The following is a 114015-nucleotide window of genomic DNA, read 5'->3' as shown; positions in this document are numbered from 1 at the left end:
TAAATGCTGTGGCCAAATAAGGAGACTATCTGGCTCTAAAAATGCCTTAACTTTTTTGAAGTTTAAAGTTTAATCTTTAAAACAGAATTAAGTAATTGTTCAGATCTAACCTGAAATACCTTTCACAGCTTTCATTTGTAACATTGACTGGACATTGTAGAGAATACTGCTATATTCTGATGGAGGAAGAGTTGCTTTTTAAAAAAATCAAACAAAAAAAAAATCCCAAACCCCCTCCTTTTTAATGGGACATGTTGGTATTGAAGAGCAGAAGATTTTCTGCATCCTGATAGTCTAAGACATGTCTGAAGTATGGCATTTAAAAAAAACTTGCTAATTGTTGAATAGGGTGGTCTGTTAAAATCTTACCATAAAATGCAGGATGTATTGGTTGGGTTTTTTTAAATAGGAAAACTCCTTAAATTATGCAAATTATCATAGTAGATTCTAGTTTGACATTATAGCACTAATTTGAAAAATGATTCCTGTTCAAAATAAGTTGAAATTCGTGCAGTTTAAGGACTCTTTGAACAAGAACATAGTAAAATCAGCATTAAGAATGTGTTCTTACAAAATGTGGAACCTCAAGCATATTTAATGAAAACTATTTAATGCTGTAAGAACTTTAACTAGTTTGTTCTAAATACCAATCTTAAAAGCGTGCAGAAACCAGCAACTCTGTAAAACTAGCCTTTTCATAGCTTTTTCACTTTCTGACAAAATGATCTAGAAAATGGCTCCAAATGAGCCTTGGAGACTCATTCCCTGCCCTGTTTAATTTGAAGGGGTCTTATTTTAATTATGCTATTATCTGTGTTTTGAGGCAGTTCTGATTCTTGGTTCTCTTACAGACTAATTTATTTTGATAATTATTCTGTCAAAAGGAATTGGATGAACTGATTGGATAAATTGATACAGTCCACAGCATTTCATGAAAGGGCTGGAAGGCATGTCCTATGAGGAGCGGCTGAGGACTCTGGGTTTGTCTAGTTTGGAGAGAAGGAGGCTGAGGGGCGACCTCATTGCTCTCTACAGCTTCCTGAGGAGGGGAAGCGGAGAGGGAGGTGCTGATCTCTTCTCCCTGGGATCCAGTGACAGGACGCATGGGAATGGTTCAAAGCTGCTCCAGGGGAGGTTCAGACTGGACATTAGGAAGCATTTCTTTACTGAGAGGGTGGTCAAACACTGGAAGAGGCTTCCTAGAGAGGTGGTCGATGCCCCATGCCTGTCAGTGTTTAAGAGGCATTTGGACAATGCCCTTAATACTATGCTTTAACTTTTGGTCAGCCCTGAAGTGGTCAGGCAGTTGATGATCATTGTAGGTCCCTTCCAACTGAACTACTTCTCTTCTCTGATCAGCTCTTATATAATAAAGAAACAGCTCTTGAAACTTTAGGATTTTTAAAAATAATATGAATGCATCTGAAATGCTAAGGGTTTGTACTTATGTAGTTTCATTTCTGAGTAATTATCATATGCAGGATCAGATTTGAGCTGGCCAGTTCATGTACACAAAGGAAAATTGAGCTTAATTTTTTTTTTGAAAGCTTATAGTACCTGTACACTGTTTACACCTTGAGGCTTCACTAATGCTGAAGATAGCTGATATTGATATTTATAGCTGTAAGTAATTAGGGTATAATTACATACAAGTGTAAATCTTTTGGGGGATTTACTGGTTTATAGATGAAGTCATTAGTTAATACCAATACAAAGACCATAAGTGGTGTGGAGAGATCAAATGGGAAATAATAGAAGGAATCCACAGGGTACTGGCTGACTGTAGGTGACTAAGCTGCCAAAGTAATGAAGACATAAAAAGGGCAAGCTGCTATTAAAAGGTCCCAATATGAGTTCTTCTGGAATTCTGTGCATGGTTCTCAATAATGAAGACAGATGAGCTAAACCTCAAACAGGTGATGAAAAAGGGCTGCTAAAATGATTGGGACTGTGTAGCTTTTAGAGTAGGCATAGATAACTGGGTTTAAGGTTAAAGTGCTTAGTCAACACTAGTTAAAATGTTTTTCTAGGCTCTAGTCTGTTCATGGAATACTGCCACTATATACTAAATCCTGGACATAAAGAGGTCAAAAGTTTGGGGGTGTTTTGTTTGTTTTTTATTTCTTTATGGCATGTTTGCAGAAGCAAAAATTTGGACTGGATCCAGGAGATTTTCTGGGATTAGTCAGCATTAGCTGAAAATAAAATCTTCCCTATGATGCATTTACTTGTTTTTATTTTTCCCCTGCAAAAGACACTGAATACAGTGGGTAATATTGCTGAAGGGGCAAGAGACGTTTTTAATGATCCCAGGAAGAAAAGCATAATTGGAGTCTTGCAACAAACTAGGGAAAGCCTGAAGAAACTCTTTATGCTGTCCTCATATTTAGCAATGCAAGAAAGTCTGAGCACAAATAGACTGTGTGGAGGCTGAAGAAAGAAAATATCTTCTCAGGTTGTTGAGCAATTGTTGTCCATTGTCTTAGAGGTCAGGTTTCCTTTCAACCTCTCATGATGTACTTAATATACATTTTATCTCAAGTAAATTCTGTGTATGACTTGTAGTAATTTTGATTTCTAGATTGAGCTAGTCTTATAAGTTAACTAAGATTGTCGTTGTTGGTTGTCAGAAGTAGAATGGAGTGTGTAACACAAGTAACCATTGTCCCTGGTCTGTGCTTTTTCCTCTGGAAGTGTCCTGGCAGACAAATAAATATCAAATAATGTGGACATGACAAATCACACTGTGTTTTTTTCTTTTTTAAACTAAGGTTAAAAAAAGTTTAAACTTGCTATTTAAATCTGTTACCAGTAGTAGATACAGTTGAAAGAGATCAACATGAAAAGATAGCTGTGTTACTTAAATTCTCAACTGGCATAATAGAAGTTAATTTGACACTGCAGCAGTACCGTGTAACTGTAGTTACGTATTGCCTGGTCCCTCTCGCTGTAAAACATACCAACTGCACACACAGCTCAAGGTATGGCTTTTTTCCTTATATTAGAAAGAATAGACTGATGATAATCTTGTGGATTCACTATAACTTTGACGGAAGATGGAATCTTAACCACTGCAATTCGGAATGCCAGGACCTACTCAGGCTACCTACTTCTCAGTGGCAAGTGTTAACTGAACTCTCAAAGCCTACCACAGGTTCATTACTCTGTAGTGTGAGGTATTTGTTCTGTCAGTTGTAATATCTTACAATAAAGTGTTAGACTTTGCTAAAGTAACTAGCTGTAGTTCCATTCCAAAAACGCATCAATTTAAAAAGTCAAACATAAATTTGAAATGCTTGCTTTTATAAATCTGTCACTGAGGCGAGAGTTTTGGTTTAGAAACAGTAGCAATGTCAAACTTGCCATTTAGCAAACTGGATAAATCTAAGGAGGCAACAGATCTGGTAATAGAATCAGAGAATGGTTTGGGTTGGAAGGGACCTTTAAAAATCATCTAGTTCAATTCCACCACTGTGGGCAGGGACATCTTTCAGTAGATCAGGTTGCTCAAAGCCTCGTCCAACCTGACCTTGAACGCTGCCAATGATGGGGCAACCACAACTTCTCTGGGCAACCTGTTCCAGTGTCTCATCACTCTCATCGTAAAAAATTTCTTCCTTATGTCCAATCAAATCTACCCTCTTTCAGTTTAAAACCATTGCCCCTTATCCTGTCACTACAGGCCCTATTAAAAAATCTCTCTCCATCTTTCTTTATAAGCCCCCTTTAAGTATTGAAAGGCCGCAATAAGGTCTCCCCGGAGCCTTCTCTTCTCCAGGCTGAACAACCCCAACTCTCTCAGTCTTTCTTCATAGGAGAGGTGTTCCAGCTCTCTGATCATTTTTGCGGCCCTCCCCTGGACCCGCTCCAACAGGTCTATGTCTTTCTTGTGCTGGGGACCCCAGAGCTGGATGCAGTACTCCACGTGGGGTCTCATGAGAGCAGAGTAGAGGGGGAGAATCACCTCCCTCGACCTGCTGGCCACGCTTCTTTTGATGCAGCCCAGGATATGATTGGCTTTCTGGGCTGCGAGCGCACATTGCCGGGTCATGTCTGATTGTTCATCCACCAGTACCCCCAAGTCCTTCTCCACAGGGCTGCTCTCAATCCCTTCATCCCCCAGCCTGTATTGATACTGGGGATTGCCCTGACCCAAGTGCAGGTCCTTGCACTTGGCCTTCTTGAACTTCATGAGGTTCACATGGGCCACTCCTCAAGCCTGTCCAGGTCCCTCTGGAGGGCATCCCTTCCCTCCAGTGAATCAACTGCACCACTCAGCTTGGTGTCGTCCACAAACTTGCTGAGGGTGCACTCAGTCCCACTGTCTCTGTCATTGATGAAGATATTAAATAGTATTGGTCCCAGTACGGACCCCTGAGGGACACCACTCGTTACTGGTTTCCACTTGGACATTGAGCCATTGACTGTAACTCTTTGGATGCGGCCATCCAGCCAATTCCTTATCCATCTAACAGTCCATCTGTCAAACCTATATCTCTCCATCTTAGCGGCAAGAATGTTGTGGGGGACCATATCAAAGGCCTTACAGAAGTCCAGGTAGATGACATCTGTAGCTCTTCCCTTGTCCACCAACGCAGTCACTCCATCATAGAAGGCCACTAGGTTGGTCAGGCACGATTTACCCTTGGCAAAGCAATGTTGGCTGTCTGTAATCTCCTCCCTGTCTCCCATATGTTTTGACATGTCTTCCAGGAGGATCTGTTCCATGATCTTCCCAGGCACAGAGGTGAGGCTGACAGGTCAGTAGTTCCCAGGGTCCTCCTTTCTACCCTTTTTAAAAATGGGTGCAATGTTTCCCTTCTTCCAGTCACCGGGGACTTCACCTGACTGCCATGACTTTTCAAATATCATGGAGAGTGGCTTGGCAACTACATCAGCCAATTCCCTCAGGACCCTGGGATGCATCTCTTCGGGTCCCATGGGCTTGTGTATGTTCAGGTTCCTCAGGTGGTCTCGAACCTGATCTTCTCCTACAATGGGAAAGACTTTATTCCCCGTCTCTGCCTTGAGGTTCAGGGACTTGAGAGATGTGGGAAGAGAGATTACCATTGAAAACTGAGGCAAAAAAATAGTTGAGTACCTCAGCCTTCTCCACGTTGGTTGTCACCAGTTCTCTTGTCTCACTTATTGGGGGGGTACATTTTCTTTAATCTTCCTTTTCTGGCCAACGTACCTATAGAAGCCCTTCTTATTATTCTTCGCATCCCTTGCCAAACTGAGCTCCAACTGTGCCTTAGCTTTCCTGATCCCATCCCTACACATCCAGGCAGCATCCCTATATTCTTCCCAGGATGCGTGTCCCTGGTTCCACTGCCTGTGCATTTCCTTCTTACACTTTAGTTTGACCAGGAGGTTCTTACTCAGCCATGCTGGTCTCCTGCCTTCCTTGCCCGATTTCCTACATGTGGGAATTGAGAGCTCTGGCAAGAGCTGCCAGCTCTGTTCAGCTCCTTTGTCCCTGAGGGCAGTGCTTAAGGCTCATAGAATGTTAATAGAACCTTAAGGTTAATAGAACCTTAAGTGCTTTAGAGCAGGATGTGCTGCCTTCTTCCCAAGCTTGTCATTGAACTAATTGAAAGAAAACAACCTTGCTTATAACATTTTCAGCATTCCCAACATTCTTCTCAAATGTACTGTTAAAAAGAGACCGCAGCATCTACCGTATGGAACATAATCATAGCTGTGTGACTTAACCTGTTGCTGCATCTGCTGATCCTGCAGCTATAATCTCAGATTAGATTACTGTGACTAATGTACATGAGGACTACTGAGAATAATTTAAAAAAAAACCAACAACTTCAAGTAGTTACATGCTGTCCAAAGCTAGGTCAAAGGATTTCATTGTACTGGTTTTGGCTGGGATGGAGTTAACTTTCTTCATAGCAGCCCATATGGTGCTGTGTTTTGGATTTCTGACTATAACAATCTTGACAACACACCAGTGTTTTGGCTATTGCTGAACAGTGTTAGCACAGTGTCCAGGTGTCCTGGTTTCGGCTAGGACAGAGTTAATTTTCTTCCTAGTAGCTGGTATAGTGCTGTGTTTTGGATTTAGTAGGAAAAGAATGTTGATAACACACTGATGTTTTCAGTTGTTGCTAAGTAGTGTTTATCCTAAGTCAAGGGTTTTTCAGCTTCTCCTGCCCAACCAGCAAGAAGGCTGGAGGGGCACAAGAAGCTGGGAGGGGACACCGCCAGGACAGCTGACCCAAACTGGCCAAAGAGCTATTCCATACCATATGACATCATGCCCAGTATATAAACTGGGGGGAGCTGGCTGGGAGGGGGGATCGCGGCTCGGGAACTAACTGGGCATCGATCAACGAGTGGTGAGCAATTGCATTGTGCACCACTTGCTTTGTATAGTTTAATTCTTTTAGTATTACTATTGTCATATTATTATTATCATTATCATTGTTTTTCCTTCTTTTCTGTCCTATTAAACTGTCTTTATCTCAACTCACGAGGTTCGGGTTTTTTTTTTCCGATTCTCTCCCCCACCCCACTGGGTGGGGGGAGCGAGCGAGTGGCTGCGTGGTGCTTAGTTGCTGGCTGGGGTTAAACCACGACACCAGGCTTTCTGTTTTTCCCACTCTGCCCCACCGGGGAGTAGGCTGGGGAGTGAGCAAGAAGTTTGGAGGGGACACAGCTGGGTCAGCTGACCTGAACTGGCCAAAGGGATATTCCATTCCATATAATGTCATGCTCAGCAATAAAAGTGGAGGGAAGGGGTTTTTTTGGGGGGGGAAGGTAGCTGTTGTTCAGAGACTGGCTGGACATCAGTCTACTTCTGGGAGGTGGTGAGTGATTGCCTTTGTATCACTTGTTCTGTTTTTCTTTTCTTCATCTTTCCTTTCTCAACCCCTGAGTTCTCTTGCTTTTGCTCTTCCTATTCTCTCCCCTGTCCTGCTTTTTTGGGGGAGGTGGGGGTGTGTGTGAACAAGTAGCTGTGTGGTGCTTAAGCTGCTGGTGGGGGGTAAACTACAACATTAATTTTCACACACTGTTTTAGGAAATAAGTAGTGGTGTCAATTTTTTAATATACATACCTAAATGCAACTTTGAGATTTACCTACAGTCATTTTTATCAATGCATTTTATACATAGTAGATAAATAGCCAACCATATCTGTTATCCAAATTTCATTTTTACAATGTTCTATTACTTGCACCCAAAGTTAGCTAGTTTCCATAAAGAGTCTATTGGCAGCTTGATTATTTTAAAAACTTATTTTTCAGGTTTAAAAATAAGATTCATGGTAGCCTTACATTACACACAAGACCAACCAATACATATTTTATAAAATGGTTTAATGGATGCATGCATGTCTGATACAGTGATAATAAATTTACTGAATTCTAATTATTCACTGTTGTAAACATTTTACAAAAGCATTGTGATTTACCTGGATGGATACACAGTCCTTGATGGAAGAATTATTTAGACTGAATCAGTGGCACATTAAAGAATAAAGCTGACAAGATCCCTTCTGCGTGTTCTTTTGACATGATTCCAGCAAGAGGAACAGCATGGTATAAAAAGTATATGGGAAAGACTGTTCTTACCATAACCATCAAACTCTGGAAATTGTAAATACAAGTTCAAGTGGTTGAAACAGTCAAAGTCATAATAATTGTAACCAGTCAGAAATTACAGTAAGAAATGTTATCCAGTTACATGTAGCTGTCAAAACAATGCATTTCTTTCCTTGCCAGTTGATAATTCTTTTCCAACAAGACAGAAAAACTTTGGCAATTGCAGGCGTCGAAAATAATTTTCGAAGTTCAAGACAGTCACAGCATTTTCTTTGCAGAAGGTAAACTGTACACCAAGGCTCAGAGGCTGTAAAAACTGGTTCCAAATGGAAAAAAAGTGCAAATATCCTGCACAGATAGTTTAAAAAGCTGCTGGTACAATCATTCACTAACAGAATCTTTGTTTTCTTTTTGCATAGTTCACACATCACTGGGAATGTGACAGGGTGTGCTATTTTTGGCAAGAGCAAAAAAAAGTGATACTTGTGTGAGTTGCCATGTTAGACATGCTGGATCCATGCAGAATTCGGGTAGAGGGCTGCTACCTGATGTTATTAGACACTGAATACTGATTTTGTTTTTGTTGAAGCAGTTCTGTAATAGCCAACAGCTTCTTAAGAACATGCTGTAGAAAAAAACAAAAACAATCCAGTACAACCCTACATTAGCAACTAGAAAAAAACCAAAACCCATCTTGCTTGAGAAGCATCTTCAACATTAACCTACTAGACTTAGAATTAGGTAGTTTAAAATATATTTAACCCCCCCACACACCCCCACACCAACCCCCCCCATCTCCAATTCCCTAGTCACTAAGACATTACTTCAAAAGGCAACTGTAAAACAGCAATATGAAATTTATCTGCACCCATGGAGACCCATTAAGTCTTGCCAACTTAACCTGAGAGTTTCAAAATGAAAGAGAGTTCTCCTATCTGTTAAAAACAATCTGTAAACCAAAAATCCATTCTTGGGTATTTTCCCCATATGAAAGTGCAGAACTGGGCTAAGAAAATGAAAAAAAAATTCGGCGACAAAAAAAAAAGTGATAATACAATTCACTTCTGCACAGGCAGAACTACCCTCTTTTAACTTTCTGAAAACCTGGTCATTAAACTAAACCAAATGCAACTGAACATACACATAGAACAGGCTGAGAAATTGTATTGCTAACGCACTGTCAGGAGTTCAATCATTTTTTCATTATAGTAGAACTATGTTCAACTACAACAGGGTGATCCTGAACCATTAGGGCACTTACAGGAGGAAAAGGGGAAAAAAATTCAAGAGTTTTCTTTATGGAAACCCATGAGGAGAAATTACTCCTCTGAAGTAGAAATGTAAGTGTATCAAGGAAACAGTATCACATCTGTAATCGTTAAGTACTTCAGATACAGGCCTTGTGAAAGAAATGATATCCCTTATCTGTAAGCAACACATATTTAGTACTGAAAACTTCTACTATCCTGCCTTGCCAGTCTAGCCATCATTTTTGCTTTGTCAAGACTAGCAGTAGTTGTAAGTGAATTATGAACTTGAACATGATTGATTTTTTTCCCCTCATATGCCACTGAAGAAGTAAATTGTAGTAGTTATTAAACTGGATTAGTTTTGAACTGCTATAATGAAGCATTATCTCATTTTTAATTCCTTGAGCTTTCTTCTGCCAAAGATGATTAAATACAAATATATTTTTACCTTTTGCAAAATCACCATAAGAGTTCCCAGTAATCCCCTTATTTAAAAAAACATTACTGCCGAAAAATGCATTATTTGAGTAACATCTGCTGCCAGGAGAAAGAAATATAGATTTATCGTCTACCTGGGTTTAAATTAAGGCCTTCAAAGAGTCAGGATATAGGAAGCCCAGTCTTTAAACCATAAGAATAATAAGAAATCTGATTACAAGAAGTTATTTTGAAACAATTAAATTAAAAACTATTTTTAAAACTACCTCTTCGAAAATGAGTCATTAAATAAATAGTTTAAGCTGATACTGCTTAAATTTAAGGAAGACCATCTCTAAACAAAAAGGCTTTCTATAGTACAACTGCCCCTGTCCCCAAATCATTAGCATTAAAAAGGGAAGACTACTTAAATTATCTCCTGCACAGCATAGTATACTAGTCAAGTATACCAAAACATATTACTGTGCAATAAGTAGAATTGCCCACTTGAAGTTCATCATAATTAGTAGACCATAGGCAAGTATATTACTTTTGTAGTATTTTGAGACAATGCATGAAGTCATGTGAATTTTTTTCCTCTTAAAAAATAAGTTTTCATAAAAGCTGTATAGAATTTTAATAGTTGGAACAGAACACTCATTTATAGTGTTTGCTAGAGAAGTTTGCCATGTTTGTTTACAAATGTAATAAATCAGGAAGCAGAAATGAAGTAGTGATAGAAAGCTAAGGAAAGTAAATTTAGTTATTTAGTTCTCAATTAGAAGAACTAGATCCTAAAACTAGAGCCTGTCAGGAGACAGTAATTTCTTGGGTTTAGGCTTCCTCTAGAAACTGAAGACTTCACTTGGAAACTAAACAAAAAAAAGCAAAAAACCCAAAAGCAACAAAACAAAACACCAAAAAACAACCAAAAAACCCCAACCCACTGCTTTAAAACATCTTTGGTTTTGTTGTATAAATACTTAGTTCATAGTTTTGAGCTTCTTTACCTTTACAACTAGCAACCTCCTGGTGAAATGTACATATTATTTATCACTCATACTGCTGGACAGAAAAATTACAAAAGAATCATGATATTAAGCAATAACTCAAGATATGCTATCTGTACCTGTGATTTTTGTTAACCATTGTAGTTTACCTGCATTACACCTCGCTCATTACTGAGTGTCCGAAGTTCATCTGAATGTGCCACACACATCTCATGCAAGGCTGCCAGATAACGAGATAAGTCAGTTCTAGAGTGCTCTGTAGTGTCTGGAAGCTCAGGAACATTCTTTAACAAAAATTATGAGAGCAGACTTAGAATGGTGATTAGCCAGGCATATAAGAAATTAAATTACAGTTCTACAGACCCGTCAACAGTTGTTTTGATACTGCAAGCAAGTACTGCAATGTTTTTCTTCACAATTAAGTCTTCTGTCCATGTTATCTAATACAAATTATATATTTCCTCCTCTCCACAAGCATCTATTTTATGAAGACATTTTAATTATGGTTACACATTTCACATGGAGAGATTACTAAATATACAGCAATTCCTATTCCTACTAGGAGGGTTCTACTAAAAGGTTTGATGTTGCTATGCTACCTCTGAGCTGGCCAGAAAGATACTGAGAAGAGATTCATATTATATCCTCCCCCCAAATGAGGGGGATCCATCCATTAGGTGGGTTTTTTTTAAATTTAAATCAGACAATAGCAGCAGCAAAAATGGACACCAAAAAAACCCCCCAAACTATCAAGTCAGTAAATTCACTAATAAAATAATGTAATTAAAACAGTAGATTAATCAGTTATTTTAAAACCTAATAGTTTTCTCAGTCCTCATGCATAGTCTGCCATTTATAGAAAAAAAAACAGTATATCATAATATGCAGAAGTTGCCGTTTAACCAGAAAAAGGTGACATATGGCAATCCACCTGAATGACACACTTCAAAACACTCATTCTTATAGATTATCAAAACAGTCTGAGATGTCTTCTAGGTCACTTTTAATGGATCAATTCAGGAAGCTAGGCACATTTCTTTCATCTTCATTTTTAAAACAAATTCTTGGTTTAAACATATACATACATACATACATGAGCTCCTAACTCTTGTTATAGCTATCATACACAAAACAGTAACAGTTTCAAAGTGAACTGCAATTATTATTTTCTTTTAAACTACAATATCTAGAATTCATGCAGTGAGACATTTGGTAATGTATAACTAAAATTGAACATAATATTTTTTAAAACTTCAATTTTTTCAATCTCAGGTCAAAACTATATGACAAATTACACACAAGAATTTTTTGGTTTAAAATATTTTTTTAAAAGATTGGTATTTTTGGCCAAAAGCCCTAATCCTTGGGGAGAAGCTCAAATAGATCTCATGTCTACAGAAGTACTAAATGAATAAAATCTTTCTAACAGGACATTTGATTGGTTTTAATTCTGTGCGACAGGCCAGCAATCTGCAGTTCCTAAACATGCATAAGAAAAATTTTTCAGTAACAAGCATTCAAAATTGTGTGGAAGCTGATGCATTTTTGAGCTAGTTAACAAGAACTGTAAAGAATTTTAATTTACAATGTTGCTATACAACTTCCAATAATTTTTTTTTTTAAACCACTTACCCCAAGTTCATCTAAGAACATGATCATGCGATGTTTGTTACTCTTGATGAATGGATTTACCCCCTCCATATATGGCTCCTAGTAATTTTTAAAAGTATTTATTAGAACAAATCAATACCAATTTAATAGTCATACCTGGAGTGAACACATTGTAATCAGAGACAAATGACACTGCAAAACACAAATGTGTCATCTGGAGTGATTTTACTTTTTCAAGTGAATTTATAATGACTGGTGTACAACCAGTCAAAAGATTACATTTTTTTGTATTCCAGATGGATTCTGAAATTGTTTATATATGCATTCTGACATGAAATTTTACATTTCTGAAATATTGAAGATGGACTTCTTTTTTTCATTGCAGCTATATAATGGAGAAAACACTTTCAGAGGTAACATCAGGACATAAGTGCCCTCCTTCTTGTTCTTTCATTAATGCTTACATTCCAAGTTGTGAGTGTCAGACAAATGGCTTTATAATAGCAGCCTGAACTTGCTTTCTTTCATTATGCTTAAGTCAACAGATTTTTATTGTTCAACCATGTTGCAACTTGGGAACCAGAACAGACCAATTGTTGCTGGCGTTCTTTTAGTGATGCAATAGAAACTTTATTAAAAGCTGAGGCTTTTTAGTGCAACTTGTAAAACTGACTTACAAAATTATGTCAAGCAATATGAAAATTAGTACAAATAAAAGGGGTGTTTCAAAATGCTGTACCAACAGAAAACACCAGTCTAAGGAATAAGTAGAGGAAAAGTGTGTGTGTGTGTGTAGGGGGGGGAGCCAGAGGTTGGTAGTTGTTCATTTGTTTCATAATTAAAATACTCTATATCCAGGCTGGAATTTTAGTCCTAATTGGTCTCAATTTGAAAGTGAATTATTACATATAGTATATAAAAGAACATGGATATGGAATATATTTCAAGATTCTGTACAGAGACATGCCAATATTACTGAAAGATGTCTCCCCATTTTGACATCAAATAATCAATGGAAATGCAAAAAGGCTCCCATCATCTACTTAAGGCAGATGATACATCCTTCTTGAATGGATTCTTTCTAATCACAGATTTCTACTCTAGCATTTCTCAGTTGTCTTTTTGATATGGATATTCCTAAAGAAAATTTACCCATTTTACCATCACATAGATGTTTTCTTTGTGGAGGGATGGCTGCCTGCCTCTCCTCTTCCACTTTTCCAACTCCAACACCCATCTAGTTGACCAAGGGAAGCCAGTAGATGTGGGGTTTTGGGATTTTAGCAAAGCTTTTGATACTGTCTCTCACAGTATCCTTCTGGACAAAACATCCAGCACACAGCTAGACAAGTCCATAATACATTGGGTGAGCAATTGGCTGACGGGTTGGGCTCAAAGGGTTATAGTAAATGGAGTTACATCAGGCTGGCGGCCAGTCACCAGTGGGGTTCCCCAGGGCTCAATTTTAGGGCCAGTGCTCTTTAATGTTTTTATAAATGAGCTGGACGCAGGAGTCAAATGTACATTAAGTAAGTTTGCCGATGATACTAAACTAGGAGGAGCTGTGGACTCCCTCGAGGGTAGAGAGGCCTTACAGAGAGATCTGGATAGACTAGAGAGCTGGGCAATCACCAACCGTATGAAATTTAACAAGAGCAAGTGCAGGATTCTCCACCTGGGATGGGGTAATCCTGGTTACACGTACAAATTGGGGGACGAGAGGCTGGAGAGCAGCCCCTTGGAAAGAGATCTGGGGGTTTGGGTTGATGGCAAGTTGAACATGAGCCAACAGTGTGCCCTGGCATCCAAAAGGGCCAACTGTGTCCTGGGGTGCATCAAGCACAGCATAGCTAGCCGGTCGAGGGAGGTGATTGTCCCACTCTCCACTGCACTGGTGCGGCCCCACCTTGAGTACTATGTGCAGTTTTGGCCATCTCAATATAAGGAGGACATCAAACTATTAAAAGTGTGTCCAGAGGAGGGTGACCAAGATGGTGAAAGGCCTCGAGGGCAAGACTTACAAGGAGCAGCTGAGGTCACTTGGCTTGTTCAGCTTGGAGAAGAGAAGGCTGAGGGGTGACCTCATCGCAGTCTACAACTTCCTCAAGGGGGGCAGCAGAGGAGGAGGTGCTGATCTCCTCTCTCTCTGGTGACCAGCAATAGGACACAAGGAAATGGAATGAAGCTGCATCAGTGGAAGTTCAGATAGGACCTTAGGAAAAGGTTCTTCACTGAGAGGGTGGTCGGTCACTGGAACAGCCTCCCCAGGGAAGCGGTCACGGCACCAAGCCTGTCAGAGTTCAAGGAGCGTCTGGACAACGCTCTTAGTCATATGGTTTAGTTTTAGGTAGTCCTGTGAGGAGCAGGGAGTTGGACTCGATGATCCTTATGGGTCCCTTCCAACTTGAGATATTCTATGATTCTATGAATACTAGAGTATGACTGCTACCCTTTTGGTCATTGACAGACAGAAAAAACAGTCCACATACTTCCACTGTTGTCTTTGGAACAAATGTTTGAGTTTATCTGTTCTCATAGCATGAAAATATGGTTGCATTACTCTTTATAATACCTACTAGTATGGTCATTGGTTCATCAATTATTTTAACAGGTCACTGCTGCTGTTCATACTACCAGGTTCAAAATCTTAATGGTATGTACCAAATAATTCACATAAGTTTCTAGATGACTCATTCTCAAATGATTGATTCCTCTTTCCAATTCAGCCAGACTTTATGCTACTGCTCTAGTTTAAATCAATACCCTGTTGAGCTCCAACTGAAGAGGACAGAAGAAACTGCAGGAACAAGGCCTCCTTGCTGATAAGACACCAGGTCACACATCAGGATTTGCACAAGAAAACAGCAACAGATTTCTGTCTGTATTAAACAAGAACATTGAAGTGTATTGGAAATGCAGTTCTAGACTGTTCTGTGTAAAATTATATTCACCTTAGCTCCAAATTCAACCAGATTTGCTAAATTCTGCACAGACTTGGCGACCAGCGTCAGCGTTCTTGCAGCAGTAGGGGAAGGAGAATCTGATAGGAATACAAAGTAGAGAGTTATTGGCCATTTCATTTAAAACTTCCAGTAGTCACATGAAAGTTAAGCTCTTCTACAATTTGTTATTTATCATGGAATTAAATACTTTGAATGCTGTAACAGAACTGCATGTGGAAAATATCTCATGATCAAGTAAACTTTTGTTGGTTTAGTAATTATGTCCACAAAAATATTAATATGCATATCTGACTTTCTGTACTAGTTGCTTACAGAACAAAGTAAGCAAAATAAAGTGTTCCTCAGAAGCCTAAGGTTAATAAAAGTTTTATGAATTAAGTGAAAAGCCTTTTCACAAAAATCAAACAGCTGTTAAAAGGAAGATTTGTTGTTAGAATCTAATAAAATAATTAATTTTACCCTTTCCCTTATTTGCATATACCCATATAAGTAGGTCCTGCATTGTTATGCAAATTATACTTTAAATTATGAGTACCAGGAAAATAGACTAAACATTGCATGCAATTGTGGCTTGTATTTCCATGAAAGTATAGCTATTTACTGCACAAATCAAATGCTAGAAACTCCTGGTACAATCACTTGTTGGAAAAAGTTGTTTTAACTGACTAAGAGATTAGTGTTAAGCATAGGGTTTTTTGTTTTGTTTTTAAACAGTTATGGTCAAATCTGTCTTTCCACTTACATGCCATTTAAGTGTTCCAAAATTGACATGGTTATTATATAAACTCTAAATTTCACAGTGCTTCATAAGAATACTATATACTCTTCACTATCTGTACGTTTTGATCTTCTGTCTTTCTGCCCCCTTCCCCGCTCAGCATTGCAATTAATTAAAAAATAAGTTCCAACTTTTTAGGCATAGCTGGAGCTTAGACTGAGGCACTAATCATACAACTAATCTCAGTTGTTCATAGCATCTAGTGCTTATTACTGTACATCCCTTTGAAGAAGCAATGCTGGAAAACATTACTAGCCTTAGAATTGGGAAGTTCAGGTGAAGAGAATTGATCTAAAGAAGTGTATTCTTTTAAAAAAATCAACTAAGAAGGTTGAAACAAAGGACTTAACTTTTTCAGTAAAGATTTTTGAGAACAGTTGTTGAGGTGACAGGATAGGCACATTGCTGCTGAAACTGAACTCTATCTATACACCCAGCCTTCAGAATATTTCCCCTCCCCCTCCCTGCCTCATTACAGCAATTACTTTTTTTTTAACAGCTCTAACAGCCCTATATAGAGTCCGTAAATTTACCTTAGCAAATGTGAAGAATATTATCTGAACTTCAAAACAGGACTAACACTTACAGACAAGCTTAAAAGGGATTACACAAATTTATGGATAACAACTCCATTTACAGCTAAAGACACAGCAGTTTCAATGCAGTCCCCAAGTTAGAAAATATGTAACTCACAAATCTGAAGATGATAAAAATACTTAATAAATACTTAATAAATTCTTAAATGCTTTCCCCAAAGAGTGTATGAAAATTATTAAAGGGAGAAAGGAACTTTTGGACTGACTCAGGCCTTCTCATTTAGTATAGCTTAAAGAGAGAGGACAGAAAACTTGCTATGTTGTCTGAAAAGCTGCCTATAAAGGCAAAAAAGGAAAAGTTTTTTCCCCAAAGGGTTTCTGACACAAGTGATTTTTGATTTCTTCCTATTTCCAAATCAGCATTTTACAGGTAAAATTGAGAAGGTGTTAGGGAGGCAAGGAGGAAAAACAACGGCTAGTGCAAACCAAATGCCCTCTAGGTTGGGATGATCTTTGACAAAAAAAAAAAAGAAAACAAGGAGGGGGATGATGACACAAAGGTGAAGTATAACATACGCAAACTTTTTAAAACTACGGAAATCAGATGTCCCAATATTTTAGTACTACATTTTTCCCACCAGTAGTTTATGCCTTTCCTTTGTTCCTCCCACAAGGATGTATTGGGTTTGTGTGGCAAGGTTTTGGTAGCAGGGGGGCTACAGGGGTGGCTTCTGTGAGAAGATGCCAGAAGCCTCCCCCAGGTCCGATAAAGTTAATGCCAGCTGGCTCCGAGAGAGACCCGCCGCTGGCCAAGGCCGAGCCCATCAGCAACGGTGGTAGCGCCTCTGGGATAGCATATTTAAGAAGGGGGGGGACACCCTGCTGCACAACAGCAGCCGGAGGAGAGGAGTGAGAATATGTGAGAGAAGCAACTCTGCAGACACCAAGGTCAGGGAAGAAGGAGGGGGAGGAGGTGCTCCAGGCGCCGGAGCAGAGATTCCCCTGCAGATCGTGGTGAAGACCATGGTGAGGCAGGCTGTCCCCCTGCAGCCCATGGAGGTCCACGGTGGAGCAGATATCCACCTGCAGCCCATGGAGGACCCCATGCCAGAGCAGGGGGATGCGCCTGAAGGAGGCTGTGACCCTGTGGAGAGCCTGTGCTGGAGCAGGCTCCTGGCAGGACCTGCGGACCCGTGGAGAGAGGAGCCCATGCTGGAGCAGGTTTGCTGGCAGGGCTTGTGACCCCATGGGGGACCCACGCTGGAGCAGTCTGTTCCTGAAGGACTGCACCCCGTGGAAGGGACCCACGCTGGAGCAGTTCATGAAGAACTGTAGCCTGTGGGAAGGGACCACATTGGAGAAGTTCGTGGAGGACTGTCTCCCGTGGGAGGGACCCCACACTGGAGCAGGGGAAGTGTGAGGAGTCCTCCCCCTGAGGAGGAAGGAGTGGCAGAAATAGCATGTGATGAGCTGACTGCAACCCCCATTCCCCGTCCCCCTGTGCCAGTCAGAGGGGGAGGAGGTAGAGAAAATCAGGAGTGAAGTTGAGCCTGGGAAGAAGGGAGGGGTGGGGGGAAGGTGTTTTAAGATTTGGTTTTATTTCTCATTACCCTACTCTGGTTCTGATTGGCAATAAATTAAATTAATTTCCCTGAGTTGAGTCTGTTTTGCCCGTGATGTTAATTGGTGAGTGATCTCCCTGTCCTTATCTCGACCCACAAGCCTTTCATTAGATTTTTCTCTCCCCTGTCCAGCTGAGGAGGGGGAGTGATAGAGCGGCTTTGGTGGGCACCTGGCATCCAGCCAGGGTCAACCCATCACAAAGGAATATAGCAAAACTTAAAACCTGAAATCCCATCAACATAGCCTTATGTCTAGAACAACAGTAACACACATACTAGTTGTTGCATCTGTAAGACCTCAACTACATCTGTAAGTTAAAATGCTCAGAAACATTTCTAGGTGCTTAAGCCAACTGCCATGGAATAATCCATGCCCTCATTGTTAAAGCTTCACAACAAAGCCCCACGCCAGCTGTGTCAGATGTGGTCCCTGATGCATGCCAACACCCAAATCATGCCTAAGAACTGTTTAGGCGAATGCTATCTGATATCAGCCAGAACTGTGCTACAGATCAGTATAGCAATTTCACAATCCTGTTCTAGCAAACAGGAATGGTCCCTGTCACTGTTTTATTTACTGATAGAGATGCACTCTACAAAGAGAGCATCAAAAAACAGGGTAACGCTTTTGTACTGGGCCTGGCTAGGATAGAGTTAATTTTCTTCATAGTAGCTCATATGGTGCTGTTTTAGATTTTTGACCAAAACAGTACTGATAACACACTAACGTTATAGCTTTTGCTGAATGGTGTTTACATAGCATCAAGGCCACCTCTGTTTCTCACTCTGTCTCCCCAGTGAATAGATTGGGGGGTGCACAAAAGGCTGGGAGGGGACACAACTGGGCAGATGACCCAAACTAACCAAAGAGGTATTCCATACCATATAACATCATGCTCAGCATATAAAGCTGGGGGAAGAAGAAGGAAGGGGGGACGTTTGGAGTTATGGTGTTTTGTCTTCCCAAGTAACTGTTACGCGTGATGGAGCCCTGCTTTCCTGGAGATGGCTGAACACCTGCCTGCCCATGGGAAGCAGTGAATGAATTCCTTGTTTTGCTTTGCTTGTGTGCACGGCTTTTGCTTTCCCTATTAAACTGTCTTTATCTCAACCCACGAGTTTTCTCACTTTTACTCTTCCAATTCTCTCCCCCATCCCACCGGGGGGGAGTGAGCGAGCGGCTGCATGGTGCTTAGTTGCCGGCTGGGGTTAAACCATGACAGAGGGTGAAAACCGTATGCTGGCTGCCTTAGGGAGAAAGTCAATCAATTGATACGGATAACATGACTTTGGACACAGTGTTCAAAAGACTTCATATTTTGCTAAATTAGGCACTAAAGTAAGTTCATGCCTATTACTACATAAAGTATGAATTCAGTCTGAAGCATAGTCACCTGAGATGATATTAAACATCCTTGGGTTCAGGATAGCAGGACAAATCAGTCGAAGGAAAACAAAGCCACTGAAATGGAAAAAAAATTGTATTTTGTTCAATAATAAAGTTAAAGAATTAATGTAAAATTATGTAGTCTTTAAGCATTTAAGTCAGTGTGGAAATCTTTGTGAGATAGATGACAAACAACCAGCCTGTGCTCTGTGAATACGTTTGTTAATTAAGAATGTCTTGTTATGATTTCAACTATGATAAAAACTGAAATAAAACCAGGCATACTGATTTCCCAATTAAAGTGAACCTCTGAAACCACCTGGGAAAAGCTTAACTGTAAAGCCATACTGAAGCCTGTAGTCTAAGACCACACTGGCTTTAAAAAGGAGGAACACCTCATCTCCTGCCTCCCACAAGTGTTCTCCTGTCTACTTCAGCAAGTAATTCATCCTGCAGCCACTTGCTTCCCCAAGCCAATATAAGGAGAGCAAGAGTGCACAATCAGAATGGAACTGCTCTTTTGGCAGCAACATGGCCTTAGTTCAGCTTGAACCAATCCATATCCTGATAACAGTACGCTATTGTCCTAGAAGAATAATACTGGATCAGCTACTTTCCTCACAGAAGTAATTGCTGCCACCCAGACAATCTAGAAAGCTAGGGAAAAGCGCTCAGTTTGACTGCAGAACTAGGAACTTATTAAACAGAAACCCAAAATAGCCTTCAGTTTAGCATGAGAAAAATCTAACTTTCTGTTGACAGCTGATGTAAAAAATATCCATCTCAGGTTAACTGATACCATAATTAAACTCTGTTTAGTGATTAAGTGTTGTCTGCCAAATACTAGGCTACCAAATAAAAGCATACATTGTCCTATTCAGTATATAAGAGGAAGGATATATGGTAGAAACTAAGACTTAAGACAATTTGATGAAGGGCCCCTTTGTGTAAACTTTGTACAGCTAGAGCAAGCAGGCTTGCAAACCAGAGATGAGCAAGTCTGCGTACCAAGGACAAGTAGGCCTACATACCAAAGATTAGCAAGTAACAATACATGCTAAAAGGGCCAGATGTTCCTCAATATCGGTATTGTACTCCCCGGCTCTGCTGACTGAATTACAAAATGAGCCAAACCCGGAGAAGTCCTTCATAACTAGGGGAAAGGTAAAAGCGGCAGGGGGAAGCACCACCACCAACTCAATTCAAGACCGAAGAAACTTGCCCCCCCACACCCGTAAGGAGCATGCGTGCTAATCTACATCGCAAGCGGAGTTAATTTAAATACGACTGACCAGTAATGAATGAAATGTTTATCACTAGCCAATGAGTGTAAACTTAGGCGTGTTTTTACTAATTGTTACTAATTAAATAACTGGATATAAACCCTGTAATAATGGTATGCAGCATGCACGTTAGGTGGAGCGATCCCCTGTGCATCCGGCACCATAATAAAGAATGCCTGCTTTCTAAAACTCCAAATTGAGTCTTAGAGAGTTTTTCTCACCGACTTTTACAGTAACATAACCATAATTCTGGAAGACTGCTATTAAATGAAGTGACATATGGACCAACTAAAGCAATCTAACTCACCTCTCATTTTGTTCAGAGTTCATGGACACTACCAGCAGACTGTTTTTTCACTACAGCAATACCAAACCTGACCACTTACAAAATAATGGAAGTGGACCTTGCACTACCTTGCTTGTTAAGTATACAGTGATGGCATTGTCCATTATTAATTGGAAATGACACATGTAGCAATGAGGTTAACACACCTTTCATGTGTCCAAGACACTTGAATTCCAATATATACTGTTATAGAATTTTCCTATTTCTCCAAGAACCATGGATTATGGGCTGACAAAACACTCCTGGCCCAGTGTGAAACAAAAATATTTTCTATGAGATGAACTTAAAGCTATGAGGAAGTAAATAATTTTCAAGTCATGGCACATACATCAATTTCTCTTGTAGACGGCCTTAAGTTGAAGACAACTGGGGTATGAACCTAAGATGGACTTTGCAGATACAGAAGATTTGGTGCTTCTTACACTGGTCAAGCTGTCTAAATTAAGAATGAGTCAATATCTATGCATGGGTTTTTACAACTAGACAGAAATGGCAGCACTTTCTGAATGATATAGAAAAGCTACCCAGACACTTAAAAACTATCCACCTGTCTCTGAATATGTAATCATTCTTGGACCAAAACCAGTGCAATAAAAGATAATATTCTTCACTGGAGGCTGCAAAAAAACCTGTACTCTAGAGACAAGTCACAAGTATCCACTTATGAAGGCTAAGATGATGAGAGAAAGGGACCCAATATTTATAGTATCCAGCAGAGACCCCAGGAAAATTCTGAATGTCAGCTGTATCCACTTAAGGAAAGCCACATAGCACTCTCTAGAGATGGGGAGGAACAGAAAGAGACATGGTATTTGCTTCTAAGTTCTACACACTTGCAACAGGCTAGCCTCAACACCTCTAATAAGAGCAGCCTCAATTTGAAGGCAAAACCCCTGCAGAACACTGTTGGCAGGCATTTTATTGAAGATTTTTCTTCAAGAAAATCTTGAGTCACTATTGTTACAAACACTAAATGACAGAGAAATAAGCATGGAAGGTACTGTACTAATTACACTAACATTTACTGAAACTCTGAGGAAGGAAGGGCTCCCATGTCTTCATTTCTGTCCCCAGCCAAAGTGATAAACAAGAGCCAATGACAAATCATATGGAAGACACTGTTCAATGGGAGATTAACCTCAGCAAATTATATCAATACCAGATACTGGTCTATGAGCAAGCTAGGCTTGCAAAAAAAGGTAAAGCAAATGTAGAAGAGATGTGGCTTTGATACCCTTAAACCCCCAGTATCATTTAGAACAACAGTGTCAAGACCTCATTTTTGTCAAAGATTTTTTTGACCTGCACTGGCAACTGATAGTGTTAAAGGAAGAACTATTTATTCAATTGATTTATGAATGCAGACTGGAGTTTTTGTACTCAGTGCCAGTTCAGAGGAGCCAGGTTCAGTAGCCTGCAACATTTTTACAGAGGCTCTGGAATGTTTCAACATGATTGGGCTGGAGCAGAGAAATGAAATAAAACTGGGACAGCATAGAAGTATGTATTTTCAGAAATTAACACTGTGTGTTGATTCTGAGTGATCAGCACTAGGAGTCTTCACTGATGCAGAGAACTATATATTCCAATGCAGACAGCACCTCTGTGAAATCTAATGACAGTCCAATCACCTTTCTGAGAAGGTATTAATTTCCTTAACATGTTATGTCTGCATTTTAAAGGACATTCATCTTAGCATGTGTAAGATTTTTCCAATAATTAACACACACTACATAGGAGTCCCTGGATAAGGCATGGTCCTCCCAGACAGCATATGACAGGAACATCATCTTCAGAGGTCACTGCTCTCCAGAGGTATCACAAAGGTTAACTATCACTTTGAGAGAACTTTTTCTCTTTCCCAACATGAAAAAGGAAATCAATATTTTAGATTAGTTTGTAAAACTTAACAAAATACAAGTAAATTCAAAGTTACAGCTATTAAGTATAGCTATACTGACCTCTATACTACACCTCTAGCAAGGCTCCAACAGCATGACTAAGAATCTAGCAAGCTCTCAATCCTTAATTGGGATATCATGCCCCAGTACCATAATAATCTTAAATATTCTTGTAACCTATATAAGTACTATAAAGTTTTGGCCCTAAAAGAAAAAACAGATAAGCACACTGAAGTATGACAGTAATAAGATGTTAAAAGATTATTTTCAGCATAAAGTGACAAGTAACTTACCTAACAACTCTTGTTCTCATTGTGGTATTAGCTGGCCACTTGTTTTGAACAGACTTCTGCAAGCATCCATAAATATATCTCAACGTCCTGTAAAAATAATAGCTAATTAATCATTTCATTAAAAAACTTCACTGAATAAAAAAAGCTGGTCAGAAAGGATCTAGTCCAACCTCCTGCTTAATGCTATTATCAATGCTAGGTTTATAATTCAGACATAAGCTGAAAAGAATGAAGCTTTTAATGCTAACCTTGCCATCACTGACACAAAAGAAACTTCTGTGCTATTCTGCCATTCTGTGGTGGGTTGACCCTGGCCAGCAGCTAAGCCCCCACCCAGTCGCTTGCTCACTTCCCCTCAGCAGGATAGGGAAGAGAATCGGAAGGGCAAAAGCAAGAAAAACTCATGGGACGACATAAAGACAGTTTAATAGGTAAAGCAAAAGCTGCGCACGCAAGCAAAGCAAAACAAGGAATTCATTCACTGCTTCCCATGGGCAGGCAGGTGTTCAGCCATCTCCAGGAAAGCAGGGCTCCATCACGCATAACAGCTACTTGGGAAGACAAATGCCATAACTCCGAATGTCCCCCTTTCCTTCTTCTTCCCCCAGCTTTATATGCTGAGCCTGATGTCATATGGGATGGAATATCCCTTTGGTCAGTTGGGGTCAGCTGTCCTGGTTGCATGCCTTCCCAACCTCTTGCACACCTCCAGCCTACTCACCTTTTTTTTTTTTTAGGGAGGTGGGGGGGTGGGGGAACAGCAGGCAGCAGCTGAGTGACAAAAAGGAGGACAAAAAAAGGAAACCTCCACACTGTGCAAATACTGCTCAGCAGTAGCCAAAATACTGGTGTGTTGTCAATGCTGTTTTAGTCACAAATACAAAACACAACACCATACCAGCTACTATGAAGAAACTTAACTCCATCCCAGCCAGACCCAGTACACAATGCAAAATTCAGCATTTTATTTACATTAAAAGCTAATGATAAAAAAGTGAAAGAAAATTGTTAGCACTATGCACTTTTTATTCAATGGTTTCAGTCTAAACAAGTTATTTTAGCTTTTTTTTAAAAAGGAAAAGAATAACCTGTGCATTTCCCTGATAGACAGAAGTAATCACAGCAGGGTGTCATTCTACTACCACCCATTTGTATTTTTAATGCTGTTACTAATTCCACCTCTATTTCAGAGTAGGAGGACTGGAAAGAATTGGTAACCAACTTAAATATATACAATTGTCTGCTAATGAGTACTGACCTCTACCTTTTTGTGGAGATAATATAGTGATATTTTAATTTTTTTCTTCTTTCCCTGACCCCTTGGATCTAGCAGCTTCTCCCTCAAAGAAAAGCACGTGTGCTAGCCAAAAGCTTTTGTGCTGTATTGCGTTTGCGTGGCAAGGTTTTGGTAGTGGGGGGGCTACAGGGGTGGCTTCTGTGAGAAGCTGCTAGAAACTTCCCCCATGTCCGATAGAGCCAATGCCAGCTAGCTCCAAGACAGACCCGCTGCTGGCCAAGGCTGATCAAATAAGCGACAGTGGTAGCGCCTCTGGGATAACATATTTAAGAAGGGGAAAAAACTGCTGCACAACAGCAGCTGGAAGAGAGGAGTGAGAATATGTGAGAGAAGCAACTCTGCAGACACCAAGGTCAGGGAAGAAGGAGGGGGAGGAGGTGCTCCAGGAGCTAGAGCAGAGATTCCCCTGCAGCCCATGGTGAAGACCATGGTGAGGCAGGCTGTCCCCCTGCAGCCCATGGAGGACCCCACGCCGGAGCAGGTGGATGTGCCCTGAAGGAGGCTGTGACCCCGTGGAGAGCCCAGGCTCCTGGCAGGACCTGTGGACCCATGGAGAGAGGAGCCCATGCTGGAGCAGGTTTGCTGGCAGGACTTGTGACCCCATGGGGGACCCATGCTGGAGCAGTCTGTTCCTGAAGGATTGCACCCTGTGGAAAGGACCCACACTGGAGCAGTTCGTGGAGGACTGTCTCCTGTGGGAGGGACCTCATGCTGGAGCAGGGGAAGAGCATGAGGAGTCCTCCCCCTGAGGAGGAAGGAGCGGCAGAGACAACATGTGATGAACTGACCCAAACCCCCATTCCCCGTCCCCCTGCGCCACTCAGGGGGAGGAGGTAGAGAATTCGGGAGTAAAGTTGAGCCCGGGAAGAAGGAGGGGTGGGGGGAAGGTGTTTTAAGATTTGGTTTTATTTCTCATTATCCTACTCTGATTCTGATTAGCAATAAATTAAATTCATTTCCCCGAGTCGAGTCTGTTTTGCCCGTGATGGTAATTGGTGAGTGATCTCCCTGTCCTTATCTCGACCCATGAGCCTTTCGTTATATTTTCTCTCCCCTGTCCAGCTGAGGAGGGGAGTGATAGAGCGGCTTGGTGGGCGCCTGGCATCCAGCCAAGGTCAACCTACCACATGTGCAAAAAGCACAATTCATTCAAGTGTTATTTTTTTTCTCTGTACATATAACAGCCCTAAAGAAATTAGTCTTTGAACTGATTAGTATAAGATAAACCAATAAGAACACCATTTTACAGTGCAATGTAAATCACACAAACAGGAATTTTCAAGTACAAATTTGAACAGAAGAGTGCAAACTTACGGAGGCAGTATCTCTGCAGCCATGAATATTTTCTCCACCAATTCTGAAAGTATACTGAGTAGATGTGCCAAATTAGTGTTTACATCTTCATTTTTTTCTAATTTTGAGGGATTTAACTAAAACCAAAAGGGAAAAAGACTAAGTTTCTTCTCTTGAATAGAACTACATATATAATTTGATAATATTACACACTGAATACTATTTCAAAATAAATTAAATATTCTACTGCTGTACAAATCTCAAACTTGTACAGAACTTACAAATTTTCTTCAAGGGCTAGCCAGGAAACTAATGTGAAAAAGCAATGTTTTTAAGTTCTAGTGCACTATGCTTTTAACAGCACAGACATTTAACACTATCCATAACTACCCATCTTTTTTTAACTACATATATTTTCATATCTCTTAATCCAGTCTTCTGAGGACACTGCCCCTCCCTTTCCATAATTAATTTCAAGTGAAACAGAAGTTAGGAGGGTCGTTTTAGAAATAAAGACAGGATCTAACACAAGCAGTTAATGTAAGGGAGTTTTAAAATGAAACTAAATTCAGATATTGACTTCTAGTATATCTGGAGCTTAACACAAGTTTAGGGTAGGCCATTCAGTAACTGCTACAAAAGAATCTACAATTGCTAAAGAATATATATATAATTTAAAGAAATTTGAGTTAAAAAACTTATTTAAAAGTGATGCTATGAACATTGTTCAAGTTAACATTTAGAAAAAACTCATAATCAGTTCAGTTCTAGTATTGAAATTATTTCTGAAGGATTAATAAATGCTTCCAAAGCAAACAACCAGTAGATCATCATTTCAACAAATCAAAATTTAAAAAAAACATAGTTCAAGGTATCACCTCACAGGACTGCTTGCTCTCCATTATCTTTAATATACTGTCTTTCAGTGCATGGTGAACAAAACGCGTTGCTGTGGCTTTCATATATTGCTCCATAAGTGTACTTGCTAAAGTGGTGGCACGAAACAAAGTAGTAGCTTCATCTGAAAAAATTAAAGTGAAAAGTTGGGAAAAGGAGACAACAAAAAGCAGAGGAAAAAATAAAAAATATGCTGTGTTCACAGTTTGATATATGATGTAATTAAGGGAGGAGACAGAAACGAAGACATGGGAGCCCTTCCCTCCCCAGAGTTTCAGTAAATGTTAGTGTAATTAGTACAGTACCTTCCATGCTTATTTCCCTGTCATTTAGTGTTCGTAACAATAGTGACTCAAGCTTTTCATGAAGAAAAATCTTCAATAAAATGCCAGCCAACAGTGTTCTGTCCTGTCCACAAACATGTGATAAGGCATAGACTACATGCATCTCTTTCTGGAGTATGAGCTGAAAGAAAACCGGAATAATGTTGAGAAACTTGTCCTAACATAACAGTCACTACAAATACTACTTAGCGATGTCTATTAGTGTTATTGAAATCTCTCTCAAACAACAGAGAAAGTGAATTTTGACAGAAAAACTGAGGAAACAAACTTAATACCTCTTTAAACTCACTGTACTCCTCTTCTGGCATGATCTTCTCCATAGAATATCGTGCTCGAACACGCAAAGATCCTGGCTCAATACCCTTCAGTGGTATATGGGAACTGAGTTGAAACCACTCATCTGTTGCATGTCCTTTCTGTAATCGGCTTAATTGGCAACGCATAAACACTTTAGGAAAAAAGCATTGTTAAGTAGGTTATCTCCAGCAAAACAGTGCTAGTATTGAATAAAAAGTTTGTTTTCAGCATGTCATCTTGTTTCAGTAAAAGAGTATTAATAAAAACGATCAAAATTTGTGCCATCAAATACATTGATGGATTATCTTAGATGGTTTAACAGACTCCTGAAAACTGAAGCTGAAATATAAAGCATGCTGTAAATAGTGTATACACACAGATATTAACAAAGTTTTCTTTTTAACACCCAAATAGGGGAAAAAGCCCCCCTCTCCTCCAGCTACCTAGCAAACCTAGGCAGCAATCAGAAAATTAAAACAGATAAAGTGATTAGAATTCATTGTCCTCTTTTGAAGCCTTGGGCTCATACCTCCATCAGGTCTGCTCTTGAACCACTTTGTTACTATTTTTAGTATTTATTATTAGCATTACTACATCTTTCCCAAATGTTGCCAGATGTATTTCTTTAATACTTAGGAACTCCTAGATTAAGGCTGTAACAGTTTATGCAAACCATATAAAAAAGCATTCCCAGACAGCTTACTGCCCAAATAATGACAAAAGTCAACCAAGAATGACAAAATCATTAATTCACTTTTTTGTGGTGTTGGTACCTTAAAATTACTAAGCAATGACCTGCACCAGCCTATTCAACCATAATTGAAAGTCTGGTCTGACAGCTGATTAGTAAGCTGCAGCAGTCAGATCACTGACCATTCCAAAATAAGCACATGCCCTCCTGAACCAAGTTACTTCACACAGAAAGGGCCCAGATGCTTGCAGAGACACCATTCTACCTATGATATACCCACAAAGTTCCAAGAGGAGATACACAGTTTCAGTTTCACATTTAGCCTGTCAGACTGTCTGGAACTTCCAAGCAAACACTCTTTTTCTGCAACTCTTGATGAAATCTACTTTTAATCAAGTCCCTCACATTTAAACAAAACAAAACAACCCCCAACCCCAAAAAAACAACCCCTCCCAAAACCAAAACACAATCAAAACCACCATCACACACTTGTTTTTCACTTTTCTACAAAGCCTATGAACAGTTCTAGTAGACTTTCCACTGCCCCAATTCAGCAATATGTTGGGACATCATTTGCATAATCAGATAATGGAACAGAATAACATCACATTTCTAATACACACTTCATATTTCATATTCTTTGGAGTTGATGAACTGATGAGGTAACACATTCAAGTCAGTCAAGTAGTGGGTAAACCAATTCATCATCATCTGCTACTTATCACAAGTGTGGATTGGACTGTCTTTAGACCAGATAATCAATTGACTTTCCCAAAATATTTCTTCTGAGCAAAGCTCTCGTGTCCTCAACTGAGCAACATGCTTCCTTCTTGTTTTGCTTGTGCATATAAGGCATATATCTCATTGATAGGAACAGTGAGATACAGGATTCAGAATAATCTGATGATTTCATTTTTCCCATGGTTATATAGTAGCACTTCCTAGCAATAATATAAATACTATAATCTTGCTTTGACCTTAAAAGATCGAAACAGAAATATCAATATATGGACTGCAGAATACTTGTTATCATAATTTATATTCAAAGACTTTAAAGGAACACTTTCTGCTACTTAGCAATGTATATTGAACTATTAGGCTATGTTCAATAAGAGACTGCCATTAGTTGAGAATTTAAGGATGTTTACACTTCGCAGTCTAGCACATTATGATAGAATAACAAATATACAGAAAAAAATCAATAGTTGATCCCTTCTCTGCAAGCACAGTTAAGAACTATATAAAACAACCTTGATCCAAGAATATTTTATGTGATGAACATTAGCACAAAAAAAAGTAAGACTGAGGTTTCTTAATGGTTTATTTGCGAATAAAGCTTAGGGATTAATAATTAGTAACAAGTTTATATTTTGATGATTAATAATTATAACCTGGAAATCAAACTTAAAAGTGGTTCAAAATTATGTTTTCCTCAGAACGGAAATGAACTTAAGTTTACAGTGAAGCCTTTGTTGAACCCAACCAGAACCAACCAAAAGCATCCACTCCCTCAAAAAAAACCCCTAAAAACATTTACAGTTACTGATTCAGAATAAAAGCCTATCTAAATGTTGACAAAGAAGAAATTGCTTAATACATGGACATACTAAATCCTGGCTTTCCCACCCACAGCTCACTGACATGTTAGCACAATTCATTTACAAGGCAGTGAGGAGCTGTTAAGGACTGGAATCTCTTACACTTTGTTCTTCAAAGAAGGGGCTGTCAACATCTTATTTTTGGTACCTAGTGTTGGTAGACAGTATGTTGTTACTACCATTAACAAGTGCCTGATAGGCTCCATAGTTTCTCCCCCTTGTCCAAAGTCTACCCATGTCTATGTGAGAGTGTTTACTACATACTTTGCATTTAATGTGTTTCGTGCATATTTCCTGGAGAGTATGGGAGGGAAGGAGCTAAGTCTATAACCTGCCATAGTAGGCTTATTTCCCAGTGCCACAGAAGTGATAAATGTGTAGCACAGTGACATTTTTTTCCTCCAGCTGCATATTCTCAAATACCAACTTCAAAAACAAGCTGTGGCACTACTGCAAATACAAACTGCCTGAAAGGAGAGACAGAGGCAATGTGCACTCGCAGCCCCGAAAGCCAACCGTATCCTGGGCTGCATCAAAAGAAGCGTGACCAGCAGGTCAAGGGAGGTGATTCTCCCCCTCTACTCCGCTCTCATGAGACTCCACCTCGAGTACTGTGTTCAGCTCTGGGGCCTCCAGCATAAGAAGGACATGGACCTGCTCGAGCGGGTCCAGAGGAGGGCCACGAAGATGATCAGGGGGCTGGAGCACCTCCCCTATGAGGACAGGCTGAGAGAATTGGGGTTGTTCAGCCTGGAGAAGCGAAGGGTTTGGGGAGACCTTATAGCAACCTTCCAGTAATTAAAGGGGTCCTACAGGAAAGATGGGGAGGGACTCTTTCTCAGGGAGTGTAGTGATAGGACAAGGGGTAATGGTGTTAAACTGAAAGAGGGTAGATTTAGATTAGATGTAAGGAAGAAGTTCTTCACTGTGAGGGTGGTGAGGCACTGGCACAGGTTGCCCAGAGAGGCTGTGGATGCCCCCTCCCTGGAAGTGTTCAAGGCCAGGTTGGATGGGGCTTTGAGCAACCTGATCTAGTGGAAGGTGTCCCTGCCCATGGCAGGGGGGTTGGAACTAGATGATCTTTAAAGGTCCCTTCCAACCCAAACCATTCTATGATTCTATGATTTTGCTCTACGGACTTGACTGCATTAGGTGACTGCCTCTAGTATAAAAATGTTTTCTTTTTCAACATGAATTAATCTGAAATTAACCAACTATCCTGGTGCAAAACCAAACCAGAACTTCCACTCCAGTTGAATCCTACGTGGAACTGCCCTGAGACATTTACTGATTTAACTGTCTGATCAAATTTGAGCATTCCAATTTTCAGTAGCAACAGATGAAATCTAACAATATATTCCAGAGGGGTTTTTTGGTTTTTTTTTTTTCCTTTTTCCAAACCATATTTATATATTTATTTGAATAAATTATTAACAAACTGTTAGAGAAACAAAGAAAACAAGTAGAATTGATGCTAAAGTGTTTAGTATAATTTCTGAATATTTGAAATACCTTTTAAAAGAAAAAATACAAAAATAATAATGGAATGAATACTAATAATATGCAAATTTCAAAGTGAAAGACTTGAGAACTAAAGAAATATTTTTAAATACTTCTATTGGGTCTGGCTGAGATGGAGCTAACTTTCCCCATAGCAGCCCTCATAGTGCTGTGCTCTGTATTGGCAGCTAGAAAGGTGTGGATAACACACCAGTTTCGGCTACTGCTGAGCAGCGCTCCCACAGCATCAAGGCTGTCTCTCCAACTCTATTCCTCAAAGGCCAGCAGGCTGGGGGTGGGCAAGAGGTTGGGAGGGGACATAGCCAGGACAGTTGACCCCAACTGACCAAAGAGATATTCCATACCATATGACGTCGTGCTCAGCAATAAAAGCTAAGAGAAGGAGGAGGAGGGGGACACATTTGTTATTAAGGCGTTTGTCTTCCAAAGCAACCGCTACGCGTACTGAGGCCCTACTTCCCAGGAAGTGGCTGGACATCGCCTGCTGATGGGAAGTAGAGAATAAATCTTTTTGTTTTCCTTTGCTTCTGCGTGCAGCCTTTGCTTTTCTTCATTTAACTGCCTTTATCTTGACCCATGAGTTTTTAATCTTATTTTCTCCCCCTGTCCCACTGAGGAGGGGGAATGAGAGAGGGTCTCAGTGGGCACCTGGTGGCCAGCCAAGGTCAACCCACCACAAATACTGAAAAAAACAGCCCTCATACTTGTATCATTTTTGTATTTAGTTTTGTGTGTTACAAAGGAAGAAAAAGCAGTGAAACCAATACCAGATTTTTGGGCCCTCAATCTGCTTTATATGACAGGAAAAACAAGCAGGAAAGTTGACTTAATGGGTTAGCTGGGAAGATGAGCCTCACATTACTCCCACTTCAGAGCAATCCACATTTAATAACTGTGGGTACAAAGGACAAATTTTCAGAAAGGTAACCAATCCATTTTCTTGCTTTTGGAGAGGTTAAGGGTTTAGGCAATACAGCACACAGGCAAGTTGGATAAGGTCTCTTTTAGCTCAGTTTTCCCCCCCATATACTTCAAATATTTAATAGGGATGGGGATGTAGGCAGAGATGCTTGTTAATTCAAGTTGTTATGGTCTAATCCTTATCCCAAAATGAAAGGACTGTTAGGTTATGCTCTAAGAGTCTACCTAACCATAATCGAGAAACATTGCCAATCCTCTTGACCTAGATAAGAAAACAATCTATAACCTTCCACCAGTTGGATACATCTAAAGGTAGCACAATCTCCTTAATCTGGACAGAGAGAAGGAAACTACAAAAACACTTTAAAAGAAGTTACCGAAGTATTCCATTCATGACTTATCCTTTGAAAGATTCTTTTACTAACCAAAGCTTTGGCCCAGATAAAGAATTTTCTAGCTCAAATGAATAGAACAACTGTGCAAGAACAAGGTCACAACTGCAATTAGAAAGTCCTTTTGTCTGTCAAATGAAATACATCTTTTTTCCTTCTGCTATGCAGAAACTTTTCTAGTTAGAGGAAAGGGCAAGAGTTTTGAAATTGAATTAGGTTCTGCAAAAGCATTCAGTCTTAGAAGTAATTCTTCTACTTTGGTCAAGGTTTCCCTACAAATCTCTTCTCTGAGAGGAAAAAAAGAGAAAGAAATTGACACTGAGGCAAACATAACAGGCCAGTAACACAATACATGCAAACCAAAACTAACAGCAACAGATTATAAATACTGTGCCAGGCTTTGGGACAGGTCTGAACACAACAGAAAAGTGCTTGGAACAAATCTTGGGTGTGGGGGGGTGTCTGCACTGCAGGCAACAGAGAGGAGGCAAAGGGCTGAAGTTACAAGATAAGTATGGTGGGAAACAAAATACCTTGAAAGCCAAAAAACCACATTGTGTGGCTCAGAATCCAGGTGTGGGTATTTTGGGGAGGGTTTTTTGGTTTGGGTTTGTTTTGGGTTTTTTTTTGTTTGGTTGGGTTTTTTTTGGTTTTGTTTTTGTTTTTTGAAAGCTGATAAGTCTTACCATCTTGCTAGTAGTTTGCTAGAACAGAAAAATAGAAACAAAATAGCTGAAGAAGCTGTGTACATAACAGGAGGAAAGTAAATTCTTGGGAACACAGATGAGAGAGAATGGGGGGGAAAACCAGGATGACACAGGACTGAGGCAAATTTTGTTCTACAGACTGTCAAGTTGGATTTTTATTTATTTATTTTTAAGAGAGGAAAGTACTACCTTTCCTCCCTCTTTCTCACTGGAAGCAACAAAAAAAACCTGAAAAGGACAAAAGAAATTCCACACAGTTGGGCTTAAAACAGATTAAAGAAATTGACTTAGTGGAACGTAACATTTTATGGAGCAGATTAATTCTGACAGCTTCTCTTTCCTCTTTTTTTTGGTAAACATGGTCACAGTATAACATAATAGGTATACTGGAATAGAGCTAGAAAAGCCATCAGATACATAGGATTGGATTACTGTGCATTTTACTACTAAAAAACATGCAGGTTCTTATTGTAAAAACATTAATGTAGAGTCAGTAACAGACATCCAAAACATGCCAATACAGCTGTATGGTAATCACAGAATATACTTAATTCTCTTGTGACAGTGTTTGACAAGAGCAATGAAAATTGTATCCATTGTTGCAATATATATGCATCTTTTACAGAAAAATACTTACATATATCTGGATCTTTACTTTTCTTTGTTTTGTTACTAAGACTTATCTCAAATCTATTAATATCAGATGAAAGATCACTAGGGGAAAAGACAGAAAGCCTCAATTAATACTATACCTGGCCAACATTTAAACTTATTCTAAAGTTATTTCAATCCTGAGTTCTCATGATCAGCCACAGACAATTATATTAACAAAGATACTTAGATGCATACGTAAAATTCTACCCATGCATTTGTGGCTGAAAGGTGGCTGATATATAACCATGCATACAATATTTTTAGAAATGTAAAAACAGTACAGCATAAAGAATCTTAAATGCAATGCAACTTTCAAGTGAAATTCAGTAATTCAATAAGATTAAGACTTACTCAAAGACAAATTCTTCTGACCATACAGGGTTCTGCCCTTCCCTGATATGTGTTTTTGCTACCTGGACACTGTTCAGGTAGATGTTACAATATGGATTAGTAAAATGTTTTACTGGGAGCGTATGAGCTTCTTCTACATGCAAAATAAGACTGCTGACCTAAAGAAAATACACAAAATTTATTTTTTTTTTTTAAAGAAAGAATGGAATTCCCCCCCCATGTGAAGGCTTAATGTTAAGGTATAAATATTAAATACAAAATATAATTTCCTAATAGAAAGAGCAGGGAACAGGAATAATGGAACAAGATTTTAAGAGGCACCAGTGACAAATTAAGAGCAACTCAAATAACTTGAAAATAAACCTCCAGCACCATAGTTTTAACTCATCTTATTTTTTACTTTTAAAACCATCACTACAAGACATTAAGATTTGCAAGTACTAACTTTTCTACGCATAGGAAATTCTACTGAAGTCAAAGACTTGTATCTTGAGTAAGAGCCATGGACAACTCCAAACACAATGCCATATTTGGTGCTTTCCTAACAGATTAGGCTCAATATGAGTCAGCAGTGTGCCCTGGCAGCCAAGAGGGCAAAACACATCCTGGGGTGCATCAAACACAGCATAATCGGCCGGTCAAAAGAGGTGGTTATCCCGCTGTATTTAGCACTGGTGCGGCCTCACCTTGAGTACTGTGTGCAGTTCTGGGCCCCACAACTTAAGAAGGATGTGAAGGTCCTGGAATGCATCCAGAGGAGGGCAACAAAGCTGGTGAAGGGGCTGGAAGGCATGTCCTATGAGGAGCGGCTGAGGACTCTGGGTTTGTCTAGTTTGGAGAGAAGGAGGCTGAGGGGCGACCTCATTGCTCTCTACAGCTTCCTGAGGAGGGGAAGTGGAGAGGGAGGTGCTGATCTCTTCTCCCTGGGATCCAGTGACAGGACAAGTGGGAATGGCTCAAAGCTGCTCCAGGGGAGGTTCAGACTGGACATTAGGAAGCATTTCTTTACCGAGAGGGTGGTCAAACACTGGAAGAGGCTTCCTAGAGAGGTGGTTGATGCCCCATGCCTGTCAGTGTTTAAGAGGCATTTGGACAATGCCCTTGATAACATGCTTTAACTTTTGGTCAGCCCTGAAGTGGTCAGGCAGTTGGACTAGATGATCATTGTAGGTCCCTTCCAACTGAAATATTCTATTCTATTCTATTCTAAACAACAGTAGATTACATAAAATTCCCTTGTTTAACACACTACACAGTTTTCTCCCTGTTAAAAGGAAGATATTAGTCTGTACTATAGATTCTCAAAATAATAGCACTTGGAAACTCAATTTCCAGAAAATGAGAAGTGAACTCTCTGAAATCATTTACATTAAATACATTTTAAACAGTCTACTATTTTACAAACTTCTGAATTGCATGCAATTCATAGCTTAATCGAATATCTACTGATATCAACTGAAGTCAATTTAGACAAATACAGGAAATATCATACTTGATCAGGTCAAAATTCCATTTAAATCCAAATATTCAGTACCAGAAGTTTCAAAGGACAGTTCAAGAAACCCTGAAACTGATATAATTTCTGTAAGACAGTCATGGAAGTATGATTTTTTGATCTTTATACGCTTTATCTACCTTGATCATTCATGCTTTTTATACTTTTCACTTCTCTAAATAGTCCAATACTTCCCACACTTATTTACTTGGAAATCCTTTTACTCATTCTAGCCTATAATGAAAATAATTTTCTCATTTCCTTTATGCATTTTGATATAAGATGATCAAAACTAACTGTATCCTAAATGAGAATACCATAAATATTAAATAGCACATATTTTCTATTCTATTCCTTCATGCAGCCTAACATTTTCTTTGCTTTTGGAAGTACAGAATTAGTTCAGATGATCACTCTGTAGGTGCTTCGCTTTTGTGGCTCCCAATTTCTTCTGCCAGTTCATATATCAATTTTCTGAAAGAAATTCTGGCCACAACAGTACTCTCAAGAGACCAAAAGAAATTACACCATAATCACAGTTCAGCATGTATTTGTCACTGAAAAATGAATAATATTAGTTATACTAGTATTTTGGTTACATGTGACATAAGTCTGTCAAATCTGGTGAATCATAAGAGTTAAGACAATACAAATGCTGAATTCTTGACACTTTTACTCAAATGTGGTCAGAAATTAATATCTAGCAAAACATCTGCCAATTGCCTAAAAACATTTTGTTCTTTGTGTATATAGATATTATAATAAAGTGGAAGTCATTCCAGTTGGTTTAACAAAGGTACTGCATAACTCCAAGAAAAAGAAAGTACGTGCAGGATTTACTATTGTTGAAAGGAAAGTTCTGAGATGTATCATCATTTTGCAACAAAGAGACAACTTCTCCCCCTCCCCCCCGTATCTATATAGCTTCACCTGACGTAGACGTTTATTTGATGTCCCTGGACTGTTTTTTCTTAAACTGCAAAACATCTGCAGAGCCTTCATCCAGTCCTAAGAGAGAAAGGCACAAAACAGTGTAATAAAAAGTCAGATACAGCTTCTTGCAGTAGAACAGACATGTCTTAAAAAAAAAAAAAATTGAAGTATCTGAAGTTGTTTCTTTAGCTTAAAAAGAACCAACTTGTATGCAATTCAAAGTATGAAAATTTGAATAGTAAAGCAAAATTCATATCTTTCTCAGTAAAACTAAATAAACATTTGCAAATCTGAAAGTTTCTCTTTTAGAAATATCAAGCATTACTAATGGATATACAGTGTGACCTTTATCAATTTTCCAGATTAGTCATATTGAATTAAATAAAAAATGGTATATAAAATGAAGCAAGACTTGGTTGCTTCCGAGAAAATAAGTCAACAAGTCAAATTGTTCTGATCACTCTCCTCTATTTTTATATTGCAGTCCTATTTTACTCCATATGCTTCAAACAAAAAACAAAGCAGCATTAACAGAAAAACACTGAAAAGTATAACCTACATCCCCATTCTCTCTGCTCACAAATACATAAAACAGAGTAGATACTTTGGAAGGTGGAAGATATGCTATAGCCTCATTCTCATGTTTCCACACCCCACCCCCCCATATTTTGTAAGCTCTTATGAAGCACAAAATTTAGGCTTTGACTAACATTCATAAGGATGTAGCTCAAAGATCTGCTACCCACTCTCAAAGTACAATTTAATACCATTAAAGAAAAAAAGCATTTTCAGTCTTACCCTTTACATTACCTTCCACATTTTTTAAATACAGGTACATTCTATATTGCAGCTATTCTCAGGTAAACCACTTTACTCCCAAAGTTTTAGCTTTCAAAACCTTCCACAAAAGGAAGAACTGTCAACTGTGCATCACATTTTTATTAGCTTGCTTTCATATTCAAATAAGGAAAAGCAAATAAAGAACCATAGAACCTACTAAATACTCTAAATTAATCTAAATATTTCCTAGATACAAAGTCATCTTTATTCCCCCTCCTAACAGGAAAACCTATCCCCTTAAATGCCAAAGTTTGCAGCAGCAAGTATGAACAATGCACCATAGTATGCACAATGACACTAACATATGAGGCTACACTCTACATTACATTCACTTAATGGTTTTTACAAACCTCAGACAACATGCAATCCATTGGACATCTGCTTTGATATTTACCACATTATATGAAATCCATCAAGTTTTCCTTAGTATACCAACAAAACAATTCTTCTGTGAAATGTTACAAGGTACAGACAGCTGTAACTTCTGAGAACAGAAGTATCAGTAAAACATCTGACCTGCCTGAACCAGAATAATTTTATAAAAGAAATCACAGTATTCTGTATTGTCCTGGTTTCAGCTGGGACAGAGTTAACTCTCTTCTTAGGAGCTGGTACAGTGCTGTGTTTTGGATTTAGTGTGAGAATGATGTTGATAACACGCTGATGGTTTAGTTGTTGCTAAGGAGCGCTTATCTTAAGCCAAGGACTTTCCAGTTTCCCATGCTCTGCCAGCAAGCAGGTGTGCAAGAAGCTGGGAGGGAGCATGGCCAGGGCAGCTGACCCCAACTAGCCAAAGGGCTATTCCATACCATGGAACGTCATGCCCAGTATATAAACTGGGGGGAGTTGGCCAGGAGGGGTGGATTGTGGCTCAGGCATCAGTCAGCAGGTGGTGAGCAATTGCATTGTGCATCACTGGGGTTTTTTTTCCTTCCCCCCCCTTCCTTTTTTTTGTTATATTCCTTTTCATTATTATTATATTTCATTATTACTATTGTTAGTATTATATTTTACTTTAGTGATTAAACTGTTCTTATGTCAACCCACAAGTTTTACCTTCTTTCCCAATTCTCCTCCCCATCCCACTGGGGGGGGGGGGGGCGGGGAGTGAGGGAGCAGCTGTGTGGTGCTTGGCTGCTGGCTGGGGTTAAACCATGACATGTATAAATGCAGTGAACAGCTTAAGTGTTAAGCAAATCTAAACCAAAAGCAGATTATACCAAATGTTCAGAAAACAGGACAGGATATTCTGCCTACTACACATTCTTAAATAAAATCAAATGCCTAGCTTAACTTCTGACACAACAGGTATATTTCAGAGCTCTGGAATACCAAAACAACTTCATGAATAAGAACACTGTCACATCTTCCATATGCTCTCCTGTTGGTGAGTGACTTTTAGAGAATTAGACTCCATTCCTACAATTCAATCAGCAAACATTAACTGCTAAAGAGCTAATAACTAAATGATACCAATGTAAAACAAAAAAAACCCCTTATTTTTCGTGCAAGATCAGGGCCTAAGACTATAAACAATGACCAATTTATGGACAGGACAAATAACTGTAAAAGGCTCAACAGATTTTGATTGGTGGGCATACCTGCATTAGCATTTTAGCTCATATCAGGAACGTGCTCTTGAAGCAAAACTCCCACTTACCATGCTCTGGTTCATTACATGGAAGAGTGTTGGAGAGCAAACAATTTTTTTTGGACTGAACTACTCCAGAAGATATTCTCCAGAAATACCTAATGGAAACTAATGGAAGTTCAGTCCATGGGACCAGACTAGAACTTGTCCAAAGTAAAATCCCTAAAGCGCAGGTAATGTAGGTGCTGGATTCTCAGCACCAACTATTTCCCTTACAGATCTGCTACTATTGCATGGTAATATTTGCTAATGTAGACATAGCCACCATCTGTGGTATGCTTGCTTTCTATTAGAGAAGGATAATATCATTAAACACTACAAAACAAAAAATTACTTTTAAAATTATATTTATCAACAAAAGCTCTCACCTGTGCTTGTTCTGGAGTTTCTCCTGCAAAGTAAAAGATGTAATGCTCTTCACTGAAGTGCTGAACTACTATCTGAAAACAGTTTGGCCTTAAAAACAAACAAAACAAAAATGTAGCATCATCACACTTGGAAACAGGAAAAACCCCAACAAGAAAAGTTTCTACATGCTTCAAAAGTGCATTTTGGTTTGAATGAATTATGTAATTTCAAGAAAATTGCACTGCAGTTTGTTTCAGAATATTTAAGAAACTTGGAACAGTTTGTATTGAATATGCATGTACACTGACTTACAGTTGAGGCAAAATACACCTGATAACATAAAAGACTTGTTAATGAGGACTATTCCCCACAAACATTTTAAATGATGCACAGGTTCAGCATTAGTTCCCAACCAATTAATCATGCATTATGGATTTGTTGTTTTAGGAGTTCAGGAAACTATATTAACATAAGGAATTCCTTATCTGAACGTGTTCCACAGCTCTCATGACCAATAAAACGTGTATTGGATCACATACTAATAATTGAATACGTGTGATATAAACTTCTAAAGATTTAAATGCAATTATAACATCTTCACCATTTTATGTATCTACACTCATTTGTCAAGAAGTATCAAAAATATTTTGTACTGTTACATTACAAGCTAAAGCGCACACTTGATTCACGGCCTTCCACATTACGATGTTCAAGGGAATTTAGCTCTCCCAAACACAGGGTTACATGAAGGATCTTACTTCACTTGCAAATGATGTTTCAGTCTTCCCCCCATCCATTGCTTAGGGAAATACTGGCATGGCATTTTGTGGCCATGCCCACGGGAGGATTGGGGAGGGGGAGGGGGGCAAGAAGTAGCCAGGTCAGGGGCTACTTAAATCATTGTCACCAAAGACATGCAAAGCTGCAGCCCTCACTGTACTTCTGAGAAAAGGGGAAAGGTAGTTTTTACCACCTACTTAAAATATAAGAGGAATTTTCTCAGCTACAGTTCTTCACCAACAGCTTTCCCAAGCAGGTGCAACCATGCATCTCCTTCTACCCACACTTTTAGTGTTACTTATTATCCAACTACATTTTAACCCACAGTACAGTGTTTCTTAGAAGTTGCTTAACAGACAGTCACCATTAACCAAAATGTTCCTTGTTTACAGTCTACACCAAAGCTTCCTGCATAATTGCCAACTTACATGAGGAACATTTCAGTAATTTTTTTTTAAATGGTACTCTCATATCTATGGCTCCTCATTGCAATAGTTGCGCAGATTTTTCAAAATGATTGAAAAGTGTATAAAAATCAGATGGTGCAAGAACACCAGATCTTTGCAGCTTAAGAAATGCCACTAATTTTAAACATCTGTCTTCACATTATCTCTGTGAAAAGACTTAAAGTTGATTAAATACTTTTAATAAATATTAAGATGCATGAAATAACCAGAGCTTCTGTTTAATGCATTTTTCTGTTACGAAAAAATAACAACATTTGTAGGAGTAAATGCATCTTTTTCTTCTGTATCACACAGGACTGCGCATTTTTTTGTAATTAACAATGAAAAAAAAGATGTGACCTCTTTCATCTTAGTTACCAATGATATCAGAAAGTGTTTTGATTCTCAACTTCTTTGCCGATAATCACATCACTTGCAGTTGACATATTTTGAATAATCAAAATTAGTACAGTAAATGAAACTGAAAATGATCTCTGAATCTAATTATCTTGCAAAAATAATTTGTAAAATGTTTGCTTATATGAACTAACTTACTGGTCTAATGTTGGTCTAATCTGATTCTTACTGATTCTTAAATAGAAAAGTACTGATAAGTTATCTAACTAATTTAGCTTTCTAATACCTATCAACAAAAGAATGCAGATCTTTTGGAACTGACAAAATTCTTGATCTTATCAATTCCTGGTTCAATAGGATTAAAAACCTCAATACAGTTGCTTTGTAATCTTTTTAATGCCTGTAATACAAAATGTGGAACAATTAATACACAATATTGAAAAATTACAATGCAAAAGGCCAAATCATTATCACATCATATTACATGAGAAATTCTTAAGACTAAGTTCTAAAATTTCTTACTAGAAGTTGTTTATGAACAGTTGCTAGCAATCAAGTTGCCATGGCTTAACAAGTTACTGTTAATCAGTTAAATCTGTCTACATATGCTCTTGCAATCTACACCAACTATGGAATAAAATGCAATATGAACCAAGAGTCACAATGCTTTCATTTCACAATCAGCAAAAGCTAAAAAAACACACGTAGACAGTTACCAGGGCTCAGGTGTCAAAAAGCAAGTTTATTGTGCCAGGCCAACTTGTTCATTAGTGACATATTGTCTGTATCTTGCATATGCCTCAAACTAGTAGTTAACTGTCCTGCTGCATGTACAAGAATTAAAAGCCAGTGCCCTACCTGCCAAATAAACTGTCATGTACTCCATAGACTGAACACACACTAAGGTCTATTAATCCTTTAGGTTTTGTGGCTCGTTTTTCACTTTCAAAATAAATAAGCTGGGCATCATTTCCCTCCAATATAAAGTACAAGTTTTTCCATCTCTTTCCTTTACCTGTAAGGAAAGCAAGTAAGAAGTTACAATATTGTTTTAAAGAAAATGTAAATTTTGTAAATGAAGAAAAAAGAGAGCAGTAAGGTTTTTGTCAAAATACAAACAGAAGAACAATGTACAAGTTAATCATGCTTAAGCAATAACATCAGTATACATACTCAATTTTTTGCAGCATGTAGCTAAAACTAGACCCTCTTCACAGATTCAAGTACAATTTTAGATGGTTCTCTAAACATTTTCATTAATCTCAACAGGATTAAGCAAGTACATATGAGCTCCGTTCATATCAGTGGGAAGACTGTGCCTATACAGTTTGCAAATAATGTGAGATGCTGTAAGTGATCCAATTTATTATGGCTATTTTAATTAAGAAATAGATTTCTCTTGACATGAGAAAATTATTCCTAAACTCTAATCAACTGATCAGCATAACAGATTGCATCACAATATCTTAAATCAGAATGACTGAAGAATAGAAATGGGAACACAATATATACAAACTTGGATCAGAACCATGCCCCAAACACATCTATATCCAAAAATTTGACCAGTTCCATGTTTCAGAAAAAAACATTAAAATAAAATTTTAATAACCTGAGATTTAAATGTCAAGGTTTGTTGGAAGACACATTAGATGTATCAGTAAAATGTGGATTTAGTCACTGACTAAACCAAAAATAAATCACTCATTGTTTAATGTCCTCTGAATTACAACTAATAAGGAACTTTCTGCAACTAATTCATACATAAACCACAGTACCTTTTAGAAAAACATTCAGCCTTAATTTTCAACTTGATCATCATAGATCCACCACAGCCCTTCATAAACAAGCACTAGTACTCACTGTTTTGGAAAACTAACTTTAACATCCAGTTATTATACTCTACTAGATGGAAGAGTGATTTTATTAAATTTCTGTTCTGTATGCAGGTATGTGCATCTCTCCACACCTACTCAGTACTCCTGCTTGCACATTTAAAGTATCTCATTATCCCTTTTAGGTAAAGATTTTCACTTCAAGTTCATTCTCAACTGATTCCTCACCCTACCACATCCCCCTACGCCTTCTCTCAAAATTAGCACTCTCAAAAGAAGAGATGCTTTCCTTGCTTTATTCAGAGGATCTAGTTTTTATTTCCTTTGAATGCGTCTTTTAAATTTGGCTATATTTAAATGCTTACCTTCTTTCTCACTTTTGCTTGCTATCCAGATCACTATCTATCTGGTACTTATTGTTTTAGCTACTGTCTCTATCATATGCAGAAACATTATTAATTTTTTTTTTTTAAATCAACTTTAGTGGAAACAGAAAAACTAAAATCATGATACTTGGAAAGGGACTAGCTTCCTCGGAACTTCAAAATCTTGCTCAATGGTAATTCTTCAGGGATATATTGAGATGAGTCAGGCATCTTTTAATCCAATTATTCTATGCTATGTTGACTGTGTCGGTGTTAGAACCTTAAAAAAGTCTCAATGTACCTTGTACACCAGAATATACATTTTAAATTAAACATATTACCTAACTTGGAATAACAAAATTAAACCAGCTCTGGTCTCCAATGAATGTACTGATTTACTTTAATCTAGCTCTCTTTAACCCATGTGATCAGCTTAAATTTAAACAAGTTGTGTATTAAATATGAATACATTTTATGAAAATGTACTTCATTTAATGAGTCCAAATGTTACCTTTGATAAAAGGTGCTTAGTTTTTGTGCTGTTTTCTGATTTTTTTGGCAAGAACTGCCAATCAACATCTTTATATTGCATGTCATTTTATGTATTATGTCTTTCTATTTATGTACTTCTTAAGGAAAAAGAATCTTTCATACCCTTTACAGGCTTTCTACCACCTTTTGCTCACTTCAATTTTGCCTCCACTAGTACCAATACTATACAAAATATGCATCCATATCTGCATTTTTTAGAAAAAAACATTTCATAGAAGCAAACAGAACTCACTTTTTTTCAGAAGATATCCTTTTTTGACAATATTTTTATAAAAAGCATCCTTTGTTTTGCGACGAATTGTATTGTAGATTTCTTTCCCATCCACTGTATCATTAAGCACTTGTTCTTGATGCTGGTAAACAAGGAAGAAATCAACATTTTTTTAAGCTCAGAAATCACTGTGAAACAATTGCACACTATGAAGCTGCAACTGAAATTTTACTGAATGCTACCAATTCTTTATTATTATTCTCTCATATGTCTTAACAAATTAATATAATTTAATACAATACCTTTGCCAGAAATGTAATATAACTATTTCTTGTGGAATGATTAGGCCAGAATTATAATATGAGAAGAAAAATAAGGTTTAAATACAGACCAACTTTCACAAAGTAACATCTGTATTTATTTTTGTAACACTAAATAGAAAGCAGCATCTTTCACAGTGTTTTATGCAAAATTTACACAAGTCTTTAAAGGTTATTTAGCTTCTAACTCTTCTACCAAGGCTTTTGGGACTGAGTAATTAAGGATAAACTCTGAATCAACAAGAATGGTGCAGATCACAATTAAAATTGAATGATTAACACACAAAGTTGCACAGTCCCTCACTAATCTTATTAGCACTCATGTCCTAAATGAGTATCATTCTAACAAAAAACAATAGGAGAAAGTAGAAACAGGAAATAGAAAAAAGATAAATTCACATAGAAAACTAAGATCTGGAAATGTAAATACCAAGCTAGAATGGCCAAAAGCCAAGCCAAGTTTGACCTTACCGAGTCAGCTGATCAGCAAAAGTTCTTTAGCCGTAAGAAAACATGAAAAGCAAGACTGTCAAGCAGTGAGAACAGTATTGAGATGAAGTGATATATGCACTGGCTCCATACTAAATACTCTACTTTTCTCCCTTCCCCCCCATATATCTATAAGAATTATGGTTCTGAACAACATGACAAAGGCAAGATAAAAAACATTTCAATAATAGGAATTACAGGACTCACAATGGAAGCAATACCCAAATTTTTACTAACTCAAGATAATCTCCGTAACATAGCTATGAAAGAAACAATGTACAAAACAACAGTTCTAGTGAAAAATGTTTTAAAGTAAATTTCAAATTAGAAACAGGAAGTCTATTAGATTGAACCGAGTAGTACGCAAGACTTCTGAAATTTTTTTCTTCAAAAACAGAGCATGACAGTATGTGGGAGAACACACAACCAAATGTAATTATACCACCAATAACTTTTTTTTTTAAACAAAAGGAAAGTCACAAATATATCTGAATAACTTAAAAGAATTTGATGCAGTCTCACATGGAAAATTAGTCAACGCAGAGAAAGTTATTGATACAGGAACCATAAGTGGATATACAAAGTGCCAAAGTGAAGATGATTGCCATGATCCAAAAAGAATTATGGAGAACAAGGAAAGTTACTAGGTGAAGCTTTTCAAGGATCAACCTCGGAATTCAAATTTCCTCACATTTATCTCAACCACATTACACAGCATGAGTTAATAGTAGCAGACAACTGGGAAGCATTGATGACAAGCCAATCAGCAATAAAGGAACGATCAGAATAATAAGGCATAAGTCTAGTAATACAACATAAAATTTGCACTTGATACTTACCAATAGAAAACAATATAATATAATGTGGCTACAATAATGACACAGATAATATTCTAGGATATATCTGGTAAGTACTCTCACAGAAAAAAAGGAATTACTAATGACATGGTATTCTGAGCTGTTCTGGTCCATTACATTCAAGAAACACGAACTCACACTGGAATTGGTGGTAGTAGGGCAACTACAAGAACGTTATGAAGAGACAAAAAACAGATTTGGTATGCTCAGCTTAGTGAGCTGACTAAAGGAGAATACAAGAAATGCCCTTGTATTAATAAAACAGATCTAACAAAGGGATAACTAGGTTGGAAATTAAAACCAAATTTCTAACCATCAAAACAGGAAAGTTTGAGAATAGATAGGGAACAAAGTATACAAATATACTTTAGAACTAGCTATAACTTTATGAAAAACTAGACGATGTGGTTTGTTTATTATTGGTGGTCTCTTAGGATGAATTTATGCTACAGGGCAACAATGTTCCAGAACACGCCCTGTAATCCCAGCCCCCTGATCATCTTTGAAGCTTTTCTGTGCATATAGGTTTTCTCTGGGGGAAGAAAGACGCCAGACACAGAAGAATGGAGGGCAGTCTAGTCCCCCCCCACTCCAACATGGTATTAAGGCACAGCATTGGTTCAATCAGGGACCAGAGCTGGGGGCACAAGATGGAGCATTTACACCCCAGAGCACAGACAAAGCTTACCATATCTTCTGTTTACTACAAGCCAGCCTTAGATAAGTGAATGCATATGAGGATAAAATGAAAGAAACACACAAGCTCAAAACAAAAATTCAGGAGGGGATGATGCTGTTTAACCATCATGGATACCTCTGCTGTAATTCAGTTCCTATATTATAAATATTTGAGGATTAAGTCAATATCTTCAATAACAAGTGCTCAGAGATGAAGTTTTACCTGCATTGGAACAGGATCTTTAAGGTAATATCCTTCAACAATCTGTTCTTTTCTATAATGTTCAATGATCTCAGCAATACTGTTCAAATAAGAAAAATAAGATTTAATATGTTAAACCAGTTAGTTTTTCCTCTGTATGAGAATTTGCTTTTCCATGCAATCAGACTATGTTTCCTCACAAATTTATAATAAAAATCAAGTGTTAAACATCATAATCTCATTTGCAGCAATGACAATTTACTAATACACTGAAGTCAAGAAAATTCACAGAACTATACTCATAATGTATTAATTCTAAACTCCACAGAACATTTTCAATCAGTTGTTGAAAATGCCTGTATTGGGTCTGGCTGGGATGGAGTTAACTTTCCCCATAGCAGCCCTCATAGTGCTGTGCTCTGTATTGGCAGCTAGAAAGGTGTGGATAACACACCAGTTTCGGCTACTGCTGAGCAGCGCTCCCACAGCATCAAGGCTGTCTCTCCAACTCTATTCCTCAAAGGCCAGCAGGCTGGGGGTGGGCAAGAGGTTGGGAGGGGACATAGCCAGGACAGTTGACCCCAACTGACCAAAGAGATATTCCATACCATATGACGTCGTGCTCAGCAATAAAAGCTAAGAGAAGGAGGAGGAGGGGGACACATTTGTTATTAAGGCGTTTGTCTTCCAAAGCAACCACTACGCGTACTGAGGCCCTACTTCCCAGGAAGTGGCTGGACATCGCCTGCTGATGGGAAGTAGAGAATAAATCTTTTTGTTTTCCTTTGCTTCTGCGTGCAGCCTTTGCTTTTCTTCATTTAACTGCCTTTATCTTGACCCATGAGTTTTTAATCTTATTTTCTCCCCCTGTCCCACCGAGGAGGGGGAGTGAGAGAGGGTCTCGGTGGGCACCTGGCGGCCAGCCAAGGTCAACCCACCACAATGCCAAATGAGTACACTACCTTTTCCATATTCAAGTAACACATGTGCATTTCCCAGCTCTCCAACCAGGCTGAAAATTGCTATTTTATTGGTAATAATTTTCAAAGTCCTAGAGTAACTAGGGAAGGGGAATGGGAGATACTTCAAACTGTGCAAAGCAATTTCTTTCTAGGAAGACAGGAGTGGGAAATAAAAAAGTTTTGTAACATGGATTATGCAGATTACACTTCAAAATCACTGATGATATGTTAAATTAACTACCCAGTCAGTAACACTCCTCTATGGGGAAGCTTGCATTCTAATTACCAGAATCAGGTTTAAATTGTATGTTGAAGGATCAGGAGAGAAGTAGTGACAGATGCAAGCTAAAATTCAACGTATCTTTGAGTTGCTCTTATTTTTGCAGTTACATTGTAATAAAGAGAAGTAACGTTAACATCAACACAGATGAATCATTCATATACAAAATATCAACCTGAAAATAAAGAACTAAGTAATTAAGTGGAGAACAAAAATATACTTTATGTGTTTTCTCACTTCATATATACTGTTAGCTGTGTGTGCAAATGTAATCAATAAGGCACATGTGATAGATCTTTGGCCTATTAAAATTAGATAAAATTTTGTCCAAAGGAAAGATATAGGATATTATAAAAATGATCATAAAAACATGTAAATAAAACAATAGAAAGACATCTTTGTTTGCTTTTTCTCTCTCATTCTTCTAAAGCTATGAACTAGTGTATGCTTGTTAAGTCAACGAATCTTCCCACGAACGTTTTTATTTTTCAGGTTTGTAAAGTGACTTGTATTATTAAAAATCAAATAAATTTCAATTTTTATTGATATGCAATATGCATATGCCATTTTCTCCATAAAAATTTAAGCTTTACCACACTGCATAAAGGAATCACTCATTGTATTTTGCACGTTGAACAGCTATTGCCAACATCTTGTTATGAGGGCAATCAATAATAAAGCAGCTTTATATAATTTTTTCCTCATTCATTAAATTGAGAATACCTTGACTGTCAATGTCTCCTCTCCTTCTGTCCTGGTTTCGGCTGGGACAGAGTTAACTCTCTTCCTAGTAGATGGTACAGTGCTGTGTTTTGGATTTAGTGTGAGAATGATGTTGATAACACGCTGATGTTTTAGTTGTTGCTAAGTAGCGCTTCTCTTAAGCCAAGGACTTTTCAGTCTCCCATGCTCTGCCAGCAAGCAGGTGTGCAAGGAGCTGGGAGGGAGCATGGCCAGGGCAGCTGACCCCAACTAGCCAAAGGGCTATTCCATACAATGGAACCTCATGCCCAGTATATAAACAGGGGGGAGTTGGCTGGGAAGGGTGGATCGCTGCTCTGGCATCGGTCAGCGGGTGGTGAGCAACTGCATTGTGCATCACTTGTCTTTTCTTGGGTGTTATTTCTTTTTTTTTTGTTGTATTCCTTTTCATTCATTACAATTATTATTATTATTAGTTAGTAGTGTATTTTATTTTTACTTTAGTGATTAAACTGTTCTTATCTCAACCCATGAGTTTTACTTTTTTTCCTTTCCTCCTCCCCACCCCACTGGGAGGGGGGAGGGGGAAGCAGCTGCGTGGTGCTGAGTTGCTGACTGGGGTTAAACCACGACACCTTCCTTGGTTAAAAAAACAGGAGTCATCCCTCAACAATAAGAAGCAATTGCCTGATTTCTTCCAATGTTGTAAAATGAGCTGAAGAATAAACTGAGTTGTATTTCAAAACTCATTTTGGAGTTAGAGTACCATATAGACTAGGACTTTATGCCTTGATGGAGTGATTAAGGGGTTTTTTTCTTTAGCCCTCTTCTCCCCCACACAAACTCAACTCAGATGGTCACCATATATTGTGGTACCACTAAAGCAGCCCAAATGACTGAACAAGCCAAACACTGCAAACAGAAAGATCCCACATATCTTCAAATACACTTGAGAATGAATTTGCAAGTGATCCAAGTTATCTAACGTGTAAAATGTAAAGCATGAAATCAGACTGACCACAAAAAGAATCTAAGGGACAGGAAAAAAGGGTTTATGACAGCAACAAAATCCTATTTACACAAAATACATCAAGGAAGGTATAAATAAGTATGAATTAAAAAAATGAATGGTTAAACTTGGTTTGATATAGAGAAATAAAGATGAATCTCAATACTACATTACAGTTACTTTAGTAATTGTAAAATGTTTAGCATAAGGCTTATCAGGCTGCCCAGATCCTAGCTACCTGGATAATTTTAAAAGTATGTCATCATCATGAGCAGTATCATTCTTTTAATACTTAATGGGTGAATTAAGAGTTATTTCAACTGCTGACATTTCAAATAGTGAAGAATCCAGAAAGCAGAACACTACTCTATACATCATTAAATTATAAAGAAAAAGAATTAACATGTTAAGCCCATATTGTTCAGCCTCTCAAAATATGGATTAATCTCAGTTAAAAAAGGCTTCCAACAACTCCAATCTTCTTCTAATCTCAAATTGTCTCATCTCTCAAATTAAAGATAACTTGAAAGCTTGTTCAATGTATAACTGTTGGGTCAATGTTTCTTATCTTCTACTTTGACATGGAATCACCAGATACACCACCCTGTGCTGCTGCCCCCCTCCTAAATTTTACAAGTTTTTGGAAAACTCTCTCTTAGGAAGGTTAGATTTCAGAAGGAAAACAGATGGAGAGGAGAAAGGGGCATGAGATACGTGGTAGGATAGGCATGCCTATCCTACCACACTTTTTAAAATCAGAAGTGAAGCTATCTTACATTTAAATATTGTTTTATTTCCCAGTTAGTTTGTATATCCAGACATGGACTAGGAGTTCCACAACCTATATAAGCAATACTACATCTCTGCCTATATTCCAAAAGCAAGCACAGGTAACGTTTTCATCAGTCCTCCCAGTAATGGGGAGAGGCTTTGGAAGAAACAGGTGTGCCCAAGACAGGACTGCTGCCTCCACCAGAACTTTGTTTTTTATAACCATGGAAAAGTCTTTGAGACACAAGGTATGCTGGGGCCTGACGGGATCCACCTGTCCCAATGGGGGAAACACTTCTTTGCTCATAAGCTGGCAGGACTGACTGAGAGGGCTTTAAACTAGAATTGATGGGAGAAGGGGATCCCAACAGGAGAGCTGAAGGTAAGCCAAGGGTTGTCATGGCATTGCCTGAGGGTGGCAATGCTAATGGGAACATTTATGCTGCTCCAGGGAGCACTGAGGGCTTAGGAGCACATCTGAAATGCTTGTACACCAACGCACGCAGTATGAGAAACAAACAGGATGAACTGGAAGAGTTGGTCAGCTCCCAGAGCTATGATGTCTTTGGTATTAGTGAGACTTGGTGGAATGAGTCCCACGACTGGAGTGCTGGGATGGAGGGCTACAGGCTGTTCAGGAGGGATAGGCAGGGCAGGCGTGAGGTGGAGGAGTTGCACCGTATGTAAGGGAGAGGTGTGACTGTACAGCCCTTACAGTTAGGGATGATGTGGTTGAGAGCCTCTGGGTGAGGATCAGGGGGATGGAAAACAGAGCAGCTGTCGTAGTGGGTGTCTACTACCGATCGCCCAGCCAGGATGTAAGCACTGATGGGTTATCCTATAGGCAATTAGGAGTAATCTCTGGATCGGTAGCCCTGGTCCTTATGGGAGATTTCAACTTCCCAGGCATCAACCAGGAATATCATACTGCTGTGACGAGCAGGTCTGAAGTTTGTGGAAGATACCTTCTTGTCACAAGTACTCAGTGAGCCAACTAGGAAAGATGCCCTCCTAGACTTGTTGTTTGTGAATAGAGAAGGACTCGTGGGGGATGTGATGGTAGGTGGCTGTCTTGGCCACAGTGATCATGAAATGGTTGAGTTTAAAACTTTCAGTGTAATGAGAAAAAAGGCCAGCAGAGTTGCTACCCTGGATTTCAGGAGAGCAAACTTTAAGCTACTCAGGGAGCTAGTTAGCAGTGTCCCCTGGGAATCTGCTTTTGAGCTTTTTGTCCATTAGTGCTGGTCAGTTCTTAAGAACCACCTTTTAAAGGTGGTTTAAAACTTAAAAACCTTTTAAAGTTTTTAAAAAAGCACAGGAGCAGGCAATCCCATTGTGCCGCAAGTCAAGCAAGCAGGGCAGAAGACCAGCTAGGCTGAACAGGGAACTCCTCTTGGAGCTCAAGAGGAAAAAGAAATGCTATGATCTCTGGAAGTGAGGTCAGGCTTCACAGGAAGAGTACAGAGCCGTGGTTCGCATGTGCAGGGAGAAGACATGAAAGGCCAAAGCTCAACTAGAGTTGAAACTGGCCAGTGTTGTGTCAGACAACAAGAAAGGCTTTTTTTAAGTATGTTAATAGCAAGAGGAGGTCTAAGGAAAACATTGGACCGATACTTGTTGAAGATGGTCATCTGACAAACAGGGATGAAGAAAAAGCAAAGGCATTCAATGTTTTTTTTGCCTCAGTCTTTAATAATGCTGATAGACCTTGGGCTGCCCGGTCCCCGGAGTCGGAGGACCACAAGTGTGGGAACAGTGACTTTCCATTTGTGGACACTGAAATTGTAAGGGACCAGCTGTATCAGCTGAATGTTCACAAGTCCATGGGGCCTGAAGGGATTCATCCCAGAGTACTGAAGGAGCTAGCAGATGTTACGGCAGGACCCCTCTCGATCATCTTCCAAAGGTCTTGGGAGTCTGGGGAGGTCCCCGCTGACTGGAAGCTAGCCAGTGTTATTCCAATTTACAAGAAGGGCGTGAGGGAAGACCCAGGAAACTACAGACCTGTTAGTCTAACCTCAGTACCTGGAAAAATTATGGAGAAGTTCACACTGGATGCTACTGAAAGGCATTTAAAGGATAATGCAATCATCAGGCATAGTCAACATGGGTTCACAAAGGGAAAGTCCTGTCTAACTAATCTGATATCCTTCTATGATAAGGTCACCTGCCTAGTGGATGAAGAGAAGGCAGTGGATGTAGTTTTTCTGGATTTTAGTAAGGCTTTTGATGCTGTCCCTCACAGCATCCTTATGGACAAGTTGTCCTACTGTGGGATGAGCAGGTTCACAGTGCGCTGGGTGAAGAACTGGCTGAACAGCAGGGCTCAAAGGGTTGTAGTGAATGGGGATACATCTGGCTGGCGACCAGTCACCAGTGGTGTTCCTCAGGGCTCAATCCTAGGGCCAGTTCTGTTCAATATCAATGATCTGGATGCAGGAGTTGAATGCACCCTTAGCAAGTTTGCTGAGGATACCAAACTGGGAGGTGCTGTTGACTCTCTTGAGGGACAAGAGGCCTTGCAGAGGGATCTAGATCAATTGGAGCATTGGGCTATGATTAATGGCATGAAATTTAACAAGAACAAATGTCGGATTCTGCACCTGGGATGGAGTAATGCCAGGCACAAGTATAAGTTGGGAGAGGAGTGGCTGGAGAGCAGCCCTGCAGAAAGGGATCTGGGGGTGCTGGTTGAAAGCAGGCTCAACATGAGTCAGCAGTGTGCCCTGGCAGCCAAGAGGGCAAACCGCATCCTGGGGTGCATCAAACACAGCATAACCAGCTGGTCGAAAGAGGTGATTATCCCGCTGTATTTAGCACTGGTGCGGCCTCACCTTGAGTACTGTGTGCAGTTCTGGGCCCCACAACTTAAGAAGGATGTGAAGGTCCTGGAATGCATCCAGAGGAGGGCAACAAAGCTGGTGAAGGGGCTGGAAGGCATGTCCTATGAGGAGCGGCTGAGGACTCTGGGTTTGTCTAGTTTGGAGAGAAGGAGGCTGAGGGGCGACCTCATTGCTCTCTACAGCTTCCTGAGGAGGGGAAGCGGAGAGGGAGGTGCTGATCTCTTCTCCCTGGGATCCAGTGACAGGACACATGGGAATGGTTCAAAGCTGCTCCAGGGGAGGTTCAGACTGGACATTAGGAAGCATTTCTTTACTGAGAGGGTGGTCAAACACTGGAACAGGCTTCCTAGAGAGGTGGTTGATGCCCCACGCCTGTCTGTGGACAACGCCCTTAGTAATATCCTTAAACTTTTAGTCAGCCCAGGACTAGATGATCGCTGTAGGTCCCTTCTAACTGGAACTATTCTAAACAACAACACCCCCCCCAAAACACACAAAAAACACCACACACACAAAAAACCACACCCCACCAAACCACAAAAAAACCACATTGAACAAAAAAACCCTGTATAACATGGAAGTTATTCACAGAATAGTTGAGGTTGGAAGGGACCTCCAAGATCATCTAGTTCAAGTCCCCATCTCAAAGGAGGGTTAACAAGAACAGATTGCTTAGGACCTTGTTCAGTCATGTTTTGAGTATCTCTAAGGATGGAGACTCCACAACCTCTTTGGGCACCCTCTTCTAGTGCTCGATCACCCTCACAGTAGGAAGGGAAGAAAAAAAAAAAAGAAAAAAAAAAAAAAGTGGTTTGTGTTCAGATGGAATTTTCTGTATTTCAATTTGTGCCCACTGCCTCTTTTTCTGTCACTGGCCACCACTAAAGAGTCTCTCTCTTCTTTGCTCCCTCCCATCAGGTATTTATACACAGTGATAAGATTCTGCCCCCCCAGCCTTCTCTTCTCAAAGCTGAACAGTCCCAGCTCTCTCCACCTGTCCTCATATGACAGATACTCTAATCCCTTCATCATCTTCATGGCCCTTTGCTAGAAGCCTTCAACACCTGGACTCAGTACTCCCAAGCAGTCTCCCATCCAAGTACTAACTGGGCCCAATGCTGTTTAGCTTCTGAGATGAAATAGAGCATGTTCAGGATGGTGTGGCCACAAGCTAGTAAGCATATATTTTCTGTTTGAGATTTCATGATACGCAGTTAGTAAAATTGCCCCCCCTCCCCGAACGGACTTTGCCAATTTTTACATGAAAAAGTAGATATTACTCCAGTAGTCACCTGTCTATCTTATCCATGGAATAAACAGAAAGATCACAAAAGTTACATGCTTTACTGAAGTCCATGGGAAAATACTATTTCATTATATAGTCAAAATAATTCACTCAATATGTATTTAACATTTCCTGTATATTAGGACCTTCAAATAGACAACTAAAAGACTACAGATTGGCTGTTTTGTAGAGATGATATAAGAATAAGAAATAACGAAAGCAGACCTCCATATGAGAGTGTAAATACAGTCTGTTAGTTATACTCATCAATAGAAGTTTTGAGCAATTTATATACAGAATGGTGGGAGAACATGCAAAGGGAAAAGGTTAGTGGAAAAAGTAGTCTTCCTATGCATCACAGAACACTAGATTCCTGAGATGTACCCAGGAATTTTTCCCCATGATCACCCAGAATAATTTTGGCTTGCTTTTGGAATATAGGCAGAGATATAGCATTGCTTATATAGGTTGTGGACCTTCCAGTCCCATGTCTGGATATTCAAATTACCTGGGAAATAAAACAATAGTCAACTTTTGAGTTGGTTTCCTTACTATTCTTCAGGCTCTTACTTTTGTATGGAAAATCTTGGTCTATAATTTATGTGACTATAACTGTAATCAATTCTCTGCAAACAAAGAACAGATTGGCTTTATTTTATCCATTTTTTAATCCCACTTACAATCACTAAAACAGCAAGAGAAGACTATTAAGAGAAACAACAATACTACCAAGGATGATTTTTTTTAAAGTTCCAGTCTAATACTAGTATCAGATTTAAAGCAGATACCTTCAGATCATTTAAAGAAATAGCTTATTATAAAAAAGATCAATGAAAACTGTTTAACAGATGCATTTAAACAAGCAGCACTTCTTCAACCTCTAGTTTTTCACCTTGAAGACAAACTCTACGTTTTTAGATAAGTTATAAAGAAGAAAAACAGATGTTCTCTCTGCTCCAAGAAATGCTCATAAATCATTTCATTATCTTGCATAAATTCATACTTCCTATGTTTCTGTTCTGGATTCAATGTTGTTTGATGCTTTTCAGCCACTTCTGATTGTTCCATACAACAATTCACCTTAGTCTTCATATATTTAAAGACTTCCTTCTTCCAGTGTCCATAACAAATAAACCAGTACAAGAATTAAAAAGCCCACAGAAAGTTATTCATTTTTTCCTGCTTCTTATTTATTGTCCTCTGCAGTAGATCTTACAGTAAATAATTTGGGGCAGTTACCACCTTCATTTTGCATCATTATCTTGCATTACATACTGTTTGAACTTCCAAGAAGTTTATCAACTTTCAGTAAATACTAACTTGGACAGAATTTGAGCCTAGGAGTATATTAGTAATTCCCCAAAACATTCAAATAAAACTAGGAGTCTTTCAAAGCCAAGCAGTTCTCTCACTGAGGAAGATCTTTGCAACCTAGGTACCAAAATATTCAAAAAATCCTCTAAAAGCATATTATCATAACTTAGCAATGCTTCATCTTTTAATCTTGTTTTCCATTCAGTGTAAAGGAAAGAATCTTCTCTAGGTAAATATATTTTATATATACACTTCAAGTGAATCCAGCAGTGGGAAATTAATTTCCTAAAGTAATAACTTATTGCAGTAAGCTTCTGGAGCTATACTATCTAATGTTGCAAAGCCATTTGAAACTAATGAGACTTCCACTAATTTGCTAATTAGTTTGACAACACCTAGGGTGTGGGTTTTTAGCCTATCATCCTCCTAATAAGCCATATATCTAGAGAATGGGCAAAAGAGGATTTACCTTCATCAAAGGCTGACATTGCAGCTAGCTTGATTTTCAATGAGGATGTCTGGAGGCCAGACTGATTAATGTAGAAGGTACTCAAGCAGCCTGTGTGTGGGATATACATAGGTTAATAAGGTTCCAATTGCTTAGTCTCAAACCATCATCCATTTGAAATCATATGAAGAAGTCCACTGAACTTCTTAGTTAGGAGACCTTGACATTTTCTCAGACACACCAGCTGCTGGATCTCTACCCACTAAGAAGCCAAGCTGGAAGTGAGATAAATTCTCTATTGGGATGAAGAATGCCCTGGTTCTAGGTGAACAAGTCTGGAAAATTTCTGATTATGTGACAGGCAATGGTCTCAAAAGAGAAAGGTGAGTTTTCACTACTGAGAAGTCTTGATAATCTTATTCATAGAGTTGTCACAGATTCAAGGATGGAGCTGTATTGATAGCTTCTCCCATGAAAGGGGAAACTTATCTCTTGTCATTTCTTTTTGTACATATTACCATATTTTTATACCCATGGCAAAACAAACCCATCCCAAGTTTCATCACTCTAAATGAAGTGATCTGCACTTCTGATGAAAGTATCATTCACATGTTTTAAGGTGATTAATTTAATGACTTTTTTCAACAATGAAGATAATTTTTCCCTTTCTTGTCAATACCCATTTCTATTATTTATACTTTAAAATCCCTACTGAATGTCTCCGATAAAACTAACTTTTTAATTTTCCCCTTTCATATACACAAAACTCCCTATTATAAATAGTAGCTTCCAAGACAACACAGCATTCTCCTAATTACATATCATAATCCAATTTATAGGGTGAAGAAAATAATTTACAGAAGGAGAAAAATACTTCAGAAGAAACAAGTTACACTTAAGCTTTTGAAGGTTTTTAGAATGTGCTTAGTTACAACTAAGCAAGTTAGTTAAAACTCAGTATATTCTTAAGAAATACTGAAATCTTATGATCATATCAGTAAGTTATCAGCAATACGTTATACAAATTCTTTACAGAAGTATAAAATACACACAACTATTAAAACTTACCTATTATAATATCTGCCTCCCATCATAAACTGATTGCTTGATGTTGGACATATTTTAAAACGCTGAATATTTTCACTGGTCCGAAAATAAAGTGAATAATCACCAGGTGTATTATCTGAAGGCCTCACAAGAAAACTGCACACCTGACCAACTGAAAAGATATCATAATACAGTTATTCACTGTTACTTACCTTAGTGTCATTTATGAGCTCTTATCAAAGCTCTTTCTGTACAAATTAGCAAGAATTGCACACTTAAAGGAGAAAGTCTGATGTAAGTTCCAACAGCAATCCCCATTCTTCACCCAAATGGGATGAAGTAGTACTAAACTGCCAAAGTTAATGCAAAATCATTTGGCTGTAGCTGACAACCTGTCCCCACTTTTGCCACCTCTTTACAAGAGCATATGGTGTGCATGTGGGAGGTTTGACAATGTTTTCAAAAAAACCTAGAGATTTTTGTTCTCATATTTAAAGTATGTTATTTGACAGAAGAAATCTTGATGTTTTCATTTTAAAAATTATTTCCTCTATGAGGAGACTAAAAAAAGTTTATAATACATTCTCCCATAAGTACGTAATGGTATTTTCTCCTCAGCATTTTGATGAAGCCCAAGATATTTTTTTATTTATATATATATTACAAAAATAAAAAAATATTTAACTATTTCAATTAGAACTATGAAACTAACTGTACTTGAGAACATAAAAAAATACTCAATGCTCAGCCATGAGGTTTTTTTCCAATGTAGTAGCAACCACAGGTCTGATGCTCATATGTTCATACAGAAAAAACAGGTTTTGCTGCAGTCTGTTATAAACAGGATTACTTTGTGTCATTCCACTATCACTGTATTTCCATCTGAAATACAAGTACCTGTCATCAGCAAATTGTAAGCCTCTTGTTTGGAGATCTTCCCATGGAACCATCTTAAAGATGAAGAGAAAAATTAGAAAGCAAGACTATCAGCTCTCTTTTTTAGTTGTTGTGACATCTAAGGCTCTGGCACCTATGAATTAATCTCTGGCACCTATGAATTAATCTTTATTTTAAAAATCTAGTACATATAGATTATATAAGCAACCGTTATGTTACTCAGCAATTCTGTTTTTCTACCAACAGAATGAAAAATAAATATCTACAGCTATATAAACAAACTCATTTCAATACAAGTGTCCAACACGAAGTAGATGTTCAAATCCAAGTGTGTTTAGAGATGAAAAGGCATTGTTTAAATGCTAGATAATTTGACAGGCATATTTGAAGTCAGTCTCAGATAGCAATTTATTTGAAGCATGAAATGCAAAGCCCAAAGAGATTAATGAAAGTTAAATACTGTACAGAACTAAAATTGAATTTTGCTAGAAGCTGAGGAAATAAAACCTAGCTTTGTTAGACTACTGAATATGAATTGCTTTAATCTCACACCTTGCATCTTCCACAGAGTCCTGCGTCAGAGCATCATTCTAAAAAAATACAGCAATCTGTCCAGTCTCAACCTGATACCTATGATTATAGGAAACAGCTTGACATTGCATGGCTATTCAGTTTACATGTGGCACACCACATGCTACATCTTAAGAGCTCATCCTGTCCTTTAAAGGAAAGCTAGAAATATGACCTTTCCTTGCAGAGTGTGTGTGTGTACATACGTGCGTGTGTTTAAGTGTGTAAAAGAAAGTCTCTTTTACACATCAAAAAAGAGCTCTAGTTCTAACTTGCTTTCTATATTACCTTTACAGGACAATCTCTGGCTATTGGAATATTCGCAGAAATCTCTGCCTCCCCTGGAATCCTCTGAGCAGCATGAGTAACTAGACTGACAGTGTCAAAGCTCTAAGAATCTGCTACAAACTACTTTGTTAAAAAAAAAAAGTTCCTGTATTTGAAGGCATCCCTACTACTGTTATGCTGCTATGCCAAACTGACTAGCAGAACATTGGGGACCAGTAAACTGAAGCCACACACCAATGATTTTCTTTCCCCTATTAAAAAAAAACAAACAAAAAAAAAAAAAAAAAAACAAAAAACCAAGAAATGCCTTCTTCAATCATCAGTCCTTTGGAGACTGCAAACTGGACAATAAATACATGAAGCAGCAGCTGCAATTATAGTAAGCAAATGGAGGACAGATGAAGTTATCCAGCTACTAGAAATTTTCTGTAACTTTCATTTGCTACTCATCTTTACTACTGAAAATAATATAACAATCAACAGTTTCCCATAATATCAATTCATTGTTCATTGTAAATTGTATTAGGTTTTGTTTTTTTAAAGTATTTAACAAGTTGGAATTCACTGCAAACAGATTATTCTATAGTCTCCTGGTTTTCGCTTTAAGTGTTAGCACATGAGACTAATAGAGAAAGTGTTACTATTACACTATCATTCCTCTAATGATACTTTGTTCCCTCTCCTGCATTTAGAGTTGAGCAGACCTGAAAAAAGGTTACCTCTAAGGCAAACTGTATGTGTATAAAAAACCCCCACAAATCAGAAAACACCACACCCTCCATTGTACATACTCTGGGTAAAGTGATCACACAGAGACTCATCCAAGATTTTATCACTGCAAAACCCATTAAGATTAGGCATAACTAATACAAGACTTCATGTCAATTACCTATGCATCTTCAACAGCTAGTATAGAAGAAAAGTCTTAAGATCAAAAAACAAGTACACACAGATTTGGTTCACCTTCCCAATCTCATAGCTAAAGTTTACAAACAGTTATTTTATGATTTGCTTTTAATAACAAAACAAAAATCCTTACATTTTGCCTTCATGTGGATCTTCTTCTCTTCCCTAATAGGAGAATTAACATATTAAGTGCATGACAACAGTATGCTTAAGTTTAGAAAAGTAAACTTCATAGGTTAAGACCTTCTGTAGAAATAAACAGCACTAAGAAGTCCAAGACATTTTTGAACTAGATGGTTTATTGCACAGTTCATGTAAAGAGGTTTTCAACTTCATTCACTAAGTGGAAATTCAGCCATAACACATTATTTCAAAAGATTGTTTCTGTCACTCTTCAAGTCCTTCTTTACATGTGGTAACTTAAATCTCAACTTTCCTGAACTTCAACCACTAATGTAGAGTATCTAACTGTAGATTTCTAACACTGCCATTTCAATTTAGCCATTCACATCCTGATATAGATGTGAGAAACAGGTGAAGCAAACTCTACTAATAGCAAAACATATATGCTGCAAAGCAAACATCATCAGGACTCCAAAGCAATAGTGAACTTCTTTTAAAAAAGCATGTGGGAGGGTGGGGTGGGTGTTTTTGTCCATTAAATCATCTCTTCTCCTACAGTAATTCAATTATCTTTAGGTCACCTGGTTAGCTTCCTGACTTAACATAAGCCCTTCTAGGTATAATTAACTCATCAATATACTTTTTAACCCACACTTGGCCCTTAAAAAAAAAAAAGACATACCGCAGTGCAAAATTTCAGTCTATACATTTACGAATGTTTCATAGCAAACAAAAAAAAAAAACCCAACCAAAAAAAAAAAGAATGCAATTGAATGACTAGCAAGTTCTTTATCAGGACTGGTGAGTTTAGGGAACTGCCTAATAAGTTCACAGTATCATTCATTTGCATGTAAACTTGTTTGGATAACATGTGAATAAGTACTTTCTTTGGATATTGAATTAAAGGTTTGTTACACTATTTAAAAACCGGCAGATTCAATTACTGCAGGAAGGTTTAGAAAAGTACATCGTCAGGCAGTTAAACGCCACTAGTTTGGGTTTATTTCAATGTTAACTTACACACACACACAAATACAAAAAAAAAAAAATCAAATCTCAGTTCTGCAACAGATTTTAATATAAAATTACTTACCACTTCTTCTACCAGGTCTTCTACAATAAGACCTTGTTCATCTGTCCGTAGGTTTGTAACCCACATCCAGCCATCTTCCAATTCATTATGGACAATAAACATATCTCCTTTAAGGAAACTGAAGAGAGTTACAGTAAGATTTATGTTAGAAGTACAATCATAATACAAAGTTTAATGAACACAATGAATTCTTGAGCATAGTTTCAGCAAAACATTTGAGGAAATCTGATCATGAAAGATACATTTATTAGTATCTCAAGCACATCATGTGCATTTTTCACATAGTTTAAGTAGCTATGATAAATGAATATTTATCCTTGTTTGATTTACATTTAGAATCTAATAGATATTTTAAAGTGTGCTAAGGATGCATAAACCAAAAAACACCACAACATTAAAAGATAGTAACATTCTTCTTTTATCAAAAGGGATCAAATACTAAACACAAGTAAAAACAATCAAAGATTCCCTTAATAAGTCTAAGAAAATAATACTTTTATCAAAATCTAATTTTGTATAATAAAGCCTGTGGAATATCTACTATTTAGGTCTTTGCATACGAAGATAAGTGCTAAAAAGAAGATACAGAAGAGTTCCTCAAAAAGACATGCAGTTAGCTACAATAAGAACATAAATACAAAGCATTAAAATGTCCAAGGGAGTTTCATTACTGGAAGGTTAGTACAAGTTATTCCTTAAGTGTAATCCCAAACTCAGGTGTACTGGTTTTGGCTGGGATAGAGTTAATTTTCTTCATAGTAGCTGGTATGGGGCTATGTTTTGGATTTGTGCTGGAAACGGTGTTGATAACATGGGGATGTTTTAGGTATTGCTGAGCAGTGCTCACACAGAGTCAAGGCCTTTTCTGCTTCTCACCCCACCCCACCAGCGAGGAGGCTGGGGGTGCCCAAGAAGTTGGGAGGGGACACAGCTGGGACAGCTGACCCCAACTGGCAAAGGAATATTCCAGACCATATGACATCATGCTCAGCAATAAAACTGGGGGTGGAGGTTTGGGGGGGGGACAACAGTGCTTGGGGACTGGCTGGGCATCAGTCGGTTGGTGGTGAACAATTGTTTTCATTTGCATCACTTGTCTTTCTTGGGTTTTATTTTCCTCTGTCTTTGTTGGTTGGTGGTTTTTTTTTTTCCTTTACAATTTTTTTTAAAAATTTCTTTCTAATTATTAAACTGTCTTTATCTCAACCCATGAGTTTCTTCCTCATTTTTACCCTTCCAATTCCTCCCCCATTATCTGAGATAATAACAGATTTGACCAGAGTGTATTAGAAGGAATTTATAATTATTATATCTGTTAACAGTTGCTGGTCATGATATTGATTTATCTGTTCTCAACATTAGTTTATCTGATCTGTGCCATGCTCCCTTTTTTGTTGTACATGTTAAAGACTGGTTTTGGCTTTTGCAGTTTGCTGTGCTCTGTAGCACTTAGTGGTGTTTTGCCTGGGAGATTTATTATTAAAACACTGGCCTTGAGCTTAATCTGGTATTTGGGCTCTGTACTGATGCCATTACTGTACTTTGGGAACCATCTCATGGAGACAATTAACAATTACACTTCCCTCGAGAGATTTTTTGTGGAGAAAATACAGAATGGCACCTTCACCACCTTCTTCCTTGATGTTTTCTTCCTCGTTATAACAACTCTTCAGTATCTTGAACATCCTTGGGTAACCAAAATACTCCTATTGGTATTTCTTAAGAATATTGTTTCGGCTTTTTCCAAGGTTAACCAACTATTTAGGAATATCACCCAGGCCCCACAGCAGTGTGGTTATGGGTGGCAAGGCATGTGGGAGAATATGGGCAAGTATCTAGAAAGGTTGTCACCTCCGATGGTCTGGGACTTGTGTTGGGTTTGTGTAGCAGGGGAGGGGCTACAGGGGTGGCTCCTGTGAGAAGCTGCTAGAAGCTTCCCCGGCTCCAACCCGGACCCGCCTCTGGCCAAGGCCGAGCCAATCAGCAACAGTGGTAGCGCCTCTGGGATAGCATATCTGAGAAGGGGAAAAGACTGCTAAAAGAAAAGAGGAGCTGCAGTGGAGAGAGGAGTGGGATGCGAGAGAAACAACCATGCACACACCGAGGTCGGTGAAGAAGGAGAGGGAGGAGGTGCACCGGAGCAGAGATTCCCCTGCAGCCTGTGGAGGGTTAACGGTGGAACAGAGATCCCCCTGCAGCCCGTGGAGGACCCCATGCCAGAGCAGGTAGCTAGGTCCGGAGAAGGCCGTGGCTCTGTGGGAGAGCCCATGCTGGAGCAGTTCGTGGAGGACTGCAGTGCGTGGAAAGGACTCGCGTTAGAGAAGCTCATGGAAGGCTGACCCCCGTGGGAAGGGCCCCATGCTGGAGCAGGGGAAAAGTGTGAGTCCTCCTCCCCCTGAGGAGGAAGGAGCGGCAGAGACAATGTGGGAGGAACTGACCGCAACCCCCATTCCTGCCCCCCTGCACCGCTGAGGGGGAGGAGGTAGAGGAATCGGGAGCAAAGCTGAGCCCGGGAAGAAGGGAGGGGTGGGGGGAAGGTGTGTTTTTAAGATACGGTTCTATTTCTCATCATCCTACTCCGATTTGATTGGTAACAAATTAGATGATTGATTTCTTTTCCCCCAAATCGAGTCTGTTTTGCCTGTGACCATAATTGGTGAGTGATCCCTCCCTGCCCTTGTCTTGGCTCACGAGCCTTTTCATTGTATTTTCTCCTCCCCATCCCGCCGGGGGGGGGAGCAGTGAGCTAGCGGCTGCGTGGTGCTTTGTTGCTGGCTGGGCCTAAATCACGATAGACTTCAGTCCCAGATCCTGATGAAGTGACAGAACGTTTGAAAAAAGGATGCCCTGGCTATTCCAAAGAGGCACAACTTATCGCACTGTGCTGGGCCCTGGCCTGCACCTACCGAACACTGCTCAGTACTATTCAGCACCCTCAAGGAGAAGAGAGGGTCTCTGGATCTGAAAACATACAAACAGACACTGTGGCTAAACCAGAGACCCAGCCTTCAACTATATCAGTCGCCCCTATAATTAAAAAGAAACAATGGAAGTAGAAGTCAACTCGTTTAGTAAGGGATGAAGAAGCTTCTCCTAAGAGGGAGCAGGAGAAAGAATCAGAAGAGGCAGCTTGTTCTGCAGCAGAGCAGTCACAAGAACAGGAGGAGGAAGGGCCTGAAATCATAAATGAGACAGAAACCACCTGATCCCTATCCCTGAGTGAGCTGCGAGATATGTGAAGCTGTCAACCAGGCGAGCAAATTATCAGCTGGTTACTCCAGTGCTGGGATATTGGAGCCAATAGTCAGGAATTAGAAGGTAAGGAAGCTCGGCAGCTGGGATTCCTTGCTAAGGATAAGGCCACTGACAAAGGGATTGTAAAAAGGGCAGGAGTCCTCAGTCTTTGGAGGAAGCTCCTGTCAAGTGTGAAGGACAGGTATCCCTTCAAGGAAGATCTTGCAAATTCCCAAAGCAAATGGACCAACACTGAGGGAGGTATTCAGTATCTGAGGAAATTAGCTGTGGTGGAGGTGATCTATAGCAACCTGGATGACAACCAGGTATCCAAAAACCCAGCTGAAATCCAGTGCACACGGTCCATGTGGCAAAAGTTTGTACAAAGTGCACCGACATCATACACCAACACCCTGGCGATAATGAGCTGGACAGACATGGAAGCACCAACTGTGGATGGATTGGCCAGCCAACTCTGAGAATTCGAAGAGAATCTCGCTTCTTCCCTACAGGCCTGCGTCTCAGCTGTGGAGAAACTGTCCCAACAATTGTCCCAGCAATTAAAGAAGGATAGGTCTTCCTCACCCATACTGACCAATGTCTCAGCTATTAAGAGTCAGCCTTTTTGTGTTCAGGGGAGAGGGTTACCAGTGGCGCACACCACATGCCACCCTGTGGTTCTATCTGTGCGACCAGGGAGAGGACATGAGGAAGTGGGATGGTGAACCTACCTGGAGACTAGAAGCTCGGGTACAGGAACTGCAAGAAAAAACAACAGCCAAAAGGCATCCATCCAGGAAAATTACTGCTCCAGTGTCTGTTGGTGCTTAGCTGCTGGCCGGGGTTAAACCACGACATCAGGTCATATGAAAACCTTTCACTGAAGCACAGGGGGACTTCTCAATCAAGTCAGATGATGCATCAGGGATACAGGTAATAGCTATGAAGTACCGAAGCTCATCAACTACTAGTTCAATCCAAAATTAGATAGTCATTTTCTATGGAATGTCTCTCATTTGAGAGGGTGTGACGGATGCACCCACTCTGAGTGAACAGTACTTTGGCTCAGGCATTACTGACAAGTAGGCCTGACTGAAATCAGCCCTGCTGTGCAAAACTTGAGAATTGTGCTAGGCCATATCTTCTCAGGAACCAAGGAGTCTAGGCCATGTCTTATCAGGCGCTAACAGTACCAGCCCAAGCTGGGACTAGACAAAACTAAAACTGCTACAGCTGCACTCCTGCACATACACCAAAAGGGGGTTTGACTACAAGTCAATCACTTGATGCTATAAATATCTGTAGCCCCCCCTGAGCCCATTGAGCTCTCCTGTACAGCAGCAGGCTGCACAGCAGTGATCTCCCCCTTGAGAAGGGATGCCTCTCAAGGTTACTCCTCAAGGTTGAGACACCCCTTACCTGTCATCTGATATCTATAACAAAGTAAGCGACATTTTACATTAGGCCTAAGAGTATATTGTAGGCTAGTAACATTCATATATCCAGCTATAGCTTAATTATTACAAATGCAGTAAGTAGTAGAGTGTTTATTAAACTGTTCTTATCTCAACCCATGAGTTTTACTTTTTTTCGATTCTCCTCCCCATCCCACTGGGAGGGGGGAGGAGTGAGCAAGTGGCTGCATGGTGCTTAGTTGCTGGCTGGGGTTAAACCACGACACCAATTCAACCACCATGTTCTATCAACTTGTGAAACCAAGACGGTCTCATTAGAAATCACTACAAACCTCTTCCAAATCTTCCTTTTTTTTTCTCATCTGGAAAAAAATTGACATCTTAAGAAAGCAGTATTAATTCCAAGCAACTAGCATATGTTCTTCTATTAGATATAGGACTGTTGGTTTTGCATCCATTCCACATAACATATATCGTGAAAATGCAAGAGAAGTGGGGAGTAAAGACCATCCCATAGATTTTCTTGATAGATCAACGTTAGAAAGGAAATGAGTAGCAGTTCACAGAAAAAAAAAAAAGTATGAGAGAGTGTATTGGGTTTATGTGGGAAGGTTTTGGTAGCGGGGGGGCTGCAGGGGTGGCTGAGCCAATCAGCAACGGTGGTAGCGCCTCTGGGATAACATATTTAAGAAGGGGAAAAAAACTGCTGCGTAACAACAGCTGGAAGAGAGATGAGTGAGAATATGTGAGAGAAACAACTCTGCAGACACCAAGGTCAGGGAAGAAGGAGGGGGAGGAGGCGCTCCAGGTGCCGGAGCAGAGATTCCCCTGCAGCCCGTGGTGAAGACCATGGTGAAGCAGGTTGTCCCCCTGCAGCCCATGGAGGTCCATGGTGGAGCAGATAACCACCTGCAGCCTGTGGAAGACCTCATGCTGGAGCAGGTGGATGTGCCCAAAGGAGGCTGTGACCCTGTGGGAAGCCCGCGCTGGAGCAGGTTTTCTGCCAGGACCTGTGACACCGTGAAAAGAGGAGCCCATGCTGGAGCAGGTTTTCTGGCAGGACTTGTGGCCCCGTGGGGGACCCATGCTGGAGCAGTCTGTTCCTGAAGGACTGCACCCCGTGGAAGGGACCCACGCTGGAGCGGTTCTTGAAGAACTGCAGCCCATGGGAAAGACTCACGTTGGAGAAGTGCGTGGAGGACTGTCTCCCGTGGGAGGGACCCCACACTGGAGCAGGGGAAGAATGCGAGGAGGAAGGAGCAGCAGAAACAATGTGTGATGAACTGACCGCAACCCCCATTCCCCATCCCCCTGCACCACTCGGTGGGAGGAGGTAGAGAATTTGGGAGTGAAGCTGAGCCTGGGAAGAAGGGAGAGGTGGGGGGAAGGTGTTTTAAGATTTGTTCTTATTTCTCATGCTACTCTGGTGTTAATTGGCAATAAGTTAAATTAATTTCCCCAAGCCGAGTCTGTTTTGCCCATGACGGTAATTGCTGAGTGATCTCCCTGTCCTCATCTCAACCCACGAGCCTTTCGTCATATTTTCTCCCCCCTGTCCAGTTGAGGAGGGGGAGTGATAGAGCAGCTCGGTGGGCACCTGGCGTCCAGAGAGGCAATTCAATAACTTTTTAAAATATTAAGATTACACATTTAAAAGTGTCATTTGTTCAATACAGACTGTCGTGGTTTAACCCCAGCCAGCAGCTAAGCACCATGCAGCCGCTTCCCCCTCCCCTCTCCCAGTGGGGTGGGGAGGAGGATCGGGGGGGAAAAAAAAAAAAAAAGTAAAACTCGTGGGTTGAGATAAGAGTAGTTTAATAAGTAAAATAAAATATAATACTAACTAATAATAATAAAAATATAATAATAATAATAGTTATGAAAAGGAATATAACAACAAAAAAAAAGATAAATAACACCCAAGGAAAGACAAGTGATACACAATGCAATTGCTCACCACCTGCTGACCGATGCCCCAGCAGCGATCCGCCCCTCCCGGCCAGCTCCCCCCTGTTTATATACTGGGCATGAGGTTCCATGGTATGCAATATCCCTTTGGTTAGTTGGGGTCAGCTGCCCTGGCCATGCTCCCTCCCAGCTCCTTGCACACCTGCTTGCTGGCAGAGCATGGGAAACTGGAAAGTCCTTGGCTTAAGATAAGCGCTCCTTAGCAACAACTAAAACATCAGCGTGTTATCAACATCATTCTCACACTAAATCCAAAACCCAGCACTGTACCAGCTGCTAAAAAGAAAATTAACTATCCCAGCTGAAACCAGGACAAGACTCTTTCCAAAAGAGAAGAGAGAAGGAAAGAGGAATCATTCTTGCTCCATTTTAAGGACAGAGTTTTTAGGCACAGGCAACAAAATGAGTGCTAGAACATTAAAAGCAAGGTTTTTTGGCTGTCTCTCCTTTTTTTCCTTATTTCAAGGAAGACACTAAAAATACTGTTCTTAATTTTATCAGAGTCAATTCTCACATTCTCTTTTAGTGGTCAAGATTGGTTTGGCTTGAACTATTTATCTTTTACTAGCTACTTCTGCAGGCAAATTCAGAGCCAATTTATTTCAAATCCTCACATGAGACATTTTCACATAGAATTCCTTCATGCACAAACTTACATTTTTCTCAAAGTGGGTAAGCCTTTGAAATTAGTAATGTTCTACTTCTAAACTAAGTTTCATAGTTCTAGCAATTAAATGTAACTCCCCTTACAATTAATACAAACAGTATACCCAGAATAAAAGTGTTATTGCTATATCCATGGGGGGGGGGGGGGGGGGCAGGGGGAAGAAAAAGAGACAAAAGACAAAGAGAGAGATGACAAGACACGAGACAAAAAAGAAAAAAAAAAGAAAGAGAGGCATCATACCTTTAATGTCCCAGAGCATTGTCTAAGATGCAATTGGAAAGTATTTGCATAGTGAACATATACCGAAATCATTAGTATTTATAAATACTCCAAGAATTTCAGAACTGCTTCTACCTATTATTAAAACATACCTTATTTCATCAGTTTCTGGCACTTTGGTGTAAGGTAGAATTGCTCGAACTCTCCTTCTATCCTCCACAGGCTGCAATTTTAGAGAAGAGTGCAAAGATATTAATTTTCCCTTTCAGTCTAGTGTAGACTTCCTCTCCCCAACATTATGCTATTCTGAGGCAAAAGACTGATAATAGTCATTTGTATCCCTTTGCTAGTTTTAAGTTTTCAAAGGGTCAAAAATAGTAAGAGCTGGAAATGCTTAATTCCTGAAGTTATCTACAAAAGCTCTCATTTTGTTTCTAGCCTTGTAACATTATCGGTCACGTTATCTCCAAAAATCAAATTACCAATAATGTAATTCCCATGAAAGAGTGCTTTAGAACTTTCTTCCGCTTAGTGGAAATTTATGAAAGTTTAACATTCAGAAATGCAGGTGTTTGGGGGGGGCTGTTTTGTCTGGGTTGTTTTGTTTGTTTGTTTTTAATTACTGATATTGTCTTAAGGAGAGTCACTTGAAGAAGCTTTCAGGAACTTTGGTTATTTCCAGGATGTGTATTTTGAAGTCTTTGCTACAAAACAGTAATATTATTTTGAAATACTTTATTAAGTCAGTGTAAAACCCTAGAGGCTAACTACATTACAATGGTGCTCTTTACTAGCCAAGAACCACACATTTTCTTGTTTATCTCAGTTTATGTACAATGTTATTACTACATTTGGAGATAACTGCAATACCTGATATCTAGCTTTCTCGTTACAGATTTTCATTAAAAAAAAATTTTTATCATTACTTTCTATCAGTAAGAACATGCTTATATATTCCTTATACTTCACCATACGCTGAGACAGCTCTAGAACTAGGGGAAGCTGTCTACAATGCTTTTTTCATAGAAAACTATGAATACCGAATGCAAGAGTAATGATATTAATATTTAAGTAAACGACATTTAAAAATTTTACTACTTGCCTCTGGAGGTGCGACTGGAAAGAATAGTTTCTCCCCCTTCAGCAAACAAGACACATGACTGTAATAACCAATTAGGTCCGAGAGTGAAGCAAAGCGACGTCCACCAATGTAATAGTCTCCACACATGGCAATAATCCTGTTAATAAAGAAAAGGAAGCTTGACAGAAGAAAATCTTTGGCTACAAACTGTTGGGGTGGTTTTTTGTTGGTTTTGTGATTCTTTATTTTTTAAAAGGAAGTTAGGATAACGTTGAGTTTTTAAAGCAGGCTGTCTACATTCAACAAAATGCAATATTACAAACTCACTCTCTCATATATATACACACACCCTTAACTAATGAATATCTCATCAGCAATTACTGATAAACATCACAACATAAAAATATTTGAAGATTGTAAAGGACATATAGATTTACAAAAAAGTAAGCAGATTTGCTAGAATTAAATGAAATTAAACACAAAAATGTAATTACCAGTGTCCTGGACAAATTACACACTACATTAGTAGAGGTAACAGCATTAATACTTCTATCATGCAGGACATACAGCTTATATGATAGGCCTGTATAAGTTTCACAAAGTATCAATATATTTTGGTAACAAATAACTGCATTTCATTATACAGTGCATAATACTGGAATACCTTCACAAATTAGTCACTTTTCTACAGTTAGTCTAGTATCCATGCTAAAAAATAAGAAATAACTTGGTAATAATAATGTACTCAATGTAAAAGCCTGCTAATAAATAGGAAAAATGCTTAAAAAAACATTTCAATAGTTTAACACAAAAGAAAATTCTTATAGAATTGCTCATCTTACTCACTAACTTATGTAGTTGGGGGGTGTGTGTGTGTGTTTTGGGGTTGGTTTTTTTTTTTGTGAGGTGGTGGGGGTGCATATTTTAGTACTCAGATTTGTGAATGCACTTGTACCAAAAAATGGTAAATACCATGTCTGTTCATATTACTATGCAATACAAGTTCTAAAAACATAGAATCAATCATAGAACGGTTTGGGTTGGAAGGGACCTTAAAGATCATCTAGTTCCAACCCCCCCTGCCATGGGCAGGGACACCTTCCACTAGACCACATTGCTCAAAGCCCCATCCAACCTGGCCTTAAACACTTCCAGGGAGGGGGCATCCACAACTTCTCTGGGCAACCTGTGCCAGTGCCTCACCACCCTCACAGTGAAGAACTTCTTCCTTACATCTAATCTAAATCTACCCTCTTTCAGTTTAACACCATTACCCCTTGTCCTACCACTACACTCCCTTGTAAAAAGTTCCTCTCCAGCTTTCCTGTAGGCCCCCTTTAGGTACTGGAAGGCCGCAATAAGGTCTCCCCAAACCCTTCGCTTCTCCAGGCTGAACAACCCCAACTCTCTCAGCCTGTCTTCATAGGAGAGGTGCTCCAGCCCTCTGATCATCTTCATGGCCCTCTTCTGGACTCACTCCAACAGGTCCATGTCCTTCTTATGTTGGGGGCCCCAGAGCTGAACACAGTACTCCAGGTGGGGTCTCATGAGAGCAGAGTAGAGGGGGAGAATCACCTCCCTCGACCTGCTGGTCACGCTTCTTTTTATGCAGCCCAGGATGCAATTGGCTTTCTGGGCTGCAAATGCACATTGCCAGGTCGTGTTGAGCTTCTCATCAACCAACATCCCCAAGTCCTTCTCTGCAGGGCTGCTCTCAATCCATTCATCGCCCAGCCTGTATTTGTGCTTGGGATTGCCCTGACCCAGGTGCAGGACCTTGCACTTGGCCTTGTTGAACTTCATGAGGTTCACATGGGCCCACTCCTTAAGCCTGTCAAGGTCCCTCTGGATGGCATCCCTTCCCTCCAGTAAATCAACTGCACCACTCAGCTTGGTGTCGTCGGCAAACTTGCTGAGGGTGCAGTCAATCCCACTGTCCATGTTGCCGACAAAGATGTTAAACAGCACTGGTCCCAATATCAACCCCTGAGGAATGCCACTTGTCACTGGTCTCCACTTGGACATCGAGCCGTTGACCGCAACTCTTTGAGTGTGACCATCCAGCCAATTCCTTATCCACCAAGTGGTCCATCTGTCAAACCCATGTCTCTCCCATTTAGACACAAGGATGTCATACGGGACAGTGTCAAATGCTTTGCACAAGTCCACACAGTCAGAAATAATTGACTGTCAGTCCAAACAGTCAGAAATAATTGATTTAGATAAGAGAGTTAACAGTTTTTAAAACATTTGTATTACACAAGTCATTTGTACAAGGAAAAAAAGTACATAAGCTGAAACAATATTTTTGACCAGACAATCCAAAGAAACAATCAGTTATGTAAATTGATGGCATCAAGAGGACCTGAATTTTTCCAGCAATGCAGAAGTTGGACAGCAGTCCTGAGTAATAACACTTCTTTGAAAGTGTGAAGAGCTATCTGGAAAAGACACTTGGAGAAGGGAGAAAATACTGACAGAGGGATTGAACTATTCCTTTAGTTATACATAAGGAAAAAAAAAGTGAACGAGACATTTGATCTACTTAAAGACTATAATTTTTGGTAAAAATTGTGAAATCAGCAGTTTTATGAAACCTGCAGAATGCTAAAAATAGTTTCCAATAAATTATGTAGTAAATGGGAAAAACATCATACTTACCACCAGACCTCTTGTTGCAGAGTGTCAAAACAATCATTTTTAGGATCATAGAATCATTTAGATTGGAAAAGACCTTTAAGATCATCGAGTCCAACAGTAAACCTAACACTGCCAAGACCACCACTAAACCATGTCCCTAAGCACCACATCTACACGTCTTTTAAATACCTCCAGGGATGGTGACTCCACCGCTTCCCTGGGCAGCCTGTTCCAGTGCTTGATAACCCTTTCGGTGAAGAAATTTTTCCTAATATCCAATCTAAACCTCCCCTGGAACAACTTGAGGCCATTTCGTCTTGTCCTATCACTTGGGAGAAGAGACCGACACCCACCTCACTACAACCTCCTTTCAGGTAGTTGTAGAGAGCAATAAGGTCTCCCCTCAGCCTCCTTTTCTCCAGGCTAAACAACCCCAGTTCCCTCAGCCGCTCCTCATAAGACTTGTTCTCCAGACCCTTCACCAGCTTCGTTGTCCTTTGGACGCGCTCCAGCACCTCAATGTCTTTCTTGTAGTGAGGGGCCCAAACCTGAACACAGCATTCGAGGTGCGGCCTCACCAGTGCCGAGTACAAAGGGACAATCACTTCCCTAGTCCTGCTGGCCACACTATTTCTGATACAAGCCAGGATGCTCTTGGCCTTCTTGGCCACCTGGGCACACTGCTGGCTCAGATTCAGCCAGCTGTCGACCAACACCCCCAGGTCCTTTTCCACCAGGAAGCTTTCCAGCCACTCTTCCCCAAGCCTGTAGCGTTGCATGGGGTTGTTGTGACCCAAGTGCAGGACCCGGCACTTGGCCTTGTTGAATCTCATACAATTGGCCTTGGCCCATCGATCCAGCCTGTCCAGATCCCTCTGTAGAGCCTTTCTTCCCTCAAGCAGATCAACACCCCCGCCCAACTTGGTGTCATCTGCAAACTTACTGAGGGTGCACTCGATCCCCTTGTCCAGATCATTGATAAAGATATTAAACAGAACTGGCCCCAATGCTGAGCCCTGGGGAACACCACTTGTGACTGGCCACCAACTGGATTTAACTCCATTCACCACAACTCTTTGGGCTCAGCCATCCAGCCAGTTTCTTACCCAGCAAAGAGTACACCTGTCCAAGCCATGAGCAGCCAGTTTCTCCAGGAGAATGCTGTGGGAAATGGTGTCAAAGGCTTTACTAAAGTCCAGGTAGACAACATCCACAGCCTTTCCCTCGTCCACTAAGCGGGTCACCTTGTCATAGAAGGAGATCAGGTTAGTCAAGCAGGACCTGCCTTTCCTAAACCCATGCTGACTGGGCCTGATCACCTGGTTGTCCTGTACATGCCGTGTGATGGCACTCAAGATGAGCTGCTCCATAACCTTCCCTGGCACTGAGGTCAGACTGACAAGCCTGCAGTTCCCCGGATCCTCCTTCCGGCCCTTCTTGTAGATGGGCATCACATTTGCTAACCTCCAGTCACCTGGGACCTCCCTGGTTAGCCAGGACTGCTGATAAATGATGGAAAGTGGCTTGGTGAGCACTTCTGCCAAAGGAGGAAGTCTTATGATATGCCTTCACAAACTGAAGTCTAAGAATATATAATGTCATTGATCAGTGAAGATAAAAATATGCAATAAAATACAAGAAATTGAGAGAAACTATTAGTCAACTAATCAAATTTCACTTAAAGAAAAAACTTATCTAACATCATGTTACTTCTCTCTCCAGTTTCCAGAAGACAAGTTATCTAAAAGATATTTCAAAACAAATTACAGTACAAAAGGTTAAACATGTCTGACTACTTAGTTTTCTACTTAGCATTTGACTTCTTTGCAAAGCTCATGAACAATTCAAAAAAAAAAAGGAAAAAACAAATTTAACTGCTGAGAAACTCAGATGAGTATATTATTTATCTGTAGGGGCGGATCCCGGCTCGGGAACTAACTGGGCATCGGTCAACGAGTGGTGAGCAATTGCATTGTGCATCACTTGCTTTGTATAGTTTAATTCTTTCAGTATTACTATTGTCATATTATTATTATTATCATTATCATTGTTTTTCCTTCTTTTCTGTCCTATTAAACTGTCTTTATCTCAACTCACGAGGTTCTTTTTTTTTCGGATTCTCTCCCCCATCCCACTGGGTGGGGGGGAGTGAGCGAGCGGCTGCGTGGTGCTTAGCTGCCGGCTGGGGTTAAACCACGACAGTCCTTTTTGGCGCCCAACGTGGGGCTCGACGGGTTGAGATAACGACAAATCTGACTGGAATGTGTTAGAACAAATTTGTTATAAACATACATTATATTAGTTCAATAGTTGCTGGTCACAATGTTGATGTATTCGCTCTCAAAGTTGGTGCGCTTGTTCTTAAAGGTGCGTTATGTGATACCTTACTTGCAGTATATGCTCCCTGCTGTGCTGTTTATCACCCGTGGGAACTGGGCCAGAGTTATCATGGTGTTCTACTTTGTAACACTGGCTTATGATACGATAGCATTGCTGGTCGTGAAACTAATCTGGTATTCGTACTCAGCATTGCCGTCACCTCCGTACTTCGGGAGCCGTCTATCAGAAACTATTAATAATTACACCTTGTACCTTTTCTCCTCGGAGAGCCAGTCCACGGGGGAGACACCTTTCTTCAGCTTCCCCTTCTCCTCCAGGCAAATTACAGTAGCTCTTGAGAATTTTGAATATCCTTGGGATGTTCAAACCAGCATGTTCCTATTGTTATGTCTCCTGAATGTGTTCCAGGCCTTGTTTAAGGTTAAACAACTGTTTAAGAATACCTTTCGGAAATCTGCCCCGAGGCTGAATAGCCATGGGTGGCATGGCATGTGGGAGAACATGGGCAGGTACCTAGAGAACTTCTCACCTCCAATGGTTTGGAACTTCACTCCCGAACAACTACAGGACCCTGATGAAGTGATAGACTATCTGAAAGGAAAATGCTGTGGCGATTCCAAAGAGGCACAACTTATCGCACTGTGCTGGGCCCTGGCCAGTATATACCAAACACTGCTCGATACTGTGCAGCACCCTCAGGGGGAAGGGAGGGAAAACAGACCGACAGATACTGCGGCTACTGCAACCCCTGCGACAGGCACAGCGGCTACTGCAACCCCAGCGACAGGCAAGGCAGCTACTCCAACCCCACAACAGACACGGTGGCTACTCCAACCCCCACAACAGGCGCTGCGGCTACTCCGACCTCTGCAACAGGCACTGCGGCTACTCCAACCCCTGCGACAGGCGCTGCGGCTGAACCAGAGAACCTCCCTGTGCCAGTATCAGTCGCCCCTATACAGAAGAAGAAATATACAAAAAAATCAGTTTACTTAGCAAAGGATGAAGATGAAGCAGGGCCATCACGAGAACAGGAGGAAGAGGCAGAACCAGAGGTAATTACCCGATCTCTATCCCTGAGTGAGCTGCGGGATATGCGAAAAGATTTCAGCCGTCGTCCAGGTGAGCACATTATCGCCTGGCTGCTCCGATGCTGGGACAATGGGGCCAGTAGCCTGGAATTAGAGGGTAGGGAAGCCAAGCAGCTGGGATCCCTTTGTAGGGATGGTGGCATTGACAAGGCGATTGGAAAAGGGACACAAGCCCTCAGCCTCTGGAGGCGACTCCTGTCAGGCGTGAAGGAAAGGTATCCCTTCAAGGAAGATGTTATATGTCAGCCAGGCAAGTGGACCACCGTGGAAAGAGGTATTCAGTACCTGAGGGAATTAGCCGTGCTAGAGATGATTTATTATGACCTGGACAGTTCACAATTACCCAGAGATCCAGACAAAGTTCACTGCACACGACCCATGTGGCGGAAGTTTGTACAGAGCGCACCATCATCGTATGCCAACCCATTGGCAGTACTAACTTGGAAAGACGAAGAGGCACCGACAGTGGATGAAATGGCTTGCCAACTCCGGCAATATGAAGAAAATCTCTCTTCCTCCCTACGAGCCTGTGTCTCGGCTGTGGAAAAACTGTCCGAAAAGTCCGAAAAACTGATGGAACTGATCAAAAACTCCTACTCCCCACCTGTACAGACCAATATCTCAGCTATTAGGAGTGAGCATTCCTCTGCTCAAGAGAGAGAATATAGAAGGTATACACCACGGGGTACCCTGTGGTTTTACCTGCGTGACCACGGAGAGGACATGAGGAAGTGGGATAGAAAACCTACCTCGGTCCTAGATGCACGGGTACGTGAATTGAAAGGAAAAACAACCAGAAAAGGGGATTCTTCCAGGAAAGATGCCGCTCCGGTTTCCAGACAAAGTAGAAGGGCTTCTGACCCTCTTGAAGGGACCTCTAAGTCATTTTTACAAGAAGTGAGTAACAAATACTCTGACCAGGACTGGAGGGGCCCTGCCTCCAGCCAGGTGGAGGAGAGGGACAACCGGGTTTATTGGACTGTGTGGATCCGATGGCCTGGCACATCACACCCACAGGAGTACAAGGCTCTAGTGGACACCGGGGCACAGTGTACCCTAATGCCATCAAGCTATAAAGGGGCAGAACCCATCTGTATCTCTGGGGTGACAGGGGGATCCCAACAGCTCACTGTATTGGAGGCTGAAGTGAGCCTAACTGGGAACGGGTGGCAGAAACACCCCATTGTGACTGGCCCAGAGGCCCCATGCATCCTTGGCATAGATTATCTCAGGAGAGGGTATTTCAAGGACCCAAAGGGGTACCGGTGGGCCTTTGGTATAGCTGCCTTGGAGACAGAGGCAATTGAACAGTTGTCCACCTTGCCCAGACTCTCGGAGGACCCTTCGGTTGTGGGGTTGCTGAGGGTCGAAGAACAACAGGTGACAATCGCTACCACAACAGTGCACCGGCAGCAATATCGCACCAACCGAGACTCCCTGATTCCCATCCATACGCTGATTCGTCGACTGGAGAGCCAAGGAGTGATCAGCAGGACTCGCTCACCCTTTAACAGCCCCATATGGCCAGTGCGAAAGTCTAATGGAGAATGGAGACTAACAGTAGACTATCGTGGCCTGAATGAAGTCACGCCACCGCTGAGTGCTGCTGTGCCAGACATGCTAGAACTTCAATATGAACTGGAGTCAAAGGCAGCCAAGTGGTACGCCACAAGTGATATTGCCAATGCATTTTTCTCAATCCTTTGGCAGCAGAGTGCCGGCCACAGTTTGCTTTCACTTGGAGGGGCGTCCAGTACACCTGGAATCGACTGCCCCAGGGGTGGAAACACAGCCCCACCATTTGCCATGGCCTGATCCAGAATGCACTGGAACAGGGTGAAGCTCCAGAACACCTGCAGGACATTGATGACATCATCGTGTGGGGCAACACAGCAGCAGAAGTTTTTGAGAAAGGGGAGAAAATAATCCAAATCCTTCTGAAAGCTGGTTTTGCCATAAAACAGAGTAAGGTGAAGGGACCTGCACAGGAGATTCAGTGTTTAGGAATAAAATGGCAAGATGGACATCGTCACATCCCAATGGATGTGATCAACAAAATAGCAGCTATGTCTCCACCGACTAGTAAACAGGAAACGCAAGCTTTCTTAGGGGTTGTGGGTTTTTGGAGAATGCATATTCCAAATTATAGTATGATTGTAAGCCCTTTCTATCAAGTGACCCGGAAGAAGAACGATTTCAAATGGGGCCCTGAGCAACAACAAGCCTTTGAACAGATTAAACGGGAGACAGTTCATGCAGTAGCCCTTGGGCCAGTCCGGGCAGGACCAGATGTTAAAAATGTGCTCTACACCGCAGCCGGGGAGAATGGCCCTACCTGGAGTCTCTGGCAGAAAGCCCCAGGGGAGACCCGAGGTCGACCCCTAGGGTTTTGGAGTCGGGGATATCGAGGATCTGAGGCCCGCTATGCTCCAACTGAAAAGGAGATATTAGCAGCATATGAAGGAGTTCGAGCTGCCTCGGAAGTGGTTGGTACTGAAACACAGCTCCTCTTAGCACCCCGACTGCCGGTGCTGGGCTGGATGTTCAAAGGGAAGGTCCCTTCTACACATCATGCAACTGATGCCACCTGGAGTAAGTGGGTTGCACTGATCACACAATGAAGTCGAATAGGAAACCCCAGTCACCCAGGAATTTTGGAAGTGATCACGGACTGGCCAGAAGGCAAAGATTTTGGAATATCGCCAGAGGAGGAGGTGACGCGTGCTGAAGAGGCCCCACTGTATAATGAACTGCCAGAAAATGAGAGGCAATATGCCCTGTTCACTGATGGGTCCTGTTGCATTGTGGGAAAGCATCGGAGGTGGAAGGCGGCTGTATGGAGTCCTATACGACAAGTTGCAGAAACTGCAGAAGGAGAGGGTGAATCGAGTCAGTTTGCAGAGGTGAAAGCCATCCAGCTGGCTTTAGACATTGCTGAACGAGAAAAATGGCCAATACTTTATCTCTATACTGACTCATGGATGGTGGCAAATGCTCTGTGGGGGTGGTTGCAGCAATGGAAGCAGAGTAACTGGCAATGCAGGGGTAAACCCATCTGGGCTGCCCCATTGTGGCAAGATATTGCTGCCCGGCTAGAGAACCTGGTTGTGGAAGTACGTCATGTAGATGCTCATGTACCTAAGAGCCGGGCCACTGAAGAACATCAAAACAACCAGCAGGTAGACAAGGCTGCTAGGATTGAAGGGGCTCAGGTCGATCTGGATTGGCAGCATAAGGGTGAATTATTCATGGCTCGGTGGGCCCATGACACCTCAGGTCATCAGGGAAGAGATGCAACATACAGATGGGCTCTTGATCGAGGGGTGGACCTGACCATGGACACTATCGCACAGGTCATCCATGAATGTGAAACATGCGCTGCAATCAAGCAAGCCAAGCGGTTAAAGCCTCTTTGGTATGGGGGACGATGGCTGAAATAGAAATATGGGGAGGCCTGGCAGATTGACTATATCACACTCCCACAAACCCGCCAAGGCAAGCGCCATGTGCTTCCAATGGTGGAAGCAACCACCGGCTGGCTGGAAACATATCCCGTGCCCCATGCCACCGCCCGGAACACTATCCTGGGCCCTGAGAAGCAAGTCTCATTGCGACACAGTACCCCAGAAAGAATTGAGGCAGACAAGGGGACTCATTTCTGGAACAATCTCATAGACACCTGGGCCAAAGAGCACGGCACTGAGTGGGTGTATCACATCCCCTATCATGCACCAGCCTCCGGGAAAATCGAGCGATACCATGGGTTGTTAAAGACTACATTGAGAGGAATGGGTGGTGGGACCTTCAACCATTGGGATACACATCTAGCAAAGGCCACCTGGTTAGTCAACACTAGAGGATCTGCCAATCGGGCTGGCCCTGCCCAATCAGAACTTTTACGTACTGTAGAAGGGGATAAAGTCCCTGTAGTGCACATGAAGAATATGCTAGGGAAGACAGTCTGGGTTACTCCTGCCTCAGGCAAAGGCAAACCCATTCGTGGGTGTCCTGGTTTCGGCTGGGATAGAGTTAACTTTCTTTTTAGTAGCTGGTACAGTGCTGCGTTTTGGATTTAGTGTGAGAATGATGTTGATAACACACTGATGTTTTAGTTGTTGCTAAGGAGCGCTTATCTTAAGCCAAGGACTTTCCAGTTTCCCATGCTCTGCCAGCAAGCAGGTGTGCAAGAAGCTGGGAGGGAGCAGAGCCGGGGCAGCTGACCCCAACTAGCCAAAGGGGTATTCCATACCATGGAACCTCATGCCCAGTGGTTAGCTCAGTTGGTTAGAGCGCGGTGCTAATAACACAAAAAGGTCACGGGTTCAATCCCCAAATTTCCAGTATATAAACTGGGGGGAGTTGGCCGGGAGGCGCGGATCATGGCTCGGAAACTAACTGGGCATTGGTCAGCAGGTGGTGAGCAATTGCATTGTGCATCACTGGTTTTTTTCCTTCCCCCCCTTCCTTTTTTTGTTATATTCCTTTTCATTACTATTATTATTATTATATTTCACTATTACTATTGTTAGTATTATATTTTACTTTAGTTATTAAACTGTTCTTATCTCAACCCATGAGTTTTACTTTTTTTTTTTCCTCTTTCCTCCTCCTCACCCCACTGGGAGGGGGAAGCGGCTGCGTGGTGCTTAGTTGCTGACTGGGGTTAAACCACGACATTGCTTTTGCTCAAGGACCTGGGTGCACTTGGTGGGTGATGTGGAAGGACGGGGAAGTCCGATGTGTGCCTCAAGGGGATTTGATTTTAGGTGAGAACAGCCAATAGATTAAATTGTATGACTGCTATAGAATCCTGCCACTGTATGTCATCATCATTTATAATTGTTATATGCTATATCAATGGTATTACAGTAAGAATCATTTAGATTAATGAAGAATGAACTTTAATAAAACTGAGTGAAGTGCAGTAGTGATGGAACCAGGAGTGACTGCAGCATGCAACAATCCAACACCACACACCATCCTCCTGCTGCGCCCAATGTCATCTGCCCGCTGCACTGCACCAAAGCCGGATCCTGCTCTGCGACTGAGCGGACTTCGCACCATCCCTCCTGCCCAGACAGACTGTTATGACAGATGGAGTCCAAAGTCATGGACTGAATGAACTCAACAAACATTTTAAATGGACATTTTAAAGGCTTATAGATTAGGGGAATGATATCTGTGTGTATATGTATCAAAAGACAGGAAAAGTGGTGGTGATTAATTGAAAATGCATTGGAAAGTGTGGGACCTGGACATGATGTAGATGGTATAGAATAAGGGGTGGATACTGTCCTGGTTTCGGCTAGGACAGAGTTAATTTTCTTCCTAGTAGCTGGTACAGTGCTGTGTTTTGGATTTAGTATGAGAATAATGTTGATAACACACTGATGTTTTCAGTTGTTGCTAAGTAGTGTTTATCCTAAGTCAAGGATTTCTCAGCTTCTCCTGCCCAGCCAGCAAGAAGGCTGGAGGGGCACAAGAAGCTGGGAGGGGACACCGCCAGGACAGCTGACCCAAACTGGCCAAAGGGCTATTCCATACCATATGACATCATGCCCAGTATATAAACTGGGGGAGTTGGCTGGGAGGGGCAGATCGCTGCTCAGGAACTAACTGGGCATCGGTCAATGAGTGGTGAGCAATTGCATTGTGCATCACTTGCTTTGTATAGTCTAATTCTTTTAGTATTACTATTGTCATATTATTATTATCATTATCATTGTTTTTCCTTCCTTTCTGTCCTATTAAACTGTCTTTATCTCAACCCACGAGGTTTTTTTTCCTGATCCTCTCCCCCACCCAGGGGTGGGGGGGGAGTGAGCGAGCGGCTGCGTGGTGCTTAGTTGCTGGCTGGGGTTAAACCACGACAGTTTCTTACACTTTAATTCTATTTTTCTTTAACAGGTCAGTATTCTGATAGATTCCTGCTTTAAAAATCTCTTCTCAGGTCAGTTGTTTAAACTATATTATATCTCCCAAACAGGAGTGTAAAACGTATACTAAGATCAATCTTCAGAGATGAAATTTGAAGTTTTTAAGCATATAGCACTGCAAGGGGAATCAGAAAATAATATAACTTTAAGGATCTAGACTAGATCTCTTGGCATATTTTCTACCAGATTCCTTATAAAATCCATGGTAAGTTATTCAGAGATTACGCTTCTAAATGAAATTTAGTGTTTCACATTTTATTATTAAATCAAGCTCAAATGAAACCTTTCTTCAGAACACACGGGACTAGTAAATACAAAGACTTCTGTAATCACAGAAAATTCTGAAGGACAAGACAAAAAGATAAAGATTTTCCTTCCCAACATTTTATATCGCTGAGCAACTCACCAAAAAACATACTACTACAGCCAAACAGAATTTAGTTTTGATGGACTCATACACTATCTGTCAATCATATGCTGCATGAACATATTCCCATATCCAACTTGAGGGAGGGGGATTTGGAGAACTTTCACCTAAAATATTGGTATTTTAGTCAAACAGAAATATGTAAGGAAAGTTTAATCTGAAAAATATCACTTTTAGGAAACAAAATATCAGTGAGATTGTTGAGCAATGGAAATTTCACCCATTTTTGGAAGGCTGCAATTGGCAAAGAACAAGCTTTGGTGAAATTGACACTTCCAGTCTCTGGGACCCAGTGGATGCATCCCTATATTTGGCTGAAATAACTTCAAGACTGCCATTCTCGAGGCTGAAAAATGTTTGAGTGTAGTATCTGCCCTTTAATTTAAAACATATACACTCTGCAGTCAACAAATGAAACCAAAAGCATGCCCATTCTATGAAGAACAGTATCAGCAAACAAATTAGTTTCCTTTGAATAGTTATCTCTTCACATATTTAATGGATCTAAGAAGGAAAGATTCTTTAAGATTTGAAAACATTATAAGGATCCCTTTCTCTGTTGGGTTTGTGTGGCGGGGGAGGGGCTACAGGGGTGGCTCCTGTGAGAAGCTGCTAGAAGCTTCCCCGGCTCCAACCCGGACCCGCCTCTGGCCAAGGCCGAGCCAATCAGCAACAGTGGTAGCGCCTCTGGGATAGCATATCTGAGAAGGGGAAAAGACTGCTAAAAGAAAAGAGGAGCTGCAGTGGAGAGAGGAGTGGGATGCGAGAGAAACAACCATGCACACACCGAGGTCGGTGAAGAAGGAGAGGGAGGAGGTGCACCGGAGCAGAGATTCCCCTGCAGCCTGTGGAGGGTTAACGGTGGAACAGAGATCCCCCTGCAGCCCGTGGAGGACCCCATGCCAGAGCAGGTAGCTAGGTCCGGAGAAGGCCGTGGCTCTGTGGGAGAGCCCATGCTGGAGCAGTTCGTGGAGGACTGCAGTGCGTGGAAAGGACTCGCGTTAGAGAAGCTCATGGAAGGCTGACCCCCGTGGGAAGGGCCCATGCTGGAGCAGGGGAAAAGTGTGAGTCCTCCTCCCCCTGAGGAGGAAGGAGCGGCAGAGACAATGTGGGAGGAACTGACCGCAACCCCCATTCCTGCCCCCCTGCACCGCTGAGGGGGAGGAGGTAGAGGAATCGGGAGCAAAGCTGAGCCCGGGAAGAAGGGAGGGGTGGGGGGAAGGTGTGTTTTTTAAGATACGGTTCTATTTCTCATCATCCTACTCCGATTTGATTGGTAACAAATTAGATGATTGATTTCTTTTCCCCCAAATCGAGTCTGTTTTGCCTGTGACCATAATTGGTGAGTGATCCCTCCCTGCCCTTGTCTTGGCTCACGAGCCTTTTCATTGTATTTTCTCCTCCCCATCCCGCCGGGGGGGGGAGCAGTGAGCTAGCGGCTGCGTGGTGCTTTGTTGCTGGCTGGGCATAAACCACGACACTTTATTAGAAAGTAGTCTTTAATGGTTTCCCATTTTCTGTCTGAGATAGCAGAAACAATTTTATGGTGGACACGAACCAACATTCAACACCTGATATTAGCTACAATAAGCAGAAGTTATTAAAAATAAGACTCAAAAATGGCACTTAAAAAGCAAGTATTAACATAATTTAATTTTCTACTACTGCTACGTAGTAACCAGTTCGCAAACAAGAATCAGTATGTTGGAGATAGGCGAGAAACAAAAACAAAGGATGCTACTTAGTTAACGAGGCGTGACCTTGAGAAGAGAAACAAGATGACACCATAAGTCAGTGGGTAAAGACATACCAAGATAAGCACAGGGGCAACCAAAGAGCTACTTGAACTGCGAGTGAACTATCCTAATTCACATACTAGAAAACCCGCCCTTAGGTAGGGAGAGCCCCCTACCAACAGAAGCCCCTTCCTCACAGAACATGCGCAGTAAAAAAGGAGGACGCTGCGACTTTAAGCGGAGATGAGGCTTGCGAGAACCAATAGGAACGAGAGTAACTAAGCGAAACTGTAAAAATACTGATAAGTGTTGCTTGAAAGGTATAAAATGCTTTACCGTGTGTTAACCGGGTGTGCTAGCTTTGTGGAGTTACCACCTAGCACCCATCTCTGCGCAGACATGAAATAAACAAATATCTCGACTCTGTGTGTTAACCGGCTTTTTTGCACACCGGGTGAAAGAAGCCTGATTTTTGGGACAACAAGTATAGCTGAGAAGCATGAATATAGCTCAGACAACATGATGCAACCATAAGCATGCTATTTCTGTTTGCTTTGCAAGTAAATTTGCTTTCTGTTTATTTGTTATCTAGATAGCTGACAAAGGTTTTTTCTACTGCTGAAGATGCACTTGATATCCTATTTTGTGAAGATGAACATTACACTGCAGCACACTACTTGCTGACTAACATTCAAGCACTTCCCAGAACATATCTCATTTACACTAAATGAGAATAAATTAATGTATATAACTTGCTAAAGGTAAAATAATCCTGGTTACAATTTCGGATAAAGGGCTATTTGTATTTAGAACAAGTAATTCTAACACATACTGAAAGCTGATTCCAGCAAATCCTCATATTATTAAATACATAACCTCTTTGTTTCTCCTTGTTATTTCTTTCTTATAAAGAAAGCACCCAGATTTGCTATGACTTTGACATTCAAGTATGTCCTGTGAGCTGCAATAACTGAGGAATAGACTCAAAACAATCTCCTCAGATTACTAATAAGAAGCCTGCACGTTACTGTAAATTTAGTCACAACAGCTTTAGACAAGCTTCTCTATTCTGATGATGTTGGTTTCCTCGCATTTTCATTCTTTAGCCTATAAAGGAATTTTTAAGTAGCATGGTTTAAAACAATTAAACCCTAATAAAGAGCTATACCATACATGGATAAAAAGTAAAAAATATTCAATTTATAATACAATTATTTTCTATACTGTACTAAGTTCTAAAACCACAAATAAACAGGTTACAGTGTTTTAAAAGAAAACATTTAATTCTCACCTAAAATGGTTGACATTTGTTTTACTAAGGAATGAAAGCACAAATGAACCCGGTCTCCGATCACTCTCTCGAATAAGGTAACTTCCAGGTTTTCCCGCTTGCCAAAGACGTTCTTCTGCAATTGCTCTGTCGAGTTTTCCATGATACCACCTAAAAAACAATGTAATAATGGGTGTCCTTAGAATTTAAGGCTTCTGTTTATTCTCATAGAACAGATCTGTGAAACTAATGAAAGTTCTCAGTTAAAACTGATGCAATTCCAAACTTTTGTTTCAAATAAAGTTATCAGATGTTTACATGTGCAACCTCTCTCAAATTATTTATTTCCAATACACAGAATTTTTAAAGCTTCACAGGTTCAGATAACCCATTTCCCCAAATAACTCACACTGGAGGAAAGCACTCTGAACCATCCAAAGGGGACAAAGGCTCTCTTATAACCAGCTTTTTCCTTCCTCCCCAATTTGCTCATTTTCAGTAAACAAGCAGAACCAGAGGTAACTGATCTGACTCAGGCTGTTGTATTTTAAGCCTACTCAGGCTTCAGTTCAGGCTATAACCTGTTTCTCAAACAACAAACACAGATCACAGTATCAAAGCCTGCACCTAAACAAAATGACAGCAGTCACCAGACCATATTTCAGCCAAAAAAAAAAAAAATCTTCCCCAAACCCAACACACAGCCTATTAAAAGCAAATACAGATGCACAGCAACTCACAGACTGCAAAATATGACAAAAGAACACTTCAGTTTAAGGCAAAGGTTAGACTCATCATCCAAACACTCCTTACCCTTACCTCAATTTTCTTTTATTTACAAAACTCTAATCAGACCTCTTTCTACCCCAAAAAATCAAATGGCAGGGGGGAAGCAGCAGTGGAGGGAGCAATTGAAGCAAAGCCAAGTGTTGCCAAGTGTTGTTTTCAAAACCTTTTAAAAAGGAACACTTTTATACAGCTACTGTTTTATACTATTTAAATTATCAACTATTTCAGACCACTCACCTATTAATTCTACCAGTTCACGCATGTGTCCTGGTTTCGGCTGGGATAGAGTTAACTCTCTTCTTAGTAGCTGGTACAGTGCTGGGTTTTGGATTTAGTGTGAGAATGATGTTGATAACATGCTGATGGTTTAGTTGTTGCTAAGGAGCGCTTATCTTAAGCCAAGGACTTTCCAGTTTCCCATGCTCTGCCAGCAAGCAGGTGTGCAAGAAGCTGGGAGGGAGCAGAGCCGGGGCAGCTGACCCCAACTAGCCAAAGGGGTATTCCATACCATGGAACCTCATGCCCAGTGGTTAGCTCAGTTGGTTAGAGCGCGGTGCTAATAACACAAAAAGGTCACGGGTTCAATCCCCAAATTTCCAGTATATAAACTGGGGGGAGTTGGCCGGGAGGTGCAGATCGCGGCTCGGGAACTAACTGGGCATCGGTCAGCAGGTGGTGAGCAATTGCATTGTGCATCACTGGTTTTTTTTTCTTCCCCCCCCCTTCCTTTTTTTGTTATATTCCTTTTCATTACTATTATTATATTTCATTATTACTATTGTTAGTTGTCATGGTTTAACCCCAGCTGGCAGCTAAGCACCACGCAGCTGCTCGCTCACTGCCCCCCCACCCCGGGACGGGGGAGAGAATCAGGAAAAAAAAAAAAAACCACCTCGTGAGTTGAGATAAAGACAATTTAATAGGACAGAAAGGAATGAAAAACAATGATAATGATAAAAATAATATGACAATAGTAATACTAAAAGAATTAAACTATACAAAGCAAGTGGTGCACAGTGCAATTGCTCACCACTCGTTGACCGATACCCAGTTAGTTCCCGAGCAGCGATTCGCCCCTCCCAGCCAGCTCCCCCAGTTTATATACTGGGCATGATGCCATATGGTATGGAATAGCTCTTTGGCCAGTTTGGGTCAGCTGTCCTGGCTGTGTCCCCTCCCAGCTTCTTGTGCCCCTCCAGCCTTCTTGCTGGCTGGGCAGGAGAAGCTGAAAAATCCTTGACTTAGGATAAACACTACTTAGCAACAACTGAAAACATCAGTGTGTTATCAACATTATTCTCCTACTAAATCCAAAACACAGCACTATACCAGCTACTAGGAAGAAAATTAACTCTGTCCTAGCTGAAACCAGGACATTAGTATTATATTTTACTTTAGTTATTAAACTGTTCTTATCTCAACCCATGAGTTTTACTTTTTTTTCCCTTTCCTCCTCCTCACCCTACTGGGAGGGGGGAGGGGGAAGCGGCTGCGTGGTGCTGAGTTGCTGGCTGGGGTTAAACCATGACAGCATGTCTTGCAAGAGTTGCAAAAAAAGCATTTTGGAAGAGATATGGAAGTGATCTTTTGGTTTAACATACACAAGAAAAAATGAAAAATTGCAAATTTTAGAGTAAAAAAAAAAAAACAAAACAAAACAAAACCAAACCAACAGCTTAGCTGTTGATAAAAATCTTGCCAGAAACAGTTTGTCTATGAAATGGAAGTGAACGTTGGCTTTGAGAACTTCTATCAGAATGAAAGTCAAATAGATTATACAGATACAGATCACATATACCAGCAGAAGCAGTACCAGTGTAGATATTGTTTACATTGGCAAAGCTGCAGTCTTGTTAGTATAGCACTCTTCTTTGCTTCTCCTCATCCTGATTAAAACAAGTTAAACCAGTGAAAGAGTTGTTTTGTCTGTACACTGTATAGCATTTGAGGCAATGTTAGAAAGATCATGTCTGTGGTGGGTTGACCCCAGCCAGCATCTAACCACCCATACAGCTGCTTGCTCACTCCCCCCAACCCCCAGCAGAACAGGGTAGGGAATAGGAAGAGCAAAAGCAAGAAAATTCGTGGGTTGAGATAAAGTTTAATAAGTGAAGGAAGAATGAAGGAAGGGGGCTGGGGGAAACAGAAAACAAAACAACAGAAGCGATGCAAAGGCAATCACTCACTACCTCCCACAAGTGGACCAACACCCAGCCAGTCTCTGAGCAATGGCTACCTTGGAAGACACACACACCCCCTCCCTTTTTTTTTTTTTTTTTTTATTGCTGAGCATGACTTGATATGGTATGGAATATCCTTTTGGTCAATTTCAGTCAGCTGTTCTGGCCGTCTCTCCTCTCAACTTCTTGCCCACCTCTAGCCTACTTGCTGGAGGGCAGGGGGAGCAGAGAGAAACGGAGAAAGCCCTGACACTGTGCAAGCACTGTTCAGCAACAGCCAAAGTGTTATCAGTGTGTTATCAACACTTTTAGCCACAAATCCAAAACAAAGCACCACAGGGGCTGCTATGAAAAAAGTTAACTCCAGCCCAGCCAGACCCAGGACACTCTCTTAGAAGGCTCTGTACCATTTAAAATTTTATAGGTCAAGATCAATAACTTAAATTTGATGCTGTTCCAACTGCCAAATGCTTAATGCATTCAGTTAGAAGCAATGCTTAACATCTCTCAACTTTACACCAAATATATTTTTTCCCTGAAGAGATGCAAAATGTTATCTTACCTATAGTGCACTATAATATTATTCTCATGAAAAGAATTAAAGTTTGGATAGGAGGGTATCAAAGTAAAAAAACTTGCCTAGCTATTCATAAAAAGAAAGCTGCCCCTCTGGCCATGACTCTTATCAAACGTACTCATTTCAAACAGTAACTCACTACTACTAAGGTTTAAACCCTTCATCATTGCCAAGGACAAGATCCCTATAATTTCTAGTCACCTCTTCTTTTCTTGCCTAGTCCTAACTAGGAACACTTTTGTATTTCCAACATTAACTTTGCAAGTTTTAAGTGATGATAATTGTACTGGTCTTGGCTGGGATGGAGTTAATTTTCTTCATAGTAGCTAATATGGGGCTGTGTTTTGGATTTGTGCTGAAAACAGTGTTGATAACACAGGGATGTTTTAGTTACTGCTGAGCAGTGCTTACACAGAGTCAAGGCCTTTTCTGCTCCTCACCCCACCCCACCAGCGAGTAGGCTGGGGGTGCCCAAGAAGTTGGGAGGGGACACAGCCGGGACAGCTGACCCCATCTGACCAAAGGGATATTCCAGACCATATGACATCATGCTCAGCAATAAATCTGGGGGGATGGAGGTTGGCAGGGGCTGCGGTTGCTCAGGGACTGGCTAGGCATCAGTCAGTTGGTGGTGAGCAATTGTTTTCTTTTGCATCACTTGTTTTTCTTGGGTTTGTTGGTGTTTTGGGTTCCCCTCCCCCCCCCTTGTTTTTTCCTCTCCTTTTTTTAATTCTTAAACTGCCTTTATCTCAACCCACGAGTTTTCTCACTTTTACTCTTCCAATTCTCCTCCCATCCCACTGGGGGGTAGCAAGCAGCTGTGTGGTGCGTAGTTGCCGGCTGGGGTTAAACCACAACAATAATCCACTATTTTCACAATGTTTTGAGCAAATATAACTAAACAACATTCTGAATCACACAGCTAGTGCCCTGACAATACAATAGCTATTATCAGATGTATCAAAAGAGAAAATGTAAGTAGCCTTGCAACAGAAGGTTATGAAATGATACAACTACAAGATGTCTTACTAATTATAGACCATAGTTTTAGGTAGTTGTTTCCATGACCAGCTGTTTAACCAGTGCTATAACTAATTTGTTATCTATATTGCAGTTTTTTAATTTTTTTCTTTTAATTCTGAGAATATCAATAACTTCCACAAAGCAATCAGACGCTGTGCAAGGAAATATTTCCATCTGTCAGTTTAAATCAAAAGCAGCATGTTCAAAACTCCAACCCTATGCATCACAACCTTAATTACAGTAAACAAACAGAATGAAGACACAACTATGAAATCATAAACAGTTTGGATTCTGTGCATTGTGATATATACACAAGCAACATACAGCTGCATAAGAGACCATTCCTGACATTTCAGCCACTTCATGTAGTTGAGAGCCATAAGCCAGGTCATGAATTTCATGACATGAGTTGCTCAGGGAGTTAGAGAGTTATCTCTAGTCTACAAACAAGAGCTCCTTAGTTTTCCACTGTTCCACTGAAGAAGCTAGGTACCAGAAAACTAGTCACACCAGTCTCATTAGGCCCAGCTAACAGACCTTCTACTGTGAGCATGAATGTTATTACACTGCAGCCCTTTAGCAAGCTCATGGGACAATCACAAAACACTTAACAGCCCCCAACATTGAAGCACTACAAGGTTCATGAAAGACAGGCTGTTCACAAAGAGGTAGTGGATAGCGAATTTACCATCTGGAAGGAGGCAGTTGCTACCATGTGTGGAAGCAGGTCATGTGGTTCAACCAAATCCCTTTATTTACATATTTCCTTTTTACATATGGGAAAATCAAATATTCTGAGGTTTTGTTGTTCCACTAAAGCATTTTGCTTTTACAGTATGCTGCAATTTTAACTTAGGAACACAGTAGCCCAGGGAGGAAGGAATGGAAGGAGAAAGCACTGGAGGGGAGCAAAAATGTTTTTCAGCAACTTAGTAGAAATGAAGATGTTGATAACCATTGGAAACCTCCCTGTTTCAGTCTAAAAAACAAGTTATAGTGAGTAGAAAAATCCATCATCAAATGCCACACCCATTTCACTCTTCTCCTTAGCCATACCTGACTGCTTCAACAAAATCCAAAAGAAGAGTGGAGAACTTCTAGGAGACATGGTCAAAGCTCCCTACCTATAAATTCACAATCACCACCTTCATACCTTTCACAACATTACAGAATCTTATTATCATTTCCTGAGGCTATGCAACTTCTATTCCCATTAGGAACAGAGATATGATTACCTTGAACCAGGAAAAATCCTCAATTTCAAGTGGCATACAGAAATCTCAAGAACAGTTTCATGAAGACAGGAGAAAACACAGATATCCTGTATTCTCACGTTTCTTTTTTATTCTGCTTTCCATCCCTGATAATAAAATAGCTGGAGCTGATGTTCATATTTCACTGTTCAAGCTTCATATTAGCCTTTCTAGTTTCTCTCAGCCTAAAATGTTAACTGCATTCTTAGCATCATCATTTTTTATCCAAACTATGCCTTTTAACACCTTGTCTCATCTTTGTTAGATTTATGCAGATATCATGCAAGGTTGCATTATTTCCTTTATTCACATTATTCATAAAGATTAAATTAAGGTAAGTTTCACCCACACTTTATTAAATTCAGTGCCTTCCTCTGTCTTGTTAGTTACCAATTTTTGACTGGGTCTTTGCAATTGTCCTGGTTTCGGCTGGGATAGAGTTAATTTTCTTCCTAGTAGCTGGTATAGTGCTGTGTTTTGGATTTAGTGTGAGAATGATCTTGATAACACTCTGATGTTTTTAGTATAAACACTACTTAGCAACAACTAAGTCAAGGATTTTTCAGCTTCTCCTGCCCAGCCAGCAAGAAGGCTGGAGGGGCACAAGAAGCTGGGAGGGGACACAGCCAGGACAGCTGACCCAAACTGGCCAAAGGGCTATTCCATACCATATGACATCATGCCCAGTATATAAACTGGGGGAGTTGTCTGGGAGGGGCGGATTGCGGCTCGGGAACTAACTGGGCATCGGTCAACAAGTGGTGAGCAATTGCCTTCTACATCACTTGTTTTGTATAGTCTAATTCTTTTAGTATTAATATTGTCATTTTTTTATTATCATTATCATCATTATTATTTCCTTCCTTTCTGTCCTATTAAACTGTCTTTATCTCAACCCACGAGTTTTACTTTTTTTTTTTTTTTTTTTTTGATTCTCTCCCCCATCCCACTGGGTGGGGGGAGTGAGCGAGCGGCTGCATGGTGCTTAGTTGCCGGCTGCGGTTAAACCACGACAGCAGTTCTCCACTTCACAAAATTTCCTGACAGAAAAAGCTCTGCAAACCTTTCAACTTCTACAGTGGATGGATGCATGTGTAAGATAATGAAACAAAAGAGTTCAAACTAACCTGAAGCTAAAAAAAGGGGGGGGAGGGACCAAAAAAGCCAAGCAATTGTCCTTTATCCAGCATACATGAAATTAAGAGTGTTTCACACTCTTCTAGGAAAGTGGGGGGGTTTAATCCTTTTTTGATCCCTATACATTTTTCTAAGTGGAGGTACAAAGCAAATATAAGCCTAATAAAGAATAAGTCTGCTTTTCTCAGTTACCTGTTCTAAAACCCATTTGAAACAGTATGTAGAAAAATAGAACACTGCTGCACTTCAAGATTAGGAACCAGGCAACTAAAATGTAAAGTCACTCTCATAGGCATTCCTCAGTATACCAGCTGTGCCAAGCCATTAACTGTGGGAGTTGTACACATTACCAATACCAGCCATTAAAATACTTCCAGAGCATACACAAACTATGGACTTACACAAAACAGATGAACCAAAACCCTCAATAAATCTTAATAAAAAGAGTAAACAAGGATAGAAGGTGAAATAAGTGTACATTCAAAAGGTAATACATTTTAATAACTTTATTAAAGCAAGGTTCTAAAAGTTTCAAGTACTGTAAGGACAAACAGTGTAATAAGCTTTAAAATACAGAGATGTGACAACAGCATAAGATCAAGCTTTACAACTCAAAAGATTTCTTCCAATTCTACCTGAGATATATATATATTTACTAAAAAGAACATTGATTGCCTTTTGCAAAAAAAAAAAAAAAAAGCCACCAATAAATAGGTGAAATTTAGCTAAATAGGCTCTTGAAGCAGCTCACATTTTCTTATTGAAAGCTCAGCTTAGGAAATGAATTCTGGAACTCATTAAAGTTCTTAGCAAGAAGTATCTCATTTTTACATGCTTCATTCTTGTGCCCTCAGGTCAAAGATATGCCTTTTCCTGTTTAAACTAGGAGTAATGCTCCTATGGAAACAATATTAATACTGTTGTGCAAATCACCAGATTTTGGTTGGCAACAGTTAAGAATTTCTAAAGTGTTATTTGTCTTGTCTGCCATTAATTTCAATAAAAGTACCAATGTTTCCTTGACTTTCTCCTTGCACTTCATCCTCTCCTACCTCCAGCCTTCTTGGACTTTCTCCTCGCACTTCATCCTCTCCTACCTCCAGCCTTCTTGGACTTTCTCCTCATCCTTTTACTATTCTACCCACTCAGTCAGCTTTGCTCGTTGGAAGCAACACTGGCGTTCCAAGGGACTGAAATACAGAGTCCCTGCCTCTACTAGTGCTGAACCTTACTTCATACCAATCTTTGTTTTTACCTCCCAGTCAGCAGCACAGCTCTGGATTAGAGCCCAAACTAACCAAGCACAGGTTGGTTTTTTTGGGGTGTTGGTTTTTTTTTTTTTGTGCTCCACTCTCAACCAATCTTTGATGCTAGAATGCCTCACTGGTGAGGTATGTCTCATCAGCAAAGAGCTGCTGCTCTAATGAGAAAACTCTGAAATTTAGAGCTTTATACACTAAAATCCAAGATAGAAACAATGCCTAAATCGACAGATGTCCAATGCTTTACACCTGCAATAGGAACAGGTGGGAATTGCCTATAGAGTACGATCCATATACACACTGAATCCAATAGGGTGATGTAAAAGAACTGCATGCAAAACTAAGAAAAGAACTAAGTGTGTTTAAAAGAACAAATAGGATGTAAACTATCCAACTCATAATGCTTGTTTTGAATGACTTGCAACCTCACGATTCTATTTATACCCATACACACACACACAATTAATAAAACATTGTTTCTAGACTTAAATATAGAATAAGATGATTACTACAGAGGTTATTTGTTACATTCTGCTTTTGGAAAGATAAAGACATTTTTGTAGCATCCCTTAGATTGCCAAGGAGTAGAAAGAATAACAAAAAATACCCTCTCTCCACAGATGCTCAGGAAGTACAGAAATCTTTGTAAGAAGAAAGGGTGTAGAAATCTGGCTGTAGTTTGAACAAGACAATGCAAGCCATTCCTTAATCTTCTGGACTAAGCAAATATTCAAGCTTGGATCTTGCAAAGTCTCCAATGTTATTTATTCTACTAACAGATGGATATATGGAAAAGGAATTAATTGATTTATGATTCCTCTTAAATTGCACCAAACTTTCTATATATAAATGTTATCTATAAAATAACCAAACAAAACCCAACGAGTAAGCCACAGACAGAATATCCTTTTGGGGGGATACTACATATGGGGGAACGTGTATATACATATGCATAATTATACAGAAAAAACAGGTAGACTTAGTTTTTTATTTATTTATAGAAAAACTGCTTATACAAACTACACAGAATCACCATAGACTCCTGAGCTGATTATCAAAGGTTAGCTAAATCTAAGCGCATCATTAACCTCAGTTTCTGGAAACTATCCCAGAAAAATAAAGCAACGTACTCTGCATGGGGAAGTTCATAAAAGAAATCCTTTTCCAAATATCTGTAAGTAGGTATTAACAAGAGAAAATCATATACCCACCCCTGCTGAGCCAATGACAGGATTCCTTAACAGCAAACTAAGATTTTAAATATTTCCATATAGTTACATACTCAACTTCTTTAAATACAATTACATATAGCTAAAATACCTTAACATTAACATACATATTCCAACCCAAGGAAACTTTATACTTATATAAACTCAAATCTCACTTAAAGGATGGACAAGTATTACAATTTCAGTGTTAACAAAATGAAACAACCAACCTTTAATTAAAAAAAAAATTGTTTCTATGTGAAATTGGTCCCAAGTAGTTGTTGAAAATATAAAGTTGAACATTAAGATGAGAATGACTTTTTTTAGAACCCGATCATTGCAAGAATCAGACTTCTAACTAACTTATCAGAACACCAAATGGGTACACTGAGTGCCCTAGCAAGCTGGCTACACCTTTCCTCAAATGTTACCGCAGCTTACAAGTTTATTTAGCAACATTGGTTTCTATACATTAATAATTAATAGAAAGATAAATATTTAATCATTTTGTAATGTGTACCTTTTTAAAGTTAAGCAACACTGTTAGCTACCTTAGAAAGAATTAAAAAAAGACAAGACAAATTCTTGAGCTTCTACAGAAGAAATTAGGAGGAAAGTTGTCTATATAGAAAAATAATAAAATACTCTGTTTATCCACCTCAGCTTTTCTTGTACTTTTCTTCAAAGCCTTTGCTAATAGCTATTCCCACTGACATAATCCCAGACTACTTCAAGTAACAAGTTTCAGTAAGCAGGTCCCCTAATAACGGTCCTCAACTATAAACAGTATATTTATAAATATACAAAACATAATTTAAAGATAGACTCACGCAAAAAAAAATAACTTTTTTTCTATTCCAGAGTGATCAAGCAAATGTTTTACATAAAAATAAAAAATAATTAAGACTGCCTGAAAGTATATAAAACAGTAGAGGGAACTTGTCAAGAACTGGTAAAATTTTATTGGTGTCGACCATAATCTAGAGGAACACAGAAAAATATAGAATAACACAGAATTCTTGTTTCATTGGGATACTTCTATGCAACACAAACACAATGTTGAAATAAGATGCCTTCTTTGTCCTCTTACTGTGCACACCAGCGAGATAAACACCAAGGGGTTTTTTGTTTGTTTTTTTTAAAGGAAAAAGGAAGATATGGGGGAAACAGGAAAACTACTGCAGGAATCCTAAGAATTTATGGCTGAAACAACAGATACGGTCCTATGCTGAAGAGATCTATGCCCCCTAACAGCAAAATTAGTGTTCCTCCCCAGCCACAAAAAAACCAAAAAACCAAACAAACAAAAAACCCCAAACAAACAAAAAAACCCAAAAAAAGCCGAAAAACAAAAGGTGAAGAAATATGGCATGATAGTATGCTTCTCAATAGGGTAGGCCAGTAGGTGAAGTGCATAAGTCCCATGTTGAAGTTCTGGGAGACAGTATACAACAAAATAAAAACTTGATAGAGTACAGGTTAAGAGTCTCTATTCACTGTTTAGATTAAATAACCTTCGACTGATGTTAATTAGAAGTATTGACAAAAAACAAAAAAACACCAAACAAACAAAACAAAAACCCAGAAAACTCCTCTTCAAACTTTTTCCAGCATCAAATGTTGCTCCACTTTTGTTTTTCCAAATCTGAAGCTTCCATTTATATATGTACTTATGTTCAGTTTACTTACTGATTCACTTCCAACATAAGGTTAAAGTACAATTTTGTTCTGCTGCTCCTAACCGTTCTTTTAAAATAGCATTTCTGACATCATCTATTCAGACAGAAATAAAACCAGATTTATATACAGTTCTATTCTGTAAGTACACAAATTATAAGATCTGGACAAATCAGCAAAATACCCAGCAACTTGAAAAAAAAATAAAATAAGGTGTTTATCTTTCCTCTACAATTCGAGAACAGGCATTAGTAAGAGACACTCATTAACTGAAGAAAAAAGGTTACCTGCTAACCACATTAACTGTGAAACAGAAGAGAAACCTCATACACTAAAATCAAGTTACATCACAGCTACAGACAGCTAGAATTAGCCTCACATCCACTGGGGGGAAGGGGGGGGAGAGTTTAACCACCCCAATATCTGCTGGAGGAACAACACAGCAGGACATAAGCAATCCAGGAGGTTCCTGGAGAGCATCAATGACAACTTCCTGAAACGGGTGATAGAGGAGCCAACGAGGAAAGGTGCTCTGCTGGACCTCATACCCACAAACAAGGAAAGGCTCATTGGGGATGTGAAAGTCAAAGGCAGCCTTGGCTGCAGTGACCATGAGAGAGCGGAGTTCGGGGGGGGGGGCTAGGCAAAAAGCAAGATCACAACACTGGACTTCAGGAGAGCAGTCTTGGCCTCTTCAAGGATCTGCTTGGAAGAGTTCCATGGGATAAGGCCCTGGAGGGAAGAGGAGCCCAAAAAAGCTGGTTAATATTCAAGGATCACCTCCACCAAAGGCAACAAGAAGGGCTTCTATAAGTACACAAGTGGCAAAAGGAAGACTAGGGAAAATGTGGGCCCACTGCTGAATGGGGCAGGGGGGCCTGGTGACACAGGACATGGAAAAAGGCTGAGGTACTGAATGCCTTCTTCGCCTCAGTCTTTACTGGCAAGACCAGCCTTCAGGAATCCCAGGTCCCAGGGGGAAAGGCTAGAGCAAGGAAGATGTACTCTTGGTGGAAGAAGATCAGGTCAGGGAATACTTAAGCAAACTGGATGTACATAAGCTCACGGGCCCTGATGGGATGCACTCACAAGTGCTGAGGGAGCTGGCTGATGCCATTGCAAGGCCACTCTCGATAATATTTGAATGATCGTGGCGATTGGGAGAGGTGCCCAAAGACTGGAAGAAAGCAAATGTCACCCCTATCTTCAAGAAAGCGGACCCAGGGAACTACAGGCCAGTCAGCCTCGTCTCGATCCCTGGGGAAGGTGATGGAGCAGCTAATCCTGGAAACCACTTCCAGGCACGTGAAGGACAAGAAAAATCACCAGGAGTAGTCAGCATGGATTCACCAAGGGGAAGTCTTGCTTGACCAACCCGATAACCTTCTATGATTAAATACCTGGCTTGGCAGATGAGGGGAGAGGAGTGGATATTGCCTACCTAGCCTTCAGGAAGACTCCTGACATCGTGTCTCATAAGATCCTCATAGAGAAGCTGTTGATGTATGGGCTGGATGAGCAAACAGTGAGGTGGACCATAAACTGGCTGAACGGCCAGGCCCAGAGGGTGGTGGTCAGCAGCATGAAGTCTAGTTGGAGGCCAGTAACTAGCAGTGTACCCCAGGGGTCAATACTGGGTCCAGTCCTGTTCATCATCTTCATTAATGATCTGGATGATGGGGCAGAGTGTACCCTCAGCAAGTTCACAGATGACACAAAACTGGGAAGAGCAGCTGATATGCCAGAGGGTCATGCTGCCATCTAGAGGGACCTCAACAGGCTAGAGAAATGGGCTGACAGGAACCTCATGCAGTTCAACAAGGGGAAGTGCCAAGTCCTGCACACCTGGGGAAGAATAACCCCAGGCACTAGTATGCACGCTGGGGGCTTACCAGCTGGAAAGTAGCTTTGCAGAAAAGGACCTGGGGGTCCTGGTGGACACCAAGTGGAACATGAGCCAGCAACGTGCCCTTGTGGCAAAGAATGCAAATGGTATCCTGGGCTGCATTAGGAGGAGGGTTGCCAGCAGGTCGAGGGAGGTGATCCTTCCCCTCTACCTAGCACTGGCGAGGCCACACCTGGAGTCCTGTGTCCAGTTCTGGGCTCCCCAGTACAAAAGAGACATGGACATACTGGAGAGAGTCCAGGAAAGGGCCACAAAGATGACGAAGGGACTGGAGCATCTCTCCTATGAGGAAAGGCTGAGAGAGCTGGGACTGTTTAGCCAAGAGAAGGCTCAGGGGGGATCTCATCAACATATATAAATACCTGAAGGGAGAGTGCAAAGACGACAGAGCCAGGCTCTTTTCAGTCGTGCCCAGTGACAGGACAATATGCAATGGGCACAAAGTGAAACACAGGAGGTTCTGTCTGAACATCAGGAAACACTTTTTTTACTGTGAGGGTGACTGAGCACTGGGCACAGGTTGCTCAGAGAGGTTGTAGAATCCGAACATGCCAATAGTATTTCCCCTCAGTTTTCAATGCAACACAAATTTATTCTTTAGTACAGAGTATGGCCTTCAATAATTATTGTAAAACTATGCACTTTCAGAAAAACATTGTTTTCTTATTAGCTACTGAAATAAACAAATGCTGTAGAACCTCTGACAGACTCATCTGAAAAAACTATAACTTCACACTACATTGAGACAAAACACTTTTTACTTTCACTCAAACCATGTTTGTTTAATATTTCTCTACCCAGCTCTCTACCTTCAACTGTTTTTTCTCACTAATATGTTGCCTCAACAGATACCAAGACTGACTGTAAGAATACATCTATTGTGGGTAGGATTTTTGTTTTAACAAGACAGTATTTTGACAACCTATTTCATCTTGTAAGGTTAATATCTTTTGATGTCAACCGATTTCAAACTGATAATCACTGCTTAAAGAAACACCATATGAAAATATGAATTGTGTTGGAATATACTGGAACTGCTTCTGCCATCTTAATGCAACGCTAAGATATATCTTGTCAACTTTAAGATTTTTTATTCAAATACATAAACAACTAAACTATTTCACATATCACCAGTTTACTACTAAATTAAGTATCATTCATTCATTAATTTTGTAGGCATTTCCATAACACCATTTCAGACTGCCATCAACCTCTGGCAGTGAGCTTTGCAGATGGGGTAGAGAGTACAGAGAAAAAGACCAAGACACACAGAGTTGTCCACTCTATTCCCTAGCATCCTGTGCCTCCCACCTACCATTAAGCTACAGCATAAACATGCTACTTCTATACTCAAATGAAAAAGCACACACTGAACAGACAATCATTAAGTCGGTCTCACTCAGGATTGTGGGGCTAGCATTGCCTTACACAGTATTTGCATGTCCCCTGCACACCAAGGACAGAACTGGAACAGAAGTAGGATGTGTGATGATTGGTTAACACGTTCAGATAGTGCTTCCGCAACTCAACAATTAAAGAGGACAGCCCGATCAGGGAATTCTGAATTCCCCGAGCCCGTCGGCTGGTCCATGTCACTCATCTGAAGAAGCCATGCCCTGCTTCCTGCCACTCTGCCCGATAACCATGGTTATGTAAGCCTTTGCACTCATGGATATTAAGTTTAGCCCAGTATTGGTAAATTATTGGATTTGCTGTTGTTTTGACCTGAATAATCGTACTACTGGATTACTGGATGTGTTGTCATAACAACACAGATAATTGTACTACCGATCTGTATTTATTACTGTACCTATATTTAGCAATAGCTTGTTTATCCCTAAAGCTGTTGGTCTGGCATCTGTTACTGTATCCTGAACCTATAACTTGTCGGTGCCACCTTAGGCCCTTACAAGGATCAAAGATAAATATCAATCATACTTTGGGATTTTGAGTATTTTAATTAAAAGAATCTGTTATGTATTGACAAGCTCCTCCCACTGCTAGAAAATTTTTTAAAAATCACATTAAAATGTATTCCCATTTTCCTGATGTACTTGGAAAAGAGAAGAGGAAGTTAAGTGTATTAGGTGTTTGCTTATAATATTAAGGTGACAGATCTTTGTTCTGGTAATAAATCAAGAGTTCAATTCCATAAAAGCAGATGGTATGACTACAAAGAAAGGATGCTTCCAAAATAAAACATCAGGACTGAAAGGATATAACTTACTATCAACATACGGCTAATTTAAATGACTTAACTGAGAATGGTAAAAAAAAAAAAACACCACTGACTTTGTATTAAAATAGATGCATTAAAGAAAAAAAGGTTCCTGATTATTTTTAATTAGCCAACAACTTTTTTTTTTTTTTTTTTTTTTTTTTTACAAGTCACAAAAAGTATAAGTTACAAAGAAAAAACAGTTAAGTAGATGGAGGTATAAGTTTCTGAATCAATTTTTTAAAATCTATTTTACTGCTTAGATGTTTTTATATTAAAGTATCTGCAAGAGCAAATACTCAACTACACAGTTATACTGGTCCTGCAAAGACTTCAATATCCCTTTTGTCTTAATAAGGTAAGTAACCTCATCGACCAATACAGAAAATTAGGGCCTTCGCAGTCTTCCCCCTAGAACATGCTTTTTGTCAGAAATTTTGTATCCTCTTTTATGAAAGTTAACCTTCATGCTATCATATGAGTTACAAGACAATACTCTGACAGCGAAATCCACTTACATTTGTGAAAGTAGTAACAATTACTTAGTATCAAATACATGATCATTCATCAAGAATTACCCCTGTCTAAAAATATTTCCAAAAATCCCGTACTTTCTGAGAAACATAATAACCAGTTCTAACAGAAAAAGCAGTCTGATCTTTCAGAGAGAAAACCAGAAGACCAGAATTCTGTATCTCTCTAACTTAACACACAATATTGAAGAAGTAACTTCACCTTTATGTACTTCTATTTCCCTCCTCAGCCTTTATCTAAACTGCCTGATTATATTGTTAGCTCTTTATGGAAGTGTACAACTTTAAGACTATTCAAACACTGTCTTCACGAAACAAAGTCTTATTCTTTATTAACTTCCACAAAAAGTCAAGAATTTAAAAGAGGAAAGGATTAGTAGAAAGCCTGTCAAGGTTAGAGAGATTATTTTTTTTTTTTTTAATCATTTAATATTACAGTTTATCTCCTCCTTACAACTGCAATGGCTTCTGAAATCTTGGAAATACCTGAAATAATGCAGAAGTTAACTCTCTGACACTGGAGTTAAGAGAGAAGGTAAAAATGAACTCAAATTCAGATTGGTTTTCAGATGAACTTTGACCTATACCTTGAACATATCTGCCATCCTATATCTTGAAACCCTGTTGTTCTCTATACTTACTATAACTTCATGAATAACGTGTTTCTGGATACCAACATAAGCAATTTAAGCCTTTGAAACTGTTTCATTTTGGGGAGAATAAGGTACCTGCTTGAGGGCTGTTCCAATACAAGCCTTGCAACCTTTTTATGTAAATCTGCAGACTTCCTAGAGTTAGTGCATTGTTAAATCCAAAGGTTGTGTTTAGAGCACTCGCTAGTTACATGAACTCTATATAACGTTATCTGATTTTTTTATTTCACAAAATATAAACACAGAACTGCTCTGCCTCTAGTGCAAGATTCTTTATATAACTAGCACTGTAGGAATCCCGATTAACCTAATGGAAGGATAAGTATAATAAAAACCTTAACGAAGACTTGCAGTTTCTTTTTTCAATTGCCTCTTCTCCCCAACCTAATTAAAAACTTCTACGACACTTCCACAGGAGTTTGACACACACTTTCCACTGAGAAAAGGTGGGGGCCCGACGCCGCGCTCTCCGCTGCGGCGCCCCCCCTCCCCGCGGGGGAAGCGCCCAGGGGTGGCGGGCGTCCGGCGGAGCACGGAAGCGCTGCTACTCACTGGTTCGTGGGGGGAGCGTTGAGCGGGATGGCCACCTCCTCCTCTTCATACTCCGGCCCATCCAACGAGTCGCCTTCGTCCACGGTCCCCAGCCCCCCCGCCAAGGAAGGTGGCTGTGGCGGCGGCGGCAGCGGGGGAAAGGCGACAGTGCTGGGTTCGGGTGGGGGCAACACCCCTCCGGACACCTCCGGCTCCTGGCCCTGGCCAGTTGCTGTCACGGCGCCACCGCCTCCGGACACCAGAGGGGCAGGCCCCGAGCCTAGCGCCAGGAGCCCCAGCGCCGAGCACAAAGCCGGACCGCCGGCGCCCGGGCTGTCCCCGCCAGAGCCCACCAGGAAGGGGCCCTGCGGCCCCAGCTCCTTGCCCCGGCATAAGGTGGGGTAGTGCTCCGACTCAGCTCCGCCAACGGCTCCCACCATCCCGACGGAGGTAACCGAGCCGCCCTCCTCAGCCCCGGCCTCGGCCGCCATCATGTTGAGTCTCGCCCCCTCCTACCTCCCCCCCGCCGACCGCCGCACGCCGGGGAGGTGGCGACGACTTCCCCCTCCCCGCGCCTCCGCCTGCAGGGAGCAGAGCCGGGACGAGGGGAAGATTTCTCCAGCAGAGACGTGCTCCGAACAATAGCCTTCTGGGCGCCTAAAGCAACTCCACAAGGCCCCAGCACTACTGCCTTATCCCCCTGCAGCCGCGAGGGGAGCAACTCCTGCAGAGACACAGCTCCACGCTCTCACCCCACCCCCCCGAGAGCCAGCGAGGGCGCGCGACTGCGTAGGCGGGGCAAAGAAGAAAAGAGGGAGGGAGCGAGCTAGCTAGTGACAGAGAAAAGAGCAGATTGGTGAGCTGCATCTGCGCGTTTAGTGGCGCGTCGCGTCACATCGCATCGCGTCGCATGCAGGGAGTAGGCAGCAGCTCGCGGAGTGCGAGGTAGCCGGGAGAGATGGAACCTGCTCCCTCCTGAGGGGTGTAAGGGATACAGAGAGGGGAGAGAAGAATAAGGAGTCCCCCATCATCCCCGCCTCTCCCCAGATCGCGCCAAAGTTTATTTCTCTCCCGAGTTACGGCGTCGAAGTTGAGAACAACTGTGCGAGTCTCTTGCACTACCAAAGCGTGAAGCAGTAAATACACACGTAGGTCTGCAGGGAAAGCAGGGTGGCTCGCAGGTCATTCCAGCGCGAGAAAAAAAAATAAAAGCCGGAATTTGCTCAGTGCTATGCTGCTGCCTACAGGGAGAACAGGTCTAGTGAGGCACCGTAGCGCGGATGCTGCAAGTGCGGGGGGCTGGGGGGGGGGGGGGAGCAGATCCGGGCGGGAGGCGGTGCCACAGGCTCCGGCCATTAGGGGCGGGGGTGGCAGGGGATCGAGAGGAAATCGGTTTTCATGCCCAGCCGCCGTATACACGGTGGTGAAGGTCTCGCTGGGTACTCACGTGTGTATTCAGACGGTGGTGTGCTTCGAGCCGCAAGTGGGGCCTTCCTGGTGGGTTACTTTCTGGGTAAAATTGGGTAGTATTCTGACAGGATTTAGTCAGGGGTAGTTTTTGATGATGCTCTGGTACTTGGATCCATACTTTCTCAGCACACTGGAAGTTGCTGTACTTGTACAGTGGTTTGAAAATACTGCATAAGAGCCTAGATGCAAAAAACCCAGAACAATTCAAAAGATCTAGCATTAATTCACCACTTCTGGGCCTGACTGTCTTCACACAGGATGACAACACTGCTCACTGAGATGGGTTTTTGTATAGTGTGGTGGGTTGACCTTGGCTGGCTGCCAGGTGCCCGCCAAGCCGCTCTATCACTCCCCCTCCATCAACAAGACAGGGAGAAAATACAACAAAAACCTTGTGGGTTGAGATAAGGACAGGGAGATCACTCAGCAATTACCGTCACAGGCAAAACAGACTCGACTTGGGGAAATTAATTTAACTTATTGCCAATTAAACAGAGAGTAGGATAATGAGAAATAACAACAAATCTTCCCCCTACCCCTCCCTTCTTTCCGGGCTCAACTTCACTCCCGACTCCTCTACCTCCTCACCCCCCCGCAAGCGGCGCAGGGAGATGGGGAATGGGGGTTGTGGTCAGTTCATCATGCGTTGCCTCTGCCGCTCCTTCCTCCTCATGCTCTTTCCCTGCTCCACCATGGGGTCCCTCCCACGGGAGACAGTCCTCCATGAACTTCTCCAACGTGGGCCTTTCCCACGGGCTGCAGTTCTTCAAGAACTGCTCCAGCGTGAGTCCTTTCCAGGGGGTGCAGTCCTTCAGGAATGGACTGCTCCAGTGTGGGTCCCCCATGGGGCCACAGTTCCTGCCAGAAAACCTGCTCCAGTGTGGGCTCCTCTCCACAGGCTGCAGCTTCCTTCAGGGCACATCCCACCTGCTCTGGTGTGGGGTCCTCCATGGGCTGCAGGGTGGACATCTGCTCCACCATGGACCTCCATGGGCTGCAGGGGGACAGCCTGCCTCACCATGGTCTTCACCACAGGCTGCAGAGGAATCTCTGCTCTGGCGCCAGGAGCACCTCCTCCCCCTCCTTCTTCCCTGACCTTGGTGTCTGCAGAGTTGTTTCTCTCCCATATTCTCACTCCTCTCTCCCAGCTGCTGTTGTGCAGCAGTTTTTCCCCCTTCTTAAATATGTTATCATCACAGAGGTGCTACCACCATCGCTGATTGCCTCAGCTTTGGCCAGCAGCAGGTCCATCTTGGAGCTGGCTGGAACTGGCTCCATCTGACATGGGGGAAGCTTCTGGCAGCTTCTCACAGAAGCCACCCCTGTAGCCCCCCCGCTACCAAAACCTTGCCACATAAACCCAATACATAGAGAAATCCACTTTAAAAAAAAAAAAAAAGGATCCTTTCCTTTGTAAATTATTACAAAAATTTACAAAAACCTGGTATTCCAGCAATAAGAATAAAAATACATACCAGAGTCTACAATATTCTTTATCTTGTAAGAGTAGCAACTACATTGCTACTAAAAATGTATTTAATCTGCACTTTCCTGAAATTATAGTGTTTTTTTCTTATTACCCAAGCCCATGAGCTTTCACACCCAAGCTTTTCTTTGTCATTAGTTAATTCTGCTAACTTCAGTGGGTTTACTTGGATACATTAGGTTCACCTCATATGTAAGTACCTCCATGAACAAGACATTGTGTGACACATTACCAGGCAATATAACATGTAGATATCTTTTGATTTTATTTTTTTTTTCCATTATTAAAAGAGCTAACAAAAAATAGCACATTGACACTTGCATGTCTCTCGAGTTCTCAGAAGGCATCTAAACATTCAGGTTTTCAAAGCTTTTTATTACCCAAAAGTATTAAGTGAATTTCTCCTGAGGCCACTAAAACAAACTAATACTCCCACTTTCACAGCTTTCTGGCCAACATCCTTTTATCTGCTGAAATGAAGTTTCATATCTTGCCTACTAAAGGCAAAAATTACTTCTGGTTACACCACTAATTCCATAATCAGTGGAATTATGCTGGATTTGTGCCAGTGTCAATGAAAGCAGAATCAGGCTCAAGTCCTCAGTTTACAGGATTCTAACACATTTATACCCTGCTGGTTTTCTGTTTAAGAAATTGCAGCTTCAATAGCAATCTCTTATGACTTTAATTTCTGTATTACCATGTTTCAGTATTATATATGTAATTTCAAATAATCTTGTAGTTTACTGTCTCTGTGGGCTTCTATTTATTGCTGTTTGCTTTTCCTCACAGATTTTCAAGTAAAATGATTTTAGCACAATCTTGTTGCTTTTGTAGAAGTAATATTCTGAAATACAGAAATGCAGTGTAAATATTTATAAGATTCCCTTTATGAGGCAGTCTTTTCTAAGTGCCTTCAAGGGCAACAGCATGTGTATAGGTATGTGGGAACTAGAAGGACAGCTGTGCTAAGAATTCCTTGCAGGAGAGGGTAATGTAACTGCAGCCTTCCTTCATGAGATTTGTTTTAGGGAGAGCAGTTTTAAATTCAGCAAGGATTCCACAGAAAGAGAGCTTCTTGTAAGACCAGCTAAATTGTTGCATCTCTGCCCCTGACACACAATTTCTTTTCACTTTACAGGCAAAGCTCTCTGTCCCAGGTTGCTTGGCATTGCAGGTAACATTAATACCCATGCGGTTCCTTTTTCCTCTGTTAAGGCCTACAAGTTGGCTTCCATTATACAAGCTTTCATGGGGCTTTATTTACATTACTATATTTGGATGAAGGAATGCTACCAAAAGCTTGCCACGCTAAACCCAATACAGGCCAGCAGGCTGGGGGTGGGCAAGAGGTTGGGAGGGGACATAGCCAGGACAGCTGACCCAAACTGACCAAAGGGATATTCCATACCATATGATGTCATGCTCAGCAATAAAAGCTAAGAGAAAGGAGGAGGAGGGGCATTCGTTATTAAGGCGTTTGTCTTCTGAAGCTACTGCTACACGTACTGAGGCCCTATTACTTCCCAGGAAGTGGCTGGACATCGCCTGCTGATGGAAAGTAGAGAATAAATCTTTTTGCTTTGCTTTGCTTTGCTTCCGTGTGCAGCCTTTGCTTTTCTTTATTAAACTGCCTTTATCTCAACCCATGAGTTTTTAATCTTATTTTCTCCCCCTGTCCCCCTGAGGAGTGGGAGTGAGAGAGCAGCTTGGTGGGCACCTGGCAGCCAGCCAAGGTCAACCCACCACATGGTGGTTGACCCCAGCCAGTTGCCAAGCACCCAAGGGTAAGCTGAATAGAATCCCAAAAGCAACTTATGCCCCACAGAGAGAAAGGCCTCTGGGTGAGCTCTTTGTTTGGTCTGCCACTAGTCTGCATGTGGCTTTTAACCAAATAGTCCACATGGAGTTCAAAACCAACTACGTCTTATGCTGTCTCTTCCTCAGGCAGTATTTAGGGAAGAAAAGAAGAAATGGTGATAATGTAGGAAGATGCAGGAAGCAGGAATGCATAGGAATGTACGGCACAAATACATAAGAAACTTCTCCTTATGGAATTGTTTGGCTGATTTTAACCTTCTTGCAGACTCAGCTGAGACCTTGCTTCTCTGCTGCCAAGGTACCTTTCTTAAATATGCCATATTTTCTTTTACTGGTTTTGGCTGGGATAGAGTTCATTTTCTTCGTAGTAGCTTGTATGGGGCTATGTTTTGGATTTGTGCTGAAAACAGTGTTGATAACACAGGGATGTTTTAGTTACTGCTGAGCAGTGCTTACACAGAGTCAAGGCCTTTTCTGCTTCTCACCCCACCCCACCAGTGAGTAGGCTGGGGGTGCCCAAGAAGTTGGGAGGGGACACAGCCGGGACAGCTGACCCCAACTGGCCAAAGGGATATTCCATATCATATGACATCATGCTCAGCATATAAAGCTGGGGGAAGAAGAAGGAAGGGGGGGATGTTCGGAGTGATGGCGTTTGTCTTCCCAAGTAACTGTTATGTCTGATGGAGCCCTGCTTTCCTGGAGATGGCTGAACACCTGCCTGCCCATGGGAAGTAGTGAATGAATTCCTTGTTTTGCTTTGCTTGCACACACGGCTTTTGCTTTACTTATTAAACTGTCTTTATCTCAACCCACGAGTTTTCTCACTTTTACCCTTCTGATTCTCTCCCCCACCCCACTGCAGGAGGAGTGAGCGAGAGGATGTGTGGGGCTTAGCTGCCTACTGGGGTTAAATGACAACATTTCTATATCTGATATCTAGGATTTGCTTTTACTTCTTCCTAGACTCTGATGACACCCACAATCTTAGCTCAGGTGAAGAACCATGGCACAGGTCTATCTAAAAAAGCATGTTTGCTAGCTATGCTGATATCAAAAGCGTAGGATAGAAAAAGGCATAATATGGCCAAGCCCTAGCATTCAAACAGAGATCTTATCAGGCATTGGTGATGTCCAGGGGCTTTATTCCCTGGGAAATAGAGGTCATACCAATAGGTAGATTGGCTGGTTAGGACAGTGAAGTGGTTGGAAAGGTGAGTAATCAGAACAGGAAGGGAAATGGAGAATTGCTAGAAAGTTTGGCACAGATGTAACTAAATACATTTATTTTAATGCAAAACACTCTTTATGCCCACAAGAATAAATTATCCAGAGGAATTATTAGTTACAGAAATGTGAGTTAAACTTAAGTTGTAGTCTGGAACAGCATTATGTACACTGCTGTAAACATCTCATATACACAAGCCCCTAACTTTTTAAATTAACATCTGCTTTATCCTGAGGCATGAAATTGCCATACATTTAATGGCAATACAATTAAGGGTAGGAGGTGATGTGGTAGTGCACAATTTCCCTACTCATACACAAAAACTCAGAAGCATGAATGTTAAGAAGCACCCTTTGTTAGGGAGAAGGGACAATTCTGTTTTCTTGTGCAGATATGACACGACCTAATCTCTCATCAGTTCTATAGGAAAAACAGATTTTAAATGAAGCAGCAATAAGCTCAAAAGCCTAGATAGGTATGTACTAGTAAAGTCCCATCCCCACTGCCAGCTCTAATTCAAATAGTTAACTTACGCCTTTTCTGAAACTTGCCAACCTGACTTTATTCCTTTTCTAGTTGCTGACTATCAACCTACATGGATTTAGCCACAAGCCAGAACCCTTTGTTCTCTTGAGAGAAAACAGCTTCTGATTTACTGCAGCTTGTCTCACCAGCCCCAGAGGAAAACTTCCAGTCTCTAACCTTGAGTATTAGAGAGATACTGAGTGTCCACTGAGAGCTTCATTGATCCTCCTCTAACCACCAAATGCAGAGGAACCTTTAGCTCGTAGCAGTCTTTCAGATGCAAGCTTCTTTTCTCAGAAAGCAAAGACTCTCAAAAAAACAACTGGACTATATCTAGATCATCTGCTTCCTCTTCTTTTTGAGGTACTATTAAATTGTTTTTTATCTTAGTGTTATAAAAAGTAGCACATTCCAACACATAGCCTCTATGATCTCTTGATGCAAGGACTATGAATGTGCTTATTACTTGTGTATGTCAAGGAGGCTTCTTGGTTTATAAATTCATTCTAACCTTGTACACTGAAACTTCTCATTAGTTGGGTTTTAGTATTTAACCTTGTTGTGGTTTAACCCCGTTGTGGTTTAACCCCAGCCAGCGACTAAGCACCATGCAGCCGCTTGCTCACTCCCCCCCACCCAGTGGGATGGGGGAGAGAATCCGAAAAAAAAAAGAACCTCGTGAGTTGAGATAAAGACAGTTTAATAGGACAGAAAAGAAGGAAAAACAATGATAATGATAATAATAATAATATGACAATAGTAATACTAAAAGAATTAAACTATACAAAGCAAGTGATGCACAATGCAATTGCTCACCACTCGTTGACTGATGCCCAGTTAGTTCCTGAGCCGTGATCCGCCCCTCCCAGTTAACTCCCCCCAGTTTATATACTGGGCATGATGTCATATGGTATGGAATAGCCCTTTGGCCAGTTTGGGTCAGCTGTCCTGGCGGTGTCCCCTCCCAGCTTCTTGTGCCCCTCCAGCCTTCTTGCTGGCTGGGCAGGAGAAGCTGAAAAATCCTTGACTTAGGATAAACACTACTTAGCAACAACTGAAAACATCAGTGTGTTATCAACATTATTCTCATACTAAACCCAAAACACAGCACTATACCAGCTACTAGGAAGAAAATTAACTCTGTCCTAGCCGAAACCAGGACAGTATCCACCCCTTATTCTATACCATCTACGTCATGTCCAGGTCCCACACTTTCCAATGCATTTTCAATTAATCACCACCACTTTTCCTGTCTTTTGATACATATACACACAGATATCATTCCCTTAATGTATAAGCCTTTACAATGTCCATTTAAAATGTTTGTTGAGTTCATTCAGTCCATGACTTTGGACTCCATCTGTCATAACAGTCTGTCTGGGCAGGAGGGATGGTGCGAAGTCCGCTCAGTCGGCAGAGCAGGATCCGGCTTTGGTGCAGTGCAGCGGGCGGATGACATTGGGCGCAGCAGGAGGATGGTGTGTGGTGTTGGATTGTTGCATGCTGCAGTCACTCCTGGTTCCATCACTACTGCACTTCACTCAGTTTTATTAAAGTTCATTCTTCATTAATCTAAATGATTCTTACTGTAATACCATTGATATAGCATATAACAATTATAAATGATGATGACATACAGTGGCAGGATTCTATAGCAGTCATACAATTTAATCTATTGGCTGTTCTCACCTAAAACCAAATCCCCTTGAGGCACACATCGGACTTCCCCATCCTTCCACATCACCCACCAAGTGCACCCAGGTCCTTGAGCAAAAGCGATCCCACGAATGGGTTTGCCTTTGCCTGAGGCAGGAGTAACCCAGACTGTCTTCCCTAGCATATTCTTCATGTGCACTACAGGGACTTTATCCCCTTCTACAGTACGTAAAAGTTCTGATTGGGCAGGGCCAGCCCGATTGGCAGATCCTCTAGTGTTGACTAACCAGGTGGCCTTTGCTAGATGTGTATCCCAATGGTTGAAGGTCCCACCACCCATTGCTCTCAATGTAGTCTTTAACAACCCATTGTATCGCTCGATTTTCCCGGAGGCTGGTGCATGGCAGGGGATGTGATACACCCACTCAGTGCCGTGCTCTTTGGCCCAGGTGTCTATGAGATTGTTCCGGAAATGAGTCCCGTTGTCTGACTCAATTCTTTCTGGGGTTCCATGTCGCCATAAGACTTGCTTCTCAAGGCCCAGGATAGTGTTCCGGGCGGTGGCATGGGGCACGGGATATGTTTCCAGCCAGCCGGTGGTTGCTTCCACCATTGGAAGCACATGGCGCTTGCCTTGGCGGGTTTGTGGGAGTGTGATATAGTCAATCTGCCAGGCCTCCCCATATTTCTATTTCAGCCATCGTCCCCCATACCAAAGAGGCTTTAACCGCTTGGCTTGCTTGATTGCAGCGCATGTTTCACATTCATGGATGTCCTGTGCGATAGTGTCCATGGTCAGGTCCACCCCTCGATCACGAGCCCATCTGTATGTTGCATCTCTTCCCTGATGGCCTGAGGTGTCATGGGCCCACCGAGCCATGAATAATTCACCCTTATGTTGCCAATCCAGATCTACCTGAGCCCCTTCAATCCTAGCAGCCTTGTCTACCTGCTGGTTGTTTTGATGTTCTTCAGTGGCCCGGCTCTTGGGTACATGGGCATCTACATGACGTACTTCCACAACCAGGGTCTCTAGCCGGGCAGCAATATCTTGCCACAATGGGGCAGCCCAGATGGGTTTACCCCTGCGTTGCCAGTTACTCTGCTTCCATTGCTGCAACCACCCCCACAGAGCATTTGCCACCATCCATGAGTCAGTATAGAGATAAAGTATTGGCCATTTTTCTCATTCAGCAATGTCTAAAGCCAGCTGGATGGCTTTCACCTCTGCAAACTGACTCGATTCACCCTCTCCTTCTGCAGTTTCTGCAACTTGTCGTATAGGACTCCATACAGCCGCCTTCCACCTCCGATGCTTTCCCACAATGCGACAGGACCCATCAGTGAACAGGGCATATTGCCTCTCATTTTCTGGCAGTTCATTATACAGTGGGGCCTCTTCAGCACGCGTCACCTCCTCCTCTGGCGATATTCCAAAATCTTTGCCTTCTGGCCAGTCCGTGATCACTTCCAGGATTCCTGGGTGACTGGGGTTTCCTATTCGACTTCATTGTGTGATCAGTGCAACCCACTTACTCCAGGTGGCATCAGTTGCATGATGTGTAGAAGGGACCTTCCCTTTGAACATCCAGCCCAGCACCAGCAGTCGGGGTGCTAATAGGAGCTGTGTTTCAGTACCAACCACTTCTGAGGCAGCTCGAACTCCTTCATATGCTGCTAATATCTCCTTTTCAGTTGGAGTATAGCGGGCCTCAGATCCTCGATATCCCCGACTCCAAAACCCTAGGGGTCGACCTCGGGTCTCCCCGGGTGCTTTCTGCCAGAGACTCCAGGTAGGGCCATTCTCCCCGGCTGCGGTGTAGAGCACATTTTTCACATCTGGTCCTGCCCGGACTGGCCCAAGGGCTACTGCATGAACTGTCTCCCGTTTAATCTGTTCAAAGGCTTGTTGTTGCTCAGGGCCGCATTTAAAATCGTTCCTCTTCCGGGTCACTTGATAGAGAGGGCTTACAATCAGACTGTAATTTGGAATATGCATTCTCCAAAAACCCACAACCCCTAAGAAAGCTTGCGTTTCCTGTTTACTAGTCGGTGGAGACATAGCTGCTATTTTGTTGATCACATCCATTGGGATGTGACGATGTCCATCTTGCCATTTCATTCCTAAACACTGAATCTCCTGTGCGGGTCCCTTCACCTTACTCTGTTTTATGGCAAAACCGGCTTTCAGAAGGATTTGGATTATTTTCTCCCCTTTCTCAAAAACAACTTCTGCTGCTGTGTTGCCCCATACAATGATGTCATCAATGTCCTGCAGGTGTTCTGGAGCTTCACCCTGTTCCAGTGCATTTTGGATTAGTCCATGGCAAATGGTGGGGCTGTGTTTCCACCCCTGGGGCAGTCGATTCCAGGTGTACTGGACGCCCCTCCAAGCGAAAGCAAACTGTGGCCGGCACTCTGCTGCCAAAGGGATTGAGAAAAATGCATTCGCGATATCCCTTGTGGCGTACCACTTGGCTGCCTTTGACTCCAGTTCATATTGAAGTTCTAGCATGTCTGGCACAGCAGCACTCAGCGGTGGCGTGACTTCATTCAGGCCACGATAGTCTACTGTTAGTCTCCGCTCTCCATTAGACTTTTGCACTGGCCATATGGGGCTGTTAAAGGGTGAGCGAGTCCTGCTGATCACTCCTTGGCTCTCTAGTCGAGGAATCAGCGTATGGATGGGAATCAGGGAGTCTCGGTTGGTGCGATATTGCCGCTGGTGCACCGCTGTGGTAGCAATTGGCACCTGTTGTTTTTCAACCCTCAGCAACCCCACAACCGAAGGGTCCTCCGAGAATCTGGGCAAGGTGGACAACTGTTCAATTCCCTCCGTCTCCAAGGCAGCTATACCAGAGGCCCACCGGTACCCCTTTGGGTCCTTGAAATTCCCTCTCCTGAGATAGGTAGGTTTTCCATCCCACTTCCTCATGTCCTCTCCGTGGTCACGCAGGTAAAACCACAGGGTACCCCGTGGTGTGTACCTTCTATATTCTCTCTCTTGAGCAGAGGAATGCTCACTCCTAATAGCTGAGATATTGGTCTGTACAGGTGGGGAGTAGGAGTTTTTGATCAGTTCCATCAGTTTTTCGGACTTTTCGGACAGTTTTTCCACAGCCGAGACACAGGCTCGTAGGGAGGAAGAGAGATTTTCTTCATATTGCCGGAGTTGGTGAGCCATTTCATCCACTGTCGGTGCCTCTTTGTCTTTCCAGGTTAGTACTGCCAATGGGTTGGCATACGATGATGGTGCGCTCTGTACAAACTTCCGCCACATGGGTCGTGTGCATTGAACTTTGTCTGGATCTCTGGGTAATTGTGCACCGTCCAGGTCATAATAAATCATCTCTAGTACAGCTAATTCCCTCAGGTACTGAATACCTCTTTCCATGGTGGTCCACTTGCCTGGCTGACATATAACATCTTCCTTGAAGGGATACCTTTCCTTCACACTTGACAGGAGTCGCCTCCAGAGGCTGAGGGCTTGTGTCCCTTTTCCAATTGCCTTGTCAATGCCCCCTTCCCTAGAAAGGGATCCCAGCTGCTTGGCTTCCCTACCCTCTAATTCCAGGCTACTAGCCCCATTGTCCCAGCATCGGAGCAGCCAGGTGATAATGTGCTCGCCTGGATGATGGCTGAAATCTTTTCGCATATCCCGCAGCTCACTCAGGGATAGGGATCGGGTGATTACCTCTGGTTCTGCCTCTTCCTCCTGTTCTCGTGATGGCCCTGGTTCATCTTCATCCTTCGTTAAACGAACTGATTTTTTTGTATATTTCTTCTTCTGTATAGGGGCGACTGATACTGGCACAGGTTGGTTCTCTGGTTCAGCCGCAGTGCCTGTCGCAGGGGTTGCAGTAGCCGCAGTATCTGTCGGTCTGTTTTCCCTCCCTTCCCCCTGAGGGTGCTGCACAGTATCGAGCAGTGTTTGGTAGATACTAGCCAGGGCCCAGCACAGTGCGATAGGTTGTGCCTCTTTGGAATCGCCACAGCATTTTCCTTTCAGATAGTCTATCACTTCATCAGGGTCCTGTAGTTGTTCGGG

At 41.1% G+C, this 114015-nt stretch overlaps 1 protein-coding gene across 3 annotated transcripts; it reads right to left on the bottom strand.

The window, feature by feature from the left end:
• Positions 1–7197: 7197 nt before the first annotated feature.
• Positions 7198–102275, bottom strand: LOC127029121 (ras GTPase-activating protein 1-like). Of its 3 annotated transcripts, none has more exons than XM_050914768.1 (26): positions 102029–102275; positions 101803–101956; positions 84856–85005; positions 69416–69551; positions 68466–68536; positions 60811–60928; positions 59728–59759; positions 57831–57883; positions 56955–57105; positions 46294–46372; positions 43748–43868; positions 41625–41781; positions 39204–39291; positions 36342–36419; positions 33917–34074; positions 33549–33625; positions 27060–27232; positions 26746–26905; positions 26422–26564; positions 25565–25680; positions 22954–23040; positions 19138–19205; positions 14796–14884; positions 11866–11943; positions 10383–10517; positions 7198–8181 (listed from the first exon to the last, which is right to left on the bottom strand). In XM_050914768.1, exons 1-26 carry the CDS (start codon positions 102273–102275, stop codon positions 8098–8100), a joined length of 3003 nt encoding a protein of 1000 aa, XP_050770725.1. In that variant the 3' UTR covers positions 7198–8097. The 3 variants fall into 3 exon arrangements, with proteins under 3 accessions (XP_050770725.1, XP_050770724.1, XP_050770723.1); XM_050914767.1 differs by having other exon boundaries at positions 101803–101987; positions 102042–102275; XM_050914766.1 differs by having other exon boundaries at positions 101803–102275.
• Between the last annotated feature and the right edge of the window lie 11740 nt (positions 102276–114015).

The sequence above is a fragment of the Gymnogyps californianus genome, unplaced genomic scaffold, assembly GCF_018139145.2.
Source record: "Gymnogyps californianus isolate 813 unplaced genomic scaffold, ASM1813914v2 HiC_scaffold_80, whole genome shotgun sequence".
NCBI classification, from domain to species: domain Eukaryota; kingdom Metazoa; phylum Chordata; class Aves; order Accipitriformes; family Cathartidae; genus Gymnogyps; species Gymnogyps californianus.
Note: the sequence above shows the minus strand (reverse complement) of the source record. Positions and strands in the feature narration are given on the sequence as shown.

Excerpts from the sequence above, each read along its gene's own strand:
- LOC127029121 (XM_050914766.1), bottom strand. The coding sequence starts at position 102,275 with ATGATGGCGGCCGAGGCCGGGGCTGAGGAGGGCGGCTCGGTTACCTCC. Across the intron at positions 69,552-84,855 it reads ACAAATGTCAACCATTTTAG|GATTATTGCCATGTGTGGAG; the intron begins GTGAGAATTAAA and ends CTTTATTAACAG. Across the intron at positions 19,206-22,953 it reads ATGAGAACAAGAGTTGTTAG|TGGCTTTGTTTTCCTTCGAC; the intron begins GTAAGTTACTTG and ends TTTCCATTTCAG.